We start from the raw sequence: 144,179 nt of genomic DNA, 5'->3' as shown, positions 1-144,179 counted from the left end.
GCATTCCGTATACGGGCCGTATTTTGGGTCCGTATACGGAACCATTCATTTCAATGGGTCCGCAAAAGATGCAGACAGCACTCTGTGTGCTGTCCGCATCCATTGCTCCGTTGGCCCCGCAAAAATTATGATGTATGTCCTATTATTGTCCATTTTGCGGACAAGAATGTGCATTTCTATAATGGGCCTCCTGTTCCGTTCCGAAAATTGCGGAAGGTACACGGGCGGGATTAGTTTTTGGCGGATCCGCAATTTGCGGACTGCAAAAAAAACAGCACGGTCGTGTGCATGAGCCCTTAAAGCACAGGAAAAACGATATAAATTGTTGTAATCGTAGTGACCCTGAGAATGAAGGTAATGGGTCAGTTTTACCTCATAGGGAAAGTAGTAAAAACAAAACCCCTTAAATTGTGGCAGAATTAGGCTTTTTTCCCCCAATTGTCCCCAATTTGGATTTTTTTTGTTCCAGCTTCCCACTACATTGTATCCAACAACAAACAAGCCCTTATACGGCTATGTGAACAGAAAAAAATATGGCTCCAGGAAGGCAGGGAGTAAAAAATAAAACGAAAGCACAAAAAACAAACAATTCTCTGGGGCTCAAGGGGTTAAATTAGTTCATCTGAGGGATGTGAACATAGCCTAACAAACTGGTCTTAATCTGTGTGTAATATTGGAATCACTATAAGGGCTCATGCACACGAACGTATTTTTTGTCCGCGTACGTTGTTTTTTTTACGGCACGTATGCGGAAACATTCAGTTCAATGGGGCCCCAAAAAAACGGAAATTACTCCATGTGCATTCCGTGTCCGTATGTCCGCCAGTTTGTTCCCCCAAAAAATAGAACATGTCCTATTCTTGTCTGTTCTGCGGACAAGGACAGGCATAGTTACAATGGATCCGCTAATAAAAACGTATGTTAAAATGTGGCGTAAAAATATTCATAAATGGCCCCCAATGTCTATAGTAATATAATCTCTTTGTGTTAGAGCGTTTAATACCGATGACCTGACCAGGGTAGCCAACCAGAATTTTTCTTTTTTTCTGTACCACTTATCCCAAAATAGCAGACATTTAATATTTTTTATGGACACACAAAAAAAAAAAGAAAAACTACAATTCTGCTTCTGGTTGCTATGGGTAACACCACTTTCCTGTTTGCGCTCTATCACTTCTGTACTTTCCCTGCTAAATGCCATGGAAAATAAGACTGCTGCCACCTAGCGTCGGTCGCCAGCGTTGCTGCTGTTGCTATCGTTACGGACGCTGTGCTCTCGCGTTTTTTTCCGCCTGAATCACTACGATCTTCTCGAAGGAACTTGTCTCGCGAGATCAATGGGAGGACGGCGCTGGGACTGCGGCGGAGGTTCCGGGTGCTGGGTACGGGGAGCAGGCCGCGCGGCCGCCCGTATCGGAGGAAGTCCCGGGGAGACGAGGCACAGGGTGAGTGCGGGCTGGACGGAGCACGGATCTGTGAGTGGCGCTCAGGAGAGGCCCGGAGCCTGCAGGGAGCCAGACACCGGGACTCCATCACGGCTGACAGACCTCCTTATGACTGGGAGACCTGGATGTCTGCAAGTGGGGGAGGGGGGAGATGAGGCTGATGAGGAGCCCCATCTGCAGCACGGGAGATTAACCCTTTCTGCATTCATTGCCATGGGCGGAGTTACTTCTGGTCGCACAGTAGTCTGTCAGGCTTCACAGGTGGCCAGATGTTCTGGGGGATCTGTGACCGAAATCTTCTAACCCTCCAGTGTCGTCGTCCGTAGTGACTGGATGGGAAAGGTTTACGGCGTGATCGCCAACCTGTGGCTGTCAGGGCATGCTGGGAGTTGTAGTCTTTTATAACAGCTGGACAGCCACAGGGTGGAGATGGCTGGTATAGGGTGACGGTTAACTGAAACCACGCCCTAAAGGACCATTTGGGGGTGGGATAAAGGCTCATTAGCATATGTCACACTGGCGGCTGACCAGTTAATTTCTATGGGGTCGCAATAAATGCAGGAAGCATTACCGTCCACATCCAAGCTGCCGTTCTGAAAATTACAGAACGTGTCTTATACTTGTCCATTGGACAGACAAGAATAGGCATTTCTAACAATAGGGCGGGATTTCAGGTTTCTTTTGTCTCCAGCAATCTTCTAATTCAGGCCTCTTGCACACGAACGTGTGCGCCCCGTGGCCGTTCTGCGGGCCGCAATACCCGAATACCCACCATGGGACAGCGGATCGCGGACCCATTCACTTGAATGGGTCCGCGATCCGGCCATTCTGCAGAAAGATAGGACATGTTCTATCTTTTTGCGGAACGGAAGTACGGGATGAAATCCCACGGAAGCACTCCGTAGGGTTCCGTTCCGTACCATTCCGCATCTCCGGATTTGCGGACCCATTGATGTGAATGGGTCCGCATCCGTGATGCGGAATGCACACGGAACGGTGCTCGTGTATTGCGGATCCGCAAAGACCTCAAGAAGACAGAAACCCAGCAGACCTATTATAAAGGGAACCTATTCCCCTTCTTCAGGAGGGCAGCATAAGGTAGTGACTGTAAACTTCTCCAAAACTATGACTATCTACCAGCTGTAGCGCTGTCATTGTGCTGTCCTCCCCTGCCCACCCTCACCCACTGATGATTGATGTGCATGGGGAGAAAGCTGTCGGTCGTGGGCAAACCTCGGTTGTTAGTCTGAGTCTGGCACGCCTTCCTCATACTGCGGTGCCAGCGCCAAAGGCAGTAAACCACTCCGATCCCACAGTACAGGCACATCAGACAACGCTGCCTGTCACTATAATATGCTGCTGTGAAGTGACCCATTGATGTGACTAAAGGGGGACGCTTCACCATCGTGACCAGTGATTGGCAGCAGCGACCATCAAACAAAATTTTTGACACTTGAGGATTGGAGCCTAGGTGCTAGAAACCAGCAGCGGGGTGCAGGTAAGGCCCCTTGCAGACGAGTTCGCAGCGCAGCTCCCGGCCTGACCTCCCAGCACTGCCGGGGTCACATAGCATTATATTGATTTATGATGCTATGTAACCCTTACAGTTCTGGAATGTACTGGATAACACTGGCAGCATTATGTCAGTGTCATCGAATAGGTTCCAGAAATGTAAGGGTTAGGCTGGTTTCACACGGGCGTTGCGGATTGGGGCCGGATGCGTTCAGTGAAACTCGCACTATTTTGCAAGCAAGTTCAGTCAGTTTTGTCTGCGATTGCGTTCAGTTGTTCAGTTTTTTCCGCGAGGGTGCAATGCGTTTCGATGCGTTTTTCACGCGCGTGACAAAAAACGGAATGTTTACAAACAACATCTCCTAGCAACCATCAGTGAAAAACGCATCGCACCCGCACTTGCTTGCGGATGCAATGCGTTTTTCACACAGCCCCATTCACTTCTATGGGGCCAGGGCTGCGTGAAAAACGCAGAATATAGAACATGCTGCGATTTTCACGCAACGCGTGAAAAACAACGCTCATGGATTCAGGATTCAGTGCGGGTGCTATGCGTTCACGTCACGCATTGCACCCGCGCGGAAAACTCGCTCGTGTGAAAGGGGCCTTACATAGCATCATAAATATATATAATGCAACTGTTAAAGGGATTGTCCAGCCTTTACTAAGTGGTGGTCTATCCTCAGGCTAGGCCATCAGTAGGTGATGGGCATGGGTCCGACACCCCAGACCCCCGCAGATCAGCTGTTCAGGTCTAGCCCTGTCGCCAGAAATCAGCTCGGAAACTACACAGCACCGTCAACCTTGTAGTGGAGGGAGAACGTTACTATCGCACTGCTCCCATTGAAGTCAGTGGGAGAAGCTCCCAACCCCTTTAAGAACATCAGTATTGATTTAAAAAAAAAACTTTCTAGTAGCATCAGCCGCCTGGCTCCTGGGCATGTGGAACCGTGATCACCGTGAACCATAGGAAGTACGGACCTTGCGGCTTTACGGTATGTTCAGCATATCCGGCAGGCGGTTACGACATTGTCTGGATCCCGCTTGACCATAATGGGGCCCGGTGATCCGGCTGCTTTCTGGCCTAAAAGTCGGGTTTCGGCTCCCGGATTGTTGCTAAAGAGAATATTGCCGCCAGTCCTAAGGGCGTCTGCAGTCAGAAGCAATTACTGCCGCACCATGTACTGACTCCGGAGATATTATATCTCTCCTTCATTAGAAGCTTTTCCACCTGAAGATCTGTTCCTGATCAAACATGAAGGGTTGGTGAAGCTGCTTGGGGCAAAGAGCCCTGCTTATAGGGAAAGGACCTTACAGTCAGGGTAAAGCCACCGGGGGAGATTTATCAAAACTGCTGTAAAGGAAAACTGGCTTAGTAGCCCCTACAACCAATCAGATTCCACCTTTCATTTCTCATTTTTCCTTTGGAAAAGGAAAGGTGGAATCCGGTTGGTTGCTATGGGCAACTACCGTTAGCCAATTTTTCCAAGAGGCGAGGCAATTGGGCACACGTCTCGTCCTATAGTACAGCGGTCCCCAACTGCCAGGCCGCGGCCCAGGAGCGGGCCCTGGAAGATTGTTTGCCGGGCCGCGCAATTAGGGTGGCCAGACGCCCCGCACAACTCTCTCTCTGATTGGAGGCTGAATATAAATTCAGAACGTCTATTGGTCTCTGCAGCTGTCAATCACATCCGAGCGCCCTCACTTCTTCAATGCGCAGCAGCCTAAAGGGCTCGCAGTACGCATGCGCCGCTCTGAGCTCCTCCCACCAGCTGATACTGAGTACGTTCTTCAGACCAGCGTTAGCAACTGTCACCGAGACGCCGCTCACTCCCGCATCACGTGATGAGGACGGCCCGTCCCTTATATATTACCTGTCATATGGTCAGTCACCTGGTCCGATCATTTGCTATGAGAGCCATTGTATCCATGGAAACAAAGACGTCGAGAGCGCTCGTGTCGCCCGTAGTAACCAGTCATGTGAGCTGTGGCAGATCTCTGTGGGGAGTATAGTGTGGAGGTCTCTGTGGGGAGTGACGGTCTCTGGGGTAATAACTACTGTGTGATGTGGGGACTGCTGAAAGGGAAATAAATACTGTGAAGACTGCTGAAGGGGTTAATAACTACTGTGAATGGGGGATGCATCTTGTGTTTTGTTATGCGCATGAATCGGTCAGCACCTCCAAAGACCCCCAGTCCCTGAGAAAATTGTCTTGCATTAAACTGGTCTTTGGGGACCACTGCTATAGTAGATGAATCTTATGGCGGCGCAAGGGGGAAACTTAGACTGGTGTAAAAAGGCGGTCTTAGTAAATGCGCTCTTTTCTTCCCAGGATCCGCAGCTGCATTTCTCGCCCTCTAAGAGGGTCAGCTTGTGTCTCACCCTTTGCAATCATTTTCTTTGTTTTTCCTAAATATGCTTCTAACGTTTCTTATCAGTGTTAGGCCTCATGCACCGAACCATAGTTTTGGTCCGCGTCCGTTCCGCATTTTTTGCAGGATGCACATGGACTCATTCATTTCTATGGGGCTGCAAAAAGAAAATGTGGACATCTGTGTGCTGTCCACATCCATGCAGCCGTTCCACAGATTATAGAACATGTCCTCTTCTTGTCCATTTGGCGGACAAGAACAGACATTTCTATAATAGGGACCGGTATCTGTGGTTTGAGGACCATAAACGACCCATACAGGAGACCTTGATCGTCTGAATGTTCTTTTCCTGCAGGGTCCCAGCCAAAATGAGTTCCCTCCTGGAACGCCTCCATGCCAAGTACAGCCAGAATCGACCATGGCCTGAAACTATTAAATTGGTTCGGCAAATTATGGTAAGATAGAATTGGTTTCTGCTCCTACTACGTAGAAGGCCTTCTTTTATGTTTGTGGGGCTCTTGGACTACGTCTTTCATTCTCTTTGCAGGAGAAGAGGACTGGAATGATGACCGGGGGTCACCAGCACTTAGTGAGTTGCCTCGAAACTCTACAGAAAGCTTTAAAAGGTGAGCAGCAATGAAAGCCTGGGGAGGAAGATTAGGAGCTGCGTAGTAAGACGTTAATAAGACATTTCTGTTCTCAGTGTCTTCCCTGTCTGCCATGACGGACCGCCTGGAGTCTATAGCAAGACAAAATGGGTGAGCTGGTTGTATGCTGACCTCCTCTCTATAGACGCCATATATTTAGTATATCATCTAAAAATGGTTTCTCTTGCCTGTAATGATTGACGTCTTCGTGCATTGCCGAGCGTCTGCCGGATGTAAATCTGACATCTCTTTTTCCATTGATTCTAGTCTTAAATCCCATTTAAGTCCCAGTGGCACAGAGTGTTATATCAGCTCCGACCTGCCTTTCTACCTGGAGGTTCACCTGGATCCAGAGGGGCAGCTGTCTGATGTCAAAGTGGCTCATCAGGGGGAAAGCCCAATGGTAGGTAAAAGCGGGAATGTAAAGGGGAACAACCACCTTATATCATAGCTCAGTCCACCACTGATTTCCAGGTGAAGGGTTTTACAGTGCTTAGACCCCTTTGGAACTATGTTTATGTTCCCTGGTTCCACAGCGATGATGTCCTGTCCATTGTTCACATGACTGCTGCTGCCGCCAGCTTCAGTAGACATGTGTGCAGGAACAGCTGCGGGACCATTGGGTACCAGAATGCCAGGACATACAGAGGGTGTGTGGGGGGGGGGGGTTCCCTTTATTTTATACAGCTCCTGCTCTGGGCCAAGTTTTCAAAAATGAAATTTAAGTTAAAAATCTTATAAGGCCTCTCTCATGTCAATGGTTCATCTGTGAAGATGTTCATGAAGAATCAGTGTTGTCTGTGTCTTCTTTTTTTGCCCTCCGTGTGTGAGGGCTCATGCACACGAATGTATTTTTTGTCCAGATCCGATCCTCATTTTTTGTAGGTTGGATGCAGACCCATTCACGTCAGTGCTTTCCGTATCTGTATGTCCGTTCCATGGCATCCTCCAAAAAAATTTGAACATATCCTGTTCTTGTATGCATTACGGACAGGGATAGGACTGTTCTATTATGGGCCGGAAGTTCCGTTCCGCAGATTTGCAGAGCACAAAACCAGCTACAGCCGTGTGCATGAGCCCTAATCTGTATTTCACGTACACTGCCAGGTTGAAAATTAGTTTCCAGAGCGTCTCCGACCAATGGTCCGTGAAAACCACTTGCCAAACACGGATGTTATACATTGTTTTCATGGAGCCACAGACTATAATGTACGTGAGGGATCGGTAGCCATGGGCAAAATAGGGCGTGCTCCTGTGGTGTCACCACAGACCCATGTTCCATTAAAGACTGCTGATGTGTGAATGCATACAATAAAGTTAGCTGGTACATGTACTGACCGTGTTATCCACATACCCACATCTGCGAGTTACAGATTTGGGAAAAAGGAATAAAACCCCTGTTAACCTCCATCTTTATTTTACTTCTGTTTGCACATGCCCTATTAGCAGCAGAGTCTGAGAGCAAGGTTCAACTATAGAATAAGTGGTGATCTGCCTACCTGAGGTTATGCAATGGCAGCTCTTTGTCTGCAGTCCAAATGATTTATATGTAAGGCTACTTTCACACTGGCGTTTTGGCTTTCCGTTTGTAAGATCCATTCAGGGCTCTCACAAGAGGTCCAAAACGGATCAGTTTTGCCCTAATGCATTCTGAATGGAAAAGGATCCGCTCAGAATGCATCAGTTTGCCTCCGTTCCGCTCTAGAGGCGGACACCAAAACGATGCTTGCAGCGTTTTGGTGTCCGTCTGATGAAACTGAGCCAAATGGATCCGTCCTGGCACACAATGTAAGTCAGTGGGGACGGATCCGTTTTCACTGACACAATCTAGCACAATAGAAAACAGATCCGTTCTGACACACAATGTAAATCAATGGGGACGGATCCGTTTTCTCTGACACAATATGGTGCAATAGAAAACGGATCCATCCTCCATTGACTTTCAGTGGTGTTCAAGACGGATCTGTCTTGGCCATGTTACAGATAATACAAACGGATCCGTTCTGAACGGATGCAGAAGGTTGTATTATCTGAAGGGATCCGTCCATGACGGATCTGCACAAAACGCAAGTGTGAAAGTAGCCTTATGGTGCTTGTACATTACCAGTGACTGATAGGTGTGGTGATAATTATTTGTTCTTGCCTTTTACAGAGCCACCCGGAACTTGTACAGCAACTAAGGTTGGTTACCTTTCATTACAGGAGAAGGGTCATCAGAAAATGTATAAATGAAAATGTAAACCTATTGTTTGAATCACGTTTTAACATTTAACATATTTTTAAAGAATTTTTGGTGGTTATTTTTAATTTTCCATGTCTATATTAAAAAAAACAACAACACGTTAAATCCTGCAGTTTTCGCACTGGCCACTAAGCCTAATAATCGTCGCCACTTCTTGGTCGGTACAGATCACTTTATTGCAGTTGTATATTATTGTAAATCGGCCTGTGGGAGACATCACTTCTATGTATAGATAAGTCAGGTTCCACCATTCACAACAGGTGATTATTATTCTTTTCTTGTACAATGGCCTCTGCATAGTATACCCAGAAAACGTTATACCTATAAAAGTCAATAGGGTCCTCTCCCGACCATTGTGTCTATGGACCATGGAGCTGCCGTAAAGCAATTTTTTGGTGACGCATTCTCTTTAAATATAGACATGGTTTTCTCTCTTAACCTCTTAAGGACATAGGGCGTACAGGTACGCCCTTGTGCCCTGGTACTTAAGGACACAGGGCGTACATGTACGCCCTGTGTATTTCTGATCACTGCCGTGCGGCTGGCAGTGATCGGAACGCGGTGCCTGCTCAAATCATTGAGCAGGCACCTAGGCTAAATGCGCGGGGGGGTCCCGTGACCCCCACATGTCGGCGATCGCGGCAAACCGCAGGTCAATTCAGACCTGCGGTTTGCTGCGATTTCTGCAGTTTCTGATCCCCGCGGTCCCTGACCGCGGGGATCAGAAACTTTAGGATTCCAAAAATGTTGCTGCATCCCTCCCCCCTGCACCCCTGAGTTATTTGAGCACGGTGGGAGGTGCAGGGGGAGGGTTGCGGGCGGTGCGGGAGGCGGGCGGGGCGGTGCGGTAGGCGGGATCGCGATCCCCCGCCCGCCTCCCCTTGAATAATCGTTGGTTTCTAGTGGGTATACCAGGGTGCCAGCACATTGCTGGCACCCTGGTATAAACGGCTGACATCGGTGATGCGATGTCAGCCGTTTAACCCTTTCCATACCGCGGTCCGTACGGACCGCTGTATGGAAAAGGTTAACAGCGCAGGGAGCTCCCTCCCTCTCCCATCGGGGGGCTGCTGTGCCTTTGCAGCTCCCCGAATGGAGAGGGAGAGAGCTCCCAGGCAGCCCCCCCAGAGCCCCGTCCTTACCCTTCCCCGTCTGCGCAGTTCTGACCATAACTGAGCAGACGGGGAAGGTTCCCATGGCAACAGGACGCCTTCTCAGGCATCCTGCTGTCCATGGTGCTGAACAGATCTGTGCTGAAAGGCATAGATCTGTTCAGACAAAGTGTAAAATACAGTAAAGTACTATATATTGTACTGTACTGTATTATACAGACATCAGACCCACTGGATCTTCAAGAACCAAGTGGGTCTGGGTCAAAAAGAAAGTGAAAAAAAGTGAAAATAAAGTAAAAATCAAAAAACACATTTATCACTGATTAAAAATAAAAAAAATTAAATTCCCTACACATGTTTGGTATCGCCGCGTCCGTAACGACCTGATCTATAAAACGGTCATGTTACTTTACCCAAACGGTGAACGCCATAAAAATAAAAAATTAAAAACTATGATGAAATTGAAATTTTGCCCACCTTACTTCCCAAAAAAGTTAATAAAAGTGATCAAAAAAGTTGTATGTACTCCAAAATTGTAACAATCAAACCGTCATCTCATCCCGCAAAAATCATACCCTACCCAAGATAATCGCCCCAAAACTGAAAAAACTACGGCTCTTAGACTATGGAAACACTAAAACATGATTTTTTTTGTTTCAAAAATGAAATCATTGTGTAAAACTTACATAAATAAAAAAAAGTATACATATTAGGTATCGCCGCGTCCGTATCGACCGGCTCTATAAAAATATCACATGACCTAACCCCTCAGGTGACCACCGTAAAAAAAAAAAAAAAAAAACGGTGTAAAAAAAGCTATTTTTTGTCATCTTACTTCACAAAAAGTGTAACAGCAAGCGATCAAAAAGTCATATGCACCCCAAAATAGTGCCAATAAAACCGTAATCTCATCCCGCAAAAAATGAGACCCTACTTGAGATAATCGCCCAAAAACTGAAAAAACTATGGCTCTTAGACTATGGAGACACTAAAACTTTTTTTTGTTTTAAAAATTAATTCATTGTGTAAAACTTACATAAATAAAAAAAATTGTATACATATTAGGTATCGCCGCGTCCGTGACAACCTGCTCTATAAAATTACCACATGATCTAACCTGTCAGATGAATGTTGTAAATAACAAAAAAAAAAAACGGTGCCAAAAAAGCTATTTCTTGTTACCTTGCCGCACAAAAAGTGTAATATAGAGCAACCAAAAATCATATGTACCCTAAACTAGTACCAACAAAACTGCCACCTTATCCCGTAGTTTCTAAAATCGGGTCACTTTTTTGGAGTTTCTACTCTAGGGGTGCATCAGGGGGGCTTCAAATGGGACATGGTGTCAATAAAACCAGTCCAGCAAAATCTGCCTTCCAAAAAACGTATGGCATTCCTTTCCTTCTGCGCCCTGCCGTGTGCCTGTACAGCAGTTTACGACCACATATGGGGTGTTTCTGTAAACTACAGAATCAGGGCCATAAATAATGAGTTTTGTTTTGCTGTTAACCCTTGCTTTGTAACTGGAAAAAAAATATTAAAATGGAAAATCTGCCAAAAAAGTGAAATTTTGAAATTGTATCTCTATTTTCCATTAAATCTTGTGCAACACCTAAAGGGTTAACAAACTTTGTAACTTCAGTTTTGAATACCTTGAGGGGTGTAGTTTCTTAGATGGGGTCACTTTTATGGAGTTTCTACTCTAGGGTTGCATCAGGGGGCTTCAAATGGGACATGGTGTAAAAAAAACAGTCCAGCAAAATCTGCCTTCCAAAAGACGTATGGCATTCCTTTCCTTCTGCGCCCTGCCGTGTGCCCGTACAGCAGTTTACGACCACATATTGGGGGTTTCTGTAAACTACAGAATCAGGGCCATAAATAATGAGTTTTGTTTTGCTGTTAACCCTTGCTTTGTAACTGGAAAAAAAATATTAAAATGGAAAATCTGCCAAAAAAGTTAAATTTTTAAATTGTATCTCTATTTTCCATTAAATCTTGTGCAACACCTAAAGGGTTAACAAACTTTGTAAAATCAGTTTTGAATACCTTGAGGGGTGTAGTTTCTTAGATGGGGTCACTTTTATGGAGTTTCTACTCTAGGGTTGCATCAGGGGGGCTTCAAATGGGACATGGTGTCAAAAAAACTGTCCAGCAAAACCTGCCTTCCAAAAACCATATGGCGCACCTTTCACTCTACGCCCCGCTGTGTGGCCGTACAGTAGTTTACGGCCACATATGGGGTGTTTCTGTAAACTGCAGAGTCAGGGCAATAAAGATACAGTCTTGTTTGGCTGTTAACCCTTGCTTTTTTAGTGGAAAAAAATTGGTTAAAATGGAAAATTAGGCAAAAAAATGAAATTCTCAAATTTCATCCCCATTTGCCAATAACTCTTGTGCAACACCTAAAGGGTTAATGAAGTTTGTAAAATCAGTTTTGAATACCTTGAGGGGTGTAGTTTCTTAGATGGGGTTACTTTTATGGAGTTTCTACTCTAGGGGTGCATCAGGGGGCTTCAAATGGGACATGGTGTCAAAAAAACAGTCCAGCAAAACCTGCCTTCCAAAAACCATATGGCGCACCTTTCACTCTACGCCCCGCTGTGTGGCCGTACAGTAGTTTACGGCCACATATGGGGTGTTTCTGTAAACGGCAGAGTCAGGGCAATAAAGATACAGTCTTGTTTGGCTGTTAACCCTTGCTTTGTTAGTGGAAAAAATGGGTTAAAATGGAAAATTAGCCAAAAAAATGAAATTCTCAAATTTCATCCCCATTTGCCAATAACTCTTGTGCAACACCTAAAGGGTTAATGAAGTTTGTAAAATCAGTTTTGAATACCTTGAGGGGTGTAGTTTATAGAATGGGGTCATTTTTGGGTGGTTTCTATTATGTAAGCCTCGCAAAGTGACTTCAGAGCTGTAGTGGTCCCTAAAAATTTGGTTTTTGTAAATTTCTGAAAAATTTCAAGATTTGCTTCTAAACTTCTAAGCCTTGTAACATCCCCAAAAAATAAAATATCATTCCCAAAATAATTCAAACATGAAGTAGACATATGGGGAATGTAAAGGCATCACAATTTTTAGGGGTATTACTATGTATTACAGAAGTAGAGAAACTGAAACTTTGAAATTTACAAATTTTTCCAAATTTTTGTTAAATTAGGTATTTTTTGGTGCAAAAAAAATATTTTTTTTTACTTCATTTTACCAGTGTCATGAAGTACAATATGTGACAAAAAAACAATCTCAGAACGGCCTGGATAAGTCAAAGCGTTTTAAAGTTATCAGCACTTAAAGTGACTCTGGTCAGATTTGCAAAAAATGGCCTGGTCCTAAGGTGTAAAAAGGCTGTGTCCTTAAGGGGTTAAAGAGGACCTGTCACTGCTCCTGACATGCCTGTTTTAATAGCTTCATACATTCCCAATGTAATAAGAATTCCGGAGCATCTATTCTTATGACTCTGTTGTGTCATCCCTCTATTATTCCTGCTAGAAGTTATGAGTGAATTGCTAGCAGTCTGCAGTAAGGGTACAGAGGGGAGGGGTACCTGCACAGTCTGACAATGGCAGCACTGATTGGATAGAGTAGTCTGTGCAGGTACACCCTCCAGTCACGGATCCGTTTTCTCAGACATAAAAATAAAATTTTAGAGCTGATCTGCAATTCGACGCAGCTTGTGGGCTGGTGTGGTGCTTTTTGTGGAAGAAAGCAGCGATTTTCATTTAATCCCAGACGGCCCACTTAATGCATGTGTAGTACAAATTGCAGTACTTTGTTTAGTTACACATTTTATTTTTCCTCAGGGATAAGAATTTTGAGGACTTCTCTCAATATCTGAAGAGCCTGGTGAACCTGTACAAGATACCAGGAGATAAGTGAGTGACCACTATCTGTTTGCCCAGGCACAGAATGCACAGGTTATGACTGTGATAGTTTTCTCTCTCTTCCTAGGAAAATGTTTGTAGCACTTCAGTCTTTGGAAATGGACCTCACAAAAATGGCTGCCATGTACTGGTAAGCACAGCAGGATCAAAGGACAAACTACAGTAGATAATTCTATGGTTTAGAAACGCGTATAAGTATTGACCGGTTATTGTGATCTGTATTTCATGCAGGCAGGTGACCAATGCTAGCGTGTTGGACAAAATATTACAGGGAACTGTTGGGCACCTGACGCCAAGAAGTGGAGGTAATATCTCTAAAGGCAAGAAAACGTTCTAGAAACTTGACACATAGAAGGTGCTGCTTTGTAATAAAACTCATGAGCTTCTTTTCTCTCAACTTAGGCCATGTTATGAATTTAAAGTATTATATCACTCCATATGACCTTTTTGACGATGCCACCGGTGCTACAGTAACCCTTAACGAAGGACAAGGTGAGTTATAAATAGGACGATCAGGTTAAAGGGGATGTCCAGCCTAGGTCAAACATCCTGCGCCCTAACCGATGAGCTGTTCAGGTGTAGCTGTCGTTGCCATAAGTCAGCGCCAGAACTACACAGCACTGTAATGTCTTTATTGGGAGCAGCGCTGTAGTAATGAGCTTCCTCCACTACCAGGTTTAGTAAAGGCTGGACAACCCCATTTAATGCCATCATTCTTGGTGGTCTGTCATGTTGGAGAGGGTAACAGCTTTCCTGCGTCGTCTAAGTTGGCGGAGGAGTTAAAGGGAACCTGTCACCCAAAAATCGCCTATTAAGCTGTTTACAGTACCTTATAGTGCTGTATACTCGGTTCTTGATGCACTTTTTGTTTGTTTTCCCGCATGTCTGCTCATTCAGAAATCGTAGTTATATTCAGCTGCTGCCCCGTGCTGCAAGTCAGGCTTGAAGTCACGGGGGCAGCGGCCTCGGCGTCTTACATGGCCCTCTCCCCGCCCCCTGCCTCTGTTACTGACAGCCGAACTCCGAATCCGGGACCGCGCTCAACGGCCGCATGCGCAGTAAAGGGCGGCAGGAGCGCGGTCCCGGCTGCCGCGCGTACTACGCGCCGTCTTACTTTCGCCGCACTGCGCATGCGCCCGACATCCTGTATCAAACGCGCCCGCGCCCGGCATCTGGGCGCGGGCGCGTTTGATACAGGATGTCGGGCGCATGCGCAGTGCGGCGAAAGTAAGACGGCGCGTAGTACGCGCGGCAGCCGGGACCGCGCTCCTGCCGCCCTTTACTGCGCATGCGGCCGTTGAGCGCGGTCCCGGATTCGGAGTTCGGCTGTCAGTAACAGAGGCAGGGGGCGGGGAGAGGGCCATGTAAGACACCGAGGCCGCTGCCCCCGTGACTTCAAGCCTGACTTGCAGCACGGGGCAGCAGCTGAATATAACTACGATTTCTGAATGAGCAGACATGCGGGAAAACAAACAAAAAGTGCATCAAGAACCGAGTATACAGCACTATAAGGTACTGTAAACAGCTTAATAGGCGATTTTTGGGTGACAGGTTCCCTTTAATACTTTTGTTCTTGGTGGTCGAGGCAGCCATGTCATCCATAGAGGTCTTATGGGATTGAAGACACCAAATTTAAGATTTTCCCATCTCCTAAAACCTGCTTTCCTGGGTAGGGATGGTGTGCTCATTGTGTTCAACTTACTGCCCTATAGAGAGGAGTGTGAGATGGTGATTGGATAGCTTCACAGTTCTCTCTATGATTCAACATACTGCCCATGATCAACCCCTTTTTTGTGCAAATATTTGCACCCTTTTTGCTCTTTGACGCCATGCTCGCCACTTTTCCAGAAAGGGTGGCATGGGTGGGGCTTAGCGGAAGGTGGCATGGCCTTTCACTGCCTAGCAAATTTACTAAAACTTGTGCCATCTTGTAGCTGGCATAGGTTTGACTTTTCTGGTGGACAGAGGGCCAGTGATTTATCGCACCTCTTAATTAATCTTGATAGATTCCCCTTGTTGTGTCCAGTGTACCCTTGTAAAACTACTTTAAAGGGGTATTCCGGTAGGTAAAAGCAGAATAGGAGACAACTATCAAATCAGCGTGGGTCCTACTCCTGGGATCTCCACCGATCATGAGAAAGTGGGCCCCGTACCCACTGTAGGCTCCCCTGCTGCTCCCCCGAAATGACCAGGGCGGCCGCATGCCATTCATTTCTATGGGAGTTCTGGAGATACTTGAGGACTGTACTTGGCTACCTCCAGAACTCCCATAGAAATGAATGGAGTGGCCGTGCACAGTGGACCTACAATGGGGTACGGGGCCCCTGTTCTCGTGATCGGTGATGGTCCCAGCAGTAGGACTCCCACCAAATCTGATAGTTATCCCCAATCCTCTGCATATTATAACTTTTACCTACCGAAATACCCCTATAAACGGGTTGTCTCACTACAGCAAATTGCATTTATCATGTAGGCCATGTTACTACAAGGCACTTACTAATGTTTTGTGATCGTCCATATTGCCTCCTTTGCTGGCGTGATTCATTTTTCTATCACATTATACAGCCACTGCTGCAGCGCAGATAGGACATGGCCAGGACAGGCCCTGCTGCGCATGTGTGCCTCTGCGTGCTTATACAGTCCCAGTCACCAGAAAGGCTGGCGCTTTTTTCTATCATGTGCAAGCACGACCACTGCTGCTGGATTGCAGGGTGGTTATAACCCCTAGATATGAGCAGTATATAATGTGATGGAAAAATGAATCAAGCCAGCAAAGGAGGCAATACGGATACTCGCAATACATTAGTAACTGCCTTGTATTACCTTAACATGATAAATGCCTTTTGCTGAAGTGAGACAATTCTTTTAATCTCCTTGACTGAACGGAGCATAGTCATAAACGCAATGTATACTTCTCTTTCAGTACTCCCTCGATCACTTGGTCTGAATGTATCGGTCACCATTGAAGCCACATCTGCGATGTACAAACTGCCCATTGCTCCGCTGATCATAGGCTCACATCCGATTGATAATAAGGGGTAAGGAGGCTTCTTCCATCTGCAGTTACAGCATTAACAGGGAAGTCAGAACCTTATTAACCAAGATGCTGTATTTTGGTTTAAGAATACAGGATTTTTGTGACATCCTTCAGAGACGCCATATAATAGAACAGTTTGCTGTTATTCCTATTTGTCAGACTCACCCCCTATCTTTAGGACATGAAGGCACTATCTGCATCTCTGAAGCAGGGATTTTAAGGACTGAATATTTTTTGCTAAAAATTGGAGTGGCCCTCGCTGCGGAAGCAGGTCTATTAATACTGAGGTGTAATGCAGCCTTACAGGTTATACTTAGGTGTTGCTCACACTGAGCAGATCTGCTGCAGATTTTCTAGGCATGGGATACTTGAAAGGGCTCTCCTGTCATGGAGCGCCATCTCATCTTCAAACAGCTGATCAGTGGGGCTCCTGAGTGTCGGACCCCCGCAAATGAGATATTGATGACCTTTCCCGATGATAGGTCATCAATATATATTGCAGGACAAGCCCTTTAATTCTGCAGCTCCACCGCAGTGGTCTTGGTCATTAAGGATTTGCCTTAGGGCGGCAGTATGCTGTCCGCAAAATGATTTTCACGGACAAGTATAGGACATGTTTCATTTGTTTTGCGGAACCGAGGAATAGAAAAGGGCCCCATAGAAGTGAATGGGTCGCACAAGTTACTGTAGGGGTTATTGCTGGGGCTTGTTCAAAGTGGGGTGGGAGGGAAGGGGGGAGGGAAGGTAAACTCATGTATTCACATTTACTGAACGAGATATGTGTATCAGATTGGAAATTTTGTCGATGTAATGTGGATGGATTTCAGATATATGTATTTTGTACATGCTATGGATGTCTGATGATCTAAAAACTAATAAAAATTTGGTTTAAAAAAAAAAGAAGTGAATGGGTCAGCATCTAATACGCAAAAAAAAAAATGATCCGCATTTTTGCGGATAGGATACGGCCATCTGAATGAGCCCTTAGTGTAATATTAGCTGTCCTGCCTGTGATATTGAAACTAGAGCTGCAACGATTAATCGATGTAATCGATTATATTCGATAACTGGATTCGTTGTCGACGAATCCAGTTATCGAATAATCGCCGATTCGTTGCTATTCGGGCGGGCGGGCGGTCGCTGCATCTTTATTTTACCTTTTTACAATGACGCTCCCGCTCCTGTAACAGCCAGGCAGAGCGGACGGCGGCGTAACGTCACTCACTCACGTGACACGCCTGCTCCGCCTCCTTCATTCATGAAGTGGGCGGAGCAGGTGCGTCACGTGATTGAGTGACGTTACGCCGCCGTCCGCTCTGCCTGGCTGTTACAGGAGCGGGAGCGTCATTGTAAAAAGGTAAAATAAAGATGCAAGCATTGGGGCCGGGGCTGTTATGGGGAGGGGGGGGAGGATCTGTCTATGGCACTGCTATGGGAAGGGGGGTCTGTGTATAGCACTGCTATGGGGAGGGGGGTCTGTGTATAGCACTGCTATGGGGAGGAGGGGGGGTCTGTGTATGGCACTGCTATGGGAAGGGGGATCTGTGCACTGTTATGAGGAAAGGGATCTTAACAGTGCACATATCCCCCTCTCCATAACTGCGCCACCCACAGATCCCCCTCTCCATAACAGCGCCACCCACAGATCCCCCTCTCCATAACTGCGCCGCCCACAGATCCCCCTCTCCATAACAGCGCCACCAACAGATCCCCCTCTCCAAAACAGCGCCACCAACAGATCCCCCTCTCCAAAACTGCGCCACCCACAGATCCCCCTCTCCATAACTGCGCCGTCCACAGATCCCCCTCTCCATAACTGCGCCGTCCACAGATCCCCCTCTCCATAACTGCGCCGTCCACAGATCCCCCTCTCCATAACTGCGCCGTCCACAGATCCCCCTCTCCATAACTGCGCCGTCCACAGATCCCCCTCTCCATAACTACGCCGTCCACAGATCCCCCTCTCCATAACTGCGCCGTCCACAGATCCCCCTCTCCATAACTGCGCCGTCCACAGATCCCCCTCTCCATAACTGCGCCGTCCACAGATCCCCCTCTCCATAACTACGTCGTCCACAGATCCCCCATAATAGTGTCGTCCACAGATCCCCCATAATAGTGTCGTCCACAGATCCCCCATAATAGTGTCGTCCACAGATCCCCCATAATAGTGTCGTCCACAGATCCCCCATAATAGTGTCGTCCACAGATCCCCCATAATAGTGTCGTCCACAGATCCCCCATAATAGTGTCGTCCACAGATCCCCCATAATAGTGTCGTCCACAGATCCCCCATAATAGTGTCGTCCACAATTTGTTTTAATATGGCCTTTGAACATAATTTTTCAAGTAAGATCATATAAACCTCTCTGTTTTGTAATTTTGTCGTTTTTCCCGATTAATCGTAGAAATTAATCGGCAACTAATCGATTATTCAAATAATCGTTAGCTGCAGCCCTAATTGAAACACTGCCTTCAGTGCACTGCAACCCTCATTTTCATGAAGAATAAAAGTCATTTTCTCTGGAATGTCGCAGTTGATTTTCAGAATACAGTATGCCTGGTGTAATAAGGGTGATCCTGCTGGCGGGTGCTCTTTAAGCAGTTGACCAATATACGTAAGTTCATCTGTAGAAGACAGGAGAGTACCATCTGTTCTTATTAATGTGTTGACTTTCATTTGCAGAACTCCGTCATTCTCTTCTGTCACCAATGCCAATAGTGTGGACCATCCTGCCTGTTTTTTCCTTAAGTTTCCACAACCCATTCCTGTCTCCAGTGCTTTTATTCAGAAAATCCAGAACTGTACAGGTGAGCGGAGCGGCCGGGTGTTCATGCAGGGTTTAGTTCTATAAGTATATATAAATGTATAGTCCTCTCTTCACGGACATTTACCTTGCCACACGCCATCTTGTCCTTTCTGCAGGTATTCCTTTGTTTGAAACGCCTCCCTCCTTTTCGCCTCACTATGAGCTGGTTACCCAGTTTGAGCTGGCCAAAGATAAGGAGCCGTCGTCGCCTTTGAACCACAACATGCGATTCTATGCAGTACGTTGATTTTCAGTACAACTTACATCCTAACGGGGTTCTGTGGGATAAGCCATGAATGTTTGACCGGTAAGAGTCTGACCACTGGACCCCCCCACCAGTCAACAGAATAAAGGTACCGCAATGCACAGCCACTCACTACAGAGCAACGCCATACCTTTTTCAATCCGTTCACCAATGGAGTGTCTGGTGGTCACACCCTCACCAATCAAACATTGATGGTCTATCCTGAAGACAAGCCAAATGATTTGTTTGAGTTCCAAAGAGCTTCTTTAAAGGTTACCTAAACTTTTGTTGAAAGCATGAAGGTGCAGTAGAGCATCTCAGATTTTCCATCATGTGGGGTACAGGTACCATTTACTTCCTATGGGTCTGCACGCTGGAAAAATCAGGTAGAGCCAATGAAACCTGAAAGTGCAGTGCGCTCTGAGAAGCACTGCTGCACCTTTGTGGTTTCAGCAAAGGTTTAGTTATCTTTTAAGGTGTCAGATCCAGGGTGATAGTAAATGGAGAACATTCAGGTCGTATATCAATTGGCAGAGGGGTTAGACAGGGATGTCCCCTCTCCCCTCTGCTTTTTGCTATAGCTATTGAACCGCTTGCAGATATGATCAGACAGGATCCGGAAATTGTGGGGTTTAGATATCGCACCCATGAGGAAAGAATTGCCTTATATGCAGATGACATTATGTTATTTGTGGGTTCACACGGATCACTAAATAGGATATTTCAGGTATTTGAGCAATTTGGTAGACATGCGGCACTTAGGATAAACTGGTCCAAATCGGCGTGTGTCCCGATTGACCCTCTGAATGAGTTTAGACCAGGAGAGTTGGAAATCAAGAGGATTGATGAACCCGTTAAATATTTGGGAATTCAGATCACTCCAGATACCAACGATTATGTTAAGTTAAATGTGATCCTGAAAATCCAGGAAATTAGGAAGAAAATAGAGATATAGGAAAAAATTGTACATGTCAATGGCAGGACGTATTTCACTGGTTAAGATGTGCATATTACCCGCTCTGAATTATATCCTGTGGAATTCACTAGTGATAATCCCCAAAAGATATTTAAAAAAAAAAAATAGCTAGCCTTCTAACTGATTTAATATGGCGAGGAAAAAAAACTTGGAACTCTATTTTAGTGCAGGGATTATAAAAAACATGATAACATAGAGTGATACGCAAAGCTACAAAAATTTAATAGTAGGGATAAATAAAAGACTGGAGAAATGCAATATGTTTCAAGTTATGGAAACAGGTATTCTGGCTCAACAGGGAGGTAAATATAGACCTTTGATTCAGCTGATGGCCAAGAGTTGGGAGAGGGCAAAATAACTATGGTCCCAAACTGGGCTTTATGCAGATACCATACTATGGGATAATACTTGCCTCACAGAATTAAAATTAATTGACAAGAAGATCTGGTGGAAATATGGAATATACAAACTAGGACAGGTATGGGTGGAGGGGGATATAATACCTTATGAAGAGCTAAAAACGAAATACCAATTGAAAAATATAGGGCTGAGGTTCTATTACCTACAATTAAAACATGCACTACATAAGATGATAGGGAAAGGCACACAAATAACCACTTTGCCAGAGCCCTTGGAGAATATCCTTAAGCTAACACCTGGCAGGAAATTGACTTCAAGGATATACCAATGGCTGTCGCATCAAAAGAATAATAGTAGAGCAGTGGATAATCTGATCCATAAATGGCAGGGCACTCTGGAACCCGTGCGGGAAGGTTTTTGGGATTAGGCTATACAGGCAAAGCCTAGGGTTTCAGGAAATTTCTCCTATAGAATAATCCAATTCAATATATTGTATCGTCTCTACTACTCTCCGAAAAAGTTAATGAAGTATTATAGAACTGAAGTGTTTACTTGCCAGAAGTGAAGTTTTTTTTTTTTTTCTTTCTTTCTTTCAGCAACCGATATACCTAAAGGGGAGGGGGGAATAGAAAAAATATGTATTTAATTAATATAATTATGTAAGAATAAGATGATTTGTGAAAAATTATGTAAGAAATTGGAAACATTGTAATAAAGATGTATTTATAAAAAAAAAAAAAAAAAAAAAGTGGTGTCAGATCCAGGGTGATCCAGCTGTCCGACCAGTGCGCTCTCACACAGTTATGGAAATTAAGGTACTTTCTGCTCATGTGCACGGCTTTCATCTCCAGTTGTTGGTAGGAAATGTGGAGAGATTTGTGAGTAATATATTTGCAATAAATCTTGCCTTTTCATATTTCATTTCAGTCTCTGCCAGGTCAGCAGCATTGCTATTTTGTAAATAAAGATGCTCCTCTCCCCGACGGGAGGTGCCTGCAGGGGACCCTTCTTAGTAAGATCCCATTTCAGCACCCTGGACGTGTCCCCACCATCCTCAACCTCATCCGACATCAGATGGCTTGTAACACACTGATTGGGAGCTGCGTGAAGCGCACTGTGGTAAAAGAAGGTACGTTACCTCCATTGTGTTTAGAAGCCGTCCCAGAAGGGGGTGGTAAAGGCAGCCAGGGGATTTCATTATGCAGTTTATAGCCTTAGGGCTCTTTCACATGAGCGAGTTTATTTCAGTGGGGTCTGTGTACATGACCATCGAGTCCAGGAACAATCACAGCACGCTCTATATTTTGCGTTTTTCACGCATCCCTGACTCCATAGAAGTGAATGTGGCTGGAGTAAAAAACGGAAGGCATCCGGATGCGATGTGTTTTTTTACTAAAGGTTGCTAGGAGATGTTGAGTGTTCAGTTTTTCTTCTTCATGGCCGTGAAAAACACATCAAAGACTGATTACATCGTGCAGAAAAACTCAAACACTGAACGCATTCGCAAATAAAACCGTTTACACTTGCGTGCAAAAATAAAAAATTTCCGGAACAGACCCCGACTCATTAAAAGTGTTCTTCGAGATTTGAATACTGATGACGTATCCTCTGGATAAGTCACCAGGATAAGATCAGTGGGGGTGCAACACCTGGGATTTCCGCCGATCAGCTGTTTGCGAAGAGACCGCCGCCCTTGTGAGCGCTGCAGCCTTCTCCATCCTCCCCACAACGCCGTACATAAACGCCCTGTAAAGCGTCTGTGCTTGGTATAACAGCGAAGCCCCATTCACTTCTATCGGGCTGAGCTGCACCTTGGCCACCTGACCGATGAACGCAATGTCACACGGCCTACGAAAAGCTGAAGAAGACTGTGGCACTACTGAGAGCGCTGCTGCCTTCTCAATCAGCTGATCGGTGGTGGTCCTGGCTGTTTGGCCCCCACCGATCATATACTGATGACCTATCCAAAGGAGATTTGCAGGAGAAAAGAAACATCTGAATTTGTTGCTAACTCCTCCATTGATTGCACTAGTTTTTAATCGTCACCATGCACCCACCCGACTATGTTCTATTGTATCTTGTACTATTTTCCATTCTCTCAACTTGTAGGACCTGCTAAGGAAGTTATTAGAAACTGTCCCAGAAGTTAGATGTAGTGGATAGGTCATGTGATCATATGGTAATATTTTTTTTTTTGCTTTTGTCTATAGATTGCCCTAACCTTTTGCAGTTTGAGGTTTCCCCCCTCTCGGACTCCTGTATCAGTATCTCATTCCAGCATCCGGTGAATGACTCTTTGGTCTGTGGTAAGTTTTTCTTGGGATAGTCTGGAATGGGGAGGGGAGATATGCCAAAGGGGAAGCTCCCACACTGAAACTATGGCTTTGCTAACTGACTTCTTTCTACTGTCTTGCAATTTCTTCATAATTTAGATTTTTATATTATCACCTTGAATTGCTGCCCGGGTGCCATTGGCCAGTATGCTCAGGTTTCAATAGAAGATGTATACTTGTGACCACAGACAACCCCTTTCATATGAGTCCAGCACGTGACATATTGTACTGTGGTAGCCAGGCACTTACTTTTCAGTGGCCGTCTATGTAACACGTGGGCAGCTTGAGTTCTGTTCTGGTCCCACAGTATAGGGGATTTGAGCGCTAAAAAATGCCGCTATACGCCAACCATATTCCCTACATGAGACAACGTCTTTAGATACGCTCCCACTGTACATGACAGGGCATGATATGTTCCCTAGGTTTGTTATGGTGCCATTGGTAATTCCAGAAACCAGTCTACCACAGTGGATTCCATACTTTCCTTGGTGGTTTATAGGTATAACGTAAGTAATGAAGATTATAATGAGAAATACCTGTTCATTCACTGTACCTCTTCCAACACAGTGTGTGCGCTTTAGGCACATCTCATGTAATTGTATGCTGGTTTTCTCAGTAAGCCATTCTTGGAAAGTCCCGTTAGACATGATTTTTGTCTTGGTTTCTTTGTTACTGATTGGCGAGGTTTTTCATACAGTTGTGATGGACGTTCAGGATTCCACCCATGTGTCCTGCAAACTATATAAAGGTCTTTCTGACGCTCTCATCTGTACGGATGATTTCATCACTAAAGTGGTTCAGAGGTAAGTTTATTGTGTGCGTCCCGTGAATGTGAAAATTGAACATGTCTTTAAAAGTACTTTGTGTAACAATTTAGGGAAGTTTTTTTTTATAACTGTCAGTGCCGTTATTGGTGGACCCCAAGGCCAACGCGATTATTGTGAATACCCCCACAAAACAGCGGGCAAGGCTGAATTGACACTGCATTACAATGTCAGGAGGCCGATGCACAGTGTTAAATCAAGAATGCAGTGTCTTCCGTTTTTCATTCTCTCCAGGGATGGTACACATGGGGCGGAGGGGGCTGTTTTGTATTGAGGCCCCAGATTATGCCTCTGGTTCTTTCTGCAAGGGTGTTGGTGTGATGTCTAATTTAAGTACCAAATGTATTAAGGCAGTAACCTTTTGGGCATTAGAAGAAGCTGTCCAGTGTTTTTTTGTTTTTTTTTTTGTCTACGTCGCTTTCTTGACTTCAAATCAAAGTGTTCTACCCCCTCCCCAACCCTTATATAAGGGTATCCATACACCTTCAGTAGCCGTCAGCTGATGGCTATCTCTCCCGCCTCCTCCATACATATACTGGCTTGGTTCAGCCACACATGTAACGAGAGAACAAAAGGATTGGGTGGGAAAAAAATCGGTTTGTTCGATTCTGTTCAGCCCCCCCCCCGCCAACATTTCATCTGTGCCATTTACATGGGTAGATTCTGGTTAACCGTGATGTACAATGTTAGTGTAGTAAGAAATCTGCACACATTACTATAGCCAAAGACAATGGATGATTCATTTTTTTTTTTTTTTTTTAATGACATGCCTTAATTTACCCCAGGAAATACCAAGATGAAAAATGAATTGTGTTCTCTTTGGATTGGTATTTATGACCTGCAGGATGTGAGAGCTATGTCCTGTCACTAATTCCCACTCCGTCCTTGTTACTCGTCCATTCTGCCGGAAAAGGGTGTTGTACTGGTTTATCCTGAGTGATGAAGTCTGCCTTCCCTACTGTAATAATACAGCATGATGTATTTAATGGGTGATTGTAATAGGCTGGGACACACTACCAGCTATTTTCCACATATAAAGCTGACAAAATAGCATTTTATTATCTTGTAGCATTGCGTATTCTCTGCTTAAAGGGGTTGTCCAGATTCAGAGCCGAACCTGGACATATCCCCTTTTTCACCCAGGCAGCCCCTCTGATATGAGCATCGAGGCATTTCATGCACCGATGCTCTCCCTTGCCCTTTTTCATTAGATCCAGTGACGCACGTGGTCTCTGCTAGGTGGAGGTGTCAGCCTAGTATCGTCACCGGCACTAATGGAGTTGGCTTTAGCGCTGCCATAGCCTGTAAAACAGTCTAGGGCAGCGCTAAAGCCTGCCCATTAGTGCCGGTGATGTCACTGGCAACACTGCTAGGCAGAAGCTTCCACCTAGCAGTCTAAAAATTATAAGCAAACAGCCCTTGCCCAGGGCAATGGAGAGCATCGGAGCATGAAATGCTCCAATGTTCATCTCAGAGGGACTGCCTGGGTGAAAAAGGGGACATGTCCGGGTTCAGCTCTGAACCCGGACAACCCCTTTAACAGAGAATTTTCTTAAAGCCATCCATAGACAGTGGGGTTGAATTTATTAAGACTGGGCGTTTCATATAAAATAAGAGGAATGTTTCAATAAATTTGGTGCATCTTCCAGCATTCCTTGTGCCAGAAAATCTATTCCATGAGCTAATTTGTGGTATAATTTACGCCATGGGAGGCCATGCTCTTTCTTGCTAAGCCACTTTTTTAAAGTGTTTTGGACAGTGTAAAAAGCCAAAAAAGTTTTGTGCAAATGTTGCTTACCTCAAAAATATTGCTCCTTTTTGAAACCCGAAAACTGCTGTAAAGTTTACGATAAATTGTCTCCAATGTTTCTTAGTCTGGGTTTCCAAGTAGCTAGCGCGCCATGTGGTCGAACGGCATATGTTTTACCGCACATTGTCAGTTTCAATGCGTTCATTTTTTTTGCCTATGCAGTTCTTACAGGTAATAAAGTTTTTTTTTTAAACATGTTTCACCTGTGAAAACTGCACAGCCAATAGCAGCCGCTACTTAAAACCACAGCAAATTGTGATAAGACGTGATATTGCCATGTGGCACTATACCGTTATGTCCTTTGGCCTTCTCTTTAAAATACTGGTAGCTCATATCTTTCGACAGGGTTAGGTTATTCTTGGTTGCCATGGTGTCAGCTTGGGGACCAGGGTTCGCTTCTGCCCTTCATGCATTTGATAGTGCTTGCACCTAGTGTTGAATACCAAGATAAAAATAAAAAAAACGGAGGGAAGAGAACATCTCAGGGATTTTTTTTCTATTCCAGATTTAAATCCTCTTAAAAGGAGTGTCAGACAGGTGCAGGTCCCTGGTTTGGTTATTTCTGGCAGTATCATAGTGGTGAATGGAGAGGTGGCCGTGCACTTCAGAAAGTATCAGATAAGTGGATGGAGAGCACGCAGAGCATGCTCGGTGGCATACCCTAGCTATATATCACCAGTGTACGAGATGGTTATAACCCTCTAGGGTTAATACTTTATTGTGAATGGATAATGCAAGCATAGTTGTTTTACACTGATCTACTTCAGTCACTTCATGAATTTTTTTTTTGACTTAAACATATATTTACCTTCTTTTTTGTTTTGTTACATAGGTGCATGTCTATCCCTGTGACTATGCGAGCCATTCGTAGGAAAGCTGAGACAATCCAGGCTGACACTCCTGCACTGTCACTTATTGCAGAGACTGTGGAGGATATGGTGAAGAAGAACCTTCCTCCAGCCAGTAGTCCAGGCTATGGAATGACCACAGGCTCCTCTACCTTAATCACCACCCCAACCAGCTCTTATTCCTCAGGACCCATAACTGCTCTTTTCAACATGAATAACATTGGTAACATGAATATGAAAGAGCGCCATGATTCCACAGGGCATGGGGAAGACTACAACAAAGTAACTCAGAATCCCATACTAACCAGTCTACTTCAGATCACAGGAAACGTGGGTGGAAATATAGGCTCAAGTCCTACTCCACCCCATCATACCCCACCTCCTGTTTCTTCTCCAGCTAGCAATACAAAAAATCATCCCATGCTAATGAACTTACTCAAAGACAACCCAGCACAGGACTTCTCCACGTTGTATGGCAGTAGTCCCCTTGAAAGACAGAATTCTTCTGGATCTCCTAGAACAGAACTTGGTCCATCAGGAACTGGAAAACCCAAGAAAAAGAGACCTAGGACAGAAAAGATGAAAAACCAGACTGAAGATGACTTTCAACGGGAGCTCTTCTCCATGGATGTGGACTCACAAAATCCGATATTTGATGTAAGCATGGCGGGTGATGCCCTGGACACACCCCATATTACACCAGCACCTAGCCAGTGTGGCACACCCCCTACGGTGTACCAGCAGCCTATGACTCATGCCCAGTCTGGTATGCAAAGAATGGTGAGGCTGCCCAGTACTGATACAATTATTCCAGATGTTACAGATATCCTTTCTGACATAGCAGAAGAAGCTTCAAAGCTTTCAGGGACTGGGGAAGATTGCCCTAATCTTGGCACTCCTGTCAGAGACTCCTCTAGCTCGGGTCACTCTCAGAGCACCCTGTTTGACACAGATGTCTTTCCGGTTGATGGTGCAAGTGGCGGAGATAATCCTTATGCAGATGCCGCCGATCTGATTGCAGAAGCAAATGGAAGCCCAAATAGTGACTCTTCTAATAATTTCTTCAACGGTGTGGATTTTAACCCAGAACTACTGAACAGTCAAAGCGGTTTTACAGATGACCCCAATGAAGACAGCAGCCTGAGCGACGATCATGACTTTTCTGGGCAGGACTTTTCTGGGCAGGGGCTGTCACTGGGTGTAGTTTCAGGAATTCCTGTTGATGGGAGTGAAGGCAAGTACAAGGTAGGGCCAGCAGCTGAAACAGTAGATTTTAGTATTATTGGAGGTGGCAAGGGACTGGGTGGGGTGGACATTATGGAATCACATAGTAGAAGCCAGAGCCCTTTACTTGGAGAGTTGACAAAAGATAGGCCACAAAAACAGAGAGTGAAAGAGGGGAGTAATGGGGGAGGGGGTGGAGGAGGGTTGAGTGGGATTCAGGGTACAGGCCTAGATACAAAATCTGGGAAACGCAGTAGAACACCTTCTAGTGATGGTAAAAGTAAAGAAAAGCCACCCAAACGCAAAAAAGAGTCTGAAGGAAAATCGCCCTCACATATTGCCAATCGTCCATTTACCCCACCTACCAGTACTGGAGGTTCAAAATCTCCAGGAACATCAGGAAGATCCCAGACTCCTCCTGGCATGGCCACTCCCCCAATACCCAAAATTACCATTCAGATTCCCAAAGGTACGATGAGCGTTGGAAAACCAACTTCTCATAGTCAGTATTCAAGCAGTGGTTCAGGAAACTCATCGAGTAGCAAAAGCCATCATGGCCACTCCTCATCCACATCTTCGGCCTCTGGAAAAATTAAGAACAACAAGTCTGATGGGTCGTCTGGAATGAAGATGAGCAGTGGTGGGAGTGGAATGTACACTGGTCCAACTGGATCAGGGAGTAGCCAATCCAAAAGTGGTTCTCAGTCAATAGGCAAGCAAGGATCTTCTCCCATCACTAAGCATGGTCTAGGAAGTGGAGGGAGTAGTTCTGGAAGTAGCAAGACTAAGCCACAGGGAAAGCCATCAGTGTTGATGAATCCTGCCCTCTCTAAGCCAAACATTTCCCCTTCACACTCTAGGCCATCTGGAGGCACTGACAAATTATCTTCCCCAATGAAACCAATGCCAGGGACTCCACCTTCCTCAAAAGCCAAGTCACCTATTGGCTCAGGGGGTTCACATTTGTCAGGGGGAGGTTCAAACTCCACTATGAAGTCATCATCTGGTCTAGTTTCTTCAGGATCGCTTTCACAGAAGCCAAACTCCTCCTCATCTTCGTCCTCTTCCTCGTCGTCCTCATCTTCATCGTCATCATCCTCTTTTTCAGGTGGCTCCAATGTCTCCCAGAACCTTCATGGTAGTTCAAAAGGGAAGTCCCCAAGCAGAAATAAAAAACCATCACTAACAGCTGTTATAGATAAACTAAAACATGGGGTGGGTACAGGAGGTCCTGGTTCAGAGGATCCTATGGAGGCTTCTGGAGGGGGAGGAAACCCTGGAGCCCCTAGTCATGGAATGTCCTCAAAACATGGACTTGTAGGAGGCGAATTCCCTGTTAAGCGTGAAAAGAGTGAGAAAGACAAATCAAAAGTTTCGGTCTCTGGTGGATCCTCTGATTCATCCAAGAAAGGAGACTCGAAGGGCTCAGGAAGTACTGGAGTAGCCAAAATTATTATCAGCAAGCATGATGGGGGGTCACCTAGCATCAAAGCAAAAGTAACCTTGCAGAAGCCTGGAGAAGGGAGTGGGGATGGGTTGAGGTCACAAATGCCTAAGAGCTATGGCTCACCCTTGATCAGTGGTTCAACCCCAAAGCATGAGCGATGCTCACCAAGCCACAACAAATCACCAGCATATACCCCACAAACCCTCGACAGTGAAAGTGAGTCAGGATCTTCCTCAATTGCTGAGAAATCTTACCAGAATAGTCCTAACTCAGATGATGGTGGAGGCGTTCGAACACAGCCAGAGTATAGTGCAGAGAAGCACAAAAAGCATAAAAAAGAAAAGAAGAGGTTAAAGGACAAGGATCGGGATCGAGAAAAGAAGAAGTCCTACAGTATGAAGCCAGAAAGTTGGTCGAAGTCACCAATATCTTCTGACCCTACATTATCCATGGGTGGTGGCACCCTTTTATCTTCTGAAAGAACAGCCCGTCCAAGTCCAGGTTACTTAATTGGTGAAGATGATGACTTAATGAATGTGGCTGTTATAGGGAACTGAACTTTGTAAAATAAGACCTAGATCGAGTGCGGTGGCTATGTGTGATGCTTCAGTTCTAGATTTGTCCTGTTGCTACTAGTAGCTCTAGATGCATCTAGCAGCAGATGGGATCCACTATTTCATTTTATTTGTATCTGTCCCGTTTTAAATATAAGTTATAGAGAGGAAAAAAGGCATTATAATGAGTTTTACCACTTTTATATTAGTGGACGTCTCACCTATGCACAGTGGAGGCAGCTTCTTGATCATTAGAATGCTGTATATCAGTATGAGCTTCTCATTCTCTACCTACAGTGTATTATTTGTATTATGGCTATGTCCACCACGTGTAAGTGAAGTGTTCACCGTAAAATCGTTAAACCACACATCAGTATTTAAAAAAAAAAAAAAAAAAGCCACCAGGTTATGGTTAGCTTTTAAGAAGTCCGTTGATGGAAGTACAGTGCTTGTGAGAATGTGTTAAATGAATGTACATAACAAAACTGAATTAGATAAAGATCTGTTTGCATTACACATATAGATACATGTGTAAGGCTTTTCTTCTATAGTTGTGTGTTTCACACCGACTACATTCAGCTGTGATTTTAAAAAAAATGCCTTATTTTTTTAAGCTTCCCACTCACCTATTTGTAATTCTGATTTATTTGTAATAATTATATTTTAAAAAGTTTACATTTTATTTTATGTAAATACCCCTTTCCTATCTGTATATATTTTATCTGATTTTTTTTTTGTCATTCTACTAAAAAAAAAATTTTTGGGGGGGAAAAGAGTTCAGGAAATGTTTGTTATGGAAATAAAATATTTGGTATAAAATTTTGTTTCATTGAGACATTTATTTTGTAGCCGGTAAACCCCTACAAATCTTTTGGTGTTTGCCTTCAGTAGCTTCATGTATAGCTTCGTCCTGAAATTCTTGGTGGTTACTGATGTAGGGTTGCTTTGCAAGAGTTGGCAATCGCTGTCAATGTCTTAAAAAGTTGTAACGAGAAGGATGTTTTTTTTTTTGGTCTACTAGATTGGCTGGGCACAAACACAGTTGGTAGTAGTAATTTAAGTGACTACAAAAGAATCTGAAAATATCAGGAGGCAGGAATGTACGTTTTGACACATTGCAGCCCCTCTGATACACCACCATGGCTGTTGAGTTGACTAGTAAGTAATGAAAAAGGTGCTGAAGTAAAATTGATGGTTGTATAGGGTGTGTTCCTTGGTAGACTTGCATATGATGTTCTTGGCATTTTGATGTCTCTGTAAGTTGAGTCTCCTGTTGACTTTGAAATGTAATTTCAGTCTGGACAGGATAGTTTTACAAAGGGTGTAAGTTTAAAAGTACTGTATTAACATCTGTTTGTAAGGTTAGTTGGTAAGTTTGATGTGCGTCAACACCTTGGCACTGATTTAAAACAAATTTCCGTTATTTACGTGTTGTCATTTAGAGAAAGCTTAAGCTCTGTTCACGCTGGCAATTTTTCATTCCTTGGGGCTTCTTTGCTTTAGTTTTTTTGGCGAACATTGTATGCCATCTTCGTTCCCAAAGTTGCATCATCTGAGACATTGGTGGTATATTGCTAGGATATACCACCAAAGTCAAATAGAGGTGGGACCCGCACCTATCCCTAGAATGGGGCCCCCAAAGCGAAGAAGAGCACACTGAGCATTCGTCGCGTTTTCTCCATTCACTTCAGAATATAGCTGAGCAAGTGCACTTGGCAATTTCCATAACTCCCATAGAAGTGAATAAAGAGCGCATTGCACATGCATGACCACCTTTCTATTCACCTCTATGAGGGGGCTCTGGAAATAGCCAAGCCGGTGCTCAGCTATTTTTAAAAGTCCCATAAAAGTGTGTATAGGGTGGGTGCACTTGTGCGGCGTACTCTTGTGAACCTTGGGGGCCCTGAGTTGGGACTCGCACTTATCTTTCAGATTTTGTTGAGTTTCCTTTGAAAATTGATGCGAGAGGTTCCTACATTACTAAACAAAGCTCTTGATTCTTTAGGATTGGGTAGCTGTTGCGTTTTTGGCTTTTACCAGTGTAAGTAGATCTAAAGACTATCAGTTCAGCCTAAATATTTTTGGGATAATTAAACTGCAAGCTAGTTATCTCTGTATTTCACAGACTATTTTAGATTTAAAAATTGTAGCTTCTGTTTTATGTAACAGGACATTCACAAATGTATTCTTCTATAGACCTTACTTCCACCTTGAGTTGAGGAAGCAGAGATCTTTGGGACACTGAGGGTTATGAAAATGCTTGTTCCTCATAGTGCCAGTAATTGACACTGCTGTGCTAATCTAATTAATGAATGATTGTAGTTTTTGAGCTTGTGGGATCACTGACTGTCATAGATCAAACATGGATAACTACCTTAGTTGAGCTCCTAAAGTTTGAAATCAAAGTCTTCCATTTTCAGCTCAGTCCAGGAGTGTGTTTTGGGCCTCCAACATTGATTAGAAAAGGTTTTCCCTTACAGTTTAAGATTACATGTCAATACTTTATGCTGCAAAGAGATTGAATTATCTGGTAGACCCTTAAGAACAAAATGCTCCTAAGAACGCCAAAGGTTCATAAGGTCATACATTGCCTACGAACAGGATCAGAGTAGGTCTTGCTATTGTAGACTTTTTTTTTGTTTATTTGAATAAATTGTTCACTGTGCGTGTGTGTATGATGTGTGTACTTATGGTGGCTAATCAGACCTCTGCTAGTTTACCCAGACAAGGAGTAATTCTGAAGATCCAACAAAAATTGCCATTTCATGGAGTACAGCAAATCTATCCTTTAATCTTGTTAAAACTCTACCACAAGATAGAAGATGACATTACTGCTGAAGTGACTATGATCTTAAGAACACTGCGGAAAAAGCACCAGGATAATATATTTGGAAAGACCACCAGGACGAATGTACTAGCAGGCATTGCTCATAACCCTACGTGCAAACAAGGTTTGATTAAGAGATATCAGGTTAGGAAGATTCAAAGGGATGTAAGATTATTAGAGTGGGCTTTCTTTAGTGGGGTCAGATTTATACTATATGCAGGTCTAGAACATTATGTTTAGTACTAAGTGTTACTTTCCACTTTAGATGTGGTTGGCTTTTTGAAACTAAGCTGTTTAATATTATATCCCCCATGTCTGTGTACTCCAGTTTAGAAGGAGAGAAGACATTCACCATTGAGTGGAAAATCTGGCGGTCTAGTCATTTCAGAAGATGGTGTTTCTTGAGAGAGCGATGGAACTGTGAAGTTTGTCGGGGAAAACAGCCGAGACCATACACTGGATTCTTTATTCCTCCTACCACTCCAGTCAAGTCCAGCAATCACTCATATTTTAGCACGTTGGACTGAAGAAGACACCCAGAGACCAAAATGTTCTCTATAAAATTAGTGAAAACTGAATCAACTAGAACTTCTGCATTACTGGTTCTGACAACCAAGACTAGTAAGTCAGACCTGACAAAAATCTAGTAACATGATCTATAAATATATATGAATGGAGGTATGGGTAGAAGACCTAGCTAAACTTGACAAGCCTCATTCTCTTTTTGCTAGAAGCAATCTGCCTTTTCTAGTCAATTTACAATCTAGCTCACGTTGAATAAGAAACACCTCAAAGAAGAAAATGGGTCAAAAGATCTCCAGAACCTATGGATACATCGAGATTGAAAATAAAGTCTGCAATTCATGGAGACAGTTTTTTTATGTCTTTATGTGCTGCAAGTGGTCTATGCTTTAATAATAATCTGGACCTAGAACTTGGCATGTAGTTGTCTAATAACTTTAGAAATATTGGCTTATATGTATGGTGGCCCAAACACTAGAGTTGCAGTTGCTCCCAAATATACAGAATGACTATAGGTGTGTGTGTATAGATACCATTCTTCCAGACCAATCCAGGATACACCAGAACCTAAGCTGATGGCCACTAATGATGTGGAAATTTTGATGGTACATGTGGACACAGTACTTGTGTGCTAAAATTAACATGATCTCCCTATGTGGGCTAGAGCTTCTATGCCTGGGTACCTTTTCCATCTTACTGTGCTTGTTGGAGAACCAGCTGTGGAGTTTTTAAAGGATTTGACTTAGACTTTTTTATATTGCTATTAAAGTACGGTAATATGTATAGGTGGTATAAGGCTGTTTTTTTTTACAGCAGTTTGTTTACATGTTATTGCTATAGTTATATGAATTATATTTACTTTGCCATGTTCACTTTGACAGTGAACACATGGTTTTAGTAACTGACAAGACCTTGACATATTTTTTAACTTTTTTTTTTATCTGTGATTTGTAGAAATATTTAATGAATGTTAACTGTCGTAGTTGCATATGATTTGCATTCCTTAACGCGATGCTCCGGCTGTGGACAAAATCTATCAGCCAAAAGAAATAAAGACCTTAAAGGGCATCTGAAGGCATGTGTGTTGGTCCAATGTTCATATGTTCCTGCATTGCTGAGAAAAATATTGTTTTAATTATGCAAATTGACCTCTAGGAGCAATAGGGGCATTGTTTTTGCACCTAGAGGATCTGCTCTCTTTGCAATTGCCACACCCACTGCATTTTGGGCCAGGTATTATGATGTTTTCTCTGCCTGGCCATCAATCAGGGTGCGGCAGTTGCAGAGAGAGCTGAGCTTCTAGGTGTAACGGCAACGCCCCTTTTGCTCTTAGACACTCATTTGCATATATCAAAACTTCCTTTTTCTCAGCAATGCAGGCACATATGAACATGGAACCAGCACAGATGCCTTCAGCTGCCAAGTACACATGTAACAGGTCAGCCAGTGTCATTGTTACAAATCTGCTGACAGATGCCCTTTAAAGGTGTTTTTACGGTTGAATTATATTGATGGTTATCCTATGTATAGGCCATCAATATTAGATCGGTGGCACGCCTACTGGTCAGCTGTTTCAAGGGGTTTTGCAGCAGTTGTTTTGGCACTACAGCCTCTTCACTGTTTAAATGGGGCCGTCTACCTACACGCTATCTACTTAGTAGCGGTGGTGCAGGGGATTGCAGCTTTGTCCTATTCACTTGCACTAATTAGATGGTTTGTGGAGAAAGGTCCCATGGAAGCAATAAAGAGACTGTGGTGCTTGCACAACCACTGTGGCCCCTTTTAAAAAGCTAATTGTCCATGGTGCAAAGGATCAGATTCACACTGATCTAATACTGCTGGCTTATCCTGTGGATAGGACAATAATATTCTAAAGCCGGAAAACCCCTTTAAAGTAGTTGTTCTCTCGTTTCAATATTAATCTTCGAAAAAGAGAATATGCCATTTTCTTGGAGCATGTAGTTTTAATGATGTCAGAAGACAATAAATCTTTCCTACTGGTTAACATTGATGAACAGTTTATAATCTGCTGCTGTAGTCTCAAAGTCTAACCTTTTTGGACTTGTCAAATTTCCCACTCATTGTAGCCCTTTTCCAGGTGTGTGAGCAAGAGTAAAATTCTATGGGGGAGATTAACCATCATCATCCTGCGTCAGCGGTTGCGACTTTTTATAATGTTTGCCGCAAGTGGTGTTTTTAAACTACCCTCACCACTTTCCACAAAAGGGTGGTGGGGCCAGCGAGCCAGATACATTGACCTTCATATGCATGGGGTGCACTTTAAAAGGTGTGAATTACGGCAGTCCTCTACTTCCTCCCTTCTGAGAGAGATGGTGATTGAGTAATGTTAACGTAACAGTTGTACGCTGTCTGTAATGTCACTTCATCACAGGAGCATTCAAGCAGGCAGCCTATCTCTACTAGAGTATGGGCTTAGAAGACATAGAGACCATGACCGGAGTGCAGCTTTGCAGAGTAAAGGGAAAGATACTTTAAACGAGGATATGAAATGTAAACTACATATGGGGCAAAATTATGCCTTAAAATTTGAATACTCCAGACGCATTTGTTATGCATAACGCCGCGAGGTCCGAGCCTGACACAGCGATTCAAGGAACACCAAATAGTGTCATGCTCCTCCTCTCAGGTCATTCACTAGGCATTACATAGTGAAGGGATCAGCAACCTCTGGCACTCCAGCTGTTCTGAAACTACAACTCCCAGAATCCTCCTTTCACTTCTATGGGAGTTACAAGAACAGCCAAGAAAGTGTGCATCCTGGGAGTTGTAGTTTCATAGCAGCTGGAGTGCCGAAGGTTGCTGATCCCTGACATAGTGTATCACATTTGCCAGGAGAGCTCCTTCAATCTAAGACTAGGACTACTAGAAGGTTTGCTTGTGTCTGCAGATAAAGACAATTACTAGTACGACTTTTTCTTCTGGTCTCATATTTCTTTACCTAGTTTCATCCTCTTTGGTTTTAAATCTTTTCAGTCCTTTTTCTTTTATGCCCCGGTTGCTAGCTGCATTATGACAATTTACAATCGCTGGCCAAGACTGAAATTCTGCACCTACAATGAGAAATGATGTGGCATATTCTCAAGTGTCGCAGTACTGAAGCCTAACTCCATATCTTAAAGGGAATGTGTCATCAGAATATGACCTATTGTTTGATTCACATTTTTTAAAGATTTTTTGGTGGCTATTTTAAATTTTTCATGTCAATATCTATATTAAGAAAAAACATAAAATTCTGCAGTGTTTGCACTGGCTACTAAGTATGATAATAGGCGCCTCTTTACTAGTTATCTACTTATAATTACAGGCAGGATTAGAATGACAGATAGCACCTATATACACAGACACCACCGGGCCCGCCATTCACATCAGGTGATTGTCAAAACTTATCAGCTCCCTCCTGACCTCTGCACAGAGCATGCCTAGAGGTCTCCCCCTGACCACTTTATCTATGGCCCATGTGTCTGACGTAAAACAATTCTCTAAATGCTGTTAAGACGAGCTCAGGGAAGATGGCAGCCCCCATAATCATGCTCAGGAGATAGAAAAAAAAAAAAAAGGTTTGTGTAAGATTATGCTGCTCTATGTAAGTCAGCATAGTATGAGGACAGGTCTGATGTCATTAGCCAGAATGGCACAAAATATATTGGGACAGATTTATCATTAGCTCAAGTCAAAATAATGGAGTGAAAAAGTCGCAAATTTCTGTGCAATCGCTAAAACTGCGCAAAAATGTGTGACTTTTATTGCCTCTTTGCTATGCTCGCCAGTTTTCTGAAAGTGAGCTTGTTTTCTTATGTAAATGAATCTATAGACAGACTTACTATTGCGACAGTTTAAAAAGTCGCAAAAAATTTCGCAATTTCACTCCAGTAAAGGACCATGCTTATCTTATGCAACTTTTTTTTATAGAACATGCAACTTTTTCGTAAAGACGTGCGACTGAAGGATAAACTGCTACCATCAAACCACATCTATCACAGTATTAAAGTACCATTAATAAATCTGACTTGGCCAAAAGTGACTTTGGACATATGTAAAAGTGGAGTAAGATGTAAGTGTAATGATCAATATGGCCCATTGTGCCGTTTGGGTAATAGCAGTAATCAGAGAATACACCAGACACACGGTTTGTTCAAGAACAGACCACTACCTCAACCTCACAGTGAAGGAGAGGCCGCTGTGTACCGGTATGTTCTCCACATGAATGCACTACGCTTTGTGTCTTTGCTCCTATTAGACAAATAGCGCATTATTTTTTATGCCATTTTGGCTACTAGGAGAGCAGAACTTTCCCCAATATAGCAGAATCTGACAGACTCCCTTTAAAGGTGGTCATAGCCCCTGATGCACATTAGTCAGTTGATCTCCCTGAGGTTGGTGGATTCTACAGACAATAATGTGTATAGATATCTTAATGACGTGGTCCAGGATTTTTATATAGATGGCCTATCCTTAGCTGTTCCAAAGTAGCTTTGTCCATTGTGTAGCAGACGGGGCTGGTTACTGCCATGCTGCTCCTACTACACATGAGCGGAACTACTTCAGAAAAGCTTGATGGGTGGGGTGTCAGAGCTGCACAGATCAGCTATTGATGGCCTATCCTTCTCCATCTATCTGCCAAAAGATTGAGCTAACTTGCATTTATCCTTTCGGTTGTTACAGTTTCTCTCTACAAGTAATTGACCTAAAATCCGTGGTCACTAATTATTTCATGGCATTGAGAGTTGTAGTATTTCCTACGCTGACAAATGGCTCATGACAGTGTCTCCGATGTCATGGCCAGCATAGGCTTCAGCTGCGGCCTAGTAGAGGACATCAGAGGATTTCCAGCACAGCCCTGAACCTCGATTAAACTTCGGGATAAGATTTCCATATTTGCGCAAACTGATGTGATGGGAATAATCCTTTAAGGTGTAGGCCTGGTTGGTGCTGAGATATGCCCTAGAACACTAGCGGTAGCTTAGGACTATAGAACTTTCAGTAGTGGCTATACAAATGAACCCCAACTTTATCACCGGTGATGATTACTCTGGATCTGACAGTTTCTTCAGAACAGTACTGGTATGGGCTTGAATTGGTTCAAGGGAGCAAGGCCACCAGGCTACCACGCTCTCCTGGCCTCCATCATGAGCCCTGTAGGCATGTTATTGGTTGAAGACGTTCTGTCTCTTACTCTTCACATGGATATGTGGTGTGACCGAAAGGGAGCAGAATTTTTGTACGAAGCAGCAACTACTGTGTCTAACATGATACAATCCCTGGCAACACGTTAAGGTTGTTCAGACAGGTTTTTACCTTCATAGCAAATGCAGAAATTACAGATAAGAGACAACACAATGTTTAATAGCTGAGCGTTCTGGCTTCATGAAACATACGTGAAAGTAATGATGGTAATTAATGCCATGTTTTTCCAAATCAAGCAGAGGAAACAAATTATGATCATCTGCAAACATTAGTTTGTAGCTCCTCCTCGGCTTTTCTGACGGCCTGATTTCTTTTTGGCATGGGCTTCACTAGTGATAAATAATTTTCCACATCAAGCTGCTTCCTGGAAGAGCAGTTGAGAAATCAGCTTTGTAGGATGGAGTCTTTCATGAAGATGTCTTATCATCCTAATAAAAGTGACTTCATCATCACCAGACCTCAGTGATGGAGTGAAGAACATTTATGCAACTGAGGTAGTGACTGGCATCTCCCCTAATCCGGTACCTGACATGCAACCACATATAAATGAATGGGGAATATGACAGTTTTCTTCAGACAGCCATCTCTATACCTATTAGTACAGTACAACATCAAGTAAAAGTTCCAGCATCAACTTCTTGCTCAATCGAGATTGGTGATTCATCACTATAGGCAAATTTACATGCGCTGACGAGCAGTCAATTATTGGGATAGGGCCGTTCCTTCCCAATCATTGCCTGCTCGTCAGTGAAGAGTATATGCAGCAATCATCTGCTGTCTCTGCCATCACTCAGCCTCATACAAGTTAGTTATTTCTGGCCAGTAGAGCCCTGTTTACACAGCACAATCTGCTGCCCAGAAACGATTTAGGCTACTTTGACACTTGTGTTATTAATTCTGGTGTTCAGATCCGGCAGAGGATCTCAATACTGGAATTAAACTGATCCGTTTTGATTTTGCAGGATGCATCCGTTCCGTTAGGATGTGGTTGTGTGAAATCAAAGCGGAAAAAAGTGATCCGTCACTAAATACATTGAAAGTCAATGAGTGATGGATACGTTTTTTTAGGCGCCTTCATCCGTTTTTACGATAGGACACAAAACCGCAGCTTTCAGCAGTTTTGTGTCTGGTCACAGAAAGGAATGCTGATGGAGCGGAAATCATCCTGATGCATCCTAAACTGATCTCTTTCCATTCAGAATGCAAGGGGACTAAACGGAAACGTTTTTTACTGGTATTGAGATCCTCTGCCGGATCTCAATACCGGAAAACAACAACGCAAGAGTGAAATAGGCCTTAATGTGCTGCATAAATGATCATTTAAAGGCTATGGACACATTTGGGGCAATTTTTATATGACTGCATTTTACTCATTTTGGGCTAAAAATATTTTTTTCAATTGGTCTTTATTAACCACTTCCCATCTGGGCCATTTGCCCCCTTCCTGACCAGGCCTAATTTTGCAAAACTGACATATCTTACTTTATGTAGTAATAACTTTGAATGATTAGGATAAGTAAAGGCGTTCCAGAGATTGTTTTCTCGTGACACATTGTACTTCATGATAGTCATAAATTTGAGTCAATATATTTCACCTTTTATGAAAAAAATCCCAAATTTACCAAAAATTTGGAAAAATTTGCAATTTTCTAGATTTCAATTTCTCTGCTTTTAAAACGGAAAGTGATACCTCATAAAATATTTATTACTTAACATTCCCCATATGTCTACTTTATGTTGGCATCATTTTGGAAATGTCATTTTATTTTTTTAGGACCTTAGAAGGCTTAGAAATTTAGAAGCAATTCTTCAAATTTTTAAGAAAATTGCCAAAACCCACTTTTTAAGGACCAGTTCAGGTCTAAAGTCACTTTGTGGGGCTTACATAGTTGATACCCCCATAAATGACCCCTTTGTAGAAACTACACCCCTCAAGTTACTTAAAACCGATTTTACAAACTTTGTTAACCCTTTAGGCGTTCCACAAGAATTAAAGGAAAATGGAGATCAAATTTTTAAATTTCACTCTTTTGGCAGGTTTTCCATTTTAATCCAATTTTTTCTTTAACACATCGATGGTTAACACGGCATTGCGCAGAAGAAAAGGAACTCCACATGGTTTTTAGATGCCATGTCCCATTTGAAGCCCCCCTGATGCACCCTTACAGTAGAAACTCCCAAGAAGTGATCCCATTTTGGAAACTAGGATATAAGGTGCCAGTTTTATTGGTACTATTTTTGGGCAAGGTGACCAAAAAATTAGTTGTTTAAGCACAGTTTTTATTTATTTATCTTTACAGCGTTCACTTGAGGGGTTTGGTCAAGTGACATTTTTATAGAGCAGATAGTTACGGACGTGGCGATACCTAATATGTATACTTTTTCTTATTTATTTAAGTTTTACACAATATTAGCATTTTTGAAACAAAAAAATTATGTTTTAATGTTTCCATGTTCTGAGAGCTATAGTTTTCTTATTTTTTGAGAGATTTTCTTATGTAGGGGCTCATTTTCTGCGGGGTGAGGTGACTGTTTTATTGGTACCATTTTGTGGGACATACGCCTTTTTGATCACTTGGTGTTGCACTTTTTGTGATGTAAGGTGACAAAAATTGCTTGTTTTGACAGTTTTTTTTTTTTACAGTGTTCACCTGAGGGGTTAGGTCATGTGATATTTTTATAGAGCTGTTTTTTACGGATGTGGAAATACCTAATATGTATACTTTTTTCATTTTTTTTCACTTTAACACAATAATAGCATTTTTAAAACAAAAAAAAATGTTTTAGTGTCTCCATGTTCTAAGAGCTATAGTTTTTTTAATTTTTTGAGAGATTTTCTTATGTAGGGGCTAATTTTTTGCGGGATGAGGTGACGGTTGTATTGGTACCATTTTGTGGGACATACGCCTTTTTGATCACTTGGTGTTGCACTTTTTGTGATGTAAGGTGACAAAAATGGCTTTTGTTGACAGTTATAATTTTTTGGGGTGTTTATCGAACTGGGTCGATTATGTGATATATTTATAGAGCCAACCGTCACGGACGCGGCAATACCAAATATATCTATTTTATTTTATTTATTCTATTTATAACATTTTTTTTTTTTTCCTTACTTGGGGAATTTTTTTTTTTTTACATGTGAAACCTTTTATTTTATTTTTTTAACACTTTATTTTATTTTACACTTTTTCAGCCCCCATAAGATCCCCCCAAGACCTCTGGGGGACATTTACTTCACTTTTTCCATTTTTTTTTTTTTCACTGTTGATTTCTCCTGTAACTGGAGCTGACATACACTCGCCTAAAGAATTAGGAACACCATACTAATACGGTGTTGGACCCCCTTTTGCCTTCAGAACTGCCTTAATTCTACGTGGCATTGATTCAACAAGGTGCTGATAGCATTCTTTAGAAATGTTGGCCCATATTGATAGGATGGCATCTTGCAGTTGATGGAGATTTGAGGGATGCACATCCAGGGCACGAAGCTCCCGTTCCACCACATCCCAAAGATGCTCTATTGGGTTGAGATCTGGTGACTGTGGGGGCCATTTTAGTACAGTGAACACATTGTCATGTTTAAGAAACCAATTTGAAATGATTCGAGCTTTGTGACATGGTGCATTATCCTGCTGGAAGTAGCCATCAGAGGATGGGTACATGGTGGTCATGAAGGGATGGACATGGTCAGAAACAATGCTCAGGTAGCCCGTGGCATTTAAACGATGGCCAATTGGCACTAAGGGGCCTAAAGTGTGCCCAGAAAACATCCCCCACACCATTACACCACCACCACCAGCCTGCACAGTGGTAACAAGGCATGATGGATACATGTTCTCATTCTGTTTACGCCAAATTCGGACTCTACCATTTGAATGTCTCAACAGAAATCGAGACTCATCAGACCAGGCAACATTTTTCCAGTCTTCAACAGTCCAATTTTGGTGAGCTCGTGCAAATTGTAGCCTCTTTTTCCTATTTGTAGTGGAGATGAATGGTACCCGTGGGGTCTTCTGCTGTTGTATCCCACCTTTCTTTCCCATTCTGACATTCAGTTTGGAGTTCAGGAGATTGTCTTGACCAGGACCACAACCCTACATGCATTGAAGCAACTGCCATGTGATTGGTTGACTAGATAATCGCATCAATGAGAAATAGAACAGGTGTTCCTAATAATTCTTTAGGTGAGTGTAGTAGCCCCAGTTACAGGAGAACTACATCCCCCAGAGAGGCTGTACAGCCTCAGTGCAGGGCTGATCGAGGTCTCTGAAAGACCTCACACAGCTCCTGCACTCTCCGGTCCCGCCGATCACATGACCGCCGGGCCGGGACAGGAAGCGCATAGCTGTGTATGCAGCGATCCAGAAGGCAGGGACACCTGGGCACTGTCCCTGCCTTCTCTCTGGGTTGCCCTGCTGTCGCTGACAGCGGGCAACCCGATCAGCAGCTGCACGATTAGCGTGCAGCTGCAGTTTCTGAACGGACGTTCTGGAACGTCCATTCAGAAATAGAGAAACACCTCCCGGACGTTTATAGTCAACGTGCAGACGGGAGGTGGTTAAATAACTTCAGCCATTTTTGAGAATCAGTCTGTTTCCAGAGTATCACTTCTCATTCCCATCAGCACACAGCTCATGTGACGCCTTAGCTCTGATCTCCTGACCTCATGAGCATTCATTATAGCTAAACTCTTATCAAACTGATAAGAATATGTCTTGAATGACTGTAAATGGACAATTTTTTTTTTTTACCCGTTTTTTAAACGGCCAACTGAAAAAATGTTTTTTGCCCAAGATGAGCCTTTATGTGTTGTGTTTTCCTCATTTATCGGGGGATCTGCGGCACCTTTTACACGGGCCAATTATCAGAAACCAGCGTATCCCTAGTACCTGTGCGACAATTGAGCTGTGTAAGTCCAGCATATCACTATCATCCGGACATCCACACTCCAGGATTTCGTCTCTTTAGTCCCCCCTTAACCACTTTCTGTTTTCTATCTGTAGATTTCTTACAGTCCTGCCACAGACATTGTCTTCTGTTTCTGACAATTGACTCTTGATTTGTTTCTATGCGTTTTCTGTTCTCCAGCTTTGAGTTTCCCGTTGTGACTCTGTGACCTTCCTCTTTTCCTTCTATAACAGGGATCAGGAACCTTCGACACCCCAGCTGCTGTGAAACTACAACTCCCAGCATGCAACCATGCTCAACTGTTCTTCTAACTCCCATATAAGTGAATGAAGCATTCTGGGAGTTGTCGTGTCTGAACAGCTGGAGTTCCGGAGGTTGCTGATCTCTGTTCTATAACCTGACCATAACATTTTTACTTGAACCAGATTTTACGCACAGCTGCCTGGGAACAACCAACATTTACCACACTCCATGTTGGATAAGACGTCGTCTTGTTCTGACCATAGAAATCTCAGTGTCGTCTAAAGGATTTTAATGACCTCTTGGGGAAAATATTATGTGCCAAAAATAAATGGAAAAAGCAAAAAATCTAATAAAACAAATAAAATAAAATAAAACTTTAGCTGATCATCATAGTGGCTTTGAGGCTGAGTTTACATGTTCAGCCTTTCCAATGCAGTTTTTGAAGCCAAAACAGGAGTGGATTGGAAAAAAAAAAAAGGTGAGGTAGACTCTATCCTTTATACTTGCTCTCCCACACCTGGTTTTGACTTAGGGCTAGTTCACATGACAGTTGGTGTCCTGTTCCCGTATTTCGGACCGTAATTGCGGATCCGCAATACACGGGCACCGTTGCGTGACCCATTCATTTCAACGGGTCCGCAAAAACTGAGATGCGGAACAGAAGCATGGAACGAAACACTACGGAAGCACTGCGGAGTGCTTTCTGGGGTTCCGTTCCGTGCCTCCGCACCGCAAAAAGATAGAACATGCTCTATCTTTTTGTGGAACGGAGGGATCGCGAACCCATTTAAGTGAATAGGTCTGCGATCCTCACGCGCCTGCCCCACGGAAAGTGCCCGTGCATTGCGGAACGGGACACCAACGGTCGTGTGAACGGCACGGACAGCCTTTAATATGACTGCCTATTCTTGTCCGCAAATCGATGACAACAATAGGACATGTTATATTTTTTTTGCGGACCACGGAACGGAGCAATTGAAGTGAATGGGTCCGCATCTGAGCTGCCAAAACTGCGGCTCGTATGCGGACCAAAACAACGGCCGTGTGCATGAGGCCTTAAACTGCATTTAAAAACTGAATGTGTAAACCCAGCCAAAAGAGGTTGTCTGTGGGGGCTGTTTATTTTGCTGTTTAGGTTGTGTCTGGTAATGCACCTCAACCCTATTCACTATTGTGCCTCCTTGATGGAGTTTTTCTCACAAGTATTTTTTTATCTGCCTAGACTACCTCAAACACTTCTTCCCTTACGTCCTAACCAGTGGAACAGATAGGGTATTCCGCCTCCCGTGGACTAGTAGGACAGGTGGTAATTTTATTGACACTTGAATAATTGACTAGACCCTCCCACCTCCAATAAAGAGGGGTATCACCCCCAGATCCCTGTTCTAATAGAACTCGACACTTACCCTTTGGGGTTAACTTTGCATGGGTCTTTCAGCCATCTTTGATAGCTGTTTCTTCTTCCTGCGGTTGGGCGCAGGGTAATCTGTTCCGCTCCCGTGCTGCAATGGGGCGGAGAGGATTCTTGTGACCTATCGGTTCCCTCTGTTGCTCAGGTTTCGAGCCCGAAGTGGGAAGAGGGGCTCCCGCATGTACGAGGAGTCGGCGGCCCCACGTGTTTCCTGTGGGCGCCGCCATTTTGGGAGTGACGTCTCCGGCGTGTGACATCACTTCCTTTTTCTTTAGGGGAAGTGTTCCCTGCCTTTATAATGTATTCTTTTCGCCACTTGTGGCGAAGTAAGCTACTATAGGCTCCCTTTAGTTTTTAGCCTATTTTCTCTCTTTTGAAGCCATTTTATTGATTATTATATTTAGCGCTAGCTCCGCCCCTCCACCAATGTTGCTATTTTAATCCTGCACCAGCGGTTATTCGGCCTCCTGGAGTGCAGGTGTATGGTTTTCCTTACTCTGTTTATCTTAAGATATTGGCTGAAGCTAATTTATCCTTCTTCCAAGCGGTTTTGCTTGAAGCAGTTACTTGGTTTTTCTGGGTAAAAGCCTATTTGCTTATTTCTTTTCCTCCTTCCAGACTCAACAGTTAATTTGATTTGTTTCTTGCAGCCATGTCGTCTACAGGGGACGGTGATCGGGACCCTGGCAGAAAGAATTCTGGCAAGAGACGCCATCTTCAATGCCACGACCTGTAGAGCTAAGCTTCTTCCCCAGCAAGAACCTACGGTTCATGATGTACAAACTGGATTCCCAAAAAGTTGGGACACTATACAAATCGTGAATAAAAACTGAATGCAATGATGTGGAGGTGCCAACTTCTAATATTTTATTCAGAATAGAACATAAATCACGGAACAAAAGTTTAAACTGAGAAAATGTACCATTTTAAGGGAAAAATATGTTGAATCAGAATTTCATGGTGTCAACAAATCCCCAAAAAGTTGGGACAAGGCCATTTTCACTACTGTGTGGCATCTCCCCTTCTTCTTACAACACTCAACAGATGTCTGGGGACCGAGGAGACCAGTTTCTCAAGTTTAGAAATAGGAATGCTCTCCCATTCTTGTCTAACTGTTCAATCGTCTTGGGCCTTCTTTGTTGCACCTTCCTCTTTATGATGCGCCAAATGTTCTCTATAGGTGAAAGATCTGGACTGCAGACTGGCCATTTCAGTACCCGGATCCTTCTCCTACGCAGCCATGATGTTGTGATTGATGCAGAATGTGGTCTGGCATTATCTTGTTGAAAAATGCAGGGTCTTCCCTGAAAGAGATGACGTCTGGATGGGAGCATATGTTGTTCTAGAACCTAAATATATTTTTCTGCATTGAGGGTGCCTTTCCAGACATGCAAGCTGCCCATGCCACACGCACTCATGCAACCCCATACAATCAGAGATGCAGGCTTCTGAACTAAGCGTTGATAACAACTTGGGTTGTCCTTGTCCTCTTTGGTCCGGATAACATGGCGTCCCAGATTTCCAAAAAGAACTTTGAATCGTGACTCGTCTGACCACAGAACAGTCTTCCATTTTGCCACACTCCATTTTAAATGATCCCTGGCCCAGTGAAAACGCCTGAGCTTGTGGATCTTTCTTAGAAATGGCTTCTTCTTTGCACTGTAGAGTTTCAGCTGGCAACGGCGGATGGCACGGTGGATTGTGTTCACTGACAATGGTTTCTGGAAGTATTCCTGAGCTCATTCTGTGATTTCCTTTACAGTAGCATTCCTGTTTGTGGTGCAATGTCGTTTAAGGGCCCGGAGATCATGGGCATCCAGTATGGTTTTACGGCCTTGATCCTTACGCACAGAGATTGTTCCAGATTCTCTGAATCTTCGGCTGATGTTATGCACAGTTGATGATAGATGCAAAGTCTTTGCAATTTTTCGCTGGGTAACACCTTTCTAATATTGCTCCACTATCTTTCTGCGCAACATTGTGGGAATTGGTGATCCTCTACCCATCTTGGCTTCAGAGAGACACTGCCACTCTGAGAAGCTCTTTTTATACCCAATCATGTTGCCAATTGACCTAATTAGTGTTAATTGGTCTTCCAGCTCTTCGTTATGCTCAAATTTACTTTTTCCAGCCTATTATTGCTACTTGTCCCAACTTTTGGGGGATTTGTTGACACCGTGAAAATTTGAATCAACTTATTTTTCCTTTTAAAATGATACATTTACTCAGATTAAACGTTTGATCTGTCATCTACGTTCTATTACAAATAAAATATTGACATTTGCCATCTCCACATCATTGCATTCAGTTTTTATTCACAATTTGTTTAGTGTCCCAACTTTTTTGGAATCCGGTTTGTAGTTGACTGGGTGAAGAGCTACATGGAGTCCAACATGAATCAGGTGAACTCCTGAAGCAGGCTCTTATATCTAAGTGCCAAAGACCTTCCTCTCTTCACCGGGCCATGGAGGTATCGGGGGCTCAGAATGCTAGAGAGGGATCTATCTCCTCTTCTTCTGAAGATGAGGATGGGTTTTACTACTTCTTCCCTCCCGAAAAAGTACAGCGGCTGCTGAGATCCATCCGGTCGGGGGACCAGGATGTTGATCGGGGTGAAGCCTCAACGTCCTCCTCTAAGGGGCCCAGGGCCTTTAAAGCGGACAATTCCCTCCCGTCATTAATGAAGACGGAGTGGAAGAAACCAGAAAAAGGTCCCGTGCTTACCAAAAGATTTAAGTCTGTCTTCCCGTTAAGAGAAGATCAATTGTCCTCTTGGCGGCCAGTACCAAAGGTGGATATGGCCATTTCCAAGCTTTCCAAGAGGACCATAGTACCATCGGATGACGGATCAAGTCTCCAGGATCCGATGGACCACAAGGCTGAGTGCGCCTTTAGGCGTACTTATTCCTCTGCCTCGGTCGCAATAGCGAACTTTCTCAAGACCAGGTTTGCCCAAGTTCAGTCTGACCTGGACCAGGGGTTCTCTAGGGATGACATCTTGGCCTCTTGTAAGACAGCCGGTCTGGCCATTGATTTTTTTGTGTGTGACGCTGCTCCACAACAGCTAAAATTGGTTCCAAGACCATGGCGCTCTCAGCCGCGGGCAGGCGTCCGCTCTGGCTAAAACCCTGGAAGGCTGATACAACTTTCAAGCATAATCTCTGTGCCATGGCAAATGAACCCAGCAAAAGTTTTGGGACAGAGCTTGACCATATAATGGAAGGACTGTCGGATAAGGGCAAGTCCCTTCCCCAAAAGCCATTTCATGGTCGGGGCAAAAGGTATGGGTCCAGGTCTGGACCTCAGCCCAGAGAGATTGAAGCTCCCGTAGAGGGGGGAAATCCTCCAGGGTCTCTAAGCCCCCCAATAAAATCCTCGGCACTCTGATTGCGGGCCTCCTCGAGGCTTTTGGTACCATGTTGGTCTGACTGGATTCTCAGAACTCCCTGCTCCTCATATTCCCATAGGCGGTCGCCTACAACACTTTCTAGAATCTTGGCAGATCCACATCCAAGACCCTTGGGTGCTTCGTATTATATCTCAGGGATACCTGGTAGACTTGGACAGTCCCCCATCGGACAAATTTGTTCTAACAAGACTGCTTCCATCCAGCAAACAGAAGATTCTAGAAAACTATATCCTGGAGTATCTTCGGAAAGGGGCCTTAGAGGAGGTGCCTCTTCAGGATCAGGTATCTATTCCCCAGTTTTCCTGTTACCCAAGGTGATCGGAGACTGGAGGATGATCATGGATCTGAGATATTTCAGTCAGTTCATCAAATGCAAGCAGTTCTGGATGGAAACTATCCAGTCAGTGACCAATCTTCTATTTCCAGGAGATTTCCTGGCAACCTTGGATCTCAAGGATGCTTACCTCCATATTCCCATCCATCCTGGGTCCAGAAGATTCTTAAGGATCGCGGTGCAAGTCAGGGGAGTCCTAAAACACTTTCCGTTTGTGGCCCTCCCGTTTGGAATTTCTTCGGCCCCACACACATTTACCAAAGTGGTGGTTTCTGTGGTGGCAGCTCCAAGACTTCAGGGTCTGAGCATCATTCCATACCTGGACGACTGGCTCTTCAGACCTCCTTCCCAAGCGATTCTGTACCAACACATTAAGCGGGCTGTAGCCTTCCTCCACCAGCTAGGACGGATAATCAACTGGGACAAGTCCCATCTCCTGCCAGCTACCTCAGTGAAGTTCCTGGGATTTGTGGTGGACTCAGTGGAAATGACTATTCATCTTACTCCCGAAAGAAGGCTACCTGTTCAAGAGACAGCCCGCTCTCTCTTAGTACCTCGGAAAGTAACCATTCGTACTTTGATGAGAATGTTGGGACTAATGTCATAAACCACAGAGGCAGTTCGATGGGCATCTATGTCCGCTACTATCGGAGGTACTAGCCAAGTAGAATCACAGTCCGATGGGACTAAATTCCGTGCACTCCCTGTCTTACCGTGCACAGTCCTTACTAAGATGGTGGACCCATCTAGAGGACGGCAAGTCCCTGATCCAACCCTCTTGGATCATACTTACCACAGATGCATCCCTAGTAGGCTGGGGAGCACATCTTCTAGACAAGACAGTTCAAGGAACCTGGACATCTCAGGAGAAATTGTCATCGAATCTCCTAGAAATCAGGGTGATCAAAACTAGCCCTTCTTCGTTTCGCTCCCTGCATTCAAGGCAAAGCGGTGAAAGTACAGTCAGACAGCATGACTGCTGTAATGTACATCAACAAGCAGGGAGGCACAAAGTCTCCTGAGAGAGGTGTGATATTGGATTAGGCAGAATTGAACCTCACCCATTTATCAGCCATCCACATTCGTGGAGTCCACAATATAATTGCAGATCGCCTGAGCCGAGGTCTTCCAACCAGAGAATTGTCTCTCCATCCAGACATCTTCAAGGAGATAACACTCAGGTGGGGCATGCCAGAGATCGATCTCATGGCAACGTGGTTTAACACCAAAGGTGGAGAGGTACTGCTCCCTTTACAGAGAGGACAACCCGGTGGCAATAGATGCACTGTCAATCCCATAGAGGTTCGGGCTGGCCTATATCTTCCCTCCAATTTCCTTGATTCCGAGGGTATTGATGAAAATCGGGCAGGACCAAGCATCAGTCATCGCCATCATTCCATACTGGCCGAAAAGCTTGGTTTACCCAACTCACTCAAATGAGTTGGGGTCAATTTTGGAGGCTTTCCCCACATGGAGTAGTGGTGTCGGGGGACACTCAGATCTCCTCAAATGTTCAACCTGACAGCCTGGAGGTTGATCAATCCCTTCCAAGAATAGAAGGGCTATCGGAGTCTGTCTTGAGAACCCTACAGCACAACAGATCTTATTCAAGAATTTGGAAGATTTTTTCAAATTGGTGTTCCAGTCGTCAACTGTCATCCACAGACTCTTCCATGCCTACCCTCCTACAGTTCCTGCAGGACGGTCTGGACAAGGGGTTGTCACCGTCTACCCTCAGAGTGCAAACTTTTGCTATCTCGGCCTGTCTCAACAGGTCCATTTCTCAAGAACCCCTTATCAAGAGGTTCCTTAAGGGAGTTTCAAGGTTAAAGCCTACAGTAATCAGACCTATCCCGGTATGGGATTTAACGGTCGTGCTCAGGGGGTTATCATTGCCCCCCTTTGAGCCTTTAAAGGAGGTGTTCAAATTTTTTGCCTGGAAAATTACTTTTTTATTAGCTATCATTTCTTCAAAGCGAGTTGGGGAACTCCAAGCTTTATCAGCTTTTGAACCGTACACCATGTTCCTGCAAGACCAGGTGCTGCTCAAGTTCTTGCCTACCTTTATCCCAAAGGTGCCTTCATTCAGCAACATCAACTAGGTAATTTCTCTTCCAGTTTTGGCTCCACTCCCCTCCTCAGAAGAAAGAATGCTCCATACCCTCGATGTCTCGAGATGTCTCAGGATTTACCTGGAGCGGTCCAAGGTATTTAGGAAAGATGAAAATCTTCCTATCCTTTTTCCGGCACGCACAAGGGTAGTAAAGCCTCTAAGCCCTCCATCAGTCGATGGATTAAAGAGGCAATTCGGGAGTCTTATGTGTCTCAGGGTTCTGAGCCACCTGAGTTTGTAAAGGCCCACTGTACTCGAGCGGTGGCTACTTCTTTTGCAGAAAGAAGCTCGATTCCACTGGATGTCATCTGTAAATCAGCTTCCTGGAGTTCTCACTCCACTTTTATCTCACACTATAGAGTGGATTCTAGGATAGATGGATATTCCTCATTTGGCCGGACAGTCTTATCCTCCGCCAGGCATGAGGACCCTCCCTTGAGGGTTTCTACCTGCTAATCCCCATCTGTGCCACTGGTTAGGACGTAAGGGAATCGTTAATTTCTAACGATAATTTGTTTTCCCTTAGTCCTAACAGTGGCACACAAATTTCCCCGCCCCCTTAGTTTTCGGTTGTTAAATTGTTATACATTATTATCGTTAGAAATTAGCGAATATTCTTGCCCCATATACCCCTTTTTCATGTCGGCACAGTTTCCTCAGCATCACTGCATCCTGGCAGAATGTTTACATGCAGAACTTCCTGTTTCTCTCACCTTCCTGTTGGATATTCCAACCAATCCCAGCATGCTTTACTCTGTAATATTTCTCAGGGCTTGCTTGGCGGTAGCATCTAAACTCCATGCACCATAAGGACCTTGTGATGTTGCATGGTCACATGACATGCAAAGTCACAATTTGAAAGTGACGATGCTCCTCGCCTTAAACACCATCATTATGCTTAATTTTTATAATTTTTATACTACATTGGTTGTAGATATTACCCTGGTGCTATATCCAGTGGCTGCTTCAAATCCACTTGACTTTAGCATGTCACATGACCCTGTGACATCATAAAGTCCTCAGGGCACATGGAGTTTAGACACAACCCTTGCTTGGCCTGCCACACTTGTCTCCACATCTCCCCTCTCCAAGTCAGCTAGGAGGAGCAAGCCCTCAAAGTTCCCTATCAGTATGTTTTTGGGAGTGTGGAAGGAAACCTACACAAACATGAGGAGAACATACAAGCTCCATGCAGATGTTGTTAGTGGTCAGGTTCAAACATAGGACCCAACGTTGCAAAGCAGCCACCGTTACAGAGCAAAGCATGCTGGGATTGGTTACAAAACTCATCAGGAAGCTGATAAACAGGAAGTTTTGCATGTAAACATCCTGCCAGGATACAGTGATGTTGAGGAAAGTGCTGAAATGAAAAACAGGCATATAGGCAAAAATATGCAGTGTTTGGAGCACTCTGGGCTTATAAAAATCCATTATGGGACCTAAGAACCCCTTTAAGGCCAGTTCTACACGATCATATTACAGACGTGTATCCTGGGCCAAACACAGGTTTAAGGACCCAAACTCATCTACGATAAGTGTTCAATATTGCTGTAATTTAAGGTCAGCAACCTGGGCCGGATCATAGGTCTGTATTACAAACCCTTGAATCTGGCCTTACTAGGTGGGAAATTCACAACCCCAACCTATTTAGGGCATCTGAATGTCCCAGATGTTTTAAGGTGGATATTCCCTTTTAAAGGATTGTTCAGAATTAGAGAAACACGGTTGATTTCAAACCTAAACAGCAACACACCAGTTCAGAGGTTGTCTGGTACTGCAGCTCAGCGTTATTCACTTCAATGGAACAAATCTGTAATGGTAGGACTACACAGCGTGGTCATACCCATAGGCGTGCACACAGGGTGTGCCAGGTGTGCCTGGGCACACTCTAATCAAGCCTCAAAATTGAGGTTCTGTCACCTCCGTGCTCCCACTTTAAGTGGTCCCCACTTTAACTGTTACACTGGCCGGCTAGTAATTCACATAGGGGGGCGGACCCGGCGGAGGCAGAGCCATGTGTGCTGTGCAGGCGCAGGCTGGGAGTGGTCCTGTCTGGGCGGCAGAGTTGACGTCACGCTGCGTGCCCCGCGCGCCTGCTAGTGAGGTGAGGAGATGATAGTGTTGGAAGGGAACTTGGTGCCCAGCTGCTCCGGTCCAGGACACATAACGCATAATAAAAAAGAAGTATGTACCCTGTCCCACAGTGCTACCCCTCCTCAGTTGTCCCCTGTATAATGTACCCTGATACCCCTCAGTTATATAATATAACTGAGGGGTATCAGGGTAAATTATACAGGGGTAATATAACTAAGGGGTATCAGGGTACATTATTATACAGGGGTAATATAACTGAGGAAGGCTGTCAGACATTATACAGGGGTAATATAAATTGTATTATCCCTGTGTAATGTACCTTGATACCCCTTAATTATATTACCCTCTGTATTTTGTCCCCTGATAGCCCTCCTCAGTTATATTTCCCCTGTATAATGTACAGGGGTAATAGAACTGTGTGTGTATATGTATATATATATACACACACACACCCACACGCGCGTGCGTTTTTGTGCTTTAGGGTGCACACCCTAATGCAATAGGCTGCGCACGCCTATGGTCATACCCTTATTAGGACCTCACAGTTTAGTTGGTCTGCATTATTAATGGCCGTGAATTATTTTCCAGGATTTTGATACTGTTGACCTATTCTCATCCGCTGTTTGAGAAGGCACAGTGTGAGCGCTGCGGCCTTCTCCGTGCTCACCAAGCACAGCGCTGTATATTGTAAGGCGACTGTGCTTGGTATTGCATTCAGCCCAACTGAAGTGAATGGGGCTGAGTGTGATATCAAGCGCAGCCGGTATACAATAAGGTGAGCTGAGAGAAGACCACGGTGCTCACAAAAGCATCGGTGCCTTCTCAAACAGCGCATCGGTGGGGGTCCTGGGTGTCGGACCCCTACCAATCAGATACTGATGAACCTATCCTGATGACCCTATAGGGAAACTTCCCAGTGGGCTGGTGGCCAGGGGGCCACCTGCCAAGTAAATAATCAGACGCTCCCAGAATTAGTTAAAGGGGTTATTCAACCACTATAAAGCCCGGGCCCCACATACAGGTTATACTTACCCCGCTCCTTGACACCCGCGTCGCTCCTGATGCCCGCATGGGCGCAGCTGCATCCGGTGACGGTGGGGGTTTAGGGGTTGTGGCAGCTAACAGCAGGCCGCGACGGTGATAAGCTTCTCTAGCCTCACCTGCGATGCTAGGGAGGCTTGTCCCCGACGCGAGCTTGCAGCCTTGCACTAGCCACCACAGAAGGGAGGTTTCTGGGGTACTATAATGTGCTGCACTGTAGTGTTTGGTTCTATTTTGTGCTGCACTATGGTATTTGGTTCTGCTGGGGCGGTATGTTGTGCTGCACTGTGGTATTTGGTTCTGCTGGGGCAGTATATTGTTCCGCACTGTGGTATTTGGTTCTTCTGGGGCAGTATACTGTGCTGCACTGTGGTATTTGGTTCTGCTGGGGCAGTATATTATGCCGCACTGTGGTATTTGGTTCTGCTGGGGCAGTATATTGTGCCGCACTATGGTATTTGGTTCTTCTGGGGCAGTATATTATGCCGCACTGTGGTATTTGGTTCTGCTGGGGCAGTATATTGTGGTGCCATTTGGTATTTGGTTCTGCTGGGGCAGTATATTGTGGTGCCATTTGGTATTTGGTTCTGCTGGGGCAGTATATTGTGGTGCCATTTGGTATTTGGTTCTGCTGGGGCAGTATTTTGTGGTGCCATTTGGTATTTGGTTCTGCTGGGGCAGTATATTGTGGTGCCATTTGGTATTTGGTTCTGCTGGGGCAGTATTTTGTGCCGCACTGTGGTATTTGGTTCTGCTGGGGCAGTATATTGTGCTGCACTGTGGTATTTGGTTCTGCTGGGGCAGTATTTTGTGCTGCACTGTAATATTTGGTTCTGCTGGGGCAGTATATTATGCCGCACTGTGGTATTTGGTGCTGCTGGGGCAGTATTTTGTGCCGCACTGTGGTATTTGGTTCTGCTGGGGCAGTATATTGTGCCGCACTGTGGTATTTGGTGCTGCTGGGGCAGTATTTTGTGCCGCACTGTGGTATTTGGTTCTGCTGGGGCAGTATATTGTGCCGCACTGTGGTATTTGGTTCTGCTGGGGCAGTATATTGTGCCGCACTGTGGTATTTGGTTCTGCTGGGGCAGTATATTGTGCCGCACTGTGGTATTTGGTTCTGCTGGGGCAGTATTTTGTGCCGCACTGTGATATTTGGTTCTGCCGGGGCAGTATATTGTGCCGCACTGTGGCGGTATTTTGTGTTGCAATAAGGTATTATTGGCCTCTCCTACTTTTGTTGACCCTTTATTTTTTCCAGGCCCACGTTAAGTTCCCAGTCCTCCCTGGCATCACATGTAGGTCGCCCGCTAACGCTTTCCCGTGGTCCTAGTGACCGCACAGGGTTTTGTCTGGGTCACGACCTGCCGCTGGACACCATCCTCTCCCCTAAAAGGATTTCATCCTTCAGGTGACTGATATATTCTCCCTCTGAAATCCCTCACTAAATCTTCTTACTCACGGGTTTAAAGTATAAAAACGCAGCGGCCAAAGCGGATTAACCCATTAAAGACTCGGCCTAGAGTCCTGGGTGCAGAGGACTGGGGCAGGGACGCTGCTCCAGACTCTCTGACACCGATTCTATATGAGAACACTACAGCCAGCCTCGCCCACACCCTGCAATGGCTGCTTCCAGAGAACAATAGACTGCAGTCTTAGGGGTACTGTCCCTTTAAATCTTTGGCCATCCCGGCACTAGGATTCCCGCGATAATGATGTCACGTTTAAATGCCCTGGGGCTCCTTCTTATTGGTTAAAGCTCTTGCAGAGAAGGGGGAGAGGTCTCAGGGCCCCTGGGGGCCCGATCTCCTTGTGGATTGCAAGACAGTCAGCTGAGAGTAGGCGGGCATTTCCGGTCTCTGCTCCAGTCCCCGGTGCCGGTGTTCCCACTAGTCCCTGGGGCTACGATCAGCTGTCAGCTTCTGACCACGCCCTCTTCTACGTCCGTCGGCCAATCACAGGCGCCGATGCTGGCAGGTGCGGGTGTTATTGTTTTGGGCTAAAGTTAAAGGCCTCAGAGACTGGAGAGGATCCCGGGCCCCCCCGGTGACAGCACACGACACACCCCGGGGAGTGGAGCTCCAGCCACAGCCGGACTGCTGCCTTTCCCCGAGCTCCGGGCACCTGGTCACTGCTGCTGGGACAGGCGACACCCCTGTCAGTACTCGGCGGATCCAGGACACAAAGGGGCTCAGCACCCCAAGAGCGCCCGCAGCCGCCTCCATGCGGAGAGAGATGAACGGGGTGACCAAGAGCCGGTTTGAGGTGCGACATGTGAACTGGGTACTTATTACTGAGGGGGATCCGGGTGTAGTTCAGAGATAGCTGTTCCATGGGGGGGTCGGGTGACTGGGGGTGTATGGAGGGGGCAGGAGGTGACAGTAACTTCTGAGGTTGGGGGGGATGGGATTGTTATATTGTCAGGATTCAGAGCTGGTCACAGTAGTGGTGATGTCACAGTATGACCGGTGATGTCACAGTATGACCTGTGATCGCTGGATCAGAGCCGGTCACAGACGTGGTGATGTCACAACAGTATGACCTGTGATCGCTGGATCAGAGCCGGTCACAGACGTGGTGATGTCACAACAGTATGACCTGTGATCGCTGGATCAGAGCCGGTCACAGACGTGGTGATGTCACAACAGTATGACCTGTGATCGCTGGATCAGAGCCGGTCACAGACGTGGTGATGTCACAACAGTATGACTTGTGATCGCTGGATCAGAGCCGGTCACAGATGTGGTGATGTCACAACAGTATGACCTGTGATCGCTGGTCACAGACGTGGTGATGTCACAACAGTATGACCTGTGATCGCTGGTCACAGACGTGGTGATGTCACAACAGTATGACCTGTGATCGCTGGTCACAGATGTGGTGATGTCACAGTAGGACCCGTGGTCGCTGGATCAGAGCTGGTCACAGACGTGGTGATGTCACAGTAGGACCTGTGATCGCTGGTCACAGACGTGGTGATGTCACAGTAGGACCGGTGATCGCTGGTCACAGACGTGGTGATGTCACAGTAGGACCGGTGATTGCTGGATCAGAGCTGGTCACAGACGTGGTGATCGCTAGATCGTCCTATTTGAACCCGTTGTATTGTCTGAAAAATGTATCAGATCTGTGAAAAGTCCTCTGGGGAAGTGTCACCAGCATTGTTATTGTTAATTGCAGACAAGTTTAAAGGGCTTGTCTAGTTGTATGTAACAAAAAAAAAAAAAAAACTTCCACCACTTGCCAAGGCTTAGTAATGTGTTCACACCGTACAGATTTGCCCGGGGTGAATAGTAAGTGGCAGAAATCTGCAGCTGACACTAGACTTCTCCGTCGGATTCGCCTGTGGATCCGCATGCGGTTTAACCCCTTTAAAGTTCAGTGGAACATAATCTGCGCATTTCAATGCAGTGTCCAAGGTAATAATGAACATGGTGCGGAGCATTTATTAGTCTGTGAATGGACATGGCCGGTGGAAACCTAGCAGGTTTTGATAAGATTTAAGCACAGACTGTACAGTGGTATTCAGTCCAGGCAGTTATATGTATGCTTAAAGGGACTGTCCAGGGTTTACAAGTGATGGCCTATACTCCAGAATAGGTGATCATTATCTGATCAAAAGGGGTCCGACACCCCGTACCCCCGCCGATCAGCTGGTGCGCAGTAGCTCCGGAACTACATAGTGTAGCGGACAGTGCGGTTACTGCTGTACTGTTCCTATTTATTTTCCTGGGGGCAGCGCTACAGTACCCAGCTCTGTCTCCCACTGTGTAGGTGGTGGGTCTACTGCAGGACAGAAGGGCAGGGGTCTGACCCCACATCCCCCACCAGTCGTCTAATGGTGATGGCCCATCACTTAGAAAAGTACAGGACAACCCCTTTAAACAGACTGGACTCCAGGCTGATACATTTTACCTGCACAGATATATTGTAGCAAATTATTAGGACTAGCACTTCCTCGTGTAGGATTGCCAAGGTTGGATGCGAATAACAAGCACTCGCGTGCGAAAAAGTATTAGGGTATGTCCACACAGGACCTCATAAGCTGTGGAGCAATCTGCAGCAAAATTCACATGAGTAAGGGCTCATGCACATGAACAGATTTTTATCCCTGTCTGTTCTGTTCCGGGTGTCAGACGGGTTGCCGTGCTGTGACATCACTAGTGGGTGTCAGACGGGTTGCCGTGCTGTGACATCACTAGTGGGTGTCAGACGGGTTGCCGTGCTGTGACATCACTAGTGGGTGTCAGACGGGTTGCCGTGCTGTGACATCACTAGTGGGTGTCAGACGGGTTGCCGTGCTGTGACATCACTAGTGGGTGTCAGACGGGTTGCCGTGCTGTGACATCACTAGTGGGTGTCAGACGGGTTGCCGTGCTGTGACATCACTAGTGGGTGTCAGACGGGTTGCCGTGCTGTGACATCACTAGTGGGTGTCAGACGGGTTGCCGTGCTGTGACATCAAGAATTTCAATCATGTATGCTGTTGTGACTTCACCACTGCTTTTTAGTCAGGTAAGTCTCTGTGATATGAGTATTTCCATCAGGTAAGTCTCTGTGATATGAGTATTTCCATCAGGTAAGCTTGGAGGTGGACACTGCATATGTTTGGTCAAATTAGGAGTTGGAAACTAAGGAGCCCATATACTGCCCTTGCACAGGAGCCACATGGTGGTTGCAGACTTGTTTGTCATAGGGATCTGACTTGTCTGCATCAAAAGGTCCCCATGTGGCCCCAGTATAGGAGCAGTAATCTGTCAGTATCCAGAAACATAAATGGTTTCCTCGTTACTAAGGTATTTAAAAAAAAAAAATCCCAGTAAAAACCACAGTACTACCATATTGATAGTCTGACCTCACAGTCGTATCCAGGATCGGTATCTCAGAAATCCTGAATGTGGGGCCCCTGAAGTTCTTTGGATGCATACTGTGCCTGGTGCCTCATGGGAGGAGGACAAGCAGTGCCTATGGTTCGGAGCTCATGCTCTGCTATAGGGGTAGCATGTGGTTTCACTAGGTAGGTAGATTACCTACCTGCTTTTTACTGGTGGCCATCTATCTGCAGGCTGTCTACTTAGGCCTAGTTCACACCCCACCTGTTTGATCAGTGATTGATTGTGAGCCAAAACCAGGTGCAGGTACAGTAGAGGTGTAAGGTCTGTATTAGGCTACATCTACACAACCGTATGTGTCTTGCGATCCGCAAAAAAAATACGGATGACGTCCTTTTGGCATTCGCATTGCATCTGTTTTTTTTGCGAATCCATTGTCTCAAAATGGACAAGAATAGGACATGCTCTATATTTTTTGAGGGGCTACGGAACGGACATACGTTCCCTTTTTTTGCGGACTCATTGAAATGAATGGGTCCTCATCCAATCCACAAAAAACAGACGGCATGGAGATGGGAACACAATACGTTTGTGTGCATATAGCCTTACACTGAGCGATATTTCGGCCGATAATCGCTAACGTGCGTTCGCGTGATGTCTGAACGCTTGTGTGAAACTAGCCTTAGTTTCATCTGATGCCAGCAGCAGAGCGAAGGGGTGAGATCTTTGGCTTCCCCTCTGATTCCTGTACCCTGTACAGCTTTGCAGGGCTTTCTGGGTCTTGTGGTGCTCATCAGAATGAGTGGAAAGGATAGAGTGGCTGCTTTGTGGGGGGGTCCACTGTTCATGCCAGTGATGCTGCTGGCTCATGGACTCGGCTATATGATTACACCTACCACCCGCATCCAGCTAGCAGTGTGGCGTCTGGGACTGGGCACCGTATAGCAGAGCTAGCAGAGCGTTGTGTCATCTCCATTCAGTGCAGATGGATAACAGAGGCTGCCGGTGGGTATTATGTGAGGATCAGAGGACTTTTATACCAGCTGGAACATAAAAGCTTGTACAAACCCAGTGCCCTCATCACCCTTGAGTAGGAGGAGCCAGAAAAACCCACTGCTGATTAAGCTCCAAATGTTCAGCTACTGTTCCCCTTTTTCTTTTTTCTTTTTTCTTTTTAAAGGGCCACTTACCCTAAAGTAACATCTGAAAAAAGGCAGATCTGCTGATATTGGCTCATAGAGGTTCTAGGAAGATAACCTTCATAAACGTCAGCCGGGGTGGGGGTTGTTGAAATGGCGGTGCTCTGCTGCACAGGGAATGTACAGAAGATGGATGTTGGGTTATTGTGCCTGTTATTTGCATACTGACAGTTGACATGGAGATAAAACACGGAACAGGTATGCAAAAGTCCCTGCACCTGTCAGGTGGGGACATCGTACATTTTGTTTATGCCAAATACATGTCGCCAACCGTGTATGTTGTCAGCATTGTCCCTGGGAGAATGGAGAACTGTGCATAAATAGCAATTCCCTTAGAACAAAAACAAAAAAATTACGAATGACTCTCGTGGGGAAGGTGGGGGGGGGGGGGGTCATACAAAAAGCATGGCAAAATGTCGCAGAGTTTGGCAAAATTCTGGTGGCCTTTTTCATGGGAGAGCCAGAAGTTTAAAACCACAACCGCGCCAGGAAGGGTGGGCAGTGGGTGCCTGCTCACTGGTTAGATTACCATTCCGCAGAATCCAAAGTGAACAACCACCATGGATTTTGTCATTGCTAAAATCCGCCATGGGAACATACGCTTCGGCTACCGTTTCACATTGCGGATTCCGCGTTTCATTCTTGTGCAGAAAAACCGCGGCGTAATACAGTACCAACAAATTGAATGAGATTGCACCAATCTCATGTACACTTTGCATCGTTTTCAGTGCGGAAATTGACCTGCTGTTCGGTTTATTAAATGAATAGCATGTCTTCCACATCAAATCTCCACCGCTTTTCGTGCAGATTTGGTGCCGAAACACACAGAAATTCGCACACAAAAAAAAAAAGCATGGATTTTCTGTTTTTAAATCTGCACTTGTGTGAACGTTCCCTTATGGTATAGTCACAGAAATAGCTGCGTCTACGCCACTCATCTGAATGAGGATTGCAGAAATCCCTGCCCTTGCTGCCAGAAGAAACCCATTCATACAAAATCTGCTGTGAGTTAAAAGGCTATGGAGCTTGCGATTATTACAGTCGTAAAATAGTCGCAAGTCCCCTTTTCTTAACCAGCAGTGCGACAATATTCAGTCACGTGGCCAGTTTTACATTGTGTCTACCAGTTGGTCGGGGATCTGGACTCCAACCCTGGCAAATGCCAGGCACAAGGACTGCCACAAATGCCCCTAATTTACGACGAGGCATACGTTTAACGGCAGCGCAAGCGGGAAACTAAGACCGGTGTTTAAAGCTGGTCCTAGTAAATGTGCCCTATTTTCACACACTTGTATTAGTACACTGACTAAATCTGCATCAAATTCTACATGTTTTCCATGCTGTTTTTGGTGTGGTTTTTAGGCCTTCCATTGATTTCAATAGGAATTTCCATGTGGAATCTGCATCAAGACAGGCTCAATCTGAACTACAGCACCGATTTCCCTATTAAAAAACAAGGAAGGTGAGAACATGTTGGTGTAGACTTTGGTTTGCCAGAATCCACATGGAATATCCGCTGTGTGAACATGGACTAATAGTGAAGCCCGTCCACAGTGGTCAGCTGATTGCTGCAAGTCCTGGCTTCTAAGAACCCCAGCAATCAACTGAGAATGCTGGGGGGAGGGGAGTCAGGTTAGGCTATGGCAGTATGAGTAGCTGATCTTATCATACGTTTACAGACAGGTTGGGGTAGCGTTGGGATCCCTCTGGCTCATCAGGGAGGGCATCCCAAGGCGGGGCTGCCCTCCCATGATGTGGCAGGCAACGGGTGATTATGATTTTATTTTATTTTTTCATTATATACCACATCTTAAAATGGCCATAATATTAAAAATCTTAGGAGTGTTTGATTTAAAGGGGTATTTCCATCTTGCAAAGTGACGCCGTAGTTCTAGGTTATGACATAATACTAGGCGCTTACTAATGTATTGTGATTGTCCATATTGTCTCCTTTGCTGGCTTCATTCATTTTCCCATCACATTATACACTGCTCGTTTGGGTTACGACCACCCTACAATCCAGCAGCAGTAGTCGTGCTTGCACACTATAGGGGAAAAAGCGCTGACCTGTTGATGTGCGTATAGGCACGCATGTGCAGCAGATCCCGTCCCGGCAAGCTCCTATCTGCGCTGCATTGGTGGTCGTAACCCCTGGAATTAAGCAGTGTATAACGTGAGGGAAACGTGGATCAAGCCAGCAGAGGAGGCGATATGGACAGTCGCAATACATTAGTAAGTGCCTTGTATTAACCTTGTCTACATGAGGAATGCCATTTGCTGAAGTGAGACAACCCCTTTAAGTCTGGCACGTGGCAGACTGACTAGCAGCGTTACCCATTCTACCACCACCAACTCCGTCATTATTCCAAGCCCAAATTCCTGCTGAACTAACCAGCCGCCATGCACTCCTGATAAATCTGAGAAATTTTCCGTACATCAATGAATTGTGTCCATGCCCTGTAATTATACTATAATACCTAACTAAAAGCCACTATTAGACCTCAGTACGCCTATTTCCGGTGGTGTGTGTGATATGTAAGGAATCCTTCTTAAACCTGTCTCTTCCTGTCGCTGAGTCAGTGAGGAGGTACCACTCTAGGCTTCCAGTAGCCCAGCAGCGCTTGTACCGTAGCCCCAGCTATAAATATGAATATAACATGTTGGGTGGCAGGCAACCAGGACAAAAACTGATTCCTGCAGCCATCATTGTTCAGGTCGTTTGTCTCTGCCCAGTTGGGTGAAGCTATGACCACCCCTTTCTTGGTCACAGAAGTTCGGGGGGAAGTCTAGGATAGCCCAGCTCCATGTAGCAGGCGTAGGTAGCACATGGCTGGCCAGAGGACAGGGGATTTTGAAGTCGCCATGCTGACGGGCTTCTGTCCAGCCCTGGATTTTCTATATTATGTAGGAGTCCCTGGGATAATCATTTCTCCTGAAAACTGTTTAGTTTTGCCGTCACCGGACAGCAGGTACATGCAGGGTAATGCTGTAGTGTAAAAAAAAAAAAAAGTGTGTCCCTGTTTCCGAGGGGGCCCAACAGCCCCTTAGTTACATGATGGGGTGCCAGTACCATAAAGGCTGTAAATCTAGATTACTAATGTTCAGTTGTAATGCAGCAGGAGTAAAGTGCAGGATCGGCACGCTCTGCATACTGCTTTCCGCAGGGGTCCACATGAGGTCCACAATGCCATTATGGACAGCCTCCAACCACCAGGTCATAGACTTGTTGACTGTGCCCAGTGGCTGCTCGTGTATTTTTCATGTCGGATAGAAGTACTGCAGGGAGAGGTAAGTACTCATGCACTCTTGTGGCCTCTGAAACGCCAATGGAGAGAGAAGCATGCATGGTCCCTTCTTTTCTGGAGTGTGAACGTGGGTGAAGAGGACCGACATTCTCCTGATAATGGCTCATGCACACAAACGTATTTTCTTTCCGTGTCCACTCCTTTTTTTTTTTTTTTGCGGATCGTATATGGAACCATTCACTTCAATGGGTTCGCAAAAAAACGGATGGTACTCCGTGTGCATTCCGTTTCCGTATGTCCATATTTCCGTTCCTCCAAAAAAATAGAACATGTACTATCCTGACAAGGATAGTACTGTTCTATAAAGGGCTAGCTGTTCCGTTCCGCAAAATACAGAATGCACACGGATGTCATCCATAATCTTTGCAGATCCCTTTTTTGCGGACTGCAAAATACATACGGTGGTGTGCATGAGCCCTTAGTGGGACTTCAGGCAGTGGAACCAGGACCTATCAGACAATTGCAGCCTACACCTTTGAGATGCCATAAATGTCCTACATGGGAATACCCCTTTTAAATTTTGATGCGGCCCTAGGCATTCATTTAGTGAGACAGTGTGGCGCTCAAACCAGGAACAAATGTGCACTCCTGCCCTAGGATGAGCAGCATTCACTCATTAGGGAGATAATCTTTCTTCTCCACCTTTTGGGGAGATTTATCAAAACTGGTGTAAAGTAGAACTGGCTTAGTTGCCCATAGCAGCCAATCAGATTCCATCTTTCATTTTCCAAAGGAGCTCAGAAAAATGAAAGGTGGAATCGGATTGGTTGCTATGGGCAACTAAGGCAGTTTTCCTTTACACCAGTTTTGATAAATCCTCTCCCTTTTGAGTCTAAAGCCGGGTATAGACATGAGAGAACTGTTGGCTGAACATTCGTTTGGTCGAAAACAATCTCTCTCGATTTCCCCCTCATGCATGAGTGGTAAATGGGAGAGGGGAGAAAGCCACTGCCAGACACCGGTTGCGGACAGCCTCCCTCCCTGAGGGCAAAAGGTATGTTAAAAATTAATCTAACATGCCTGACTCTTCCCACAACATATGCTGTCAGGGGAGAGTCGGGAGGCTGCCCTTACAGGTCTGGGTTTAACACTGAGTGCAGGGTGAATGAAATCCTCTTGTTCCTGTTTTACATGTTGGTGTGTAACAGAATCTGAGCTGCATTATGGTCAGAAAACGCAAGCTGACCCGCCTACAGAAATACAGCTTCAAGGTGGCAGTAGTGTAAATAAATTCCCTAACGCATCTTTGACTGATGAGGACATGGCTTAGGCCTCGGGTGTTTTGGCCGGCAGGTCTGGGAGACAATGCTGGACAAAAGTTACTGCACGCAGCAATTTTTGTCTGGACGACTCTTGGCATATTCGCTGGGTAGATCATTTCCGGACCCCATTATAGTCAATGGGGTCCAGCCGGAAGACTGTAGTATCTGTCAGTGCCAGATCTGGAGAACATTGACAAGCTGTTCTCTGCTGGAACAGCCTGCCGGATTTCCTAGCTGCTGGTATGAAACTAGCCTTACACATTGTACTGGTTATATTAAAAACTGCAAGGACGAGATTTTTCTATGTTGAGGTGCCTTCAGACTTGGCTGATTTTGTTGTAGAACTTTCCTGCCACCAGAAATCAGTTCCATTGATGTAAATGGGGTTGTTTTGGCGGCAAGCACATGGAAGCTCATTCAGTCTCAGAAATTTTCTGCAACAAAATCTGCCGGGTGTGAAGGCACCCTTGGGGTAGGTTCACACAGAGGTTTTGAGGCAGATCTTCCTGCAAGTTTATTAGCCGAAGCCAGAAATGGATCCAGCTGGAAGATGATGTACAAGTCCTGCCTTTATATTTCCAACTCCCTTCAAATCCACTTGTGGCTTTCGCTGAAAGTACTGAAGGAAAATCTGCCTCTAAACTGTCTGAAGCAACCCTCACTTCTTTGTGCTGTTTTTCTTGGCATGCTGCTTTTTAACTTTGTTTTCTGTGTTGTTTTTTTCCAGATGTTCTCAAACAATGATGAGGCTCTAATCAATAAGAAGCTTCCCAAGGAGCTTCTGCTTCCGGTGAGAAGGGACTTTTGTTATGGAAATGCCAAGTTTTAATGAAGTGACAGCACCCAAAACTTGGGACGTCCTTGGTTGAACCGTTCATAATGTCACCTTTTTTTTATTATTTCTTCTTAGGATCTTCTCTTTCTTAGATGTTGTAACCTTATGTCGATGTGCTCAAGTCTCTAGGGTAAGTGAAGACCAGTCACATCACTAGACCTGGGCATCAACCCTGACTGCCTCCTGTCATGTTGCCCCAGATGTAGTTGGATTCTAGTGGTGCCCCTGGTGAAGAGGACTACTTGTTGAGAATCTTGCAGGGTGTACATAGATCTAAATGATGTCTTGTTTTGGTGATAAACATATTGAAATGCGTTGATTGCTCTTTCAGGCCTGGAATGTCCTTGCGCTGGATGGAAGCAACTGGCAGCGAATTGACTTGTTTGACTTCCAAAGGGACATTGAGGTAATTAGTCATTTTTCAGGTTCTTTTCCTTTGTCAGGTTGCCTATAGTTATCCCTTTCTTTTCATCCCTGCCTCTAATATGTTCCAGGGTCGTGTGGTAGAGAATATATCGAAGAGATGTGGGGGCTTCCTGCGCAAGCTCAGTTTACGTGGATGCATTGGTGTAGGGGATAATGCTCTAAGGTATGTGTGTAATATACTGTTAAGAATTTACTTAAAGGGATTGTCGGGGCTACAGATATTGATGACCTGTCCTCAGGAAACTGATAACCTATGCTGAGAACATTTCCTCAATATCTGTAGCCCGGTCAACCCCTTTTACCTTACAGTTCCCTAATTTAAACTTTGAATTTAGCTCCTGTTAGCTACCTGTGCAGTAGAAATTCATAGAGATCAGCAGAATCCAGACTGCTGTTTGAGGACGATGGTGGTGGGAAATTCACGTTCTCCTGCAACCTTAGAATATGATAGAATACCTTCTGTACATACAGTACTTCCATCAATACAAGGATTACTGCTTGATAAGTTCTCATCATATACGACCATTAAACTGAACAAATGGCAGATCTGAACAGACCTCTATCATGGCTTGCTAATATGACTGTATGTCCATGTCCACCTCTGACCTGGCCCTGGCTGAATATGAATAGAGCCAGCAGTCGTGATCAAGTTAACAGTGACGGCCAATCTGCAATCCTTACGTCCTCCAGCAGAACGTAACTGTTAGGAGTTGGTCAGCAGTCACCCCTCTTTTCTGCTTGCCCGCTTTAGTGCTGTTCTTTATGGCTTCCTGGCACTCTGCTCAGGAGACATCAGAGGAGCTCTCCTCTATCATCAGGGTAGATGACCTCCTTCTTATATTAGTCCACAGGATCACTATTATCTGCAATATTGCTAAATGTTTAGGAGCTTATTTTTTATTTGATTTCTAATGCAGTTCTGGTCCTTTCAATCCCTTATAAATTATTTTGCCTTGCAGAACATTTGCCCAGAACTGTAGGAATATTGAGGTTTTAAATCTAAATGGCTGCACCAAAATCACTGACACGTAAGTACCTCTCTGTGGTGTATGAGAGCTGTAAGAATGTGCTTTGTTAGGCTACTTTCACACTAGCGTTGTTTAAATCCAGCGTTCAATTCCGACACCGGAACTGCCCGCCGGATCCGGAAAAACGTGTGAAAACGGATTACATTTGAATCCTGATCAGGATTTTGATCACAATGAAAAAATGCATTGAAAAAACGGATCCGTCATTTATGGACTTTAACTTTTTTTTTCCACATTTGTCGGGTTTAACATGCAAAAGCCGAATCCGGTTTGACTGAATACACGGCGCCGGATCCGGCATTAATGCAAGTCAATGGGAAAAAGACCGGATCCGGCGTTCAGTCAAAGTTTTCCGGATTTTTGTCCGGAGGTAAAAATACAGCATGCTACGGTTTTCTGAAAAGCCTGATCAGTAAAAAAGACTGAACTGAAGACATCCTGATGGATCCTGAACTGATTGCTCTCCATTCAGAATGCATTAGGATAAAACTGATCAGTTCTTTTCCGGATTTGAGCCCCTAGGATGGAACTCGGCGCCGGAGAAGAAAAACACTAGTGTGAAAGTACCCTTAGTGAACGTCCAGTTGTCTTTTAGATCCATCATTTGAGCAGAATTGCTCATTTCTTATGTTGGCCTGCCACCTGCTGGGCAAAATAAGAATTGCAGATTCAATACCCTAGGGCAGGCATGTCCAAACGGCGGCCCTCCAGCTGTTGCAAAACTACAACTCCCAGCATGCCTGAATAGCTTACAGCTATCCAGGCATGCTGGGAGTTGTAGTTTTGCAACAGCTGGAGGGCCGCAGTTTGGACATGCCTGCCCTAGGTCTCTTCAGAGAGCTAGGCCGTTTAAATAATTTACCGGCATCTTCATTGGCCGCAGAGGATACCGGTCAGAAGCCGGCGGCATTATTGCCGATCGCGGTTATTAGACGCAGGTCTCTGTTGTTTAAGACCCGACAGCCATGATGCACGCACGAGCGGGCGCCATGTTTGCACTTTGCTCCAGGGCTGCACATGTGTGGCACTGGTAGCAAAGGGGTTAAAGGGCATCTGTCAGATTTGTACCTATGAAACTGGCTGACTTGTTGCATGTGAGCTTGGCAGCAGAAGGCATCTGTGTTGGCCCCATGTGCTCGCGTTGCTGAAAAAAAATTATGTTTACTATATGCAAACGAGCCTCTAGGAGCAACAGGGGCGTTGTCATTACACCTAGAGGCTCAGCTCTCTCTGCATCTGCTGCTCCCTATGCACTTTTATTGACAGGGGAGGGCAGTGAAAATGACATCACACCTAATCCTGTCAAAGTGCAGAGGGTACAGCAATTGCAGAGGTGGGTGGACGTTGACTGTAGTAATGTAGCAACAGCCCTGGCGGGTGCTCTCCTAGGCTCGTACTAAAATCCTTACAAACCTGTTATACAGGTACCAACTCGCAGGTCCCTACCCTCTCCCCTTTAAAACTATTGCTCATGCTTGGTCACTGTCCCAGAAGCTCCTTAGGGCTGTTTCAGTACGAGCGAGTCCATTGCAGGAATCGCGCTCCGCGTGTGAGTGTGATTCACCGTTCTGGACTTGCAGGAGCGCACGGCATTATCATGATTTATAATGCTATGTGTCTCTGCATGGCCTTCTTTCCACCTAAAGCTGTCAGTATGATTCTGTATAAATAAGGTCCAGCAGAGACACATAGCATTATAAATCATGACAATGCCGTGCGCTCCTGCAAGTCCAGAGCGGAGGATCACACTCACACACAGAGTGCTGTCCGCATCTTTTGCGGCCCCATTGAAGTGAATGCGTCCGCATCCGAGCCGCAAAAACTGCAGCTCGGATGTGGACACAGACAGCCGTGTGCATGAGGCCTAAAGCTTCTGCTTTATTGCAGTCTAGTGGAGCCAAGCCCTTTGAGAAGTCTATGTTAAGTGGTCAGTGGATATCACAACATTAATGTAGGGAGGTAGAGAGCTCATTTTTCTCCCTCTGTACTACACCCCTGTGACATCTAAACAAATCATACTCCGACACATGTTTTTGCTGTTTCAGACGTACATACACACCAGGGGTGCACAACCTGCGGCCCCCAGAGCTGTGGTTTGCGGCCCCCACCCTACTGGGCAGAAACACAGATGATCCTGCAATCAGCTGTGTTTCTGCACAGAGCGCCGCACAGCAGATGAATTACAGGTTTTGCTCCTGCCCTGTAGCAGGAGCAGAAAGGGTCCCCGGCTATTAGTGAGAGCGGGGAAGCAGAGGAGAAGACAGAAGCGCTTTATTAGCGCTTCTGCCTTCTCCTCTATGAGCGCTCTGCAGTGTGGACCCAGCGATCATGTGATCGCTGGGTGTCTCGGGAACAGAGCAGCGCTGCCCTGGTACAAAGCCTCCGCAGCAGGCTGGTTTCCCTGTAACTGGGGCTCCTTTGAATGCTCCAGTTACAGTGGTAATAGTACAAAAAAAAGTCACTTATTGTCTCCCAAAGGTCTTTCAGTGACCTCTTGGGGACAAATTATGTGGTAAAAATATATATGAAAAAGTAAAAAAAATAAATTATTCAAAAAAATGTGGAAACTAAATAAATTAAAAAATAAAATAAAAAGGAAAAAGTGCTTAATAAAAGAGTGTTCAGTGTCCCACCACAGTCTTTTTATGAAAAAGTGCAAAATGTAAAAAAGTGACAGTGTGCTAAAGTCTTTTTATGACCTTGGGGGACATATTATGTAGCAGAAATATATAAAGTAAAAAAAATATATATACATAAAAGAAAAAACACCCACACCAATCAAAACCGTCTCCATTACCGCCCCATTCACGTGAAACGTTTCATATTATATAGCAAAACGGCCTACACAAAATAGAGAACTAATTATAATAATTTATTTTGGTGTCAGTTTGCATATTTAAAGAATAAGGAGCTATAGTTTGAAAAAAATATACTTTTTTAAAAATGTTTTGTACAGTTTCCCCTAAATAAAAATTGTTGCAAAAATTATTTTGGTAGTCCAACAAATAAGATAGTTACAACCATTTGAACCACCACGTGCGCTAAATCACAAAAAAGTGTCTGGTCCGTAAGGCCTTTTCGGGCCTGGTCATTCAAGCGTTAACCAATAGGCGCCTTCCCCACTAGCAAGGTAAAGTGCTTACTGGTTACTGCAGGACGCCTATAACTGGATTGGCAGGAGATGGTAGTAACCAGTGAGCTCCGTCCTCTGCAGTGAGGGAAAAGGCTGATTCATAAATAGGAGGCAGGATGGAAGGAAATGTCGCCACTTTTCTGGTAAAAAATGATTTTTAACAAGTTCCTGCAGCATGGCCTCTGAAATCGAAAATTCATAATTACCTGCTCCACTCCGCTCTGGTCCTCTGCACTGCCCCCGCTGCCTCCATCTTCCGGTTCCTGCTCTGTTTACACCTGTCAGTGCATGACCATGGTCACTTGCACGGCTCCAGTCAATGACTGGCTTCAGCAGTGACACGCTGCTTGTGTCCACATCACCGCCTAAGCCAGTCATTGTCTGGAGTGGTGTATGACCATGTCCATGCACTGCCAGGTGTAAACAGCGGAGGCAGTTTGAAGAACCGGAGAGGCGGAGAGCAGGTAAGTATAACTCTTCGGTTTCAGGGGTTATGCTGCAGCACGATATTTCGGACAATTACTGGGAACAAGTGTTCATATAGAGCGCTCATATCTCATATCTGGCCGGTATAATCGTGCAGCTGATCAGTCGATAAACAAGGAATTGCTCATTTGTCGTCTGATTTGCATATTTCTATCAGGATGAAAGCTGTCTGATTATCTGCAGCACGACTGTGGCAGCGATCACTCCTCCCCAGTCACTTTGCACTGGCTTGTGTAATAGGCAGATGAGCGCCAATCAACATTTTTTTTTATTTGCGGCCCCTTGAAATAGAGCGATGTGACAATGCGGCCCCCAGACCAAAAAAGGTTGTGCACCCCTGATACACACAATGTGGTTCTGTCCTATGGCCGTTCAGTTTTGGTCAGTGGTCCTACTATTCCTTAATACTCCTTTCCAATTCCCCAGGATCCTCACTCCTCAGATATGTCTGTAAGGTACTATGGAAGAAATCGTTGGGGTGGGCATATAGGCTTTTCTTCCGTTTTTGTACTCCTCTGCGCTCACAAAATACTGATATTGTCCTGGAAATCCACCCTTCCGCTTAAACGTACTCACTGGGTTCAGTTAATAAATTAATATGTTCCATTATACAAAATCCTGTACCCCAGCAGAAAATGTCCCCAGAAGTTAGATAAAATATGGACACGCTGGATTGAACTTCACATTGCTGTTTTTTAATTGCACTTTATTTATGTACCTCTGTGAACTGACAATATTCTGAGTACTTTTGGAGGGAGACACGTAGTGTGAATGGGTGTCTTGAATTTATTGTTGTTTTTTCCAAAAAATAGATTAAAGACTAAAAAAAAAAGGTTGTCCAGGATTAGAAAATGGGCTGTGTCTGGTATTGCAGCTTATACTTTCAAGTTATTGAGACTGAGCTGCAGTACCAGACATAGCCCATGGACAAGAGTGGCGCTGTTTGCAGCTTTTTTTTTCCCCCTAATCCTTGATATCCTCTTTAACATACAAGCTGGGTACGTGTCCATACTGTTAATTGGGTTGTGTAGTACTTGCTGGTAACCAAAACAGAATTTGAACTCCTCATAATGTTTAGCTCTCCAGCTTCATCCAGTTCATAATACACTCAGTTCCTCCATAGCAAGGCATTGTGATATCTTTAGTGGTTAATGGCAATTTAAAGGGATTCTGTTTTTGCCTATAGAGCTGTGGACATGCACGCATGTCCGCAATATATGTCCGCAATATACCTGTCCCATATCTCCTGTGTGGTTTTATTGTGTTTAAAAAATTATTTTAGAGATATGTAAATGACCCTGGTAAGGAGCCCAAGGAGCTCGCGCATCGCAAGATTACGGCGATCTAACTGTGAGCATGGAAGGGATTCGGAGGACGCAGGCGGTGCTGGGCTCCTTCACAGGGGGCGTGGCTGGGCTCCAAGAAGGTTAGTACAGCCCCTTGGGCTCCTTACCAGGCTCATTTACATGCCTATAAAATAATTTTTTTAAACACAATTAAAGGACAGTTATATTGTGGACATGCTAGCGGCGATCTAGCCGTGCATGTCCGCTGCTCTATAGGGTAAAACGAGGTGAAAGAATCCCTTTAAGGGGAGGAGGGGGTTTCTTCTTTTAAAATGGTGGTTGCAACAGCACGGATGCCCACAGAGCCGTGTATAAATGGACATTTCCAATTTAATGGTTGGACCTCTTCTCTCTGATTTGTATATTTTTGGTATTCCATTGTACCCCTTGCAGACTTGCAGGGCAAATTTAGCTTAAAGGGATTGTCGGAGTTATGGAAAAAATAAAGCACTGTAAATCTGATGGTCAGCGATATATTAACTGAGCTAAGAAAGTTTTAGGCAAACAAAATATATATTTCCTCATTTCCCTGGTTCTCTTCTGGCCCTTTGTTTACTTGCAACAAAAACAATCTCTGCCCCTCCCCCTGCACTGCTAAGGGAGTGAATACAAGAGCTGCCATGAGTGACATGTCTGCCTGCTGGGAGACTCAGCAGCATGTTGTATGTGTAGGACTACAAGTCCTAGCTGTACAATGATACTGCTAATACACACAGGATCTTCCCCCTACCTGCAATGCTCTGCAGAACTTCTTTCAGCTCCTGTGCCCAGCATTTGTCTCCTCACTGTTTTCAGCTACACAGTAAACACTTCAGCCCTGAGTCTGTGCAGCTGAAGGGGTTAAGAATCCTGGGAGAGAGCAATATAAGCAGCAGCTGACAGTGAAAGGGGGCGTGGCCAGCACAGTGACATCTCCTCTGCAGATCTCTCAGGATTGTGCATGAACTTTATCAGAGCAGGGAGAGAAGCTGACATCACAGGTCATGTGACCCTCAGTGAAATCTGAGAAACCAGCCACTGCAGATAAAGTGAGTGAGTGAATTGGAAAGTTAGAAACATAGAAAAAACAAAAAAATTACTCGGACAACCCCTGCAAAGTTTCACCAACCTCCTGGCAAGAGATAATATCCAAGCAAAAAACGCCAAAGCAGAAGATTCAGATAGGTTGACCTGTCCTGCATGCAAAAAAGGACTGCAAACCTGTCCGAGCCCGTCTGTCGCTGCCTGTTAGATGATTTTTTATATTTCTGTCCCGTAGAACCTCCAGTCACAAAAATCCATCAATGTTCGTGGTACAATGAATACACTTTTTTTTTCCGTTGAAATCGAAGGGATTCCCTATTCCCAAAATAGAACCTAAATCTCTGATCTGAACCATTTGCACTGTTAGGAGTCTGTGGAGCCTCAGGTTCTCGCATTTGTCTTTCCATACAGAACCTCGTCTAGCCTCAGTAAATTTTGCTGTAAATTGAAGCATTTGGACCTGGCTTCATGCACATCCATTACCAACCTTTCCCTCAAGGCTCTCAGGTGAGGATTGCTGCTGAACATTCTTCTTGGCGTTGTAGGAGTTTCTTTATCTTGCGGGCAGGGTATTGATCTAGCCCATGACTAAAGGCCCCTTTACACTGTACAATTTAGCAGATAATGGTCTGGAAGAAAGCTCGCCTGCCCCTCAGTGCAGGAGACCGCTGTATTTACATGTAGCAAATGTATGGGGAGGAGTGATCGCGAATGCCATCGCTGGTCCCCATACAGAATCATTGCAGCAGAGGCTGTTTTAGATGTCACAATCTACTGCTGGTAAATTAGGATTTAGGTGACCACAGAAATGATCATATTACCTGATGATAGAGTGTTTCACTTGTTCATCGGGTAATCTGCGGCACCTTTATCATACGAATTCTTGTTGTCAATGTAAAGGGCTGTCTCACTTCAGCAATTATTTAGAGCTAGTTAATACAAGTAACTTACTAATGCATATTATCCATATTGCTTCCTTTGCTGGCTGGATTCATTTTTCCATCGCATTATGCACTGCTCGTTTCCATGGTTGTGACCACCCTACAATACAGCAGCAGTGGCCTTGCTTGCAGACTACAGAAAACAGTGCCACCCTGTGTGCACTCTCACGGTCCGAGCCACCAGAGAGGCCCGTGCTTTTTCCTATATTGTGTAAGCGCGACCACTGTTGCTGGATTTGCAGGGTGGTCATAACCATGGAAACAAGAAGTGTTATAATACGATGGAAAAATGAATCAAGCCAGCAAAGGAAGCAATATAGAGAATCACAATACGTTATTAAGTGCCTGGTATTAACTTTGTCTGCATGATAAATGCCATTTGCTGAACTAAGTTATGCTCTTTCTGATCTTTCCCCGATCATATGGTTGCTATGAGAAGCTTTGAACTTCCAGAATGACAATTTTTTTTCACTATTCGAATCACAAGTATTTGGCCCAGTATTAAGTGGTAAATGAATGTAAAATGGTAAATGAAAGAGGTTTGTCGGGAATTGTCAAAAAATATCAGAAACAGCACCACTGTTGTTCACGGGCTGTGTCTGGTATTGCAGCACATCCACATTTAAAGGGAACCTGTCACCTGGATTTTGGGTATAGAGCTGAGGAGATGGGTTGCTAGATGGGCGCTAGCACATCCGCAATATCCAGTCCCCATAGCCTGTGTGCTTTTTATTGTGGAAAAAACCCGGTTTGAAACATATGCAAATTAACCTGAGATGAGCCCTGTCCCTGACTCCTCTCACGTACAGGACTCATCTCAGGTTGATTTGCATATGTATCAAATAGGTTTTTTTACACCATAAAAGCACACAGAGCTATGGGGACTGGATATTGCGGATGTGCTAGCGGCCATCTAGCAACCCATGTCCTCAGCTCTATACCCCAAATCCCGGTGACAGGTTCCCCTTAAGAGGGCTTAGGCTACTTTCACACTTGCGTTTGGAGCGGATCCGTCTGGTGTCTGTACAGACGGATCCGCTCCTATAATGCAAACGCTTGTATCCGTTCAGAACGGATCCGTTTGCATAACTGTTTTTTTCAGATCTGATTTTTCACTTAGTGAAAACTCAGATCCGACAATATATTCTAACACCGAGGCGTTCCCATGGTGATGGGGACGCTTCAAGTTAGAATATACTAAAAGAACTGTGTACATGTGTACATGACTACCCCCCCCTGTTTTTAACTCATTGGTGGCCAGTGCGGGCGGCTCCCCCTCCCTCCACCTGTTTTTAACTCATTGGTGGCCAGTGCGGGCGGCCCCCCCCTGTTTTTAACTCATTGGCCACCCCCCCCCCCCAATTAAAATGACCGGTGGTGGCACAGTTTGCGGCCTCCCCCCCCCCCCCCCCTCCCATCATTGGTGGCAGGGGAGAGTTCCGATCGGAGTCCCAGTTTAATCGCTGGGACTCCGATCGGTAACCATGGCAACCAGGACGCTACTGCAGTCCTGGTTGCCATGGTTACTTAGCAATATTAGAAGCATCATACTTGCCTGCTGCGCTGTCTGTGACCGTCCGGGAGCTCCTCCTACTGGTAAGGGACAGATCATTAAGCAATGCGCCGCACAGACCTGTCACTTACCAGTAGGAGGAGCTCCCGGCCGGACACAGACAGCGCAGCAGGTAAGTATGAAGCTTCTAATATTGCTAAGTAACCATGGCAACCAGGACTGCAGTAGCGTCCTGGTTGCCATGGTTACCGATCGGAGTCCCAGCGATTAAACTGGGACTCCGATCGGAACTCTCCCCTGCCGCCATTGATGGGGGAGAGGCCGCACACTGTGCCACCAATGATGGGGGGGGTCGGTCATTTTAATTGGGGGGGGGGGGGGGGGGCGGCCGCACTGGCCACCAATGATTTAAAAACGGGGGGGGGGGGGGAGGGAGGTAGGGGGGCCGCCCGCACTGGCCACCAATGATTTAAAAACACGGGGGGAGGGAGGGGGGCCAGCCGCACTGGCCACCAATGAGTTAAAAACAGGGGGGGGGGGGGGTGTCAGGGGGCAGTCATGTACACAGTTCTTTTAGTATATTCTAACTTGAAGCGTCCCCATCACCATGGGAATGCCTCTGTGTTAGAATATACTGTCGGATCTGAGTTTCACGATCTAACTCAAATCCGATGGTATATTCTAACATAGAGGCGTTCCCATGGTGATAGGGACGCTTCAAGTTAAAATATACCATCGGATTGGAGAAAACTCCGATCTGATGGTATATTAATAGGGACTCTTGACTTTACATTGAAAGTCAATGGGGGACGGATCCGTTTGCAATTGCACCATATTATGTCAACGTCAAACGGATCCGCCCCCATTGACTTGCATTGTAAGTCTGGATGGATCCGTTTGGCTCCGCACGGCCAGGCGGACACCCGAACGCTGCAAGCAGCATTCAGGTGTCCGCCTGCTAAGCGGAGCGGAGACTGATGCATTCTGAGCGGATCCGCATCCACTCAGAATGCATTGGGGCAGTACGGATCCGTTCGGGGCCGCTTGTGAGAGCCTTCAGACGGAACTCACAAGCGGAACCCTGAACACAAGTGTGAAAGTAGCCTTAGCTGCAATGCCATGCACAGCTCCTGGATAAAACTGGTGTTGCTTTTGGTGGTGGACAAGCAAAGCCTTTTTCTGATCCTTGACAATCCCTTTAACTTCTTACAGATTTAACTTGGGGTACTTTCACACTTGCGTTTTTCTTTTCCGGCATGCGCAGACTAAAAAAAAAAGGTGAAAAAAATAAATGCCGGATCCGTTTTGCCAGTTGACACCGAAAAGACGGATCCTGCATTTCAATGCATTTTTTCGACTGATCAGGCATTTTTAAGACTGATCAGGATCCTAATCAGTCTTACTAATGCCATCAGTTAGCATACATTTTGCCTGATCCGGCAGGCAGTTCCGGCGACGGAACTGCTTGCTGGATCTCTCTGCCGCAAGTGTGAAAGTAGCCTTTAGTCGGTGCTGCTGAGGTTTCCGCTATCTGAGCATCTTCAGATTTCCTGCACAGTTAGCATGGAGCTAGAAAGTAATAGTATAAAATGTAATAATCTTGCAACGTGGTGCTTTTCTCTTGTTTTGTACATGGCAGTGAGGGCTGCCCCCTGCTGGAGCAACTCAACATCTCTTGGTGTGATCAGATCAGCAAGGATGGGATCCAGGCACTGGTAAAGGGCTGTGGGGGGCTGCGGTTTCTGTCCCTCAAGGGTTGCACTCAGGTACGTCCATTGTCTTATATTCTTCCCTTTGCTTGAGTGTGCGTTTGATCCATCAACGACATCTTGTAAATGCCTGAAGGCGGCTCCAACAAACACCTCTCCAATAAACCTTTCAGGAGTAACACTTCACTTTAGGCAAGGGGCAGCCAATTGTCTGGAAGGAATCGTTCCTCCCCGACAGTCTGCTGCTCATTAAATGGAGGGAAAGTGCTGCATTTAAATGCAGCATTCACCTCCAGAGTATGAGTACGAGTGGTGTTCCTGGGCAGCAGAGCGCTGTCTAGACAGCAGGATGTGCTGCCCGGCAGCAGTGATTGAGGTGTCCGCACCCAAGATCATTTCACCCGATAAATAAGCAGTTCGCTCATTCATCCGGTGATCTGTAGCAAATATAGATGGGCTGATTATCAGGAGTGAGTGTTCTTGATCATTGGCTTGAATATCAGGCCATGTAAATCCAACTTAAAGGATTTAGACAAACCACTAATTGTCCAGATTATCGGAAATGACCATTCCTGCCAACGCTCTAAATGTGCCGTCGATCACCTGATGAGCGAGCGAAATGCTTGTTCATCGGGGAGATCCTGTCGTTCGTGCATGCAACACCAATCATGGCTTCTGGGCAGCAGATCATGTGGTCTAAACAGTGATCTGCTGCTCAGAAACAAAGATTCTGTATGCGGACGATGGATCACAATAGTAATCCCTCGTCCTCATACTGTGTAGGAGATTGCTGCGTGTAAATGTGCGGTCTCCTTCACTGAGCGAGCAGCCGACTGTCTGGAAGAAACGCTTCCTTCCCGACAATCAGCCGATCCATCAGCCCGTCTAAACCCGCCTTTAGACATTTTCGCCTTGCAAATTGTATCTCTTGTAATGGGCACCCTTCTGTCAATGGAGCCATATCAGAGAGAGGTTTGATGTGGGTCTATTGAGATTTCAAATGATCTAACGTTAGGAATGCAGCTAGGAAACTGCCTCCTGTTGTTTCCGGTAGTCGGCTGCACCGCCGTTCAGGTTTAACTTCCTGGACCAAGTCCATGTTCATTCTTGGAGCTGTGCTCACATGGATGCTGCTGGAAACCATTAGTGGCTCTGTCACATTCAAATTGAAAAAGTGCAGTAGAAACCAGAAGGGTCTCTGCTGTGTGAACTAACCCTAAGGGCTCATTCACCACGAGCATATTCCAGCTGTGCAGCCTCCTAGCTGTACTGTACTTCTGTATGCTTCGCGTTCACCTGAAGGTCTCTTCCTGTCAGATGGCATCATGGATTTACCACGGCCCAGTTGTCGGGCAGCTTATTGGGAATAAATGTTACTACGAACACTCATTCCCAATAATCTTTCTGTGTAAATGTGCCACCGATCAACCTATGAATGAACAAAATGGCCATTCTTTGGGTGAAATCATTGTTTATGCTGCACATTAAATCATTATTTCTCGCCCAGTTTCCTTGGGGGACACAGAAGACCTTGGGTATAGCTCATCTCCATAGGAGGCGTGACACTAAGTGAAAACTGTTAAGCCCCTCCTCCACAGCTATACCCTCAGCCTGGAGAGAGAGACTGCCAGTTTTTGCTTAGTGTCCAAGGAGGCAAGACACTCCCTGCTACTGCAGGGCTGTTTTCTCCTTTGTTGTTTTAAAATTTTTGATTTTTACTTTTTCTTTTCTTTTTGTTCCAGAATACGGGACAACAGAGACGCACTAGACCTCTCTGTTTCTCCCGGGGTTGAGCTGCGCCAGTGCCGGTCATCCGCACTGCTGCCTCCCCCACAGAAGGCAAGGTGGACCAGGGCAGCCCAGCTCCCCTGCATCCCGCCAGCGCAAGGGTCGCCCGCACGCCAAGCCCCTCTTCCAGCGTCCTGCCACTACGGTGCCAGTAGCTGAAGGGGCGACCCTGCTGGAACGGACCGAGGGTGAAGACATCTGTGGTGAGAGAGTGGCTTCTCCAGCCCTACGTCCCCTCCCTCCCCGGTCTCCTGCGTGACTGACCCCCATACTGGTAGCCTATCCGAGAGCGGAGAGGTGCAAGGTTTAGGCATTACCCATTGCTTTACCAAAGACAGATTTAAAATGTTTGTCTCTTATAGCAGAGTGGCTATAGGGTGGCCCTGCTGGACCTAGGGTGGTCCCTGGGGTGCCGCAAGGCGGCAATCTGCTCCTCTCTTCCCCGCCATAGATCATACCGCTGGTGCAGGACGCGCGCAAGGAGGGGGCGCTTACCGGTGCGCTGCTCAGGACCTGCTGCCGCTCCTGACGGCATGGGTAATCCTGGGCGCCGCCAAAATTTAGTCCAGGCTTCGCGGCCTGCTGGCCCGCACCATCCGGTGCTCCTTCCTCGGGCCCCTGACTCTTCCGGGCCGCGGGGTGGGCACCCGCGGTCTGCATTGCATGTGCGCACTATGCTCTAACTAGGCCGGCCGACCATCCGTCTGGTTGGCCGGACGCCGCAACTTTGGGCCCAGACATCGCGGCCTACTGGGCCGCACCTCCACGCTCCTCTCGGGTCCCTGATTCTCCCGGCTGCCGGGTGGGCTCCCGCAGCCGGCATTGGATAGCGCTGTGTTCCAACAGGTCCCGGCCGGCCGTCGGTGCATTCCAGCCGGCCGGGGCGCTGCATAGTTTGTTCAGGCTTCGCGGCCTGCTGCGCACTTCCGGCGCTCGGGTTGGGCACCCGCGACCGGTACGGGGGCTCCCGCGGCCGGCTTAGGCCCGGCCGATACTTTAAATACTTGCGGCCCCGGTCAGCCGGGCGACGCTAAAATTTAGGCCCCGGCTTCACGGCCTACTAGGCCGCAACATTCTGGCCTCTGGGGGGGGGGCGGGAACTCTCCAGGCGCGGATTCTTCCCGCCTGGAGGTTCCCCCACCCCCAGGGGTTCGCTGCGCCGCCCCCAGGCCAGATGCCTGTTAACCCTTTGGGTACTGGCCGGCTCCTGAGGGCCTGTACGGCCTGTGCCCCTGTATGGTGGCCCCCCTTCTGCCTCAGGGAGGCTGTAATATTAATAAATAAATAATAATGATAATAAAAATAATAATAAAAAAAGAAAAAAAAAAAAAAAAAGAATACTATTATTTTGTTTTAAATAGCTGGACTTGTGGGCTGCGCAGGACGCGGCAGCCTCATCATTCAGTACTGCTGTCTGTATGCATGCCCCCCTCTCTTAGGCGGTGTGTCGTGTTCCCCGGCCGCGGCGCCTCCCAGGCGTTTTTTCTTGCCCTCTCCCGGGATTCGGCGCTGGCCAAGTGCATGCAGATTTTTTTCTGACCAGACTTCGTCACCCACTCCAGTTCTGGTGGCTGCAGGTGCATGACCCTCCTTCCTAGGCGGAATACTGCACTCTCCCTGGCTGCGGCCTGGCCTCGTGCATGATCCCCCTTTTCTAGGCGGACTGCTGCACTCTCGCCGGATGCTGTGTTGGCCATATGCACGACCCCCTTCCACAGGCGGGACGCTGCACTCACTGGATTCGCTGCCGGCTATGTGCATGAACCCTTCCATAGGTGGAATATTGCACTCTTACCGGATACGGTGCTGGCCATGTGCATGAACCCCTTCCATGAGAGGTATACTGCACTCTCCCCGGATAAGGAGGTATACTGCACTTTCCCCGGTTACGGTGCCGGCCATGTGCACGTTCCCCTTCCATAGGCGGAACACTGGATTCGCTGCCGGCCATGTGCATGAAACCTTCCTTAGGCGGAATACTGCACTTTCACCGGATACGGTGCCGGCCGTGTGCGTGAACCCCTTTCATAGGTACACTGCACTCTCACTGGATCCGTTGCAGGCCATCTGCATGACCACCACCCCCCCCCCCCCCTTCCGTGGGCGGTGTGCCGCACTCTCACTGGATTCGCTGCCGGCCATGGACATGTCTCCTTTCCTCAGGCGACATACGTGCACTCTCATCCATGGCGGCGCTCTCACTGGATGCGTGGCTGGCCATGTGCATGACCCCCATTTCTGGGCGGAATACTGCACTCACTGGATGCGTTGCCGGTCATGAGCATGCCCTCTAACTTGGGTGGAATGCTGGCACTTCCATTGGATACGGTGCTGGTCTTGTGCATGACCCCCCCATTATTCCATGGGCGGCATTTTGCACGCTCACACGATCCACGGCTGTCCTTGTTTATGCTGTGCTGGACTGGTACACGTCCCCCTTCATTGGCGGAGTGGTGCACTCTCACGACTTTCGGTGTTGGGTGGATTTTTGCACAATCACTTAATGATAGAATAACCTGTGCATGCCCCCTTTCACTAAAGTGGACCTTCCTGCGTTCTGCTGGATATGTGCGGCCATGGGCATGGCCCCCTTCTGGGCGGAGTATGGTATGCCCTACCTTTCCGGAGTAGGTACTGGCCTTGGCATCCCCCCCTTTTTTTTTGGGCAGGCCTCTGCAGTGGTTGCCAGGTACATTTTCCCCCTTTTCTGGGCGGACTGTTTGCGTTCCATCGCATGCCGTACTAGTCTTGTGCATGACTACCTTTCGGGTTGCACTTTGCACTTCCATTGTTACGGTTGGACTCTGGCTGATTCTTCGCTGAGTGACTTTTTTGCAGTGGGCGGACTTTCTTGTGCGCTCTATCCGTTGTTTGGGCCGTGTATGCCTTCTCCTCCCATAGGTGGGTTGGCCTTCTCACTGCTTACGGGGCTACTCGTCCGTATGCCCCCCTTTATCCTGAGATGTACTTTTTTCTCTTGGGATATGGTGCTTCCAGCAAGCCTTGCACTATTCTCTAAAGAGCTCATTCGGTCCAACTGTGTGGGCCTGAGGTGGTGTCCAACAAACAGCAGATGAATGCCCAATGTATTCAAGGTATATACCTTTTTTATAAGTAGACGGGCTCTACTTGTTCGCTACTGCACCTAGCTGGGTGGTACTCATTCCTTTCGTGGCCCTTCCGCCCGGGGTGTGTTCGTGGTCTCTAGATACGTACCCATTCGTCCTCCCGCGGCATTGTTCCCCTGCGCTAGTGGTCACATGCTCGAGAGTGCTGTTGTCTGCAGCGCCTCTCGAATTCTTCGTTGGCTCGTGCAGGACTGCGATTCCCTTGCCTGCTGCAATTTCCTCCTCTTCGGATGCAGTGTGGTATGAGTCCTTCCTCTTGGCGCCTCTGCGCTTCTGTCTGATCTGCTGCCAGGTTCGGGCTGCTATTCTCTGGAAGGTCACCCAACTTCTCTTGGGTGCTCGATTACCCAGGTCCGGAGGACCTCCGCCTTGGGTTCTCCAAGGTATTCGCCTTCTGCGAGGCGGTGGACCGGGCGTCTCTCAGTGTAGCGGGTTCTGCTTTTCAGCTGGCCTATGGCTTCCCTGTTGCCCACCCCTCCTCCTTTCGGTTGGAGGGTGTTATGCCGGCCTCTGTCTCCACTGCCTTATCTCGCCGGCTTTGTTTGGCTCCCGCTCGGTACGGATCACTCCGATGTGGCTTCCCGCCGGACTTCAGAGGCTGTTCTTTCACTGTCCTCCCCTTTGGGGAGAGCATGGTTGTTCATGTGGATGGTTCCGGTGTTCCTTTTGGCCTCGTGCTGTCTCCCTGGTTCACACTGGCTGTATTAGCTGTGTGCCTATTTACTGAGTCTACCGCGTGCTGTCCTCCCGCTGAGTGCAGATTGCATGGTCCTGCTGTAGACTTGCCTTCTTGATAACTTGGGGGGACTACCTTTTTCGATCCAGATTGTCCTTTGATCTCCCACAGCGGGGCTGTACAACGTGGTTACATCAGCATGGACTTTTGCCTGTCTTCTCCTGGTATCTGGCGGATCCTTTGGGTTCTTTCCATCTGTCCTCTGCTCCCCCACTCGGGTGGATACGGGACAACGTTGTTCGAGGGCCGACGGGGCTAGTTTTGTCGACCCTTCTGCCCGTGTTACTGGTCTGCGCCTGATCACATTGGGTTTTCGCCCGCTTGCCAGGCGACTCCAGCGGGTTCGCTACTGTCCACTCCTGGCTGTGTTTCGTCCAGGATCTGTCGTAAGGCTTAGGGTTTTTTGTATGGGGTTCTGTGGGAAGCTGTGCATTCCCCACTCTGAATTTCTCTCCCCATGGTTCTGTCGTTTACTTGGGGTGTCAAGTGTCGGCGCTGTTCTTCCTCTTCCAGCGTTCCCGGCCCTCTGGGCCTGCCAAGACCTTCTTCCTCGGAGTGGCTCTTTGGTTCCTCTGTACTGTCCTTCGGTACCGCCCTGGGACTATATACTGAGCTCTCGGCGCTCCAATCTTGTCCTTGGGGCCGTTACAGAGGTTCTCTCTACCCCTTCTGTCCGGTACGGTTGTGTTCTGTATCAGTCGTGTCTCTGACGGGTGCCGGAATGGCCCTTTTTTTGTTACGAGCCTTCTGTCTTTTCCAGGACAGGGCTGTTCTACATCCCGTTTTTCTTCGTTCCTTCCTTCCTTCCTTCCTTCTGAAGGTGGTGTTTGCCTTTCGCTTCAACACCTCACCTATTTGGACGTTGTTTGGGCCTTGCCGTTTTTTTACTTGGAGATCTCCGACTCTTGTAGATGTTCGGCCTCTTGGGTTTCCAGGAGGTCTGTGCATAGGGTTGACGGACTCCAGGGTGGTTGTCCTCCGCTTGCTCAGATTGGCTATTGCTGAGGTTTCCGCACCTAGGGCAGGATTCTGTCTTGGTGTCACCGTTCATTTCACCAGAGCGGTCGGTGCCTCCTGGGCCGGAGGCATTGGGCTTCGGCCATGCATTTGGGCAAGGCGGCCACAGGTCTACCTTGCACGCCTTGACAAGTTCTACAGGGTGCATACTCTGACTTTGGCAGATGCTGCCTGCCCCGCCTGGGTTTGCGGGCGGCGGTTCATTGATGCCTTTCGGGTGCTTCACCTTGGTGCTGTGGTCCCTCCCCCTTTTGGACTGCTTTTGAACGTCCCAAGGTCTTCTGTGTCCCCCAAGGAAACTGGGCGAGAAAACGAGATTTTTGTATAACTTACCAGTAAAATCTCTTTCTCGCTCTTTCCTTGGGGGACACAGCACCCACCCATTCATTGTTTTTCTCTGTACAGTTTCCGAGTTTTTTGTTACCCATTGGGTAGTTGGCTTGTTGGTTCCTTGTTGGGCTTTGCCTTTTCTCACTGCTTGGACACGCAACTGGCAGTCTCTCTCTCCAGGCTGAGGGTATAGCTGTGGAGGAGGGGCTTAACAGTTTTCACTTAGTGTCACGCCTCCTATGGAGATGAGCTATACCCAAGGTCTTCTGTGTCCCCCAAGGAAAGAGCGAGAAAGAGATTTTACTGGTAAGTTATACAAAAATCTCGTTTTCTGGGCAGCAGATCCTGTCTAAATGGCGATCTGCTGTCCAGAAACAATGACTCTGCCTGAGGACGAGCAATGGGAGTAGCCATCGCTGATCCTCATACAGTGGAGGTGATCCCTGCATGTACATACAGCTCATCACCTCCACTGACGAGCAGGCAGTTATCCGGAAAGAACTGTTCCTTCCCTCCAATTGCCTGCCAGGTCGGGCCATTAAAAATCCAGCATAACTTTTTTTTATTTATTTTACAAACCACATACAGTTCTATAAAATAACAAAAGGATTTAGTCCCCTGAGGCGCCTGTGCTGACACTTCCCAGGTACCCCACTGGTCTCTGTTCACCTGGCTGCAGCAGTGACATATGGACATGTGATCGCTGCAGCCAAGCACTAACTGCGGCGATCACCACTGAAGTCATCACTTACTGATTGGCTGCAGCACTCACATCGCCGGATCCAGTTGAACAGACACCAGCAAGGGACCATTCGGCAGGGGATAAGTAAGGTGAGTATTACTTCTTTTGTTATTTTATAGCATTGTATAAACAGAAAATTTCATGCGACTGGACAACCCCTTTAATTGGGTTCCTGAAGGAACATCCAGGTGAATCATTCACTTTTTTTTTAAAATGTTATTGTGTTGATGTGGGAAGAGCTAAAATCCTAATGTAAGGAATCTTTCAAAGTCAAGAGCGTCATTGATGAATATCAGAGGTGGTGGAACATTTGTGTCCATTACTAATAATATGTCACTGATGCATATAGAGTCCTGTAGCTGAGAATACAAGTAGAAGCTCAGGACTTCTATGACGTTTACAGGGGGTTTGCTGAATAAATTGGCCGTAGATCTAGCACACATAGCGTGTTTGTGTTTCAGAGGGGAGGGGGTGGTCTCAGTAATAGTCTTATATATGGACATTAACTCTTGCTCTCTCCTTCTGTATCTGTCCCCTGTATAGCTGGAAGATGAGGCTCTTAAGTGCATTGGATCACATTGTCCAGAGCTTGTCACATTAAATCTACAGGCATGTTCAGTAAGTGGACTGGAGATTAAAAAATTGTGTGTAACTGCCACTGTCTGCTAGCTCTCTCCTGAAGAATCCCTATACAAGACCTCTCAGTGTCTGCAAGGAGCAGTCTATTTTTATGGGTATGTATAGGTAAAGGCCCCTTTACACAGGCCAATGATCTCTGAGTATTGGGAAAGGACGTTCCTAGGAACGCTCCTTCTCGATAATTGCCCTGTGTAGAGGTGGCTCTGATCACCCGATGAACAAGCAAACACCCCCCAGGTGAAAGCATCGCTGATTCAGAACCATAAGTCATTCCTGGGCAGCAGATTGTGCTGTCTAAACATCAATCTGCTGCCAAGAAACACTGTTCCCCATTGTGGGCAAGCGATCACTCCAGTGATCTTTCATCCCCACACAGCGGAGGTGATTGCTGCATGTAAATGCAGGAAATTATCAGAACGAACAGTTCCTTCCCAATAAATGCCTGCAGTATCGGCCCATGTTAAGAGGCCTTAAGTCTGGACCAGTGGTGTAACTTTAAGATACTGGTCCCCAAAGCAAAATCTTTTACAAGGCCTCCCAACTATTCTGTATGTTTCATAATACTCAGCTCCTGGGGCAGGGGGACCTTTTAGGCCCCCTCATGCTCCAGTGCCCAGGTATAACTGCTACCTCTGCACCCCCACTGTAGTTACACATCTGGTCTGGGCTTACATAGACATGTTTTCCAGGGCAGGAGCAGAAGAAATTTCCATTCTGAAGTCCATAATGGATTTTCTCTTCCAATAACTACTTATATGTGATTATCACAGCAATAGCATTTTTATGCAGATTTGATAATTCTGGGAACATCTGAAAGCCCTGCATATTGGGAGTTGTAGTTTTGCAACAGCTGGTCCAGACTAGACTTAGTGATAAATTTCTTCCATTAGGCAATCTTGGTCTACAGAATTGTGTGTGTGAATCCAGCCCAACATAAGTCCACTCATCAGTGGCTCTGCTCCTTCCCTAGTTTAGGTACAAATCCACCCACAATCTGATCTGTACCACGAAAGACATGTCCACTTTTGACGAGTATTTTGCTTTGGCTTCTGTACAAGTTCAGCCCATTGCTGGGACCCTTGTAGCCCTGTGTAGAGCATATACAGAAATAAATAGTCACCCTCTCATGGGGAGATGTCCAAACCATGTCCCAGCCCCAAGAGTAGACTGCTCATTTCATTCATTACTGTGAGTCACATTATTTCGGTGTTTGCATTTGCCCTGATTTTTTAGGGTTCCTTCTAAACTATCCTTCACTTCATCACACTATCAGTAGTCCACCTGAGACTGTCTTATAACCTCTGCCCACTCTCTACCTGTAACTCTAGCGACGCCTGTTTATTACATCTCTGCCCAGTCGCCTCTGTCCAAGCCATGGCCGCATTGCTTTTAGCTCATGTCCCAGCTCTCACTGCCTCTGTCCCAGCAGCAAATAACGGATGACGGTCTCATCACGATTTGCCGTGGATGCCACAAGCTGCAATCTCTCTGCGCCTCCGGCTGCTCCAACATCACAGACTCCATTCTTAATGCACTGGGACAGAACTGCCCCCGACTCAGGTAACAGGCGGGGTTGCATCTCACTGAGGCAGAAATGTGTAGATCCCCCCCCCCCCCCCCCCAGCCCCTCATATACCAACATGTTAGTTTTACCTATTCCAGTCAGGGATCAATGTGTTCATTTGCTTAATTTAAAGGGAACAAATGGTTGTCCATAGTATTCCCAATGAAAATATGGCCGTCATCTATACAGCTACCACTGACATGGAGTGCAGGTTGCTGTTCTGCACGGCTAAGCTGAACGTATATCAAAACTTGAAGAAAATGGTAAATTAGCTTTTGTGGGTTAAAGGATTATATTTTTTATACATGTCTCAGGGTGGGTTTAATATAGTGCACTTGCCCTCCCTGCTGCTGCTGTTGCTCTTCACTTTTTGGATCTAGCTCGGCACCCGACAACTGCCAGGAGAAATTTAACCAATTGCTGGCCATAGCAGTAACCCACATTTTCTGCGTGTCAAAATGACACCAAAAAGTCGAGAGAAGGAGGACCAGTAAGCATCAGAATGGCACAACCAAAACCCCCCCCAAAAAACACTCTGAGCAAAATATAAAAAATGTAATCCGACTGGACAACCGCTCTAATTTTAGTCTCTCTTCCCCTAAGATTTTCTTTACGCAGGTCCTGCAAATGCAGAGATCAAAGGGATTTCCCTTCCCAGAAGTAGAATTGCTAGTATTACTCAGGAGCCGTCTCCATCCTCTGTATTATATAGTTCTGTGTAGCAGAGGTATACAGTATATAGAGAGGGGACTGGGTAGATCATTGCCTTGAGTGGTGTAATGAAAGTTCAGGAGAAGGCACTCTAGAAAAGTCCCTGAGCTCTTGGCATCAGTTCTTTCCCAGGTGAATATGATATTGTGGAGTTGGGGGTGGTAAACTATCCTAAACCCAGAAAAATCTGTATACAAACAGGTAAATTAAAGTATACTCCATGACTGAAAGTCCGCCAGTTGTCACCATTTATTTTCTCCTACAGATGTATGAAAAATGTGGGACTTAGCTGTAAAATCCAGTTATGTAGATGACTTCTTTGTGCTCCCCAGAGAGAATCGTATAGACCAGGGATGGCCAACCTGAGGCTCTCCAGCTGTTGCAAAACTACAACTCCCAGCATGCCCAGGCTACAGCAGGGCATGGTGGGAGATGTAGTTTTACAACAGCTAGAGAGCCTCAGGTTGGCCATGCCTGCGATAGACCATGCCTGAGGCAGGAACATAATATTGTCCTCTGCCATCAACTCCAGGTATAATCTCTTTCATTTGTTTCTTGCAGAATACTTGAAGTAGCTCGATGTTCACAGCTGACAGATCTTGGGTTCACCACTCTTGCTAAAGTAAGGCTGGAAGGGTTTCTTGTATTCTCCTGTAAAGCCTCATTCACATGTCCGTGTCCGTGCTTAAATCTGTGAAAAGGTGGTCAGTGATGCATCCATGAAGATGTCCGTGTGTCTGTTTTTTGCTGTTTGTGTGCCATCTGTGTTTCACTGACACTGAACAGGTGAAAACTAATTTTCAAAGCATCTCTTCCTAATGATCCGTGAAACACTGATGGCATCTGTGTTGCATCCATGGTTTTCATGGACCCATAGACTATAAGGGGCGTGATAGATCCGTGAAGACGGACAAAATACAGCATACATCTTTGCTAAAAACAAAACAAAAACTGACCTACGGACCGCCCTAAAACGCTAATGTGTAAATACACACATAAAAATGAATGGGCACATGTGCTGTCCATGGAGAACACGTACGTGGAACACTGACGCGTTAATAAGGCTTAATAGTAGGTCTTACCTTCTTACCTGCTTTGTGTCTTTACATCAGCCAGGTTGGAGGATAAAATGTTTCTGTTCTGTATCTGTGCTCATTCTTGGAGGAACTTGTGACAGATCTTGTGATACATTAGATTCTACCTTTCAAGAGCTCTGGAAAAGGAAAGTAGGAATCTGACTGGTTGCTATGGGCAACTAGGGGTACTTTCACACTTGCGGCAGAGGATTCCGGCAGGCAGTTCTGTCGCCAGAACTGCCTGCTGGATCCGGCAATCCTGACGTAAACGGATGGCATTTGTCAGACTGATGCGGATCCGTCTGATAAATGCATTGAAATACCGGATCAGTCTCTCATGCATTAAAACGGATCAGGTATTTATTTTTTGGCATATTTAAAGGTCTACGCATGGGCAGACCGGAAAACCGGTTCCGTTTTGCCAGAACACTTAATGCTGTATCCGGCACTAATACATCTCACTGGTAAGGAGTAAGGAGCTTGGCAGCACTCCATCATCATTTTTTAATTTTTTATTTCCTTCTGTAGAACTGTCATGAGTTGGAGAAGATGGATCTCGAGGAGTGTGTACAGGTGAGCTGTGGTGTCACTTTACTGAAACACTGGCGATTGAATGGCCTTGCCTGGGCACAATGTCCTGACATCCTCACTCTTCTGCTGCAGATAACAGACAGCACCCTCATTCAGCTCTCCATACACTGTCCACGGCTGCAGGTGTTGGTGAGTATCTCAGGTTTTAGTTACTAAACCCAGTGCCGGAGACATGAGCTGATGAAGACATGTTTTCTTGAAGATCAAAGCTAAAATATCACACAGGTAGGTAATATCCAGTCACAGCCTGGACTGTAATCAGTGTTACACCACCTACCTTTATGCCATGCAATAGAGACATGAGTGAGTTGAGTTGTGCTTAGTATTTATGCAACATTCCTATGGATTTTTCTGTTGGTTGTACCTCTTGACAGCCCCTCTAATATCAAATGGTCTGAAACCTGCCCTGAACATGTCCTGACTCCCACAGCTGCAGGGCTTGCTACATAAAGAGAACACTGAAGGACTTAAAGGCTATGTACACCCTCAAGGGCAATTTTTTATAATTGAAGTTTACTCATTTTGGGCTAAATTTTATTTTTATTTTTATATTGTTCTTTATTAAAAATATCCAGCTGTTTTGTTACAAAGGGCTAACCATCTAACCAGCTGTGTGAATTGTACTTTCACTTTGTGCAGTCATCTAATAAACCTTATCTCTAAATTACCACAAGACCATAGACACTTTATTTAAGCCACATTCTTATCAGTAAGAAGAATTCAGCTATATTAAGTGTTTAGGAGGTCATGGATCAGGAGCCGTCAGCTGAGCTGCTTGATGGAAAACAGTACAAATACAGAGGAAACTAGGGAACCTTAAGGATGTACAGAAAAAGGGGCTCAAATTTTTTATAATGCCCAAGACCAATTGAAAAAAATATTTTTAGCTCAAAATGAGTGCAGTGCAACAATAATAATAATAAAAAAAAATAATCTATCCATCCATCTACACTACTTGCAAAAAAGAAGGGATATTTGGCTTGTGGGTGGAATTTCAGGATGAATGGAAAATGCACTCTAACCCTTATAGGTGAACTTAAAGGGATTCTGTCACCAGGTTTGGGGCTATAGAGCTGCGGACATGCACGGCTAGATCGCTGCTAGCATGTCCGCAATATATGTGTCCTATAGGGCTGTGTGGTTTTAATCTCTTTAAAAAAGGATTTTATAGATATGTAAATGAGTGTTGAATGTGTCTAAGGGGCTGTACGAATCTTACTTGTGCCCAGCCGTCCCAGCACCGCCGATGTCTCCTCCTTTCATCAACGATAGCCGTAATCTCGCGATGCGCCTCAGGGAAAGAACTGCCCATGTGCGAGCTCGCGCATCGCGAGATTACGGCTATCTATCGTTGATGAAAGGAGGAGACCTAGGCGGCGCTGGGCTCCTTCACAGGTGGGCACGGCTGGGCACAAGTAAGATTCGTACAGCCCCTTGGACACATTCAACACTCATTTACATATCTATAAAATCCTTTTTTAAAGAAATTAAAACCACACAGCCCTATAGGACACATATATTGCGGACATGCTAGCGGCGATCTAGCCGTGCATGTCCGTATCTCTATAGCCCCAAACCTGGTGACAGAATCCCTTTTAATGTGACCTTGTCTAAACTTTTGAATGCATATGTCCAACTGTTCAGTGTTTCAGTATTGTTTGTACAACTTGCTGTTTCTAACAAGGAGCTTAATGGCAAAATTCACAACATGTGTTTGATCCATGAATCGCCCAATACATTTCCTGGTTCCATTAGAATTGGTATTTAAAGGGCTTCTGTCACCCCACTAAACTTTTTTTTTTTTTGGTACTTATAATCCCTATACTGCGATATATCTATACATTGTGTTATTAATCATTTTCGTTCTGTAGATATGTCAAAAACCGTCCTTTTATAATATGCTAATTACCTGTCTACCAGCAAGTAAGGCGTCTACTTGCTGGTAGCAGCTGCAAAAAAACGCCCCCTCCTCCTGTTGATTGACAGGGCCAGCCGCGATCTTCTCCTCCGGCCGGCCCTGTCAGCATTTCAAAAATCGCGCGCCTGTGTTGATTCGGTGCAGGCGCTCTGAGATAAGGAGGCTCACCTCCTCAGCACTCCCTCAGTGAGCCTGCGCCGATGACATCACCGAAAGAGAAGACGTCATCGGCGCAGGTGCACTAAGGGAGTGCTGAGGAGGCGAGCCTCCTTATCTCAGAGCGTCTGCGCCGAATCAACACAGGCGCGCGATTTTTGAAATGCTGACAGGGCCAGCCGAAGGAGGAGATCGCGGCTGGCCCTGTCAATCAACAGGAGGAGGGGGCGTTTTTTTGCAGCTGCTACCAGCAAGTAGCCGCCCTACTTGCTGGTAGACAGGTAATTAGCATATTATAAAAGTAATTTTTTTTTTTTACATATCTACAGAACGAAAATGATTAATAACATAATGTATAGATATATCGCAGTATTGGGATTATAAGTACCCCCAAAAAAAGAGAGTTTAGTGGGGTGACAGAAGCCCTTTAAACAGTGCTCCTCATCATGCCGTTCACATTTTGACATCATGCGACCAAGACGATACCTAACAATTGATCGACAGTACCTCGCCATTGCGAGGCTTCAAGCAGGATATTCTTAGACGGAAGTGGCCACTGGTCATCAGAAGGTTGCAACAGAGATACAGAGAGACTGGAGAGTCACAGAAAAGTATAGAAGTGGACGTCCTTTGGCCACATCCCACACTGATGACCGCTTCATTATGAACAATGCCCTGCAGAACCGGATGATTAATGCCACGCAACTCCAGGCACATTTAAGGGAGGTAAGAGGCACCCAAGTATCCTGACTGATCATTCAAAACCATTTACATCAGCGTGGTCTTCGTGCTAGATGACCTGCAAAGGTAACCGTCCACACCACCAGACACAGGCGTCATCATCTTGCATGGGCTAGGAAGCATCTACGCTGGACCAGGGACCAGTAGGCCTCAGTACTGTTAACAGATGAAAGTCGATTCACGCTGAGCAGAAATGATGGCCACCAACAATGTTGCAGACGTCAAGGAGAGCGCTATGCATCAGCCACTGTTGTCACCAGATGAGCCTTTGGTGGTGGTGTTAGTGTGGGCAGGTGTGTCTGCTCAATACAGAACTGCTCTACACTTTGTGAATTGTACAATGACAAGCCCATACTACTTGAAAAAAAGTCCAGTCATTGTGCCTCTGCATGAACAACACAGGCCTAGAATCCTCTTCATGGACGAGATGAAGCTCATTGAGGTCGTATCATTTGCTGGAGACTAAGGTACCTCAAATGGAGTGGCCTGCACTTTCTCCAGACCTGAATCCCATTCAAAACCTGAGTCACCCTGTAGAGGCTCGTAACTCTGTACCCTAGAACCTCAATGACCTGGGGGCCGCCCTTCAGAGTAGGATGCTTCTACTTAAATGCCCTACTTTCATGACATATCACTGTAGTGTGACTTTTTTACGTTTTCCATAACCAAAAGCCAAATATCCCTAACTTTTGTGACTTTAGTAATATACTCTGTTTTGACTTTTTGTGTCATTTTCAACCTTGATCAACAAGCCTTTGTTGATTGCAGATGGATGGGTATATGGCGAGACCCGTCATTCATCCTCTTCCATTGAAAGGCTTGCCTATGCAGGGGGCTTGGCTTAAACACCATTTAAAACGGCACCAATATGTCTATACTACACAGTTTTTAACATTAATCTAAAAGTAACCAACACCCTTAGGGTACTTAGGGTACCTGCACATGTTGCGGATTACGCGCGTTTTTTTTCTTCTATGCAGTAAACCAGTAGCACAATAGTAATAGAGTACAAGCAAAGTGAATGAGAGTACACTTTGCTTTTTTTCCTGTGAGGATTTAGAAATCCACAGCATGTCAGTTGCTTGTGTGATTTTTCTTTTATATATTTTTTTCTTTGTGTGAATCTCACCCTTTGCAAATCTACAACAAGAAACTGCAAGTAACATATGTGGATTTTGACACGGATTTGTCCCAAATCTCACCTTTGCATTGCAAAGGTTGAAATCTGCACTGAAAATCCGCACAATTGATATGCTTCCATAGCCGCTGGTACACTTCTGCACGTAAAACTGCTGCATGGTGTACATGATAGTTAAAAAATCTCATCTTCTTAGCTAGTACTGCATTACCTGTAATATGTACTGTGTGCATATACCCTTCAGGGTGTATTCACATTGGCCAGTCGCTTGTGGCATAATAGAAATCCAACCCATTTTACCATGAGTTGTTGTGGTTTTGTAGTGCAGTTTCAGTAGCATTTCTAGGTGAAATGTGCTTTTTAACCTTGTAGAAACCATGTGCCCAAAACCACCACATGACCATAGACACGGACGTCTTCAACATGCTTTCTGCTTCTGTATGTCCATTCTGCAAAATACAAAACATGTCCTATTGTTGGTTACAAATGCAGACCGCGGAATCATAGAAGTCAGTGGGTCCGCACAAAAAAAAATGTCACATGGACGTCATCCGTATTTTGTGCATCGCAAAATACATACGGTCGTGTGAGTACAACCTAATACAGAACTAGCTAAGTGGATGAGATTTTGGAAAATTGTATGTACCCCCTATCCGGAAATGATCCGTGCGGAAATTGACCCGCTGCGCAGATTTTGGAATCCGTAGCATGTCATTTGAGCCTTTGCAATGCAGAGTCAAAATCCACAAGTAACACATGGATTTTGGTGCAGAACCACAGCGAAAACCAGTGCATGTACCCAAAGTGTCTCAAAATGTTCAACTGCATTTGTAGCAACCACTCGGAGCTCCGCTTTTTTTTCTTAAACTGCTCTAGGAGTAAAGAAGCTAGGCTGTCATTGATTCTTATGTCAGAACTTACAGAAACCCTGGCCTTGTTATCCGAGTCTATAGGAAAGTTGCGTAACTTCTTTTCAGCACCTATTTTAAGTTCTCATGTCATTTAGAAGTAGTTTGTTTTGTTTCAAACACTACCTTTGCCTTGCAGAATAGTAATTTCTGCACCTACAGAATGTTATTAACGACGTCTTTGGAGTCAGTGATAAACCCATTAAGCTCTGCTACATCTATAATAGAAGTATGATCTCCCAAGTTTCTTAAGCATTGTAGTGTAGGGATGGACACTCCAACTTTACATATAATGGTAGTGAATGAAGTCCATAACTGCTGTTTTATGCACACAGAGCCTATCCCACTGCGAGCTAATAACAGATGAAGGGATCCGCCACCTGGGCAATGGTGCTTGTGCCCATGATCGGCTGGAGGTCATAGAGTTAGATAATTGTCCTCTGATTACTGATGCATCCCTGGAGCACCTCAAAAGCTGCCAGAGTTTGGAACGTATTGAATTGTACGACTGCCAACAAATTTCAAGGGCTGGCATAAAGAGGCTGCGGGTGAGAGTATAAGCTTTTTATTATTTTTTTATACTTTTATTGTTCACAGTTGTCCTCCTAATGTTGTATTTGTACTTGACCTTCTTCCTTTTTCAGACACATCTCCCCAACATCAAAGTCCATGCTTACTTTGCTCCAGTCACACCCCCTCCGTCAGTAGGGGGCAGCAGGCAACGGTTCTGCAGATGCTGTGCCATCCTATGAGAAGAGAGACACTTTTGGACTCCCTCCATCACACCTGTGTAGGGTCAGAGGTGGACTCATTCACAAGACAATGCGCCAGCTTACTGAGTTGATGGTGGGTGGAGGTGATACTTCCCTCCCATATGTAAGAACGCACATGCCCACTACAGACAAGGCGGGGTCCTTTAACCCACACAAGTTCTTCTTCTTATTTTCTTTTTTTCTTTTGTTACGTTATCCAGACTGATGAAAAACTGAGAGAAAGGTAACACTCCAGGATATTACCCCTCAACTTAGGAATGGGAGGAAATTTACAATGTTGTGGTTTGGACCTATGTCACCTAGGCCTTGTTCACCTATTTCTCTCCTGTGGTTAAAGGGCAACCCTGTAAGGAAGAGGGAGGGGGCATCTGTAATCGGGAGATGGTTTTGTCCTTTCTCTCTGGTTCTGATTTGGTTTTGGACGCGGTTATCCCCTATAGTTCCAGAGGAGAAAATGTGGACTCGGGAGCAATGATTAATATACAAGGACCTAAAAATCAAACTGCTCCAGCTCTGACTTCCACATGTATCCCTCACACTGCAACAGGGAATCTGAAGCGGGCACCCTCCTTGGCACCCTTCTTGCCCTTCCCCATGTTGCACATCTTGGACTTTCTGAATCATCATAATGCATTCCCCGACAAATGAAATTGAAAATGGGAGAAAAAAAAAAAAGTTACAAGAAATGAGTTATATATTATATAAATATATATATAGACTTTGTACATTATAATTTTAATGATATGATGCTCCCTCGTCACACTCGCGTGGATGTGATAATGATGCCAATTGCAGAAGTAAAAATGGAGAAAAAAAAAGAAGCCACATGACCAGTTACTAACTGTCTTATTGCCTGTGTATGCGTGTGACTTTGTGCGGTCAAGGATTGCGACATTTTTGTAATTGAACGTCCGTATAGTAGCTGCAGATCGCAGCTAACTGTGGGTCTGTAGACTCAAGCTAACACGAGGATCTGTGATACTGTAAGTTTGGATCATTAGACCTGTGGTCAGGCTGGGATTTGTGACTGTCGGGGCTTCTTTCACATGAGCAAGTTTTCCATACGGATGCGATGCACGCATTGAGCACATAACATCCGCAGTGAATCCTGACCCATTCAATGGATCTGTGCACATGAGCATCGTGTTTCACACATCTTTGCGTTCAGAAAAAATTGCAGCAAGTTCTGTATTGTGTGTTTTTTCACGCAGCCCTGGCTCCATAGAAGTGAATGGGGCTTGTGTGACAAACAGAAGGCATGCAATGCGTTTTTCACTGATGGTTGCTGAGCGATTACCATCCTTTTTTTTTTTTTTTTTTCCCTGAACAGATCCTGGCACAATCTGTATTGCTCGTGTGAAAGAGGCCTAATATGGATGGAGAAATACTCCCACATTACAGACAACTAGATGAGGCCATAGGCTTTGTTTACCATGTGCGTCTTGGCTGCTGCAGTAAAGTTATTACCATTGTAATGAAAGAGATTAAAGGGTAACCAAACCTTTTGTTGAAAAATAAAAACGCACACACAGAGGGGCAGAAGTGCTGCCCATTCAGCTCTGCCACGCTTTTCAGGCATGTGGAGTACGGATCCCATATGAGAAAATCCTAGCACAGGGATCATCAACCTTCGGCACTCCAGCTGTTGTGAAACTACAATTCCCAGCATGCTCCATTCATTTCTATTTGAGTTCTTAGAAGAGCAGAGCAAGTATGCATGCTGGGAGTTGTAGTTTCTCAACAGCTGGAGTGCCGGAGGTTGCCTACCCCTGTCCTGGCAGAACTGCAGAGAAACTGAAGCATCCAGCTTATTTTAATCATTACATGTGTTACCACGCACAGTTTTTAGACATGTGTCTTCAAGTGACGTACTCCGTATTTATGAGTAATGTGATGACCATGATTGGCTTGCCCGATTTTTGGGGAGTACAAGAGATGTGTGTCCAATCGGTTGTATTTGTGCCATATATATAATGTAGTGTGCACCATTTTGATAAACTAGACAGAACTTCCCCCCCCCCTTTAACTCAGTTTCCTCATGTAAAGTGTTCTCACTATCCTGTTGATGAATCGACTTCCATTTTTGTCTATTTGGGTATTTACAAGGCCCTGTTAGGTTGCCGATTTTTGGTGGGGAACCCAGACCAAATACAAGCAGCAAACGCAAAGCACAAACGAAATCTGCGGTGGGTGGAATTTCACCCCTTTGCCATGCCCAGTCTGTCAAAGATTTCTTCTAGAATTGTGCCGTAGAATTTACTCCTTAGCCATCCCTTTCTTCAAAAGAACATTAGAATCTGGCAAGCGCCCATTGGCCTCTATCCTGTTGACGTTTTGTTATTGTTTTTTGATTGTGGACACAGCTCACTAATGTGGGCTGATAAGTTTGCATACTGAAATGTTAGCACATAACTCGCCTTCACATTTAACGGGGTTCTGTCACCCCCCAAAACTCACTTTTCATTTTTGGGCATATTAAAATCCTTATTGGACGACTATTCCCTATATAGGGCTCTTACCTTGTTCTGTGGCTTCGTTTCATAAAAAATCGAGCTTTTAAAATATGCAAATGACTTCACTACCAGCAAGTAGGACGTCTACTTGCTGGTAGCCGCCGCATCCTCCTTTTAAAAAAAACGCCCCCTCCTCCAGTTGATTGACAGGGCCAGGGAGCGCTCTCCTCCTCCGGCTGCCCCTGTCAGCATTTCAAATCCCGCGCCTGCACTTTACGTGTCTTCATTCGGCGCAGGCGCTCTGAGAGAAGGACGCTTGCTTCCTCAGTGCGCCTGCGCCGATGATGTCTTCTCTTTCGGGTTTAGAGGTGACGTCATCGGCGTAGGCCCACTGAGGGAGTGCTGAGAGCACTCTCAGAGCGCCTGCGCCGAATGAAGACACGTAAGGTGCAGGCGCGGGATTTGAAATGCTGACAGGGCCAGCCGGAGGAGAAGAGCGCTCCCTGGCCGGCCCTGTCAATCAACCGAAGGAGGGGGCGTTTTTTTAAAAGGAGCATGCGGCGGCTACCAGCAAGTAGTCGCCCTACTTGCTGGTAGTGAAGTCATTTGCATATTTTAAAAGCTCAATTTTTTTTATTTTTTTTTGTTTAATGAAACGAAGCCACGGAACAAGGTAAGAGCCCTATATAGGGAATAGTCGTCTAATAAGGATTTTAATATGCCCAAAAATTAAAAATGAGTTTTGGGGGGGTGACAGAAGCCCTTTAAGTTACTGGTATGGGGGTACTTGGGTCACTGTATCAGGGGATCAGCAATCAAGTAATATATTCTCAGTAGCGAATTGGCTCCTGGAATTTCTCCGTTCCTACATGTGCGCAGTATATATTATGCAGTAGATGGCAAATCCACTAGCTGCAACTAACCATCCTTGATTTTAAGAGCGATTCATCAAATTAAAATATATAAGGGAAGTGGTCTTAATGTAATCCCCTCATCTATTTCAAGGAGGTACAACGGAAGTAAAGATTTATTAGGGTTAATAATAACCATAACAGAAGTTGCTAAATGACCCCCCCCCCCCCCCTCCATGAGACAGCCCCTTTCCAATACATCTCAGCATTTAAATCCATGTTTGTGAGACGTTTCTTAAGCACCACCCCGATCTCCATGTTTCTATCAGCCATTCCCCCTTTCAATTTCATTTTGCATGGAAAATCTGAAAAGTATGACTTCCCATATCTTCGGTTAGGACATATGGACATCATAGAGGGGTTTCCTGTGTCCAGATCCCCTCTTTTAGGCCTCTTTCCCACGGGCGTGTGCTTCCCATTGCCATATTGTGGATCCGCAATACACGGGCGCCGTTCCGTGGGCATTCCGCATCATGTATGCGGACCCATTCACTTAAATGGGTCTGCAAATCCGGAGATGAGGAATGGTGCGGAACGGAACCCTACGGAAGCACTACAGAGTGCTTCCGTGTTGTTTCATCCCGTACTTCCGTTCCACAAAAAGATAGAACATGTCCTATCTTTTTGCGGAGCTGCCGGATCGCGGACCCATTTAAGTGAATGGGTCCGCGATCCGATGCAGCTGCCCCACGGACTGTGCTCGGGCGCACATGCCTGTGGGAAAGAGGCCCTATCCAGAGCTGCTAACACAAACTGGCTCTAACCTCTGTAGACTCCATTGACTCGGCCACATATTGCATGGATGGCCGTTTGAATGGCAGGAATGTAATACTTAAAGGGGTATTCCATTTTTTTATTTTATTATTTATGTAATAGGAAAGTATCCAATTTTTAAATATACATGTTTTTAAAATTTTGCTTAAATACCTTACTTATATCAGGTTGTTGACCCCTATCTGCACAGTAGATTGGTTTAGCCCATGAATCAGTCAGTCCTGTGTAATGCATCCTAACTGAAACATCGCATTAGTCATGTGACAGCCCCCCGACAATCAGTAAGCAACAGTGTTACATGACATATATGTGCTCGGTCAGCACAGAGTGAACTTCCATGGGATAACTAAATAGAACTAATGGTGGGAACCATTGAGACTATTACTGCTCCACTGTATGTGTATTTACATGGCTGCCTGTTTCCAGGTGATTTGTAAAATGGTTGCTTTTCTCTAGGTGATGTTCTCATGTTAATAAAGTTAACTGTAACTAAAATTACAAACGCAACACACACACAGGGAAAACAATGTTAGATATGCTTCTACACTGCCAGACATGATGAGATGCTGCTGCAGGCAGTAATTCTGTATATACTGTATATGTTCTGCATCTCAATAAACTGCTATTCACCTGTTGGATATCTGAACAGTTAACTGATTGCCAGAGGTGACATGACTACATCTTCCCATTCAGCTCTCCTATGGATGCATTTTACAGGACCAAATGGTGTGTACCATTTTTTTTTTTTCCTTTTTAGGTTTGGGTTCACACGGGTGAGATTTCCGCACTGAATCCGGACCCATTCACTTCAATGGGGCTGTTCACATGAGCGGTGATTTTCATGCATCACTTGTGCGTTGCGTTTAAATAGCAGCAAGCTCTTTATTGTGCGTTTTTCACACAACACAGGCCCCATAGAAGTGAATGGGGCTGTGTGAAAATCGCAGCATGCTTTATATTGTGCGTTTTTCACTTAATGCAGGCCCCATAGAAGTGAATGGGGCTGTGTGAAAATCGCAAGCATCCGCAAGCAAGTGCGGATGCAGTGCGATTTTCACGCACGGTTGCTAGGAGACGATCGGCATGGGGACCCGATCTTTATTATTTTCCCTTATAACATGGTTATAAGGGAAAATAATAGCATTCTGAATACAGAATGCTTAGTAAAATAGGGCTGGATGGGTTAAAAAAATTATTTAACTCGCCTCATCCACTTGTTCGCGCAGCCCGGCTTGTCTTCTTCTTTGTTGATCTTTGAGAAAAAGGACCTGTGGTGACGTCACTGCACTCATCAGATGGTTCATAACATGGTCCATCACCATGGTGATAGATCATGTGATGAGCGCAGTGACGTTACCACAGGTCCTTTTTCTCACAGATCAGCAAAGAAGAAGACAAGCCGGGCTGCGCGAACAAGTGGATGAGGCGAGTTAAAAAAAAAAAATGTTTTAATCCCTCCAGCCCTATTTTACTAAGCATTCTGTATTAAAGGGAACCTGTCATCTGGAGTTTGTGTACAGAGCTGAGGACATGGGTTGCTAGATAGCCGCTAGCACATCTGCAATACCCAGTCCCCATAGCTCTGTGTGCTTTTATTATGTAAAAAAAACGATTTGATACATATGTAAATTTGCATAAGTCATATCTTACTTGTGTGACCAGAGAAGAGTCATATTTTCAAGCTCTGACTCATCTCAGGTTAATCTGTATATGTATCAAATCGTTTTTTATACACAATAAAAGCACACAGAGCTATAGGCACTGGGTATTGTGGATGTGCTACCCATGTCCTCAGCTCTATACAGAAAATCCCGGTGACAGGTTCCCTTTATGAATGCTATTATTTTCCCTTATAATCATGTTATAAGGGAAAATAATTACATCTACACAACCTTGAACCCAAACCTGTACTTCAGTGATCTGGGTACCACACAAAACCTAAACAACTGAACGCAATCGCATTCAAAACTGACTAAAATTGTGTACCTACTCGTGCTGGTTTGCCGCAATGCACCCGGGACGCATCCTGAGCCAAAACGTGACGCCTGTGTGAACCCAGCCTTAGAGAGAGGCTATTGTGCGGATATAATAAAGGTCTACAAGCAAAATTTTAAATACATGTGTATTAGAAAATTGTATAACTGCCTGCTCTCTAAACAAATAAATGTAATCATGGAAAGTGGAATACCCCTTTACCTTCCCATGGCAATGATCTCTGGGCCATTTTTAGGGTTCTGCCACAATACATTTTTCTCGCTTGTAAAAACATCATGAAAACATTTTGTTTGTTTGTTTGTTTTTTTTTGTCAGACCTGGACTCTGTAAGGTACGGACTACAATAAAACAAATGGAATCTAGCTCCAAATAGAAAATGCTTTTAATTGACTTCCATAAAATCCAGACATCAAACAGGACAAGTTGCTGTGACGCATTTTGGGCTATTACAGCTTTAGCCCTTCATCAGGACACACAAACAGACTTAAAAACTTAGGTTTTATACACTGACACGATACGCCCACTTGATTGAATAATCCACACCACCGGGGATCCACACCAGACTGTGAACAGGATTCAGCAGGAGGGAGGAGAATCCAGCCAAGTGGAACAGAGGCCCAGTACAGATAAAAAATATTCAATCCCTTCCGTATACACGTTCCAAGATTGAACATCCAATAAGTTTCCCTGCTGAAAAGTTTCTGTCTACGATCTCCCCCTCCCTGGGAGCTCCAGTGGGCGTATCATGTCAGTGTATGAAACCTAGGTTTTTAAGTCTGTTTGTTTATCTTGATGAAGGGCTAAAGAGATCATAGCCCGAAACGCGTCACAGTAACTTATCCTGTTTGATGTCTGGATTTTATGGCAGTCGATTAAAGGTTTTTTAATGTGAAGCTGGATTCCATTAGTTTTGCCCTAATGCATTCTGAATAGAAAAGGATCCGCTCAGAATGCATCAGTTTGCTTCTAGAGATGAGCGAACTTCTGTTTTAAGTTCGGCGTCTAAAGTTCGGGGGCGGGTTAGCGGAGAATCCCGATCTGGAACCGGATATGGATTCCGACTTCCGTTGTGGTCCGTGGTAGCGGAATCAATAATCGGCCATTATTGATTCCGCTACCACGGACCACAACGGAAGTCGGAATCCATATCCGGTTCCAGATCGGGATTCTCCGCTAACCCGCCCCCGAACTTTAGACGCCGAACTTAAAACAGAAGTTCGCTCATCTCTACTTGCTTCCGTTACGCTCTGGAGGCAGACACCAAAACGCTGCCCATTTGACGAAACTGAGCCAAACGGATCCGTCCTGGCACACAGTGTAAGTCAATGGGGACAGATCCGTTTTCTCTGACACAATCTGGCACAATAGAAAACGGATCAGTCCTCCTTTGACTTTCAAAGGAGTTTATGACGGATCCGTCTTGGCTATGTTACAGATAATACAAACGGATCCGTTCATGACGGATGCATGTGGTTATATTATTGTAACGGATCCGCTTTTGCAGATTTTTTCCATGATTGATCCGCCCAAACCACGAGTGTGAAAGTAGCCTAACTTCCTAGGTGGCACCTAGTAAAATACCTTTTATATTATAATTATTTGGAACTGGAAAACAAGTATAAATGTATATAATCAGCTTATTTTATAAGAAATCTTTATTACAAATATTAATTTATATAAAAAAATATCCAGACGCCTCCTTTTATGTGGCAGTGCCATCAATCTGTTAGTGGTTGTGCCAATGTTTATATGGACCACCATGTTTAATTGTCAGATGTGGAAGCCCAGTATTTAGGGGGCTTATTCCAAGTACAGGACCATGTTTTTTTCCTTAGAGTCTTAGCCCCTGTATAGTGGCCATCTTTTCATCCACTGATGGGACTGGCAGCGCTCAGGTTGCTGGACTCGTCTTGTGTTGGCCTGGCAGTGCAGAAGAACTGCTGTGACCTCGTTACCGCAGGATACAATGGTAGCCATCTGGGTTTTGCACTGGAAAAGAGAGAGAAAAAAAAACCCCTCAGTGGTTCGGTAAGGGTGCGTACTATTTTGCTGGGCAGGACATTGATCACAGGAGCCCCATTCTCTGGAAAGGCAGGACCCCCCAAAGTCTACAAATCTTATCCACACACTGCAAAAAATCCACCCAGAACCTACATGAAGATTGACATAAAAACTCCTCTACAAACAACGGAATAACTGAGCGTGGTAATATAACCCTATTAACACCCAAAAAAATCCACACAATGGGTATATAGTAAAATGTATATTGTTTAATAAATCCAATTCAATAAAAATAAATATCATAAAGTGATTGCATCAAAGCGGTTAAAAAAGGATCCTATGTAGCAGCACATGGTAGGTTACACCCACTAACAGTGGTCCGCAAATACCAGAAATATAGCAACAAGTCCACAGATCCGAAAAAGCAAAGATGAGTCAAATAGGTAGGAAAGGCAAAATCACATCGATGACTAAGGTCAGTGTGAAAAACTATAAGGAGGGAGCCAGAAAAAGTCCCCGACAATCCTAAAAATGCATCAGACTCTCTGTATAATGCCTTATGCACAGGGGTATGGGAACCCATGTAGATGTGTGCACAGCAGTGTGCCACCATATCAAACAGGAAAGCAAACACTGAATACTGTATAACCAACTGCAAGTGGAACAAGTATAACATTATAAACGTGGTACAGACCGCAAAGTGGTGTGGCCTCGACACACGTTTCCCCAGCGGCTTCTTCCAGGGGCCCCCTGGAGGCCTCACCACTCTGCGGTCTGTACCACGTTTATAATGTTATACTTGTTCCACTTGCAGTTTGTTATACAGTACGGTCACTCAAGAATAGGACATGTTCTATCTTTTGCGGTGCTGCGGACTGGAAGATCGGGGCCTCGCTCCGCAGATGCGGACAGCACACTGTGTGCTGTCCGCATCCATTCCGTCCCCATAGAGAATGAATGGGTCCGCACCAGTTCCGCAAAATTGCAAAACGGATGCGGACCCGTTTGCGGACGTGTGAATGTACCCTAAGTCATCTATGTGATTTTGCCTTTCCTACCTATTTGACTCATCTTTGCTTTTTCGGATCTGTGGACTTGTTGCTATATTTCTGGTATTTGCGGACCACTGTTAGTGGGTGTAACCTACCATGTGCTGCTACATAGGATCCTTTTTTAACCGCTTTGATGCAATCACTTAATGATATTTACTTTTATTGGATTGGATTTAATAAAGAATATAACATTTACTATTTACCCATTGCATGGCTTTTTGGGTGTTAATATGAAGATTGTAACCTCTTCTGGCGTCTGTTTTAGCAACTACTTGCACCCCTTTTGTAATAACAATTCTGTAGCATCTATTCTTATGACTATGTTGTACTGTTCCTTTATTATTCCTTCTAGAAGTTATGAATAAATTGCTAACAGTTTGAAATGAAGGTCCAGGTGGGTGTTACCTGTTGGAGGTGATCCCTGCACAGTGACAGTGGCAGCACTGATTTGATACGGTCAAACCCTCAACTGATAACACCCAGCTGGACCTTTATATGGATATTTAAAGAGGCCCCCCCCCCTTATTGAGTGTGGAGAAACATAAGAGCGTAGCTCTCCTTCTGTAGGAGCCATCCTATGTGCAGTACAAGGATTGTACATTGATTTCAACGTGCATTGTGTGATGCTTTATTTCTGCTGCAGGGGAATGCTAGCCTCTACCTCCCAGCAGCGGGATCCCCCTATAGTCAGCTTATGGTCAGGAGTCTTGTTCTGTGCTAAGAGGCTGTCAAACCCTTAATTATCTAGACATTTCCAGTTGTCTTGGCATGGATGGTGAGACTCCTGTGCCAAGTACACAGTAGGGCTGGTGAATTTTCTGGCTAAGCATAAAGCATAAGGGACTAAGACGTGGGCTGTGTGTACTTCAGAAGTCAGACACTGTGTTCTAGCAATGAATTTGCAGTTCATTAAAATGGACATCAACTCACGTTTTTGCAGTGTAGCCGTAAAGCAGGATTCTTCCGGCATATTTCTTACCATCTGGGGGGAAAATAGAAGCAGGTTAGAAACTAAGGGATATTTGTGTACTCGGCTAGAACACCAGACTTTGCACTATAGTAGAAGACCAGCTCTGAGTTGCCTTCGATCTAAGTGCATTTTCTCCTCAGGAGACTTCAGGCCCATTTACACGGGCTGACTGAGCATTGAACTGGATCGAACTGTTTGTGCCTGCTTGTCAGAGGAGGTGAGATCTGCATTTGCATGCAGCAATCACTTTTGCAGTACTGGGAGGGATCGCTACTGGCATCACTCGTGCCCATGCGGTGTCATTGTTCTTGGGCAGCAGATCTCTCTTTATATCTACGACCTGCTGTCCAGAAACGATGCTCTCACCTGATTAAATGAGCATTTGCTTGTTGACCGGTGGCACCTTTACACTGGCTGATTGTAGGGAACTTGCGTGTAAAAGGGTCTTCAGTATTCTCTCCAACGTGAGCGCAAGCTTTGAGAAGGGAGAAGTGCCTCCAAATTGTATATGTGGTAGTGCTTGGATAGCACGGATACTATTATTTATATACCTGTGTCTATCAGCCAGATGTGTTACTGGCTAGTTTTATCCTGCATCAATTTAGTCGCAGTAGCACCAGTGTAATGTGTTGTTTTCTGGTTGGATAAAATGACTGTAAATAGCCAACAGCATAGGTTGGTCATGGTGAATAAAAAGAGTCCTCTGTTACTGCAAGCAGATGTACTATTTTCATTTGTATGTAAATCGGGTGATCAGAGCTCAGAGGGGATGACCTATAGCCCCTCTGAGCACCACTTCACCTCCTCTCTTTTTACCTTCGCCACTTGACAGGGTCAGGCATCCTTACTATTCAAATGCCTGGCCCTGATATCTCGCGATTGTGCTGGTGAGACTTCATCGCCAGGTGCACAGGTGATCTCAGGAGGTTCTACCCGCTAAGATGTGCACTGCGCAAGGGCCAATGATGTCATTCTCTTTCTGGAAGAGAGGATGCTCTGTTTCGCTGATCTAGGAGCGAAGCCGAGTCTTCTCTTCCAGTAGGAGACTGACGTCATTGATGAACTCTCGTTGGAAGCCTTCAAACAGTGAGGAGTGGTAACCAGGCAGAAGATGGCCATGAAGTGGTGCTCCGAGGGGGTAGACCATCCCCTCAGTGCTCCAATCGCATCATGTGCAAAAAATAAAAGTAATAATTCTGCAACTGTACACCTCTTTTCTGCAATAGAGGGCTCATTTTATTTACCACGATGAACCCAACTAGGCAGTATACCTGGTTTTATAGGGTTAATCGGGGGTTGGATTCCCACTAATCATATGTTAATGGCATATCCTAAACACACTGTCAATATAATATGCCAGTAAACCCCTGTAATGTAAGTTATGGAAACCAATGAATGCTTCTGAGAGACCAGTAGATTTCCAATTATTAGACCTTCTCTTCAAGTCAAATGTAGTCGGATTGGGCTAAACTTCTTACCTATCACTATGCCCATATAAACTAGCATTTATGAGCTGCCTATGATATAGGAACACTTATAAATCTCATTTACCTTCCTTCCAACAACTTCATCATGATGGATACTTACCATGTCACTCAGCAGGATATGGATCCCATGGGGGCCGGTTCTGGAGATCCGTAAGATGTGGTTTGCAGGCACACTGAATAGGTCTGCTAGCTTATTGGTTAATTCAGCTGCAGTCACATCTTCCAAATGTATCTCCTGATATAGAACTGCTAAAAAATATGAATTTCATAAATACGTCTGCTGTACATAAGCACATCCTTGTTATTTCACTGTATATAGTGTTGAGCTGCAACTGAAGATGGTAAACTGATGAGACAATTGATGTTGTCTCCAGGCCTTCTGTTGTATCCTGGAGGTCATAGAAGAACTAACCGCTTTGATATGTCTTGTTGGTAAGAAGCAATCTCAGACCACTGCCTGAAGAGTCATTACTTACATTTATTTTCTGCTCTAACAATAAGGCCTTGGGCATATGTTTGTACCAAACATTTCCTTTAGTTTCTGCATTTAGGTGGGCAGATAAACGCACAGATAAGATTGAGCCCTCTGATGTAATAGAATCCCTTTCATGTCCTGTCTTAGATGAGTATGATCTTGAGTTGGACTATATACTGTATGTGCATGCTTCTTTGTTCCATGGCTATGATTCCCAAACTTTCACAGGGAACCCCAAAGAAGAACCCTAACTTGTTGTCCATAGTCATGTTACCACTGCAGAAAAAGCAGGTGATAAAGTTAAGAAGGAGTATTGGCATATTCAGTGATACCAGCATAGACCTGAACGTTGCCAAAACGTGGGCCCCTTCAGTAAATGAGTATTAATGAATTTCATTCTCCATGGGCATCTACTGTCTATCATTACTACTTACTCTATAGGGTCAGTCATCAGAATGTGGATATCCATCACATGGGATGGCTATAATAGCACTATAGGTGCCATAGCTCTTATACAGTGGCAAGAATAATAGCTTAGGAGCACTGTGCCACGCAGAAAAGATGAAGTACATGATAATACATCACTCAACCTTAAAGGATCAATCTGGACCCAGCTGATCCACTATTTTATGCCTAGTTCAGGGCTGGAAGGGAACATGGTTATTGTCCACACATTCAGTTCTGGCACTCCACCTGTGGTAACACTACACCTCCCAAGATCCAAACTTGCTTGGCTGTTCTCAGAACTCCATAGAAATGAATTGAGCATGCTGGGAGTCGTAGTTTCACCACAGCTGGAGTGCTGGAGGTTAGCCATCACTGGCCTAGTGGATCAGTTTTGCCCAGATTGTTCCTCTAAGCCCATCAATGACTTTAACGACATTCATTTTGGTCTTTAAAGGACAAGAACCATTGCCCCACCGGACAAAATGGGCATACAGTAATAGCTTGAATTGTCACCATGGTCATAGTGCTGTCCTTTTTCTTCATATACATAACAGTTTGTCAAATGTCAACCCTAATTCACCTCCTGTGTAATCCTCTTTTAGCCTCACTAAGACTGGAAGTGCTCAGTAACTCGATCTCCTCCAGTTGTCCACTTGCCAAGTTGAGCAGTAATCCTGCTTGGCATTTGGGTTGCAAGATCATAATCTGTTGTTGGTTTAATCAGGGACAAAGACATTGTGGAAGTGACATTGGTCATTGGAAGAGCAATACAGAAGGGGATTACTCTGGTTACAAAAGTGTTGCCAGTCATAGGGCATTGGTCTAATGGCCAAGTGTGGGGAGGACATAGACTTAGGCGGTCATTTATTAAGAAATATACGCCATTTTCTACGACTTTTCCCTGCTCACGCCATTTCCGAAGTGGTGAAAAAAAAGGACGAGCTGTTTGATTTACCATTTTCTACGCCAGTTTTTGGAGTGGGAAATAGTCTTAAACTACGTCAGCAAGAGAGCTGGCGTAGTTTAAACCATGTCGCACGGCCGGCAGAACCAAGCGCCAAAGTTATGTAGGAGCCTGTTTCTCTACATAACTTTGGCACATCCACCTCCAGCGCATGGGGATTAAGGCCGGCGTAGAAATTGACCTCCTTAGTCCTTTTTGTGATGCAAACCTTATGTAGAGTTGCACTCACCTGTCTGACTTGCATCTGTGATATCTTGGCTCTTGCCTGGTGGCTCTGTACTAATGTACAGTGTGAGACGAGGGCGCACAGACCTGTAGGGAAGGATGTACAGGAGTAACGTTATTTTATTTTACCCGCTTATATAGCGCTGATATATTCTGCAGCGCTTTACAGACATTATCCTCAATCTGTCCCCAATGGGGCTCACAATCCAAGTATGTCTTTGGAGTGTAGGAGGAAACTGGAGCACCCAGAGGAAAACCACCATGCAAAAACAAGGAGAACATACAAACGCCATCTTTTTTTTCTTCTTTCCTTGTGTCAGCTTATATATGACCTTACTAGAACGGTTTGGTTGTTCCTGGGACCAGGTACTTTCCTTGCCCAGTTTGCCCACCACATAAAACCGCCCTTTATATACACCAGTTAACCATTTCACAATTACTTGAACTATATCTTCTATCACTGCTTTGTGAAAGTCAGGTCTAATGCTCTCTATGACTGAGCTACTGGTCCTTACCTTGCTGTTAGGGCATGAGACAGTCGAATCCCGTCTGCCACTCCACAAATTTGAGTAAGATCCCTGCGGGTCAACTTTAGAAGATCTGCCCCTGGTGGAGGAAACAATTCTGCAGTTAGGTACTTGCACACTATAGAGTTATTAAGACAATTTACCCCCTATCCCGTGCTCCCCATCGGAATGGAACGGCAGCGACATGTGCCTGACCGCCACTCTATTCAGTTCTATAGGACCACTGAATGGAGAGACAGCGGTGATGCTTGACTGTCGCTCTATACTAACTATTGGTCAGCTAACTTTGAGACAGATTTTTGCACCAGTACTGAGGTGCAATTTTGGCATAAAATGGCGCATCTTGGGCCACACTGCTTTCTGCTAAGACCCTTGTTGAGCATGTCAGAAAAAAAAAAACGAAATGTGCCAATTTGTGTCAGTGTTGCACCAATTTGAACCACTTTTTATACAGATTTTTGGCGCAGACATATTAGTAAATCTGGGCCTTAGTCTTGTCGTTTTGATCTACACCCCCAACTTTGGCCTCAAAATCTGGATCAAAATACCTGAATATGGAAGCCCAGTCTAAGGGCTCATGCACACGACTGTTGCTTGTTTTGCGGTCCTCAAACATTCAGGCCATAATAGAGCAGTCCTATCCTTTCCATAATGCGGACAGAAATAGGACATGGTCTATATTTTTGCAGATGCCACGGAATAGACATACAGTTGCGGCATCTTTTGCAGCCCAATTGAAGGAAATAGGTACACATCCAACCTGCAAAAAATGGATGTGGACCAAAAATATAGACAGTTCAATTATAAGCCCCAAAATCTTGAGTGCACATGGCCGGTATCTTTTTTTTACGGATCTGCAATTTGTTGACTGCAAAACAGGAAATGGTCGTGTGCATGAGCCCTAAATGGACAAGACCAGTTACCAGCTGTAGCTGATTGCATGATTGGGGCTTTTTCATGCGTTTTTGAGTAACAGAAACATCACTGGACAAACCTTATTGGAAAAAACGCAGGTGGCCCCCACACATCAGCTATACCCCCTTATTGCCTCCACACATCAGCTATACCCCCTTATTGCCTCCACACATCAGCTATACCCCCTTATTGCCTCCACACATTAGCTATACCCCCTTAGTGCCTCCACACATTAGCTATACCCCCTTAGTGCCTCCACACATTAGCTATACCCCCTTAGTGCCTCCACACATTAGCTATACCCCCTTAGTGCCTCCACACATTAGCTATACCCCCTTAGTGCCTCCACACATTAGCTATACCCCCTTAGTGCCTCCACACATTAGCTATACCCCCTTAGTGCCTCCACACAGTAGTTATGCCCCCTTAGTGCCCCCACATAGTAGTTATGCCCTTAGTGCCCCCACACAGTAGTTATGCCCCTGTAGTCTCCCCTCACAGTCATAATGCAGCTTTACTGCCCTCTCACATTAGTTATGCCCCCTCAAAATATTGCTGTCCCTTTAGTGCTACCTTACAATAGTCTTCCCCCTTAGTGCCCCAATAGTGATGTCTCTGTAGATGTAATAAAATAAAGGGCCGGATCCAGGGCAGTTGGGAGGAAGGAGTCAAGTGAGCTGCCGCTGGTGGGTTTGTTGAGTTGCACTGTTCACCCTATAGTTAAAGCGGGCCTGAATATAATGGGCTATGCAGAAGCAAAGTGCATCTCCTTCCTATATCGGGATTGAACTGGTAACCCAATTACTGAGCCGCCACTTATAAATCCACATGCTATACTAGATTAAATTGAATTTGGCAATTATAAAATATCATTACCAATCTGACATGTAAGCAGATGTACACTGGTTCTAATGAACACATTGCATGATGTAGGGCTTATCAGTTAGCTGTACAGATATGTAGTAGTATTATAGTATAGTACCATGTAGTTTCTAAATTATTCATGTTCCCTTATTACTAATCTCTAACCGTAGACATATAACTAATGAGGATATATCTTTAGTCTGACATAGAAATTGCAGCAACACCAGGGACATGATGTAGTTAACAGGGAGAAGAGATAAATTGCCTCGGGATCCCCTAATTATCACCCTTATTACCTGTGAAATTGGAAAATGTTCGGCAGTAATTAGAGAATCTGTTTCGCAGAAGCCATTGCTGGGTGTCGCTGATGGAGGCAGAAGGACTGAGGCACTGTGGGAACCAGGAGATTGGCCATAAGAAACAAGAAATATATCTTATCTACAGCATTAGAGATGTCGTATTATATCTGCTTCACTGTTATCGCTTTGACCCAGTATTATGTATCTCTGATAATGCATGTGAAAATATGTAAATTATGTAAAAGATATTTATGGGCAGAAATGGTACCCCACTGTCCATAGTCTGTGTCTGATACTGCTGCTCATCCCCTTTTTACCTAAATTGGGCTGAGCCGCTATACCAGACATGGCCTGTGGATAAGTGTGGTGCTGCTTCTTGGGGGAAAAATCTCCAATACAAGCCCTTTGAATCTTTGGCTGGCGCTTGTGTTCTGAATAGATGAATCTAATTTAGCTGCATGAAGTAGATCGGACTGACTCACCTCTCCTGTACACTCCGTAGAGCTGTCTGAGGCACACACAGGGGATGCACAGATCCTAAGGGAGAAATCATATGAGTCTACATAATGGAGCTTGTACAATAGGGATGAATAAAAGTGAAGAACAATGACTCATTGACTCAAAAATACACCAGAAGCCCTAGGGCTGATTCATACGACCATGCTCGGTCTGGGAAACGCGGTCAGTGTGTCAGTCGCATTTCCAGGACCGATAGTGGCTCCCCTGACCCTATCTGACTACATTATAAGGTTTTACGATGCAGTCAGATCCTATTATCAGGTTTGGGAGATGTGGCCGACACAGACTTTGTTTTCCAGACCGAGCACAGTTGTATGAATCGGCCCTTAGTGCATCATCCCATTACACAGTTTAATGTTCTCAGGTCATCTATTAGTTATAGAGGTATTGTCATTTACCTGTCAGGGGTAAGCACCTTGAAGTTACGTGGCGAGCAGAGGCCAGGAGTGCTGGTGGGACTTCTGGGCATTTCAATATCTGGCCAAGGCATACACTACAAAATAAGTACATATGATAGGCTTAGATTATATTTCAGGACAATATGGCCCAAATTTCCTTTAAAGGAATCTAAACTAAAACGGCAGTTTTGTAGAATAATTGATAGGCCAACTTCACTGCATGTCCAGTGTGGGAGAACTTTCCTAAACCTAATGGCTAAGGTAGGTCAAAAGCAAATTCCAAGCTAAAAATAGTCTTGTCTTATTGGGATCTACTCTTGTAGTTGCTTTCAGCTCCTTAATAATACTTCAGGTTTTATAGTGAATGACCTCAAAAAGTGAGTATGCCCAGCAGTCCGGTTACCTCTGTAAGGACAGTGGTTTCACAAGGCGGTTGGTACTTGTCACGTTCTAGTGCTGAGCGCTTCTCCACCTTCTCACGATCTGTCTTCTGCTTACGATCTGCTCCTTTGGGCTGGAAAAAAGGTGCAAGACGGTAACAGGAAGTGTAGATAAGGACAGCAGAGAGTCTAAGCTGAATTCCTAGCATGCCCTGATAGCCTGCAGTTCACACTTGTAGTTTTGCAGCAGGCAGAGTGCCCCTGTTTAGAGACCTGGAAGGTCTCATCTGGTTACCTTGAAGACTTTGACTTGACAGCTACAGGAGTACAGGTTCTCGGTGAAGTTGCCCTGAGGGTCGGCCTTATATGTGTCCACCTGAATCCGGAAGGGGGCTCCCTTCTCTCCCCCATTCTTTCTTTGTGTGAACTCTGTGCTGATGCAGTTAACCTGAAACAGAAAAATAATTGATTTTATTCTCTATGACCCGAGCAGACCGTGCAATTTACAGTGACCAGACGAAAGACATCAAGGTCTGTCCACTAAATGCTTGCTTTTTCCTCACCTGTATAAAAACAGATGTTTTTTTACTGGGATCCCATAAGAATTCGATGATGTTCAAGACACTGGCATTGACCAGAGGGTCAATTACTCCCACAGACAAAGGAACATCTGGAATGAAGAACAGGAGACATAGGGCACCAGTCCACTGACATGAAACTAATTTAGTCTACCAATGTCTTCCTATACTAGATCAGGTCTTGGAATATATTGGTGACCATTCACTTATTCTACAGGTACCATATACCCCTTGGAACCACCTCATCCTTTATATTAAATGGCTGGGATTTCCAACAGTAACCGGTGGTGTAGGCCTCATTGCTACTTGGGTTGAGAAACAAGTCCGGCCTTTAGGAGGCCAGCTCCAGGTGACTAGAATGCCATCACATTTTTTACACAATACCTCCTACAACAGAAGCAAAGCGACTATATCACGGATCACTATGAAGAGGGCTAGTCATGTAACGCAATCATACCTAGGTCCAAAAGTCTGTCTCCTGGATGACTGAGCTGCCAGCTTTCCAATTGCTGTCTTTCACTGTATTGCAGGCGTCTGTCGTGGAAAGCCACTCGTACTACACTCTGCGGAGGAGAAATGATGGTATGATAACTTATATATTAGCAGGTAGTAGTGGATGGTGGAAAATGCCTTTTGTAATGTCTAGTGTTGAGCGCAAATATTCGAAAAGCGAATTTTTATCGCGAATATCATCTCTTTCTAGAATTCGCGAATATTTAGAATATAGTGTAGATAGTATAGTTTTTTTTTTTTCATCAGTGACCTCCCTTCTTGCTTGTGGGCCAATGAGAAGGCTGCAATGTCTTTGTCAGAGCTTAGCAACATCCCTAGCAACCAATAGGAAAGTTGCCTACCCCTTACCATATAAGAACCTCCCTAGCGGCCATTTTCTGTAGTTTTATGGTGTTCTGAGAGAGACAGCAGTGTCATTGCTGTGCTCTGTGCTTTCCTGTGTCGTTACATTAGATAGTTAGTTAGTTAGATAGCTTATATATATAATACAGATAGTGGGAGATAGTCAGTGTAGGTTAGGCTACTTTCACACTTGAGTTTAGAGCGGATCCGTCTGGTGTCTGCACAGACGGATCCGCTCCTATAATGCAAGCGCTTGCATCCGTTCAGAACTGATCCGTCTGCATAACAGTTTTTTACAGATCTGATTTTTCACTTTGTGAAAACTCAGATCCGACAGTATATTCTAACACAGAGGCGTTACCATGGTGATTAAAATATACCATCGGATTGGAGAAAACTCCGATCTGATGGTATAATAGGGACTCCTGACTTTACATTGAAAGTCAATGGGGGACGGATCCGTTTGAAATTGCACCATATTGTGTCAACGTCAAACGGATCCGTCCCCATTGACTTGCATTGTAAGTCTGGACGGATCCGTTTGGCTCCGGACGTCCAGGCGGACACGAAAACGCTGCAAGCTGCGTTCGGGTGTCCGCCTGCTGAGCGGAACGGAGGCCAAGCGGAGCCATACTGATGCATACTGAACGGATCCGCATCAACTCAGAATGCATTGGGGCTGTACGGATCCGTTCGGGGCAGCTTGTGAGAGCCTTCAAACGGAACTCACAAGCGGAACGCCGAACTCAAGTGTGAAAGTAGCCTTAGATAGTGATATAGTGTAGCTGATAGGTTCTGCCGTCCATACATACATGCTACAGACAGTGTTCTGATGTCACAAGTTCACAACAATACTCAGTGCACCAATCAGTAATATGTAGTCAGACCTGCTAAAATGTGAAGTTGCACGTATTGCACAGAAATATGCGCATTGTTAATTGCCGATTTCTCCAGTCTCAGGAAACTTCTAGCAGCTTGAAAAATGTATCTATAGTGACCCACGCCTGTATTTGGCGCGCATTACACGAATATTACATTGCCGATTTTTGCAATAAAGAATAAAATCTGGAATTTGTGAAAATATGACAAATGTTCGCGAAATATCGCAAATTCGAATATTGCCCCTGCCACTCATCACTAGTAATGTCATCCTATCCAGCTCCATATCTAAACAACATATCTACAAATACATTACATATATGGTCCTCATTTACAGTCTATTTTAGATTCCAGGGCTGGATTCTAATTCTGTGGATGTGTCAGAAGCCAAGCTTGTTGACTTTTCTGTGATGACCAGCAGAAGTACAAATGCAGCTCTGAAGTACTGTAACTCAGGATGAGTTACAGATATGTAATGCACTTATAAAAAGTGACCGTTTTTTTGCTAAACTATATACAAGCTGTATACTACTATTAGTAGGTGTGCACTTTACAGAGAAAATCACAACCTGTAGACCCAGATTTAAATTCTATATAATATTCCTAAGCAAAAACAAATGATGTATATAAGGGACGTGCACCAACCTTTAGTAACCGTCGATTTTCTGAAATGTCACTGGCTCCCTTCCAGTTACTTAGCATGCGGATCTCATAGGACTGACCTACCAGTAAGTAACATAAATAAGGCATCAGATATTATGCATAGTAGCGCATGGTCACATTCTATATTCTGCAGGTCATTACAGAATGAACCATCATCCATTTAGTGAAAATATAGATGTTACCATAATGTTCTTAGGCCTCGTGCACACGACCATATCTGTTTTGCGGTCCGCAAACCACGGATCTGCCAAATACGGATACCGTCAATGTGCACGTTCCTCAGTCCTTTATTATATGCCTATTATTGTGTGCAAAACAGACATGAACAGGACCTGTTCTATAATTTACGGAACAGCCACACTGATGCGAACAGCAGAGGGCTGACATGTGCATGTTGTCCGTACTTTTTGCGGTCCCATATAAATGAACGGATACATGTGCAATCTGCAAAAAATGCAGATTGGACACAGACCAAAAATACAGTCCTATGCATGAGGCATTCATTTAGGATTTGTTTTTAAGGTGTGCAATTTGTTGAATTCACAGCACATGGTTTCCTTATTCATAGGGTTCCCCCTACTGGTGAGAGAATGGTACTGTTGTATGTCACTCATAAGAAGCACTGGTAGACCACCATATAAAATGCTCGTATTGTAATCTACCATTGGCTCTCTAGGTCATTCTGTAAGTAATTTTCATGCTTGACTAAAAAGGGGCTGATAACTATAGCTTTACTCAGAAGAAAGAAAAAGCATGAGACATATCATATAGACAGTAACATACTAGGTGAATGGTTAACTAATGGCAATCTGTTCAGATTGTATTCAATAAATTAGTCTGTTATCATTGGCTGATTGTTGTGAGTGACATATGGAGTGGATCCTACGTGACAGTTCCACTAATGTGTATGTAATGCCTATTTGCTCGCTCAGCTTTTATTTGCTGTCCGGCTGGTTTTCTCAGTAAATTGAACTGGTTTTAGCAGGAGGTGAACTGGAGCTGTCACCAAAATACTACAAGGCAAGCTGTCACTTATTCCATATTGGTTAATGATGACTGTTGAACCTTTTCCATCTGTCTAGGCAGGGGCGGACTGGGAACTGGCCCAGAAAAAAAGAACTAAAAGTGGCCCCATGTGGTAGGCGGGTCCAAATTGACAAAAGGCAGGGAAAACAGAAGTAGGCGGGGCCAACAATTCTGTAGCACAGAACAAAGTACCGCCCCAGCAGAACCAAATACCAAAGTGCAGCACAAAATACTACCGCCTGTGCCACAGTATGAAACTGTATCATCATCCTGAGGACGGCAGTACAGTTGCATGTAGGAGGCCTCCTGTGGCTGCTGGCCAGGTGCATATGTGCCTGATGCACCTACATTAATTAAAGGGGTATTCCAGTTACATTAAGTTATCCCCCATCTATAGCATAGAGGATAACCATTAGATTGGTGGGGGTCCCAGAGGTAGGACCCCCACTTATATAATAGTTATCCCATATCCTGTGGATAGGTGATAACTTAATGTAACCGGAAAACCCCTTTAATCCTAATGGCATCAGATCTTTATGTACCTGGCTGGTGGTCATGAGGAGTGCTTAGGCACCCCACGGGGCATCGGCCTACTGGGAAATGTCCCTGTAGGGTGAGTCTGCCACTGTGTCTAGAGCATAGATTATTCGTCTAAATAGGTAATGTAGAACCACAAGTACCATCATGCCATGTGCTGGGGAAGGGGGGTGGCACTTCACTAAAGTTATACATTTGCAAAACCTAGGCTTTACTAATGATATTATTTATATCAAATCAAGGTTCAGGATAAGGGTTGGCAAACTGGGTAACCTAAGATGAGCAGTATTATTTAGAAACTGTATGGCGGTATTATTTGAGCACTGAATAGCTGCGTTGTATGACCTCAGGATGTGGTTACAGCAGGAACAGTGGGCAGTTTTAAAAAGGGTTTAAAAGTAAATGGAAGTGTGGAAGTCTGGGTCTCGCTCCCCTTTTTCTAAAATTCACGTCCCCACCTATCACTTGGTTGAACTTGATGGACTTAATCTTTTGTTCACCCATATTAACTATGGCAGTATTATTTGAGCACTGAATAGCTGCATTGTATGGCGGTATTATTTGTCCTGGTAAGGCTACATTCACACGACCGTATGAATGATTCCGCATCAGTTCCGCAAAAGATGGGGACAGCACAGTGGGGACAGCAAAAGTGTGCTGTCTGCATCCGTAGTTCCGTTCTGTGGCCCCGCAAAAAAGATAGAGCATGTCCTATTCTTGTCCGCAATTGCGGACAAGAATAGCCATTTTCTAAGGTAGCAGCAGCCATGTGTGGTCCTCAGATTGCAGAACGCACACGGGACGGTATCTGTGTTTTGTGGATCCACAATTTGCAGATCCGCAAAACACTATGGTTGTGTGAATGTAGCCTTAGGCAGTGTTTGTTTGGTTATATACATTTGAGTACAAACGGCATTTGTACTCATGTCGTATACGTAGTGAACAAGGGACCCGGCTTTGCTTGTTGCCCATGCCCCATTTGCTATAGAACAGGCCTTGAGTTCACACTTTGCATCAGAATACAATATAGTAATGTAAGTGATGGGTATGTACCATCCACAGCAGCACCAGAGAAGAGTATCACGGCCATCCTGGTATACATTGTCCTGGTGAACCTCAGATTGCTATTGTCACCTTGTCAGTCCTTTACCATTCCTAATACTTGGTATGGACACTTCAGGTTCTAAGAGGCTGATATCTATAATATATCACATTAAAAATATATATTTTTTAAGATTAGACTAGAGGTTAGGATTACCCTGGTTGAGGTAGGTGAGCATCTCCTCATGCAGCTTCACAGCTGGGGAGCTGGGGGCACAGAGAACACATTGGAAGGCCGGGCACTGCACGGTGGGCATGGGCTGGTCTTCCTGCTTCAGATAGGGCAGTGATATGGTCTCCCTGTAAAGAGCATGGAACAACATTTAGATGAGATACCATAGAAAGTCAATCCAGATCAATGCAGGTCCAAGTTTAATATTATGTACGACTAATTCCCCCCCACACTGTAAATTATAGTGAGGGTAGGGAAACCATGACCATATACACCATGAGGCAGTGCAGGGCCAATACATTTATAAAGGTCATTGAAATTCAAGATAGTTTACAGTAGGGAGTGCATTATTCTTAATAATACACGCCTCTGCTGCTGCACAACCTCTTTTTAAAGAGGAAGCTTGCTGTCCACAGTTGATCTAAAACTCCATCATTCTGTTCAAAAGGAAAATCTGCAGCGTCTGATCTGTGTTATGTTGTTTTACAGCACTGAGACTCACAACCGTATAATGCACACCACAGATGCTGCAGAACCTCTTTTTAAAGAGAATGGCAGCACTTCATGTCATTTCAGTGCATGCCTGCTAGATGCTGCATGCCTGCTGAGATGTACCCATCATGCATCTCATTTCTCCCCCATCATTCCTGGTTTCTAAGGCACATTGAATGGTCATGTATTGACGCTGGACGATCCAGCGACTCATTTTTAGAAAAAGGGTTTACTTCTGTAACCATGGATTCTCCTCTAGCTTATGCAATAATCCCTTAATATGCAACTATTCTTAAATTAACCCTTAAATTGACCGTTTTAAAAGTTTCAGGACATGGACAGATAGACCTATCTCCCACCAGCAGGCTTCCGCCTCTGTAACCCACACCTTTGGCACTCGGAAAGCAAAGTGCCATTTTACCCACTGTTGGCTTCACCTACCCTTTTTCAAGCAGCCACATGGCATGCTGTTATAAGCCTAACCTTGGAGGAGATTAATCAAGAATGATTGCACTAGTCGTCATGTTAAAAGGCAGATGCTTCATAGTAAATAAGCCCTGCATTGATAATTCTCCCCCCATGTGCCTGCTGAGAGTTGGATCCCCAATAATCTGATATTGATAGCCTAACCTAAAGACAGGTCATCAGTATTAAAATCTCAGAAAACTGTAAAAAGTACAGTGAAAGTATATTAAAATATATGCAATCCAAATATGATCGCCCTCATTTTCAGCAGCATTGTATCCTTACCTGTAGAGGGCATTAGTTGGGCTCTGGTAATGTTCGGCAGGTGTGGGCCAGTAATGTTCGGGTTGGCTGTGCCAGAACAGCATGGTGAATCCCTATCAACTTGTGATGGATGCAGTGACCTCAGGGTTAAATATTCCAAGACGTGAAAGGACAATAAAGCATTGACAGAAGAAACCTGCTCTTATAAAGGAGACGGATGACATAAGGGGCTGGCTCGCCGGCTGCACCTGTAATCCCAGCTTCTCAGGTCCCCATTGGCTGGTGGGGAAGATCCAGCCCTGCGTTCAGAGAGAGTGTGTGTCTGTGTATACATATACACAGACATAGAAACATCACACAGGGCTCACTGTTTATATGTACGCAAGAGCACTCCGGAAAAAAAACTCACAACACCAATATACAGCGCCCGCACAATGGAGGCACAATCCACGTAAACTGATAAGAAAATCTTTATCTGCTACAAGGGGCAATAACGCAGGCAATGTCTAGACCGCAGTGCATGAAGTACAGGGGCATTATACAGGCAAAAGTGCATGTGTAGTGAATGGGTTAATAAGGTAATATTAAGGATATCCGGACACGTTGCTTCTTTGTATGCAGAAAATCTGCAAGAAAACCCCCCATTTTCATGTGTTTTTTTTTGGTTTTTTTTGTGGATTTTGATGCAAATTTTACATTTATTTTAAAGGGGTTTTCTGGGATTTTTTAACTGATGACAACACCCGGGACCCCCGCCGATCAGCTGCCTTGCAGTGGCGCCACAGCCTTCTCGCAGCTTTGCCATGTGACATCACGTTTATCAGTCACATGGCCTCCTAGGCACAGCTCAACCCTATTGAAGTGAATCAGGCTGATCGCGATACCAAGCGAAGCCGCTATACAATGTACAGTGCTGTGCATGGTGATCTGAGAGAAGGCTGCTGTGGAACTTTTTATACCAGTTTTTAGTATATATTTTTTTCATATATACATAGAAATTATTCAAATCAAGCTTATTTACAACTCATCATAACCTTTTCTCAGTTATGAAGCTGCTTGATTACCAACATGTCCACCATTACAGTTCCCATAATGAGTGTGTCTAGTAATGCACATCCTGTCCTGATACTACTATTAAAGGGGTTGGCCACTTTCTGGTTACTGTTGACTGATGTATTTGTGAGATGATTCTATGAGACTTACTAATATAGTTTCTGTTGAAATTCTGCACCATTTTCTATATTTCATAAGGTATGCCTCCTTGTTTACAAAGTCTTGCGTTGTCCACACAGAAGACCTGTCCATAAGATGGCCGCTGATGGGGGGTCATGTGACCAGGCAAATCACCTCAATGTGATGTCTCCTCCAATTAAATACAGTGCAGTGTATTTCAACTCCTAATCCAGAGGATAGATCATCAGTATTTAAGTCTCAGAAAACCCCTTTAAGGTGCCGGGAGGGTTATCTCACAAACAATGAAGTGTAGCGGTCATTTCATTTATTTCTAATGTGCAGGGACAGTGTTTTTCCAATATACTTTATTAGCTAATTATATTAGCCTATCAGAAAACTGCCTCTAGAGTTTTCCCTTTGCCCAGGCCCCTCATGTAGGTTATAGTTACCCCGCTTCCTGGCACCCATGACGTTCTTGATGCCCACATGGCTGCCGCTCTGGGGACAAGCCTCTCTAGCATCGTGAGTGATGCTAGGGAAGACCGTCCCTGCCGCGGCCTGCTATTGGCTGCCCCCCCTCTGGATGTTTTGTTCCGCACGATGGGGAGGTGCAACAGTGGCCGAGCAGGCATCAGGAGCGACGTGGGTGCCAGGGAGCGCGGTAAGTATAACCTACATGAGGGGCTTGGGCATTAGTGGGGACATTATAGGGGATGGATAACCCCTTTAAGGGTCTGGGTACAAACCCTCCCAAAGTCCATTTTAATTTCAGATTTGTAATGCAGCAAAACAGGGAAAAGCCCAAGGGGGTGAATACTTTCACAAGGCGGTGTATACAAAAAAATGAGCAATTAAACAGTTTTGGGTATGATTCCGTCTTCTGCTGGATGGTCATTGGACCAGAACACTTCAGTGTTCAAAGCTTTGGCAGGACGTCCATCTGCCGATCTTGTGATCTCCCCTCTAGCTTCCCTCACCCACTCGCTCCAGTCATTTAGGCAAACTGCCTGCTTCCAAGCATACAGTACGTCAATGCTGTAAAAATGAACAGGTGTCATGGTGCCATATGAGCAATAACTTAAACTATTACAATTACTTTACCAATACTTATCTAAAAATAAATACAAACCAAATTGTGGTGAAAATTGGCCGTGGTCCTTTATTAAGGGTTACATAATATAATAATACGGATAATAATAACCATGAATAATTAATTAACCAATAAATAAATACTCATTACATATTCATTAAGTCCACAATTGTCCCCCCAGCAAAGCTGGGTGACTAACTCCTCTCTAATTCAGGACCACGACTTTTTAAAAGGGGAGGGCGGGCGGGGCGACGTCTTCTTCTTCCAGGCTCTGCGGCGGACAAGCTCCGGACCTGCTGGGACCATCTATAAATACTTCCCGCCCCAGAACTTCATCCACCAATCAAATGCTGGCAGAAAACAGGTGCCTCAGTAACAGGTAGGTAACCAGGAACCAATCAGAATCATTTAATAAATTACCTCAGAATCACTTGAAATAAGCACACAAGTTAATAGAAAAAAAAGGGGGGGGGGGGAGAAAAGGGGGCAGAATAAACGTACTACCACTCCTATCATGCTCAATTACAACATGGTGGTCCTTCAGTATACGCTTCCGTGCCCACTATAATTATGGTACAAAATCTGCTCATATTACACTAGTCCAGTGATGGTGAACCTTTAACAGGCCGAGCACCCAAACTGAAACTCAAAACCCACTTATTTATCGCAAAGTGCCAACATGGCAGTTTAACCTGAATACCACAGTCCAATATAGTATCTTCCATGTACTTTTTCATTTAGCTATAATATCCTGCCCTACATTCAGTGCGCTGCCTGCGCTGTTCATAGTGCGCCCTGCGCTGATAAATGGCAGGAAAAGTCTAAGGAATAGACTTACACCATAGACTTTTTCCAGGATGCGGGTGCCCACAGAGAGGGCTCTGAGTGCCACCTCTGGCACCCGTACCATAGGTTCGCCTCCACTGTACTAGTCTATAACTAAAAAGAATCCTTTAGTACGGAATTATGGGGAAGACTTAGTATCTCTTTTGCGGCAGAAAACTGTATTTCAAAATTTGTAAGCTGTGTGTTTCTTGCTTTTTAAATGCGACTTTCAGAAAAGAAAAAAAAAGTTGCAAGTGCCTCTTTTTAGAACAGGATCGGGGTGTGGACAACACCAGAGACAAATGTATCCTTATTTACACCTTTACACCAGTTTTCTGGTGAAAATGAAGCCAGAAATCTGTTTAGGTGCACGGACTGTAGGAGGATGCGTCTAATTCATCATAAGGCCTGCGCCTCGTCATACATTAGGTGAATCCTCCACCAGCATAGGGGATATGTAGACCGGCGCGTCTTGCCACTCCAATTAGTCTCAGCTGTTTCCAGCAGTCCCATAGAGAATGAATGACACAAGCTCGGCCTGCAAGTCCATCAATATGGGGAAATGGGATCCCGATTCCTAGGGGTCCTGTGGATAGGGCATAACTTTTTCAAACTTGAGGGAGGACTGTTAGTGTCTGTGTGCATGGGACGGATAGATTGAGGATTTCTGACACAGGATTGTGGTTAGAAAATCTACAACATTTACGCTGGGTTCAGACCTGAGCGTTCTGAAACGAGCGCTCTGTATGCGCGATTGTACGGGCGTTTACAATCGCGCATACAGAGACTGGCGTTCACACATTGTCGCGCGTTCCCGAATTTCTATGTGCGGGAACGCGTGACAAACGCCCAAAAAAAAGCTCAAGCACTTGTTTGAGCGTCGGGCGTTTTACAGCGCGATCGTACGCGCTGTAAAACGCCCAGGTGAGAACCATTCCCATAGGGAATCATTGGTTCTTGCCTGTTGTGCGTTTTACAGCGCGTAGGAACGCGCTGTAAAACGCTCAGGTGTGAACCCAGCGTTAGGGGGCCTTCACACGGCAGATTTTGTTGCAGAAAATTGGATTTCTGGTTGCTTTGGCGGGAAGCGCATGGATTTCTGCAAATCTCATTCAAATGAATGCAAGTGATTTTCAGATTTCAAATTTGCTGCATTTGAAGGCACCCTTAGGCTACTTTCACACTTGCGGTAGCAGGGTCCGTGCTAACGCTAGCCCACCGTGCCGCCGGAAGTCCGTTCCGGCCCCATTCACTATAACGTGGGCCGGCCGCAGCACGGCACACAAGCCGCAGCACGCTGTAGTTTTTGTCTGGCCGCCACTGGGCATGTTTGCTGTGCTGCGGCCTTACCTCTGGTCTGCCCCCATTATAGCGGCGGACTTCTGGCCACACAGTGGGCTAGCGTTAGCACGGATTCGGCAGGCTGTTCCCCCGCAAGTGTGACATTAGCCTTACAGTAGCAGCAACACAGATGAGATTACAATATTTTATCCTTGCCCTGCCTACAAAATACATTTGGAAACTGACATTCTGCGTAGATTTTAAATACAAAACATCTCAATTTACACTATGGATCTTTACAGCAGATTTCAACCTTGGAAATCCATAGGGTGATACTGCTATAAAATAGCATGCAAAATATGTGGCTTTTGCAGTGTATTTCACAGCAAATTCTGCTGCGAGTCCACAAAATATTTTCTGTTGCAACGGATTTACCCTTGGCCACAGAAGAGAGCAGATACAAGGAGCATCTCTTTCTCTGCAGAACCTGTACAACTTTTACTGCTGCTTGCTCGGGATCTCAACAGCGGGATGGAATGTAAAGAGCTTATTGTCAGGGGACCTTTCCAACAAGTAGGAAAAGTGCCGAACCCATTTAAGTTGAGAACACTGGGGCAGATTTACTATTGAAAATGCGCCAACTGGTGTTCAGGCCTTGCACCACATTTATTAACCATTTGACACACTTTTAGACACCTTTTCTCATCTGACAAGGGGTATGGCTTCATAAGAGAGTGGCTTAAATGTGCTCATGAAAAAATATGCCAAAAATATGCCACATTTTTAAATGTAAGCCAGTAAATAAGTAACATAAAGTTGGACAGGCCCCATTAGCACGACCATATCCGTTTTGCAGCCTGCAAATTGTGGATCCGCAAAACACAGATTCTGGCTGTGTGTGTCCAGCATTTTGCAGTCCCGCACATTCTGCCCTATGTTAGATTAGGTCCTATTCTTGTCTGTTCACGGACAAGAATAGGCATTTCTAGCATTTTTGCAGGGCGGTGGAACAGACACATGGATGCGGACAGCATGCAGTGTGTTGTCCGCCTCTTATGCGGCTACATTGAAATTAATGGGTCCAACCCGCAAAAAATGCAGATCGGATGCAGGCAAAAAATGCTGTCGTGTGAATGGGGCTTAAAGGTGTGCCAGATTTATCATTCAGCATCAACCACTGTGATAAATCTGTGCACACGACCGTTGTTTTGGTCCGCATCCGAGCCGCAGTATTTGCGGCTTGGATGTGGACCCATTCACTTCAATGGGGCTGCAAAAGATGCGGATTTCCGCATCCGTTGCTCCGTTCCGTGGTCCACAAAATATAACCTGTCCTATTCTTGTCCGTTTTGCAGACAAGAATAGGTAGTTATATTAATGGCTGTCCGCGCCGTTACGCAAATTGCGGAACGCACACGGACGCCATCTGTGTTTTCGGATCCGCAATTTGCAGATTGCAAAACACACAACAGTCGTGTGCATGAGGCCTTTAAAGGGGTTGTCTACCTTTTCAACATTTTTTGGTCACATTGCCAGACCTATGGATAGAAGCACAGTTACATGCCCCCCGACAATCGGTTCTGGCTCCTTTGTAACACCATTACGTTCGCAGTGTCCCCTGAGCAGCATGTGAGCCAGTGAGTTGTCGCTTGGGATTCACATCACCACTGCAGCAAAACATGGGACCAATGTCAATTCCAAAAGTTGACAAGTCGGGACTGGGAAGCTAGAACCGAATGGCTTGGAGCAGGTCAAGATGCTTCCCTTCACAGGCCCGCCAGGGAAAGGGGGATGAACAAACACCTGTACCAAAAGCTGGACCAATGACTCCTGCCTCATGGGGGTTGTTTTGAAAAGGTAATAGGATGAACTAGATGGACTTTCTTCAGCCATACTGACAATGTTATGCCTATGGGTGGCTTATGATATCAGGCCAACTCCATCATTGCACATGGACATGTCAATCCCCAGACTGTCTTCTCTTGACAATGCCTTCTGTAATATAGATTTTGTTTGTAGTTTGCCTTTAAGCCATGTTTTGTGTACAGAAATTCTATACAAAACCAAGATGATAAATCTGGTCTTTCAAGTCCATGCTGTTATAATAAACCAGTTAATTCATCTAGACAGATGCTTGTTGTCAATTCAGAACAACTTTAGTTGGCCAGTTAGGACTGGCACTAGCTAGAGGAACCCGGACAATCTTTTAAGAGATTCATGTCCTACTTAGGCTTAACCAGCCTCAGATGGAAATGGAATACGCATTGTTACTTTAAAGCAGTAGTCTCCATCTGTGGTGGAACTACAACTCCTAGCTGACAACCAACTGTCAAGGCATGCTGGGAATTGTAGTTTTGTTACCGATAGGGAGCCATAGGTTGGAGACTACTGCTACAAAGCCCTGCATTGGATGTGGCACCCAGTATAAAGTGAGCAAACGCTTAGGATTTAAATATGTATTACAAGCCCAGAATTAGTTTCAGGTGACAGAATTTAGTTCACTAGTGCACATTTTAACCATGTAAACCTGACCTATTAAATATCCTATCAGAGAATTCTGAGTTAATACAGTAGGGTCTATCATTCAGGACCTCCAACAACTGCCCAGAACTGCTATAGAAAGCGCTCTTCCCTGCAGGACCCATCATGTCCGTACATTTCTCAGACAATATTTAAATGGACATCATGTAATGCTTCATTTGTCCTGTGGAGGTGCTGCAGGGGAATTAAACACCTGCTATCATATTCCCTCACAGATCGTTGATTGCTGAGGTCCCATTAGCCAGGGTTCATTCTAATCAAAAAGGGTTCACCAAAACAGGACAATTCCTATAAACAGAATCTTCATCTAAAGAAAAAAATTAAAAATAACCAAACATGTTATGTAATATGATACTGACTTCTTACTAGGGATAAGCTTCCTGACAACCCACCCAGCTGGTTCTACAGTCAGGGTTCACTGGCCAGAGGCACCATTGTGAGTATAAAGTGACCATCTCTTAGGCCTGACAGCTTTGCTAGTGACATAGAGCAAAGAGTAGACGAGGAAAGGGTTAAATGAGGAAAGAGAACAAAATGTAATAAGGAGGAACAAGACGTCCCAAAACAAACACAAAGCAAAAGCACTGATAAATGTGTACAGGGTTTATTGATAGTAACACATGGCACACTTCTTCCCCTTGGCATATTCTAGTGGCCAAGTTGGATGAGATCCTGAGGTTCAGAGCTCAGGATGTGTGACAGCACTCAGCTATGTAAATGGGTGGTACGGTATGTAGTAAGGTGACCATTGTACCAAAATTACTGAATTGACAACGACCACTGTACTCAATGTCAAAGCAGAACGCCATTTATTGTGCTTATGTGTGTGTTTCTGGGGTATAATGCCAAGCCACTTACCAAAACTGTAATGTCTGCCAAGCCTGATTTACAGCAATATTATACTTGTACCTACCATAGAGATGGTCTCGGTCATTAAGGTGTAACTTAGTGTCCTGGGCCCTGATGCTAAATCTGTAGTAGCCCCACCACTAACAAAAACCACCATGTGTCATTTATACTACCGTGTTTCCCCGAAAATAAGACATACCCATAAAATAAGCTGTAGCAGGGTTGCGGCTATATAAGGCATACCCCGAAAATAAGCCATAGTGATGGGCGTGGCTATGTACCGGCGCAGAGCGGTAAAGAAGACGCGGGCAGCCCTTCTCATGACAGCTGCTGTAGGTGCTGTCTCATCTGCCCCACATCTGTAGGTGACGGGAGAGTTGCGGGCAGCCCCATCAACGCGGTCGGCTCCCCCTGTCAGGTCCCGGTCGTTCTGTGCACAGCGAGCTGAGGGAGAAAGTGAAAGTAAAAGTCTCCTCAGCATCAGGGTGCAGATTGGACCCAGTTCTCACTGGATCCCTGATGAATAAGCCTTAAGACATCCCCTGAAAATAAGCCATAGTGTGTTTTTCTTAAATATAAATATAAAGACAGTGTCTTATTTTCGGGGAAACACTGTATTTGGTCTTCTTATGTAGTAGAGCTGTCATTGAACCCCTTCAGCCACCTGGGTCCGGATGCATCTCGATATAATTACTTTGTTACAAAGCCTATGGAAAAGGGTTCAGTTTTCTACCCTTCCTCAGGATAGCATGAATCTTTGTAGAGTTCTTCTTCTTCACAAGCACTTCATCATTGTCAAACTATCTTCTACTACAAGTACAGATTGACCTCACCTCTCACACAATGGAAAAGTAGTGGCATGACCCAGCACCGGAATGGAGGACAACCTCAGATTTTTGCTATGGAGCTCCTCTTTTATGTACATAGCGAGTTTTATGGCTCACCAGAAAAATTACATTTTGAAGATAAGTGAAATCATTTGAAGTATAAGTAAATTTACTAGCACACGGTATAGTATATACATTGCTGTTTGCACAATGGCTTCTCAGTGATAAGGTTGATGAGTACAGCTCAGTGGGGGTCTAGTTTGCTCTGTCGCTGTTTTTGGGTAAACACAAGAAGCTGGTCCTGTGTATGTGCGAGTCTCTCTCTGGCACACAAACACGCCCGCGCCTCTGTGTGTACTGTACACAGCTACACGCAACCTACAAAGCTTACAGTAAATACAAGCCCGGGAGCTGAGAGGCACGTATTGCATAATATGGCATATAATCGGAAAGTGATAGATCAATCACAGAAATGTATCAGGAGAATTTTCAGGAATCGGAGGGGTTAATAATTTAGAGGATAGTGGCATAGTGAACGCAGAAAAACTTTACTATGAGGAAGAACGTGGGCACTAATGTATCTATTTGGGTGCAATAAAGGCACATCAAAAATCTTATCTCCAAGACAGTGGTCAACAGAAATGAGTAAATAGATTCCAACATTTGGAAATTCAAACCTGAATTTTTCAAAAAGTTCTGATTCTACAAAATTCTAATTTTGTTTCATTTGAATCAAGGCGAGAGAGAGAGAAAGACTTTTCCGGGGCATTAAGAGCACTTTCTGAATAACTTAGACCCAACAAAACCCAAATCGAATTTTAAGAAGTACTCTTATCTCCAGCTGTTGCCCAGGAAGCCTGTTAGGGGTTGTGGTTTCTGTCCTACTGTCCAACAGTTTTTTATTTAACTACAATGAAGCTAAGCTCCTGTACAAGTCACAATCCGTGGACAGGTGTGGTGCAGTGTCTGTAGGAAAGCAGCCATGTTCTTTTCAATCCCGTACAACCTCTTTAAGATGCCATTTTTACAGCTGTCTTGGCACTCAAGTTTAATAGGCTGCAGAACTACGAGGTGTCCACAGGGTGGTGATACTAAGCTTATATATATATATTTTTTTTTTTTTGAGAATTCATACTCCTGACTTTTTATAGTGTGATATAAACTATTTAAGGGCAATGTAAACTCACAATAAACCTGCAATGTATTTTTTTTTTTGTATTTTATGTTTACTCTGTGTGTCTGACCAGTATAAATGAGTCATCCTGTTTGTATATTATATACTTTATTTGAGTCAGTTTGTTTTATGTTGTTTTTTATTTGAAGTCATATAAAAGTGATATTTTCCAGAACTGACAATTGAATGTGTCTACTTAGGAGAGTCTGTCAGGAGGATTGACCATATTAAACTGACAACACTAGGAAGGGGCTGGAGAGAGCACTACAAGAATACCTTTTCTGGAGCTGTTGTTAACAGGAGTAGTGTGAATATGAAGTTTTATTCTGCCAGATACCAAAGAAAAAGGTCACATATATATATATATATCAGAACATTCAAACCCAAAATAAATACTGTATTGTTCAGACTATAACATGCACTTTCTACACCCAAAAGCAGGGGGAAAATGGCAGTGCGTATTATAATGCAAATGACCGCTTCCGTTATGGAAGCGGTAATTAGTAGGCAGGAGGCGTGGGGAGCAGTGAGTGGAGTCCTGCTTTGACTATACTCACTGCTGTGTACTGTACAGTGTAAGGACAGTGCGCGTAGGGGTCTCATGGGGGTCTTTTTTTTAGGTCTGAGGAGGAATGGGGGTCTGGTACAGAGGTTCTGATGCGGGTCTGATCTGAGGAGGAAAGGGGTTCTGATCTGTGGTCTGATCTTGGGGGTCTGATCTGAAGTCTGAGGAAGAATAGGGGTCTGATACAGAGGTTTGATGGGTTTCTGAACTAAGGTCTGATGGGGGTCTGATCTGAGGTCTGATGAAAATATATTTTTCTTATTTTCCTCCTCTATATCCTAGATGCGTCTTATAGTCTGAAAAATATGGTAATAAAGCAAAATTTATTAAATCATGAACAAAAAAAACAAACAAAAAGTACTAAACCCATTTAAAATACATAGTTGTACAAGGGTGCCATGGATAACTGCAAAAATATACCCCCACATCGGCAATAACCTATAATAAAGTTTAAATAAAAGAAAAAAAGCCCAATTCTATAAAACGTACAACTTCAAAGGATCAACTTCATAGTGCGTTGTTAAAGTGCATAGACAAAAGCCTATATATAAGCATACCATATAATACTACCAAAGCAAAAAATCAATAAACTACTTCAAAGTTTGAAAATACAATAAGGGTGGTAATGAGACATCCAGTAGATCCAAACAACAAATAAATTACCCTAATGTGTTTAGAATTGTGCATTTTTTTTAAACTTTTTTTATTTATTTATATTTTTATTTACTATTAGCCCCCTTAGGGGCTAGAACCCTTGTCCTATTCACCCTAATAGAGCTCTATTAGAGTGAATAGGACTTCACACTAATAGAGCAGAGCACACACAGCAGCAGGGAGCTTACCATGGCAGCCAGGGCTTCGGTAGCGTCCTGGCTGCCATGGTAACAGATCGAAGCCCCAGGATTACACTGCTGGGGCTCCGATCGGAACTGCTACCAATGAAGAGGGGGGAGGGGACCCTGTGGCCACTGCCACCAATGATACTAATAATTGGTGGGGGAAACTGCACCACCAATGGTTAGAATTTATAATACTGGGGGGGGGGGGGGGCGCACTGCGCCACCAATGAATGTAATTAACACATTAATTCAAGTATAAGAGGCAGCGGGTACCGGCGGCGGTATCACATACCCGGCCTCAATAACAGGGCATGCGATCCCCCGAACCGGAGCAATTAACCTCTCAGGTGCCGCAGCTAAGGGGTTAATTTCCGCGGATCGCATGCCCTGTTATTGAGGCCGGGTATGTGATACCGGGGCCGGCACCTGCTGCCCGTATTCAATTACAGTCATACTAATTATACAGTTCAATAGGGAATGACCATTTCCATGTTATAATTCACTAAACAATCTTTTTTATATGGATCATAATGATAATTGCCATGTGCAAATAACCTGAACCTTCCACTTCTTTCTCATCAATTTTCACTTTTAGTATCATTAATCCTAATTAACCTGTTTATTGTTTTTGTCATTATTATCAATGGAGGTAGGGTACTGCACAGCCTGTACAATACTGTTATGTGAGTGATTCCCCAATAGCAAACCAGATTAAAGGGCTTCTGTCACCCCACTAAACCGTTTTTTTTTTTTTTTTGTTTACTTATAATCCCTATACTGCGATTTATGCCTACATAATCTAATTAATCATTTTGGTCCAGTAGATTTTGTTTAAAACGTGCTTTTAAAATATGCAAATTACCTTGCAGCAGCCGCATCCTCCGATCCTAAAGACGCCCCCTCCGCTGTGTGAGTGACAGGGCCAGGGAACGGGATCGTCCTCTGCTGGCCCTGTCTGCTATCAAGATCTCGCGCCTGCGCCGTAACGGTATTCAGTCAGTGCAGGCGCACTGAGAGGCGGCCGCTCTATCCTCAATGCGCCTGCGCCGATGACGTCACATCTACACCCGGCGCAGGCGCATTGAGGATGGAGCGGCCGAGCGAGCGGCCACCTCTCAGTGCGCCTGCGCCGATTGAAGACAGGTACGGCGCGGGCGTGAGATTTTGAATGCAAACAGGGCCAGCAGAGAATGATCCCGTTCCCTGGCCCTGTCAATCAACATGCGGAGGGGGCGTCTTTAGGATCGGAGGATGCGGCTGCTACCAGCAAGTAGCCGCCCTACTTGCTGGTAGCAAGGTATTTTGCATATTTTAAAAGCACGTTTGAAACAAAATCTACAGGACCAAAATGATTAATTAGATTATGTAGGCATAAATCGCAGTATAGGGATTATAAGTAAACAAAAAAAATTAAAACGGTTTAGTGGGGTAACAGAAGCCCTTTAAGTGCGAGCAATTCAACTTTACTCAACAGGACTGCAATTACAGTAATATAAATATTATATGGTATCAGTCTGTTTAAGAAGGCCTGATACTCTCGATAGTTACAAATCTTAGATGAGGCATTAAGGCATAATGGTTAGCCAATGATCTGCATTGGGAAAGCCGGGAGGAGGGGAGTAGTAGTTGTGGCACTGATATGAGTTGTAGTGGTTCTTGGTGGTTGCACTCACTCCAACGCTCTCCAGAACAGTGCAGTGAATGGAGGGGTGCACCCTTTCTTTCCCTTGGAGCACACCCTAATATCAGGGCTGCTGCCTGATGGTAACTGGGTGCCCTTGATGTTAGATACATAGTTGCAAGGCAGGTGTTGGGTGCAAGGCAATTAGGATTTTCATTTTACATTAATAACTCCTTATTAACCTTGTGGGTCCCCAATGCACGGACAACTTGAATGGGTCCGTGATCCGTCCGCACCGCAAAAAAACAGAACAAGTTCTATTTTTTTGCGGTGCAGAGGCAAAGACAGAAACATCACGGAAGCACTCCGTATTGCTTTCGTTGAGTTCCGATCCATGCTTCCATTATGCATCTCCGTAATTGCGGACCCATTCAAGTGAATGGGTCCGCATCCGTGATGCAGAGTGCACATAGGCCAGTGCCAGTGTATTGCAGTACGGCAACGGACACACAACGTTCGTGTGCAAGAGGCCTTAACCTGGTAATAGCCATTTGATTACTGTTGGCTGAAGCGCCCAATTTTGGAGGCACCTGATGACCATCAAATGTGGGGGATGTGGGATGTCTTGACTTTCTCCCAACATGCTCTTTTTGTTCACAGGGGGATATAAACTGCTTCCCTAAGTCAGGCACGTGAAATACACTGCAGGTTTTTAGCATGAAAATCTGAGCGTAATCTGTACTGTGTGCAGGTACCCTAGTTACTCTAGTACTGTAAGAAAGCTAGGTGACAACCCTCTGGCTGCTTTAATAGTAGACATATTAGGCTACTTTTACACTCGTGTTTGGTGCGGATCCGTCTTGTATCTTACGGACGGATCCGCACCAATAATGCAAACGCTTGTATCCGTTAATTACGGATCCGTTTGCATTATTCATAAAAAAAAAAAAAAAAAAGTCTAAGTCAAAACTGATCCGTCTTCTCACTTACATTGAAATTCAATGGGGGACGGATCAGTTTTCAATTGCACCATATTGTGTCAGTGAAAAACGGATCCGTCCCCATTGACTTACATTGTAAGTCAGGACGGATCCGTTTGGCTCCGCATAGCCAGACTGTCACCAAAACGCTGCGTTTCACTGTCCGTCTAAAAAACGCAACGGAGACCAAACGCAGCCAAATTGATGCATTCTGAACGGATCCTTATCCATTCAGAATGCACCGGGGCTAAACTGATCAGTTTTGGGCCGCTTGTGAGAGCCCTGAAACGGATCTCACAGGCGGACCCAGAAACGCCAGTGTGAAAGTAGCCCCAGTCCCCAGAGAGAAAGAAAAAAATGCGGAATACTATTTTTTTTTAACCAACTTTACAGTTAACAAGTTAAAGACTTGTATTTGCTGGTGATTGCCTGATATTTGGGGGAAAGGCTCTTCTGTTCCACTAGGCAGGGGATAATGATGATGACAATTTTAAATATGTGCCATTTGTTCATCCTGAAGAGGTGTAAATTAGAGCGGCTGCGCCATTACCACCATCTGCAATGCCCTTTTATATCCTTAAATCAGATGGAGTTTAAATGGCAATCAAGTGATCAACGGAGGTCCGAATTATCACCAAGTGTCACAGGACAAGTAGAACAATCAATGGTCCTGTTCCCTTCAGGACAAGCACCTGACAAGCCAAAAGCTAAAACCTCAGCCTGCAGCCGCAGACACGCGGCAGAGGAACTGCACAGAAGAGTCCCCTGTGGCTCTGTAGCATACTTAGGGGGAAAACTGTCTTAGTTGCCCATAGCAACCAATCAGATTCCACCTTTAGTTTTCAAAAGGAACTGTGAAACATGAAAGGTGGAATCTGATTGGTTGCTATGGGCAACTAAACCAGTATTCCTTTACACCAGTTCTGATAAATCTCCCTCTTAGTGCGGCACTGTATGGTGCATCATCATATCACAAACTTCAATGGAGAAAACCAGAGCAAAATGCCAAGTGTGAACTCCACCTTATGGTAGCCCCTATATCAGTGATCAGCAACCTCCGGCACTCCAGGTGTTGTGAAACTACATCTCCCATCATGCACACTTGCTTGGCTGTTGTCTGAACTCCTACAGAATTGAAAGGAGCATGCTGGGAGTTGTAGTTTCACAACAGCTGGAGTGCCGAAGGTTGCTGATCTTGAAACTCTTGGGCTATGATGCTAAATCTGTAACAGGTTCTCACCTGCTATGTATACTGGTGTTTTATCTGGGAGAAAGGCCTTTGGACCCCCTAAGGTACCACGTGTGACCACTATCCCCGATACCTATGCCCCCCTTATACCTATATATTTTTCCTTGACATCTTAAGTCAAAATCTTGTGAAAATTGCACGTGACTTCACTGTATTAGGGCTCATGCACATGACTGTATGTATTTTGCGGTCCCCAAAACACGGATCTGTAAAAAATACAGATGACATCCGTATTGCATCAGATCTTTTTTCCGATCCATTGTAACAATGCTTATCCTTGTCCGCAAAATGGACAAGAATAAGACATCTTTTTTTGCAAAATGGCCATGCAGATATATACGGAAATGGAATGCACACCGAGTCATTTCCATTTTTTTGCAGACCCATTAAAGCGAATGGTTCCGCGTACAGGCCGCAAAAGAAACAGAACGGACACAGAAAGAAAATACATTCGTGTGCATGAGCCCTTATTCTCAGCTGCAAGTCACTTCCCTTTTCCTGCTGCTTAGCATGTGTGTCAGTCTTCACTGCACATCTGGTATTCCATTCATGAACTGGCATTAAGGCAATACTTTCAAAACATTTATCTTCCTGTCTGACATTTTATAAAGCAATCTTGCATTTATAGCAGTGCCATCGATTGTGAGCCTTCTGGATTAGCTCTTTAAAAAAGTTAGGCCCCTTTCACACGGGCGAGTATTCCGCGCGGGTGCAATGTGTGAGTTGAACGCATTGCACCCGCACTGAATCCTGACCCATTCATTTCTATGGTGCTGTGCACATGAGCTGTGATTTTCACGCATCACTTTTGCGTTGTGTGAAAATCGCAGAAAGCTCTATATTCAGCGTTTTTCACGCAACGCAGGCCCCATAGAAGTGAATGGGGCCACGTGAAAATCGCAAGCATCCGCAAGCAAGTGCGGATGCGGTGCGATTTTTACGCATGGTTGCTATGTGACAATCGGGCTGGGGACCCGATCTGTATTATTTTCCCTTATAACATGGTTTATAAGGGAAAATAATAGCATTCTGAATACAGAAAGTAAAATAGTGATGAAGGGGTTAAAAATAAAAAATAAATTAACTCACCGAGTCCACTTGATCGCGTAGTTGCTGATCTCTGTCTTCTGTAATGTTGAGCTGCCGGCTAAGGACCTGTGGTGACGTCACATCACATGATCCAATCACATGGTCCCTCACCATGGTGATGAACCATGTGAGTGGACCATGTGATGAGCACAGTGACGTCATCAAAGGTCCTATTCCTGTGTACAGCAAAGAAGAAGACAGAAGAGATGCCGGCTGCGCAATCAAGTGGATTAAGGTGAGTAAATTTATTTATTTATTTTTTAACCCCTCCAGCCCTATTTTACTAAGCATTCTGTATTCAGAATGCTATTATTTTCCCTTATAACCATGTTGTAAGGGAAAATATAACAATCTACAGAACACCTAACCCAAACCCGAACTTCTGTGAACAAGTTCGGGTTTGGGTACCAAACATGCCGATTTTTCTCACGTGCGTGCAAAACGCATTACAATGTTTTGCACTCGCGCAGAAAAATCACGCATGTTCCCGCAACGCACCCGCACCTTTTCCCACAACGCCCGTGTGAAACCAGCCTTAGGGTACGGCCACACAGTCAGGTTTCCTGATGCAGTTTTAGAAGCCACAGTCAGGAGTGAATCATAAAAAGAGAGAAAGTATAAAGGACAGATACAACTTTTTCTCTTTTTTGAATTCATCCCTGGGTTTCGCTTCCAAAACCGCATCAGGAAACCTGACAGTGTGGTTGTACCCATAGCGCCACAGTTATATTATTCTATGGGTGCTTATAGAATGAGGTCCTGTTGACCCCAGGCCTGCCTCGTACTATGCATTTGACATAAGAGATTACTGAAGGTGTCGAGATGACCATGGCACAGATCTGGAGAAGAATAATCCGGTTTGTGGTAGAGCGAGCTGCTCTGGTACTGTGCAGCAGAGGTGTGTGTAACAGTATGTATCCTTTACAGTGTGCATTAATGTGTTTACCCTTGCACAACAAAGGGTTAAGCATGTTTGTAGATCAAATAGAGGAAACAAACCCAAAACACCTGTATAGATGTGATGGAGGCAAAGTCTCCGCTGTGTGTCTAATATATTTATAGCAGTGGCGTGCCTAGGGTGTTTGGCACCCGGGGCGAGTCCTTTCTCTGGACCCCCTCCAATCTTTGACCACATACCTCTTACATCCAGGGACATCTCCTGTCATGTAAACCTTCTCTTTCCTCTTCTCCTCCGTTAGACAGCCATGACAAATTCTTTCAGCCACATCTCGTCTCTACAGAGTTTGTAATACAGACACGTTAGATTTCTCAATTTTTTCATCAACCTCCCCGTCTTGGTGTCCCCACAGTGTCATCCTGCTGCCACTCCCAATACTGTGCCCGTTGTGCCCCCTAATGCCCCAGGTACTATACTGCTGAAAAAATAGTGATATAATTGAGGTAATTTGTCAACCTGGTGTGAAGAAGAACTGGATTTCCAAAAGAGCTGTGAAAAATGAAAGGTGGAATCTGATTGGCTGCTATGCAACTAAGCCAGTTCTACTTTACACCAGTTTGATAAATTACCCCAGATGTCCCTATAGTGTCCACGGCAGCTATAATGTCCCCTAGAGTGCCCCCAGTAATAATAACACCCTATGTTGTGCTCCAGGCAATAATCCCTGTATAATGTCCCCAAAAATAAAATAATTGCCCCTACAGTGCCTCCCCAATAGCAAGGCCCCCCATGCTGCCCCCATATAGCAATTTCCCCCACACTACCCCCACACAGTAATTTCCCCTACACTCCCCCAGACAGTAATCTGCCACACACAGTAATTTCCACCACACTGCCCCCACACAGTAATCTCCCCCACACTGCCCCATACAGTAATTTGCCCCACACTGCCCCCACACAGTAATTGCCCCCACACTGCCCCCACACAGTAATTTGCCCCACATGGCTCCATACAGTAATTTGCCCCACACAGCTCCATACAGTAATTTGCACCACACAGCAATTTCCCCCACACAGCAATTGCCCCATACAGTGATTTGCCCCACACTGTCCCCACACAGTGATTTGCCCCACACAGTAATTTTTCCCATACAGTAATTTCCCCTACACTGCCCCCATACAGTAATTTCCCCTACACTACCCCATACAGTAATTTCCCCTACACTGCCCGCATACAGTAGTTCCCTCACACTGCCCCTCACAGTAATTTCCCCCACACTGCCCCATACAGTAATTTCCCCTACACTGCCCGCATACAGTAGTTTCTCTCACACTGCCCCTCACAGTAATTTCCCCTACACTGCCCCCATACAGTAATTTCCCCTACACTACCCCATACAGTAATTTCCCCTACACTGCTCGCATACAGTAGTTTCTCTCACACTGCCCCTCACAGTAATTTCCCCCACACTGCCCCATACAGTAATTTCCCCTACACTACCCCATACAGTAATTTCCCCTACACTGCCCGCATACAGTAGTTTCTCTCACACTGCCCCTCACAGTAATTTCCCCTACACTGCCCCCATACAGTAATTTCCCCTACACTACCCCATACAGTAATTTCCCCTACACTGCCCGCATACAGTAGTTTCCCTCACACTGCCCCTCACAGTAATTTCCCCCACACTGCCCCATACAGTAATTTCCCACATACAGTAATTTCCCCTACACTGCCCGCATACAGTAGTTTTCCCCACACTGCCCCCCACACAGTAATTTCCCACATACAGTAGTTTCCCCCACACTGCCCCCACAAAGTAGTGTCCCCCACACAGTAATTTTGCCCACACTGCCCCTACACAGTAGTATCCGCCACATTTTCCCCACACAGTAGTGTCCCTCATACAGTAGTGTCCCCCACACTGCCCCCATACAGTAGTGTCCCCCACACAGTAGTTTCCCCCACACTGCCCCCCACACAGTAATTTCCCACATACAGTAGTTTCCCCCACACTGCCCCCACAAAGTAGTGTCCCCCACACAGTAATTTTGCCCACACTGCCCCTACACAGTAGTATCCGCCACATTTTCCCCACACAGTAGTGTCCCTCATACAGTAGTGTAGAAAGTAGGGAGCCACAGCAGCATATCACCAAATCTCTTCTTTATTCAGATAAACGCCTCACAGCAAAGCATAAAAATTGCAGCAACGTTTCGGCTAAGGGTAGCCTTTGTCAAGCATATTTAGCAAGTAAAATCACAGCCTATAAATCCCATATACTGGGCCCACCCACACCACTGAACAACCAATAGATAATGATGTTATAGGTCACACCTACACAACGAACATGGGATCACCAACACATTGAAACATATTAAACAGCTGGTACAAATTATAGCTATCATGTTCATAATATCACCTGTGTGGGGCCACGTTGCACAGACACTCATGATGGATCCGGCGTCTCGCACTAGGTGATGCGCATGTCCGCAGACATCATCGCTGAGCGACATGCACAAAGCGTCGCTGCGCACATATGTCAGACAGCGTCCAGACGCACAGTCAGCGCAGATCCATGTGCGTCATCAAGGGGCGGCCGGCTAACGTCACAAGGCCACTCCCACGTGACGCATCAGGCTGACGTATGCATAGGGACGTAACAGGGCTACCAATTGAAAGCGCTCGCACCACTGTTAAACAAAAACAGTGTGCCGAACGCACTATGGGTTAAAGCCCCAACTTACACTGTGGACAAATTGCGCAGCCTAGCATGATATTAGTGCAAGGAGAAATCAAAAGTGACTGTGAAAAAACGCGATCCCCTCACAGGTTTTGCATCTATAGTATGGTATAGACATCCAATGATAGCAATAAAAAACATATGTACCTGACATGGAGTCTCATTCACACATGGTTTTCCATGTCAAAGTACCTTGTCAATAAAAGCTAGTGATCAGGTTGGTATCTATTATTGATTGCACAGTGTTACACGGTGGTATAATAAAGACATATAATATAAAAACAAAGCAAAGTATTGTCACAGATGAGAATTTAGCTGATACCAGCCACATTAAATTCTAGATTTAATCCAAATGGTTGTAAAGATTTCAATGTATAGATCCATTTGAGCTCCTTCTTTCTTAGTATTGCGTCCTCGTCTCCCCCTCTCCATAAAGGGCCCACGCTGTTTTTATATTATATGTCTTTATTATACCACCGTGTAACACTGTGCAATCAATAATAGATACCAACCTGATCACTAGCTTTTATTGACAAGGTACCTTGACATGGAGAACCATGTGTGAATGAGACTCCATGTGCGCAGCGACGCTTTGTGCATGTCGCTCAGCGATGACGTCTGCGGACATGCGCATCACCTAGTGCGAGACGCCGGATCCATCATGAGTGTCTGTGCAACGTGGCCCCACACAGGTGATATTATGAACATGATAGCTATAATTTGTACCAGCTGTTTAATATGTTTCAATGTGTTGGTGATCCCATGTTCGTTGTGTAGGTGTGACCTATAACATCATTATCTATTGGTTGTTCAGTGGTGTGGGTGGGCCCAGTATATGGGATTTATAGGCTGTGATTTTACTTGCTAAATATGCTTGACAAAGGCTACCCTTAGCCGAAACGTTGCTGCAATTTTTATGCTTTGCTGTGAGGCGTTTATCTGAATAAAGAAGAGATTTGGTGATATGCTGCTGTGGCTCCCTACTTTCTACACATACCCTTGGATCGCGTTGGATCTGTGATCCCCTGCCCAGCTACTGCATGACCACCATCTTTGCTCTCTACAAGCCGCTTGTGTTGCTGCTCCTGAACAAATCCACTTTTCCCTCATACAGTAGTGTCCCCCACACTGCCCCCATACAGTAGTTTCCCCCACACTGCCTCCACACAGTAGTTTCCCCCACACTGCCTCCACACAGTAGTTTCCCCCACACTGCCTCCACACAGTATTTTCCCCCACACTGCCTACACACAGTAGTTTCCCCCACACTGCCTCCACACAGTATTTTCCCCCACACTGCCTACACACAGTAGTTTCCCCCACACTGCCTCAACACAGTAGTTTCCCCCACACTGCCTCCACACAGTATTTTCCCCCACACTGCCCCCACATAGCGATTTCCCCCACACTGCCTCAACACAGTAGTTTCCCCCACACTGCCTCCACACAGTAGTTTCCCCCACACAGTAGTTTCCCCCACACTGCCCCCACAGTAGTTTCCCCCACACTGCCCATATAGTAATTTTCCCCCCACATAGTAACCCCTCCCATAATAATTTTCCCCCACACAGTATCCCACCATATTTTCCCCCACACAGTATCCCACCATATTTTCCCCCCACATGTCCTCCTGGGTGCACCCCCTCATGTCCCCCAAAATCGGCACATCAAATAAAAATAAAATTTGCCCCCACACAGTATCCACCATATTTCCCCCCCACATGTCCTCCTGTGTGCACCCCCCTCATGTCCCCCAAAATTGGCACATAAAATAAAAAAAATTTCCCCCACACAGTATCCCACCATATTTTCCCCCACATGTCCATGAATTAAAAACCTAAAAGTCAAATACTCACCTGCGCTTGCTCACAGAGTCTCGGCACAGGCGGGAGCGATGACGTCATCGCTCGCGCCTGCGCCGGGATTTCACTACCACATAGGCCTCAGGCCTACTAGACCTGAAGCCTATGGCGGTGATGGGTGGCGGGGCAGAGAACTATGCGCTCTGCTCCAGTGCCCCGCCGGAGTATGTGGGCGTCAGCGCTTCAGCAATGAGCATTTCCATCTGTATTGATGGAAGCGCTCATTGCTTCTGGGCCTGGCAGTGGCACCCCCGTGAGAGCCGTCCCCCGGGGCGGACCGTCCCCCGGCACGCCACTGATTTATAGCGAGATCCCGAGGCTGGACGTATATTCTGCAGGCGGCAGCTCGCAGCAATAAACCAGTGACCATGAGCATAGACTTTTAGGGTACGGCCACACGGTCAGGAGTGGATCATAAAAGTAGAGAGGGTATAAAGGTATAAAGGACAAGTACGACTTCTCCTTTTTTTACAGTACAGTTCTTAGAGAATCTTTGAAAATGATAAACGGGGGTGTGTGGCCAGCCATGAGCGAGTGAGGACGTGCTCTCCCTGAGCTCCTCTGCATTCCCGTGGGCGCTCAACTCCCTCCTGGGGAAGCCCCCCAAAATGGAAGCTCCCCTGTTGTATTGGACTCTTTCCGTCCTCCCTCCCACTCGCCTGGGCCCTCTCTAGCTGCCTCAACACACTGGTCCAATGGATCCTCTTGGGACGGGTCCCACCAGCCACCGTCCGGGGTGTCCCCTAAGAGACCAGGCCTCACACATACTTCCCCCCGAATTCGGGGTCCCTCCTGCCTCAGCAGATTTATTTGGCGACGAAGCCAGACCGCCAACGATGCCGGATTTGCGCACTCTTATTTGTTCACTGCCCACCAAAGCAGATTTATCCAGCTTTGCCACTAACATACTGCAGGAATGCAAGCGAGAATTCTCACAGGTCCGCTCTGAAATGGCTGTGATTGACTCCAGAATTTACTCTGTCGCTCAAGGCCACACATCTCTAGTGGCCACGGTCTCGGCCCTCCAAGATACCATCCAATCTCACGAGGCCCAGTTCTATACTTTACATCAACACCTGGATGACATTGAAAACCGCAATTGTCGTAACAACATACGGATTAGAGGCCTGCCAGAATCAGTGACGGCACCTGACCTCCTGTACACCATAATTAGATTGTTTAACAAAGTCCTGGGTCGTCCGCCGGGCTCTCATATAGAAATTGATAGAGCGCATAGAGCCCTAAGACCCCCCCAACCCGGATGGTTCTAAACCGAGGGACGTCATTTGCAGAATTAATTTCTACGTGATCAAGGAACAAATCTTGAACAAAGCTAGGCAGTCTTCGCCTTTGTCATATGAGGGATCCCCTGTCCAGCTCCTGCAGGACCATTCCCGCCATACTCTGGCCCAGAGAGATACCCTACAACCTCTCTTGGATCTCCTCAGGGAGCGAGGCATCCCCTACAGGTGGGGCTATCCTTTTGCCCTTTACGCAGGACCCAAAGGACATGCTGCGACAGTCCGCAAACCTGCGTATCTTCCTGAATTTCTTCATCTCCTGAACCTCCCCATGGTTGATCTAGGCCCCTGGCCTTCTATTATTCAGCCCACACCAACACAACAGGGTCGCATCCGCCCACTCCTGCCTGTCAACTCCAGGTCGCCGATAGCAACCTTGCCGACCCCTCCTGGACGGAGGCAGCGTCGCTCCCTAGCCCATAGTGGCAGTTCTCCACCCACAGCAGATACGGGCACCTGAGGTCTTGCAGTTTGCCCTGTTTGAGACCCCTGTTACATTGCTAGTGAGGCACTCTAGCATATTTGACTCTCATTTGCCCTCTTGGTAGCAGGAATGGTTATTGTTATTCTTGTTTCAGGCCAGGGTGTGCAGCTGGCTCGCTTTCTCTCTGTTGTCACTTTCCCCAAATAGTCTGAGGCACCCTCTGGGGATTGATTGATCCTTAGCGACTGTCTCTTCGGATCTGTTTGATCCGGGTAGTTAGCTATCTATTGTCTTCTTTCTTCCGTCTCCTCCTTTTCTTTTTCCTTTATTCCCTTGTTTGTCTATCCTCCCCCTTGACCCTTGTGTTTTTTCCCTTTGCTGCAGATATGACATCACTCAAGATTGCAATGTTTAATGCAAAAGGCCTCAGCACTCCTGAGAAGAGATCCCAGGTCCTCCATCCCTTTCACCGCCAAAGGGTGCAGATTGTATGCTTCCAGGAAACCCACTTCAAAGAAGGTAAGGCCCCTAACATCCGCCACAGGCACTACGCGTTCTGGCACCTTGCGAATAACGCTGAGAGCAAATCTAAGGGAGTCGCCATAGCGATCCACAGATCTCTGGCTTATCAGGTGCTAGGATGCGTTGCTGACCCTGGGGCGAGATACTTGATCCTCACACTTCCTATAGGCGGTTGGGAATTCACCCTTCTCAATGCCTACGCTCCCAATTGTAATCAGGTCCCCTTTATCACAGACTTAGTTGACAAAGTCTTACCCCTGATTCGTGGAACGCTCGTGCTGTGTGGTGACCTTAATCTCACTCTCGACCCCACGCTCGACAACTCCTCAGGTAGGGCCTCCCTCTCTTAAGCTGCCATCAAAAAGAGCACTGCTCCAAGTACAATTGTATGACCCATGGCACATTTACTATCCCGCAGATAGAGGCTACACCTTTTTTTCAGCTCCCAACTCCTCATATATCAGAATATATTATATCCTTGTCCAACAGCCTGCCCTCTCGTGGCTAGTCTACACATCCATCGGTAATATTCTATGGTCTGCTCATGCCCTGGTCTTTTGTTCCCTGACGCTCCCTTCTTTAACCAGAAATGAATGGACCTGGCGTTTAAATGAGTCCCTTCTCCTAGACGCAGTGTGTGCTGCGGACCTCCAAGCCACTATAACCAACTTTCTTTCTGATCATGCCTCAGACCCTACCTCCCTCCCCATGCAATAGGAGGCCTTAAAATGTGTCCTCCATGGGATTCTCGTCAAGCACGGCACCCGCCTTAAAAAGGAAAAGGTCATCACTCTGAAAAATGCCCTGCAGAAGGTTGCGTCCTTGGAGCTTCTTCATAAGTGAGCCCTCTCCCAGTC

General features: G+C 45.2%; 3 protein-coding genes across 8 annotated transcripts; 2 read left to right on the top strand and 1 right to left on the bottom strand.

Annotated features, from left to right (window-relative positions):
- Positions 1 to 1,326: 1,326 nt before the first annotated feature.
- Positions 1,327 to 30,498, top strand: MED1 (mediator complex subunit 1). Of its 2 annotated transcripts, none has more exons than XM_044296069.1 (17): positions 1,327 to 1,445; positions 5,686 to 5,785; positions 5,878 to 5,956; positions 6,034 to 6,088; positions 6,245 to 6,380; positions 8,130 to 8,158; positions 13,132 to 13,203; positions 13,280 to 13,342; positions 13,444 to 13,517; positions 13,615 to 13,704; positions 16,136 to 16,250; positions 18,936 to 19,060; positions 19,176 to 19,297; positions 21,567 to 21,768; positions 22,850 to 22,945; positions 23,670 to 23,775; positions 26,439 to 30,498. In XM_044296069.1, the coding sequence occupies exons 2-17, from the start codon at positions 5,699 to 5,701 to the stop codon at positions 29,680 to 29,682; spliced, it is 4,695 nt and encodes a 1,564-aa protein (XP_044152004.1). In that variant the 5' UTR covers positions 1,327 to 1,445; positions 5,686 to 5,698; the 3' UTR covers positions 29,683 to 30,498. The 2 variants fall into 2 exon arrangements, with proteins under 2 accessions (XP_044152004.1, XP_044152003.1); XM_044296068.1 differs by having other exon boundaries at positions 13,444 to 13,532.
- Positions 30,499 to 55,643: 25,145 nt separating this feature from the next.
- FBXL20 (F-box and leucine rich repeat protein 20) lies at positions 55,644 to 97,251 on the top strand. Of its 4 annotated transcripts, none has more exons than XM_044299921.1 (15): positions 55,644 to 56,069; positions 65,112 to 65,172; positions 65,294 to 65,349; positions 65,551 to 65,625; positions 65,714 to 65,808; positions 66,605 to 66,673; positions 73,073 to 73,168; positions 76,755 to 76,881; positions 85,109 to 85,183; positions 86,634 to 86,764; positions 88,041 to 88,101; positions 89,084 to 89,128; positions 89,219 to 89,275; positions 94,343 to 94,555; positions 94,652 to 97,251. In XM_044299921.1, the coding sequence occupies exons 1-15, from the start codon at positions 56,010 to 56,012 to the stop codon at positions 94,757 to 94,759; spliced, it is 1,329 nt and encodes a 442-aa protein (XP_044155856.1). In that variant the 5' UTR covers positions 55,644 to 56,009; the 3' UTR covers positions 94,760 to 97,251. The 4 variants fall into 4 exon arrangements, with proteins under 4 accessions (XP_044155856.1, XP_044155855.1, XP_044155858.1 ...); XM_044299920.1 differs by having other exon boundaries at positions 86,631 to 86,764; XM_044299923.1 differs by having other exon boundaries at positions 55,645 to 56,051.
- A 5,284-nt stretch (positions 97,252 to 102,535) lies between these two features.
- LOC122940912 (transcription factor CP2-like protein 1) lies at positions 102,536 to 119,628 on the bottom strand. Of its 2 annotated transcripts, none has more exons than XM_044297827.1 (15): positions 119,490 to 119,628; positions 118,233 to 118,375; positions 115,394 to 115,470; positions 113,472 to 113,577; positions 113,000 to 113,106; positions 112,732 to 112,884; positions 112,460 to 112,570; positions 112,057 to 112,151; positions 111,622 to 111,676; positions 111,137 to 111,230; positions 109,050 to 109,140; positions 108,539 to 108,621; positions 106,524 to 106,672; positions 104,897 to 104,948; positions 102,536 to 102,902 (listed from the first exon to the last, which is right to left on the bottom strand). In XM_044297827.1, the coding sequence occupies exons 1-15, from the start codon at positions 119,570 to 119,572 to the stop codon at positions 102,865 to 102,867; spliced, it is 1,437 nt and encodes a 478-aa protein (XP_044153762.1). In that variant the 5' UTR covers positions 119,573 to 119,628; the 3' UTR covers positions 102,536 to 102,864. The 2 variants fall into 2 exon arrangements, with proteins under 2 accessions (XP_044153762.1, XP_044153764.1); XM_044297829.1 differs by having other exon boundaries at positions 106,524 to 106,669.
- Positions 119,629 to 144,179: the final 24,551 nt, after the last annotated feature.

This window comes from Bufo gargarizans, chromosome 6 (assembly GCF_014858855.1).
Source record: "Bufo gargarizans isolate SCDJY-AF-19 chromosome 6, ASM1485885v1, whole genome shotgun sequence".
NCBI lineage: Eukaryota > Metazoa > Chordata > Amphibia > Anura > Bufonidae > Bufo > Bufo gargarizans.
This window is presented reverse-complemented; position numbering and strand designations above follow the sequence as displayed.

Bases quoted from the DNA above. Each gene is read 5' to 3' on its own strand.
- LOC122940912 (XM_044297827.1), bottom strand. From the start codon at position 119,572: ATGCTGTTCTGGCACAGCCAACCCGAACATTACTGGCCCACACCTGCC. The intron at 112,571-112,731 runs GTAACCAGATGA...CCTTTTTTCCAG, and splicing joins GTCAAGTCAAAGTCTTCAAG to CCCAAAGGAGCAGATCGTAA. The intron at 112,152-112,459 runs GTAACCGGACTG...CTTATTTTGTAG, and splicing joins AAACCACTGTCCTTACAGAG to TGTATGCCTTGGCCAGATAT.
- FBXL20 (XM_044299920.1), top strand. From the start codon at position 56,010: ATGCGGAGAGAGATGAACGGGGTGACCAAGAGCCGGTTTGAGGTGCGA. The intron at 65,173-65,293 runs CGGTGAGAAGGG...TATTTCTTCTTA, and splicing joins TCCCAAGGAGCTTCTGCTTC to GGATCTTCTCTTTCTTAGAT. The intron at 65,626-65,713 runs GTAATTAGTCAT...AATATGTTCCAG, and splicing joins ACTTCCAAAGGGACATTGAG to GGTCGTGTGGTAGAGAATAT.
- MED1 (XM_044296068.1), top strand. From the start codon at position 5,699: ATGAGTTCCCTCCTGGAACGCCTCCATGCCAAGTACAGCCAGAATCGA. The intron at 6,381-8,129 runs GTAGGTAAAAGC...TGCCTTTTACAG, and splicing joins ATCAGGGGGAAAGCCCAATG to AGCCACCCGGAACTTGTACA. The intron at 19,061-19,175 runs GTGAGCGGAGCG...TCCTTTCTGCAG, and splicing joins GAAAATCCAGAACTGTACAG to GTATTCCTTTGTTTGAAACG.